At 44.5% G+C, this 142,932-nt stretch overlaps 3 protein-coding genes and 1 non-coding gene across 6 annotated transcripts; 2 read left to right on the top strand and 2 right to left on the bottom strand.

The window, feature by feature from the left end:
- Positions 1–42,965: 42,965 nt before the first annotated feature.
- SNTA1 (syntrophin alpha 1) lies at positions 42,966–72,532 on the top strand. 2 transcript variants are annotated; one of them, XM_068987657.1, is made up of 8 exons: positions 42,966–43,275; positions 46,414–46,599; positions 64,633–64,837; positions 68,224–68,431; positions 68,587–68,717; positions 70,841–71,037; positions 71,751–71,938; positions 72,026–72,532. In XM_068987657.1, the coding sequence occupies exons 1-8, from the start codon at positions 42,966–42,968 to the stop codon at positions 72,113–72,115; spliced, it is 1,515 nt and encodes a 504-aa protein (XP_068843758.1). In that variant the 3' UTR covers positions 72,116–72,532. The 2 variants fall into 2 exon arrangements, with proteins under 2 accessions (XP_068843758.1, XP_068843757.1); XM_068987656.1 differs by having other exon boundaries at positions 72,023–72,532.
- TRNAG-UCC (transfer RNA glycine (anticodon UCC)) lies at positions 70,380–70,452 on the bottom strand. Its single transcript has one exon. It is a non-coding gene; the product is annotated as a tRNA-Gly (tRNA).
- A 5,095-nt stretch (positions 72,533–77,627) lies between the features above and the next one.
- CDK5RAP1 (CDK5 regulatory subunit associated protein 1) lies at positions 77,628–114,460 on the top strand. 2 transcript variants are annotated; one of them, XM_068987100.1, is made up of 16 exons: positions 77,628–77,679; positions 80,226–80,353; positions 80,783–81,113; positions 82,683–82,786; positions 83,287–83,321; positions 84,347–84,447; positions 86,632–86,842; positions 88,401–88,521; positions 89,886–90,116; positions 91,108–91,205; positions 91,830–91,885; positions 99,685–99,815; positions 103,446–103,595; positions 107,847–107,987; positions 108,491–108,572; positions 114,272–114,340. In XM_068987100.1, the coding sequence occupies exons 3-15, from the start codon at positions 80,804–80,806 to the stop codon at positions 108,566–108,568; spliced, it is 1,767 nt and encodes a 588-aa protein (XP_068843201.1). In that variant the 5' UTR covers positions 77,628–77,679; positions 80,226–80,353; positions 80,783–80,803; the 3' UTR covers positions 108,569–108,572; positions 114,272–114,340. The 2 variants fall into 2 exon arrangements, with proteins under 2 accessions (XP_068843201.1, XP_068843200.1); XM_068987099.1 differs by lacking the exon at positions 108,491–108,572 and having other exon boundaries at positions 114,272–114,460.
- Positions 114,461–120,279: 5,819 nt separating this feature from the next.
- LOC138091807 (vomeromodulin-like) lies at positions 120,280–129,600 on the bottom strand. Its single transcript, XM_068987782.1, has 11 exons — positions 129,458–129,600; positions 128,465–128,543; positions 128,069–128,126; positions 127,365–127,435; positions 125,978–126,118; positions 125,068–125,190; positions 124,704–124,771; positions 124,162–124,192; positions 122,693–122,753; positions 121,876–121,955; positions 120,280–120,496 (listed from the first exon to the last, which is right to left on the bottom strand). Exons 2-11 carry the CDS (start codon positions 128,474–128,476, stop codon positions 120,473–120,475), a joined length of 669 nt encoding a protein of 222 aa, XP_068843883.1. The 5' UTR covers positions 128,477–128,543; positions 129,458–129,600; the 3' UTR covers positions 120,280–120,472.
- Between the last annotated feature and the right edge of the window lie 13,332 nt (positions 129,601–142,932).

The raw sequence follows: 142,932 nt of genomic DNA, 5'->3' as shown, positions 1-142,932 counted from the left end.
TGCACAGAAAGGTTAAGTAGTGCTGAAAGTCTCAAAGCTAGTAAGGACCGGACCCCAGGATTTCAATCTAGGCACAACTTCAGAACTGAATTTCAACAGACATCATGGGTTGAGGGGAAGGTCGGACTACAAGATCAATGGTCTCCACCACAGGGAGCACAGTTATTATTCACACACTAGGGTGTGGAAAGCCAAACACTGGAACTTCTACTTATATTTGTTTCAGTTCATCCTTTTGTAAAATGTCTATTTTTGCACGTTATAAAATGTACATAATAGTACAGTCAACACTGTAATAGTAACTTAAACACACATAATGTGTGTGCACACTCAACCATATTTACTGATACAAAGAACATTAAAACCATTTGAGGCCACTATTCTAGACTATTTCCCCCAGGGACTCAGTTCCTCCATTCTCTCTGCCTAGCACTTTAGTTAAGAAACATTAGCCAATCAAGACTATAGGTGAACTTCAGTGAGGTAAGAGTTTGGTCTTTATATTTGGAACCCCTACATCAGCTCAAGGACCGGGTGCTTAGCAGATGGTCAATGTTGAATCTAACTGTACCATGAGAACCTCATTTAAAAAAATTCTCTTCAGGAAAAAAAAAAAGTCTCTCAACATTTTAATGCAACTTATAAATACTTCCAGATTAAAAAAAAAAATACTAAGCACATTGCCTAGAAATGTTATACAGAATTCTCTTAGGATGACTATAAACAAACAAACAAAAAACAAACCTTAGTTACATAATAGAACCAAAAAATTGTACTTTAGAGCTTAAACAGAAAACTGCATAAAAGAGATCTGGGCATTAAAAAAAAAAAATCTAAGTTCATATTAAAGGTCCTTTCACTATACAGAGATAGTGTAACTTTGTCAGACCTAAAGGTCACCTCTGCTAGTCTCTGCTGAGTTAAACTCCAAGAGGAATAGATTAAACTTTCCAAAGCAGCAACTGCAGACTGACTATGAAGAGGCATTAGCTGGGTCCACCTACCTACTCTGCATTTCTTCAATCCAACATTTAATGGGCATCAAACAAAGAAGAGAGGCTGTGTAAAGCCCCCCTTTTATGGGTGGAGGAACCTGGGCTCTGAGGCTAAATCCACAAGATTCCTCCTGGCCTCACCTTCATCCTCTGCACAATGGGCATACACAAATACTTAACTCTTATCTATGTTACCAGGATTAAATGAGAGAAAACATGCAAAATGGATTTATCTGTTTCCTCATTGAACGTGTCTCTCTCCCTTCCCCCAACTAAAACTCAAAGCTTGAGTCTGGTTTATCTAGTTTGCTGCTATATTCCCAGGGCCAAAATGGTTCTTTTGATTTAATAAATACTAAATGAATAGAATGCAAAATGCCTGCTGCTCAAAAAATGTTGGCTATTATGGCTATTATTGCTAACAAGAAACAATTAAAATTTTATTGTTAAGAGACCCACACCTCCTCCAAAGATCTCACATTTCTAGGAGGTACAGTTGATAAATGCTGAAAAGGAGAAATGAAGGTAAGAAAAACAACTGGATCATAAAGCAGGACTAACCTAAAATAAAATTAAAATCTCAAATAAATACACAATCAGAGCTGAATTTCGAGCTTTCCCGAGTGAGGTTCACTCTGGATGAGGTTTAACAGCGATTACAATAATGACAGTTTTCACGCCTATGTGTGCCAGAGTCCGTATCAAGCCTATTTGGCCTCACAAAACCCTGAACCGGCGTGGGGAAGGGCTGGAGATGTTCTTCTCGCCTTCATTTTGCAGAAGGGGGAACTGAGGCTCATAGAGACCCAAGGTCACCGCCTGTAAGCAGAGGAGCCGCAATGTGAACCCCGGCAGTCAGACCCCTGAGCCTGCACTCAACAGGCCCCTCAGAGGGGCCATCCTCGCCTCTTCCATCATCCGCCACACACCCTTCGAAATTGGATGTGTGTAATATTTCTCCACGGCCGGACTTAGTGGCCTCGGCGCCAGAACAAAACAATCCTTGTCCGCCGGCAAGTTAGATGGACGCCGGCCCGGCCAGGGCTCCGAGGCCGCGGTGCCCAGAGACTCGCGCACACCACGAGCTCCGAGCTCTCGAGCGGTGCAGGAGGAGCCTGGGTGGCCCTGGGAGCCCGGGAAGGCCCGGCCTGCCGGGTGACCTTGGATCTGCTGCCCTTCTTGGGGCCTCAGTTTACCAGCCTGGCCTCGCGCCGGGGGCCTCCCGGGAGCTCGCGCCTGTGGAGCTGCAGGCCTTCACACGCCCCCCTCAGCCGCCCGCTTTCCCGCCCCGCTTACGTTGGAAGGCGGCCGCTCCAGGGACGCCCACCATCGCCCAACGCCGCTGCCGCGCACCTCCGCCTCCACTCGCGGCCCGGGTACCCCGCAGGCGCCGCTGCGAGACCTGTGGCCGCCAAGCTCGCCGACCCGAGAGGCTCTGATGCCGCCGCCGCCGCCGCCGTTAGGCCGCGCGCCGCCCCGCCCCCCAGTTGGCCCCGCCCCGCCCGCCGGGCACGCCCCCGCCGCGCGTTCTCGCCCGCCAGACCAACGCACGCGGAAGCCTGGCCCTTAGACCGAGTCGCGCTAAACCCCGCCTCCTGACCTGCTCCGCCCCTTCCGCGCGAACCTACTACCCTATCCCGGCGCACCCTGCTTCTCAGTCCCGGCCCCCTTGCGTCACGCGCGCCCGTCACATGCAAGTTCCACTCTTCAGGCTTAAGGATTCCAGCTGTGGCCAAGGCAACTGCCAGAACCCAGAGGCGGAGCCCTAGGGGGCGGAGCTTAAGGGGGGCGAGGGCGCAATGCCTTACCTGAGTTCTCCAGGTTAAGGTCCTTTTCGCCTTTGCGCCTGTCTTTAGGCAACTCACTTCTCCCGACAGTGTTCCAAGTATTTCAGATGTCATGATCATAATGTTAATAACTGTTAGCTGTCATTATTATTACCGAGCTATTTTCATACACTCCATCCAAGAGAAGTATTATTATTCCCCCTTTTCTATACATGCGGATAGGGCTTTCCCACCAACCAGGGTGCTCACTGGGTTCAGTTAACAAATAGCAGAGATGGGATTGGAAGCTAGGAACTTGTGACTTCAGGCCCAGTACTTTGAACTACTCTGAAGTATTCTGCCTCCCAAAGTCTCTAAATTAAAACAAGAGATTAAAATTTCCAAACTCTATGTACAAAGATACCAAAAGCAAAGTTCTTTTAACTAGACTTGTCTTTTCCAAGCAAAAGACTGAGATAAAATAGTTGCAACATACTCAACAAAAAATCAATATTCAAAATAAATAAAGAGCTCCTTAAAACCAATAAGAAAAGTAAGATAATTTAATAGAAAAATGGACAAACAATAAATAGACTATGCACAAAAAAGAAAATATGAATAGCTAATAAACATTTTTAAAAGATGCTCAGTCTATCTAATAATCAGGACAACACCAAACAATGAGTTGCCATATTTCATGCAGTAGATTGTAAATTCTACTGTGGGTCTCCATCCCAAAGAAATACTAGTTTATGTGCACCAAATGTTGTGTAGGAAAGAAGGTTATTCAAAAGATCTTCAAAAAGTGGAATTAACTAGAATGACCAAAGTGGAAAACTAGTAAAACAAACTATGGAGAATAATATGCAACATTTAAAAAGTAGGTAGATCTACTTATAATAAAAGGTTGCCAAGACATACTTGTTAACTGAAAAAGCAAATTCAAGTTCCATATAGTTATTCTTCTGCTTTACTTCCAAGTTTTGAATAATTGGATGATTTTTCTTAACACCTACATACGATCTACACTCGAAAATTGTGCTAAATCTAAGCCCACATGCCAGAGCCAGACGAAGTGAATATAAATTATAGCTCCATACTTACCAGCTATACAGACCAGGACAAGTCATCCTACATTTCTAAGCCTAGGCAAGTAGTTCACAATAGTATCTAGCTAGAAACATGGTTGCATGAAAAGTACAATGCAGGGTACATTTTTAAAATGTTACACTTAATATTATATGCACTTTCTTTTTTTTGTTGTTAATCTCTTTTCCCTCCCAGTACTGAGCCTCTACCCTTCACGCCTGGAAGTTGTTAACACAAAGTAGGTGCTCAAAAAAAAATCTTCCTAATGCATTCTATTACCATTTGAATACTGCCATATACTGCCTAGCCTTGTCTTGGCACTTAGCTATTTGGAATATAATAATTGAGCAACATTTGAAGTATTTTTATGGTGTAGATATTTAAGAAATTTTTGCTGAATCAAAGGAAAATTCAGCAAAAGGAAGGAAGGAAGGGAGTAGGGACAATAATTAACCTGCCTAAACCACATACTATGAAGTGGTTGCCTGATCAAAGAGGCTAAACATAGAATTTTCTGCCACAATATCACATTCAATCTGATAAGTATGAATTTATTTATTAAACATGTAGTGAGAAACTAGCCCGTAACTCAGTGGTTCTCAAAGTGGGCTACTGTCAAAATCATTTGGAAATGAGAAACTGATTGAGAAACACATACTCACAGGCCCTGCTGATCAGGAAAGCCCCCACATCTGAAACCACAAGAGCTCCCCTCCAGAGGTAAAAGGAAAGGAAAGGGGCTTCCGCTTCTTTCCAAGGCTACCCACTCCAGTATTCTTGCGCTTCCCTTGTGGCTCAGCGGTAAAGAATCCACCTGCAATGTGGGAGACCTGGGTTTGATCCCTGGGTTGGGAAGATCCCCTGGAAAAGAGAAAGGCTACCCATTCCAGTATTCTGGCCTGGATAATTCCATGAACTGTACAGTCCATAGGGTCACAAAGAGTCAGACACAATTGAGCAACTTTCAACTCTTCCCAAAGTCTTGTCTGTCGTTGTCAAGTCAAATCTTCTTACTTCTATGACAGCATCTCCATTGCTCCATGGCTGTCGGACAGGATGTGAGTCCCATTGTGCACCAGGTCTCTAGCCTCACCTCACCTCTGGGAGCCCGCTTCCTCCCTCCACACTACCAGCCCGCACTTTACTCCTATACACCCGTTAGGTATCAGCTCATCTGGTACTTCCTCAGAAAACCCTCCAGACCTGTCAGACCTCCTAGTGTCCACTCCTGTAGAACTATGCAGCTCTTCTTCATAGCACAGAACCCATTTGTCATTTTGCATTTGTTTTTCCCATTCTTGAATTATTATCCATCTTCCTCTATAGACCTCAAGCTCCATAAAAATTTCCTTTTTCTTGTTTTCCACTCTGTCTCCAGCATCTGGGACAGAGATGGCCCACCGTAAATACCTGTTAAATAAATAAGGGTAATATTAAAGTGGAGGTGCAGAGTACATCATGAGAAATGCTGGACTGGAAGAAGCACAAGCTGGAATCAAGATTGCCGGGAGAAATATCAATAACCTCAGATATGCAGATGACACCACCCTTATGGCAGAAAGTGAAGAGGAAATAAAAAGCCTCTTGATGAAAGTGAAAGTGGAAAGTGAAAAAGTTGGCTTAAAGCTTAACATTCAGAAAACAAAGATCATGGCATCTGGTCCCATCACTTCGTGGGAAATAGATGGGGAAACAGTGGAAACAGTGTCAGACTTTTTTGTGGGGGCTCCAAAATCACTGCAGATGGTGATTTCAGCCATGAAATTAAAAGACGCTTACTCCTTGGAAGAAAAGTTATAACCAACCTAGATAGCATATTGAAAAGCAGAGACATTACTTTGCCAACAAAGGTCCGTCTAGTCACGGCTATGATTTTTCCAGTATTCATGTATGGATAAGAATTGGACTATGAAGAAAGCTGAGCGCCGAAGAATTGATGCTTTTGAACTGTGGTGATGGAGAAGACTCTTGAGAGTCCCTTGGACTGCAAGGAGATCCAACCAGTCCATTCTGAAGGAGATCAGCCCTGGGATTTCTTTGGAAGGAATGACCCTAAAGCTGAAACTTCAGTATTTTGGCCACCTCATGCGAAGAGTTGACTCATTGGAAAAGACTCTGACACTGGGAGGGATTGGGGGCAGGAGGAGAAGGGGACGACAGAGGATGAGATGGCTGGATGGCATCACTGACTCGATGGACGTGAGTCTGAGTGAACTCCGGGAGTTGGTGATGGACAGGGAGGCCTGGCTTGCTGCGATTCATGGGCTTGCAAAGAGTCGGACATGACTGAGCGACTGAACTGAACTGAACTGAGGCACAGGCATCTGTGAGAGTACAAAGAGTCTTTCTAGTCAGCCCCCTTGACACCGTTTCCCAACACATGCCCTTGGGAGTCATATAAGCATCGTCAGGAAAGGAGAGAATCAATCCATTCACTAAATAAATATTTATAATAGAGAAGACATCTAGAAAATTCCCAACCACTTGAAAACTAAAATATATAGTATTTCTAAATAACCAGTGGATCAAAGAAGAAGTCACAGGAAAATTAGTAAGTATTTACAATGCAAAAATCCTCAACAAGATATTAACAAATTTTATTCTACAATATACAAAAAGGATAATATATCATGGTCAAAGTGGAGTTATCCTGGAAGTTCGAAGCTGATTTAAAAACTTTTGTTTACACAAAAACTTGTGCATGGTTGTCAATAGCAGCTTTAATCAAAATTAACAAAAACTGGAAATCTAAGTGTTCCTCACCTAGTGAATGGATAAACCATGGTACAATCATCATTCAAGCAAACATTATTTACCATTAAAAAGGGGCACATTTCTGGAAGGCACAACAGCGTGAATGAGGGTAGTGGAGGGATGGACTGAGTGTTCAGGGTTAGTAGATGCAAATTGTTATACATAGAATGGATAAACAAAGTCCTACTGTATAGTACAGGGAACTATATTCAACATTTGTGATAAACCATAATGGAAAAGAATATATAAAAATTGTATAGGGACTTCCTTGGTGGTCCAGTGATCCATGCTTCCACTGCAGGGGTCACGAATTCCATGCCTGGTTGGGGAACTAAGATTCTGTATGCTGCAAAAAAAGGATTGAAGATCTAAGATTCCATGTGCTGAAACAAAGGCCTGGCACAGCCAAATAAATAAATGTTAAAAAGTAAAAGTGAAACCATTGAAGTGCAAGGTACATACACACCAATATGCACAAATCTCAAGCATACACATTGATGAATTGTTTCAGGCTTAACACCTTGTAACCACTACTTATATCAAGACAAAGTTCATTTCTACCGCCCTAGAAGGCTATGTAATGTCCCTTTTCAGTTAATACTCCACCCAGAGATCATCACTATTCTATCACTTTAGCTATATGATTGTTTCTTAACAGCTTTATTAAGATTTAATTCATATACCACACATTCACCCATTTAAACGGCATAATTCAATGGTTTCAGTATATTCACAGAGCTGTACAACCATCACCAGAACCTAGCTTTGAACATTTTCATCACCTCAAAGAGACACACCCCCAAACTTAATAGCAGTCACTTCCCATCCTGCACTCTCTCATTCCTCTTTTAAAAAATCAACTTTCCAGGGGACTTCCCTAGTGGTCCAGTCCACTGTCTAGACTCTGCCTTGCAATGCAGGGGACACAGGTACAACCACTGATTAGAAACTAAGATTTCACATGCTGCTGAGCAACTAAGCCCGCAAGCTGCAACTAGGGAGCGCATGAGCAGCAAGGAGAGATCCCACAAAAGACAATGAAGATCCCATATACTGTAACTAAGACCTGCCACAGCCAAATGAATTTTTAAAAAAAAAATCAACTTTCTGGGACTTCTCTGGTGGTTCAGTATTTAAGACTCTGCCTCCATTTCAGGGTGCAGGAGTCCAATCCCTGGCCAGGGAACTAAGATCATGAGAACAAAATTGCGCAGTTGAATCTCCTTGCAACCCAAGGGACTCTCAAGAGTCTTCAACACCACAGTTCAAAAGCATTAATTCTTTGGCACTCAGCTTTCTTCGCAGTCCGACTCTCACATCCATACATGACTACTGAAAAAAACCGTAGCTTTGACTAGACAGACCTTTGTTGGCAAAGTAATGTCTCTGCTTTTAAATATGCTATCTAGGTTGGTTATAACTTTTCTTCCAAGGAGTAAGCGTCTTTTAATTTCATAGCTGCTATCACCGTCTGCCTTGATTTTGGAGACCCCCAAAATAAAGTCTGACACTGTTTCCACTATTTCCCCATCTATCTGCCATGAAGTGATGGGACCAGATGCCATGATCTTCGTTTTCTGAATGTTAAGCTTTAAGCCAACTTTTTCACTCTCCTCCTTCACTTTCATCAAGAGGCTTTTTATTTCCTCTTCACTTTCTGCCATAAGGGTGGTGTCATCTGCATATCTGAGGTTATTGATATTTCTCCCGGCAATCTTGATTCCAGCTTGTGCTTCTTCCGGGCCAGCGTTTCTCATGATGTACTCTGCAAAGAAGTTAAATAAGCAGGATGACAATACATAGCCTTGATGTACTCCTTTTCCTATTTGGAACCAGTCTGTTGTTCCATGTCCAGTTCTAACTGTTGCTTCCTGACCTGCGTACAGGTTTCTCAAGGGGCAGGTCAGGTGGTCTGGTATTCCCATCTCTTTCAGAATTTTCCACAGTTTATTGTGATCCACACAGTCAAAGGCTTTGGCATAGTCAATAAAGCAGAAATAGATGTTTTTCTGGAACTCTCTTGCTTTTTCCATGATCCAGCGGATGTTGGCAATTTGATCTCTGATTCCTCTGCCTTTTCTAAAACCAGCTTGAACATCTGGAAGTTCACGGTTCACGTATTGCTAAAGCCTGGCTTGGAGAATTTTGAGCATTACTTGACTAGCGTGTGAGATGAGTGCAGTTGTGCGGTAGTCTGAGCATTCTTTGGCATTGCCTTTCTTTGGGATAGGAATGAAAACTGACCTTTTCCAGTCCTGTGGCCACTGCTGAGTTTTCCAAACTTGCTGGCATATTAAGTGCAGCACTTTCACAGCATCATCTTTCAGGATTTGAAACAGCTCAACTGGAATTCCATCACCTCCACTAGCTTTGTTCATAGTGATGCTTTCTAAGGCCCACTTGACTTCACATTCCAGGGTGTCTGGCTCTAGGTGAGAGATCACACCATCGTGATTATCTGGGTCATGAAGATCTTTTTTGTACAGTTCTTCTGTGTATTCTTGCCACCTCTTCTTAATAGCTTCTACTTCTGTTAGGTCCATACCATTTCTGTCCTTTATTGAGCCCATCTTTGCATGAAGTGTTCCCTTGGTATCTCTAATTTTCTTGAAGAGATCTCTAGTCTTTCCCATTCTATTGTTTTCCTCTATTTCTTTGCGTTGATTACTGAGGAAGGCTTTCTTATCTCTCCTTGCTATTCTTTGGAACTCTGCATTCAGATGCTTATATCTTTCCTTTCCTCCTTTGCTTTTCGCTTCTCTTCTTTTCACAGCTATTTGTAAGGCCTCCTCAGACAGCCATTTTACTTTTCTGCATTTCTTTTCCATGGGGATGGTCTTAATCCCTGTCTCCTGTACAATGTCCTGAACCTCCATCCATAGTTCATCAGGCACTCTGTCTATCAGATCTAGTCCCTTAAATCTATTTCTCACTTCCACTGTATAATCATAAGGGATTTGATTTAGGTCATACCTGAATGGTCTAGTGCTTTTCCCTACTTTCTTCAATTTAAGTTTGAATTTGGCAGTAAGAAGTTCATGATTTGAGCCACAGTCAGCTCCTGGTCTTGTTTTTGCTGACTGTATAGAGCTTCTCCATCTTTGGCTGCAAAGAATATAATCAATCTGATTTTGGTGTTGACCATCTGGTGATGTCCATGTGTAGAGTCTTCTCTTGTGTTGTTGGAAGAGGGTGTTTGCTATGACCAGTGCATTCTCTTGGCAAAACTCTATTAGCCTTTGCCCTGGTTCATTCTGTAATCCAGGGCCAAATTTGCCTATTATTCCAGGTGTTTCCTGACTTCCTACTTTTGCATTCTAGTCCCCTATAATGAAAAGGACATCTTTTTTGGGTGTTAGTTCTCAAAGGTCTTGTAGGTCTTCACAGAACCATTCAACTTCAGCTTCTTCAGCATTAGTCATTGGGGCATAGGCTTGGATTACCGTGATATTGAATGGTTTGCCTTGGAAACGAACAGAGATCATTCTGTCATTTTTGAGATTACATCCAAGTACTGCATTTCGGACTCTTATGTTGACCATGATGGCTACTCCATTTCTTCTGAGGGATTCCTGCTCATAGTAGTAGATATTATGGTAGACTCAGTAGGCCTAAAGAATTGCTGGGGACCCTGACTGTTTCTTGTCCAAACCAAATGAATTATTTTTCTTTAACTGGTGACAAGGAAGATGAAGATGGGTGGCAGAGAGAAATGTTCTCTGCCTGCCATCTGCCCTGACCATGCCCTTCCACTAACATAGGATAAACACAAGGCCTGGCCAGATGACAGTCAACGAGGGGAAGCAGTTTAAAGGTATATGATCCTTGTTGGGTAAACAGGAATCTGAAATGCTCATGGTGCTTTAGAAAGCCTATCTATACACCAGAGAAATACCTGGCATGGCTGGGAGTTTTCTAATAAGCAAAGTTTTTTCTCCATTGGAGGCTGAAGAGCCCAAGAGCTCCCTGAGGGAGAGATGAACAAGACAAGTTATATCACTAAAATTCACTACTGTTTATGATTGAGGAGGAAGTGAGCAAACTCAAGGTGAGGAATTTGAATACTACATAACACGGTCAGGAAGAAAAGGAAAAGCACTCAATTCTCAACACTGAGAATTAAATTTTTCTCACCATTTCACTGTACAGTCTTCTCAGACCATGCTGTTAATGTGTTCTGCATCCAGCCTTTTTTCACTATTATCTTTTTTTTTCTATCTGTATTTTTTCATGTCACTACCAACAGTTTTTCATGTCCTAGAAACTACTCATTAACATTCTTTGATGGTCTCACAATATTCCTCTTGTGGTAGAATCCAATTTTTTCAATGACAAATTATGCCTTATTGAACACCACTGTGCATTAGCTTTTCCTCTTTTTTGATTCTTAAAGTAGGTTTTTCAGAGTGGAAGTATTGGATCAAATAGCAGCAGGATTTTCAATTTTAATAAATCATTTTTTCCACCTGTAGGGTTTGAGCATGCTCATCTAACAATGGGTATGACAATTACTTTACAGCATTTCCAAATTTGTAGATGAAACTGTGCTAATGGCCAATATCCATTCCCGAGAGTGAGTAAATCCCCAAGACTCAGAAGCGCCCAATAGAAGTAGATGCTACCCCAAACCAGTGCACCTCCTGCCCGACAGGAAATGAGAGAAAGGCTTGCTCCTGTCGACGTCCACAACCAATCACCATTCCATTGACATCACCAGTAAACGCCCCTGAGTCCATGCCTTCCTCTTTATACTTGCTTCCACTGTCCAGGGTGGACAGCGGAAATTTTTTTTTTTTACGTTTTTATTATTTACTTTTGGTTGTGCTAGGTCTTCATTGCTGTGCATGGACTTCTCATTGCCGTGCTTCTCTTGTGGCTTAGGGGCTCCAGAGCTCAGTCAGGCTCACTAGTTGTGTTGCCTGGGCTTAATTGCCCTGCTGCATGTGGCATCTTCCTGAACCAGGGCTTGAACCCACATTCCCTGCACTAGTTGGTAGATTCTTAATCGTTTGACCACCAGAAAGCCCTCTCATCACTTCTTTATTTATTTTGGTCTCTTTTTAGACATTTTATTGTGAACTGCATCATACCTATAAAAATGCACACCGCATTAGCATGGTTTCTAGCCCAGAGCCTGTGTTTCCTTCTTTCGTACACTGAACATTGACTTTGTGCCAAGCATTGTCCTGAGCACTGGGGTTACTGCAGTGAAGAAGACAGAGAAGACGAGAAGGAGTCAGATTCAAGGTATATTTTGAAGGCAGAGCCAACAGTATTTGCTGATGGCTTCTTTGTGTGCATGATTAGTCAGTCATCATGTTCAACTCTTTTGCGATCCCATGCATTATAGCCCACCAGGTTCCTCTGTCCATGGGATTTCTCAGGCAAGAATACTGGAGTGGATTGCCATTTCCTTCTCAGGGGTTTTTCCCAACCCAGGGATCATTTTGGTGTCTCCTGCATTGCAGGCAGATTCTTTACCACTTGGCCACCTGGGAAGCCAGGGCTCCTTTGTAAGGTGGTGGAAAGAGAAGGATCTAGGTTGATCTGAAGGTTTGGGCTGGGACAGCTGAAAGGATGGGGCAGCCGTTGCCTAAGCTGGAGACAGCTATAAAACGAACAGACGCATCCTGGAGACAAGGGTGAGTTGTTTTAGGGATGTTGATTTGGAGATGACAATTGACAGTCACATCAAGATTTATCAGAATGGCCCAGAAGTTCGTTTGGATTTTTCAGTAAGCTGGGATGGAAACCCAAACGAACTTTTGGGCCAACCCAATACATTTCCAAATAGGAAAAGGAGTACGTCAAGGCTGTATATTGTCATCCTGCTTATTTAACTTATATGCAGAGCACATCATGAGAAACGCTGGGCTGGAAGAAGCACAAGCTGGAATCAAGATTGCCGGGAGAAATATCAATAACCTCAGATACGCAAATGACACCACCCTTATGGCAGAAGTGAAGAGGAAATAAGAAGCCTCTTGATGAAAGTGGAGGAGAGTGAAAAAGTTGGCTTAAAGCTCAACATTTAGAAAATGAAGATCATGGCATCTGGTCCCATCACTTCATGGGAAATAGATGGGGAAACAGTGGAAACAGTGTCAGACTTTTTTGTGGGGGCTCCAAAATCAGGGCAGATGGTGATAGCAGCCATGAAATTAAAAAACGCTTACTCCTTGGAAGGAAAGTTATGACCAACCTAGATAACATATTTAAAAGCAGAGTCATTACTTTGCCAACAAAGGTCTGTCTAGTCAAGGCTATGTTTTTTCCAGTAGTCATGTATGGATGTGAAAATTGGATGGTGAAAAAAGCTGAGCGCTGAAGAATTGATGCTTTTGAACTGTGGTGTTGGAGAAGACTCTTGAGAGTCCCTTAGACTACAAGGAGATCCAAACAGTCCATCCTAAAGGAGATCAGTCCTGGGTGTTCATTGAAAGGACTGAGGTTGAAGCTGAAACTCCAATACTTTGGCCACCTCATGCAAAGAGTTGACTCATTGGAAAAGACCCTAATGCTGGGAAGGATTGGGGGCAGGAGGAGAAGGGGACGACAGATGGCTGGATGGCATCACCAACTCAATGGACATGGGTTTGGGTAGTCTCCAGGAGTTGGTGATGGACAGGGAGGCCTGGTGTGCTGCGGTTCATGGGGTCACAAAGAGTTGGACACGACTGAGCGACTGAACTGAACTGACCTGAACTGAATACATTTCTTGCTATGGTTGTTTAACCCCAGGGCCCACCTGGTTTGAAATAGTCTGAATGTGACCTATTTACGCCTTTCAGTCTCTGGTGCATCTGAGCCGTGTCATGGAGAGGTTGCTAATCTTCCCCTCCCCCTGCACTCCAGGCCTCCCATCTGGCACACCTTCCTCAGGTGTCAGCTGCGCTGGAAGCTGCTCATCTGAGGCGCTGATCTGTCGTGTGACCTTAAACCACCTCTGGATGATGGTGAGGATGAAAACCCGGAACCTCCCCCTCCCTCATCGACATCCGGGCTCGTGGAGGCTCCTGCTGGTGGCCGGCACAGAGCTGGGTGCAGCTGTTTGCTTTACCACAAGGACAATTTGCGCCCACCCCCTCGGTGCTCCAGGGCACAGCTCCACACCTGTTCTCCACCCTCTAGCCCAGGTGCTGAGAACAATAGAACACCCACTCACCAAGGTCATTACCTTGATGGGGGCAGGGAGAAAGACTGCAGAAGAGAGAGCCCTCTTGGGGAAAGGGAGAAAAGCTCAGGAGAGTTCGAGGACCTGAATCAACACAGTCTAACCTACCTTTCTTTGCTAATGGGGATGTTTAACATCTGTGCTGCCCAAGACAGCCACCAGAACACGAGGCTAGTGAGACTGAGTAGCTGAAGTTCCAATTTAATTTAATTTAATTTAATTTAATTGTTGTTCAGTCGCTCAGTCGTGTCCAACTCTGCGACCTCACGAACTGCAGCACGTCAGTCTTCCCTGTCCTTTACAATCTCCCAAAGTTTGTTCAAAGTTATGGCCATTGAATCGGAGATGCCATCCAACCATCTCATCCTCTGTCGTCCGCTTCTCCTCTGGCCTTCAATTTACCTTTAATTGTAATTTAATTGTGTTAAGTTGCTCAGTCCTGTCTGACTCTTTGGGACCCCATGGACTGTAGCCCGTCAGGCTCCTCTATCCCTGTCATTTTCCAGGCAAGAATACTGGAGTGGGTTGCCATTCTCCTCCTGCATTGCAGGTAGATTCTTTACTGCTTGTTTAACTTTAAATAGCCACACATGCCTAGTGGCTGTCTTATGCAACGGCACCAGTTTTAACAGTTGGCTCTGGAAGACAGGAGGGTGCTACTCTGTTTAAGTAGTAACAGTTGGGACTTCCCTGGTGGTCTACTGGTTAAGAATCCACCCTATAGTGCAGGAGATGTAGGTTCGATCCCTGGTTGGGGAACTAAGACCCTATGCACCACAGAGCCTGTGCACTCAGGAGCCCATGTGCCACAGCTAGAGTGTCCATGCATCCTAACACAAGCAGCAACTAAAACTCGATGCAGCCAAATAAGTATATATTAAAAATAATAATAACTGTCATCTGTTGAGCACATACTTTATGCCAGGTACACGGCATGCATTCCCTTATTTACTCCTCTGCTCTTTAGTTGCTCAGTTGTGTCTGACTCTTTTGCAACTCCATGGACTATAGCCTGCCAGGTTCCTCTGTCATGGGATACTGGAGTGCTCTGCCATTTCCTTCTCTTCTTGACCCAAGGATTGAACCTGCCTCTTCTGCTCTTCTGTGTGGCAGGCAGATTCTCTACCACTGAGCCACCTGGGAAGCCCCTATTTACTCCCCACAACCACTCAATAGGAAAGGCGTTATTGTACCCATTTTACAGATGAGGAAACTAAGGATTTGAGTGGCCAAGGTCCCAGAATGAGAAAGTGCTAAAGGCTGAAAGGGAACACCCAAAGTCACCTCTCAAAACCCCTCACAAATAAAATAAACCCAAGGACCCTGCTGGCTTTGCAGTTGTCTAGCCTCTACAAATGAATGGGGTGTGCAAATTGCTACAGGAATGCAAATCAGCCTATGGTTTGGGGGACAAAAGCTCAGACCCTCTGGTCACACCCTGACTCTAGGCTGCGGGTGGGTGGGGATGGAGGCTGAGTGACAAGGAGGGACCTGGGAGGAAGGAGTACTGGATGGGGGTGGGGCGGGCCAGCTGGTGTCGGGACTCAGGACATCAGCTGGCTGGCGGGCTGGCGGGCTCAGACAATACGCGGGGGGCCTAGTCAGAACCCTCCTCCTCGCACCCTGCCAGCTGCCGTGGGCACCTTCTCTGTCTCCAAAGCGGCCTGTGGGGAGCAGGAGAGCCTGGGAGGCTGGTGGAGGATGCTAGGGAGGTCTATCTCCAGTGACCTAGGCTGGGTAGAGGCGGGGTGGAGGCCAGGGGAGGTTAGGTTCTATGGAGGTCTCCTGGGTGCCAGACTTTGTGCTGTGGGATTTGCATATGTCCTTCCGTTGGCTCCTCCCAAAGTCCCCCTGGTAATAATAATAATGATTATTATTAACAATAGCAGCCCAGTGGCTCATGCTGAGCCCGCCTGGCTGGGTTGAAGGCATTATCTCAGTTAATCCTCAGGACTGCTTTGGGAACCAAGGACTTCATTATCACCCTTTTCCAAAGGAGGAAGAGGAGGCTGCGAGTGGTTAAGTGACTTGCTCAACCTTGCAAATTTAAACAAAAAAGCCCCTTCTTCACTTCCATCTCCCACCCTTTCCATTTAAAACTTTTTTTTTAGAGTTTTGCAGGTTATAGCTGCTTGCTGTATTGTGCTGTTTATACCTTTTAACTGTTGAACAGACCAAAGTCAGAATGTTACTTTGACACTTGAGACTTATATGAAGTTTATAAATTCTATTGTATATTATATAATAGCATCCCTAAGTAAAGTTTTTGGAAACACATCCATGCTTATTGTTTACATATTGTTTATGGCTGATTGCTACAACAGCAGGCAGGCTATGTTTTACTATCTGTCCATTGACATATTAAAAGTTTGCTTACCCTATCCTCCCCTTAACCCTATAGATAACTCCAGAGGGAGGTTTGGTCTCCTGCGGGTCTTTCTTCCTCTGACATCCCCTGACCCTTGACAGCTATTGACCCTAGCATGTTACTTTCCATTCTGCCAGCAGGAGTGTGATACGGTGTTCATACATTCATTTCACAAGTATATTGAAGCACCTTCTGTGTGCTATGCACTGGTCCTCGCATGAGGTACAAAACAGGTGTAGTCCTTATCTGCAGATATCAATCACACAGCACCTCTCTAAATACAAATAGTACAGAGTGCTGTGGACAAGGTGCATGAAAGTTGAAGAGCATTTGACAGGTGAGCCAAGTTAATCTGCCCATCAGGGAGAACTTCCTGGAGGAGGTGATGGTAACATTTGAGGCCTAAAAAATTAGTGGTTCCTGATGTTAGGATATCTCCTTTTTGACTCACCTCTGTCTGTCCTTCATTTCAATTCCTTCCCCTCTCCTTGAAGCCTATAGATCTTGACTCAAATGAGAAACCTGTCTTAGGCAGTGAAACACAGATAAAGGAGAGGCATTCTCCTCTCTATTGTAAGTTGAGGCAATGAGTGAGAGGCAGCGTGCTGGAAGAGGAAGGTGGATAAATGGGCAGTCACTCTTTTAAAAATTATTATATGATAAATGTGTAATAATTAAAAGTTTATTAATTCTGCAGTTGATTCATTTATAAACATTCACCAAATATTAATTGAGCATTTACTGGGCATCAGGCACTGTTCTAGGCCCTGGGAATACTGCAGTGAACCAGACAGATCAAAATTCCTGCCCAGTGGATCTTCTCACATTCTATTACAGGGGGCAGTAAGTAACGAATTTGGTCTGTTAAGCGGTGATCACCACCATGCAGAAAACTAAGACAGAGCAAGTGCAGACAGACAATCTGAAATAAGGAGGTGAAGGAAGGCCCCTCCTGAGAAGGTGACAGGTGACAGTTTGAGCAAAGGGCTGAGCAGTCTGTGTTGGTATCTGGGGGAAGTATTCATTACGGAACACTAAGCATGAAATTTGAATCAATGGCATTCTCAAGTCATGAAATTCTAAGTAATAGAATTCTGGGACCATGGAATGCTAATCAATACTTTTCTGGTGCCATAAAATTCCAGTCAATAAAATTCTCTGGTTGTGAAATTCTAACTCATAGAATTCTGAATCTGTGAAATTCTTATCAACTGGGAAACCTCCCTGCAAAACCAGCTACGGAGGGGGTGTGGCAAAACCTTAGTGATCAGGGGGAGTAACCAGGTGAAGGGAGGAAGAATGCTTAGGGGGAGGGGATGCACAGCATGTACTAAGGTCCTGTGCCAGGAAGGTGGAAAAGCTGGGATCTGGAACCTGCCCCTCACCCGGGCATTCGATTGAAAAGACAATCTATTGCAAAAGGATCCATTGCTTCACCTTTGAGTCATAACACCTGAGTTTCATCTGCAGCAAGGCTGGTAAAAATAACAAGCCCAGAGGTACACCTCTGGATGAGCCAGGCCCCAATTCCACATCTACCTTTATTTTCTTGGGCTCCAGAATCACTGCAGACAGTAGCTGAGGTCATGAAGTTAAAAGATGCTCGCTCCTTGGAAGAAAAGCTCTGACAAACCTAGACAATGTATTAAAAAGCAACGTATTAAAAAGTGCTATTTTGTAAATAGCACTTTACAAAAGTCCTATAGTCAAAGCTATGGCTTTTCCAGGAGTCATGTATGGATATGAGAGTTGGACCGTAAAGAAGGCTGAGCGCCGAAGCATCAATTGCTTTTGAACTATGGTGCTGGAAAAGACTCTTAAAGAGTTCCTTGGACAGCAATGAGATCCAACCAGTCAATCTTAAAGGAAATCAACCCTGAATATTCATTGTAAGGATTGATGCTGAAATTGAAGCTCCGATACTCTGGCCACCTGATACAAAGAGCCAACCCACTGGAGAAGATCCTGACACTGGGAAAGATTGAGGGCAGGAGGAGAGGGCAACAGAGGATGAGATGGTTGGATGGCATCACCGAATCAATGGACATGAGTTTGAGCAAACTCTGGGAGATAGTGAAGGACAGGGAAGCCTGGCATGCTGCAGTTCATGGGGTCATGAGTCGCACATGACTTAGCGACTGAATGACAAGACAACAACACCTGCAATCAGTCCTGTGGCCTCTGTAGCCTTCTCCCTACTGCATTGAATGAGAGAACTCTGGAGTGACTTGTATCTGGGCTTCAGTCCTGCCCTTTCCCCTTGTGAGTATTAGCCACAGTAGGGTATCATCCAAGACCCCTTCTTCTCCCCATCCCCACATTTATTATTCATTGCTCGATCAGTATTATTATTAATGATAGCAATGGCTACCATTACCCATGCCAGTCTTGAAACCAAGTGAGCTATAATCACTGCTACTGTAAGTCCCTAAACTGTTTGTTACTGCAAAATGAGTAAGAAAAGAATGTCTAGAAGTTTTATGGCAATTTGACATTGCTCTGACATTCGAGCATGTGATTGTTTTTCAAATAATTCATTTTCATGGTATTTTATAAAATGTTGGTCCACGGGTGGATTGGAAACAGTAAGCTGGTCCCTTATCACAGATAGGAAAAGCTCTGCTTTATTCACATTAGCCATTCAAAACTCACAACAACCCTTGTGCAGCTGGTACTTTTTTTTTTTTTTTTGCTGTGCCATGTGGCTCATGGGGATCTTAGTTTCCTGACCAGGGATGGAACCCGTCCCCGCTGCAGTGGATGTGTGGAGTCCTAACTACTGGCGCGAGAGTGCTCAGTCACTCAGTTACGTCCGTCTCTTTTGCAACCCCATGGACTGTAGCCCATCAGACTCCTCTGTCCATGGGATTCTGCAGGCAAGAATACTGGAGTGGGCTGTCATTTCCTCCTTCAGGGGATCTTCCCAACCCAGGGATTGAACCTGTGTCTTCTGTGTCTCTTGCATTGGCAGGCAGATTCTTTACTACTGAGCCACGTGGGAAGCCCCTAACCACTGGATTGCCAGGGCATTCCCAGTTTGTACTTTTATTATTTTCATTTTATAGTTGAAGAAACTGAGGCTCAGAGAAGTGGCATGCACACAGTGCCCAAAGCCACACAGCAAGTGGCAGGGAGGGTTTTCCAGGAAAGCTGAACTCTTGGGAATATCTCCCTCCTCCCTTCTGGCCTCCACTTCTCTAGCCCCGCTGCCATCTGGGTTCAGGCTCTTCACCATAACCTGGTCACTGTCACCTGCTGGGTACCTATCTGTTTGCTTCCCTGACTCCTTAGTGATGGTTGCAGCACCAAGACCTGCTCTGGTGACATTCCTGCTGCGGCTACCGTTTGATGCCTTCCCTCCCCAACATCTTCTGGGATGATAGGAATGGTCTATATAGTTGGTAGCCACATGTGGAGATGGGGCATCTGAAACGTGGCAAATGCAACACTGGAACTGAATTGTTAGTTTTATTTAATTATAAATAAGTATGTGTGGCTTATATAGGCTTCCCTGGTGGCTCAGATGGTAAAGAGCCTACCCACAATGCAGGAGACCTGGGTTCGATCCCTGAGTCAGGAAAATCCCCTGGAGAAGGAAATAGCAACCCACTCCAATATTCTTGCCTGGAAAATCCCATAGGCAGAGGAGTCTGGTGGGCTACAGTCCATGAGGTTGCACAGCGTCGGACATGACTGAGTGACAAGCACCTTCACCTTCATATGTGGCTAATGGTTACTGTCCTGGATAGTGCAGATCTTGAGAGGAAAAAGTCCAAACCTCACACAGCATTTAAGGTCTTCGGTTTTGGATAAGGAAATTGCTGACGGACTTCTGGTCTAGCAGTCATAAAGTGAGGCCTTTTGAGTCTGACAAATCTGTGTCCAGTAGCTATGTGGCACTGGGCATTTATTTAACCTCTCTGTGCCTCTAAGTCCTCATCTGTGAAATGCGACTAAGAGAAGTTCCTACCTCTGGGCTTAATTAGATTCCACTTACAGTCTTTAGCATACTGCTTCCCTCTGCACCAGCCCACCAAGCTGCATGGCTCCGTGCTTTTTCGGTCCTGTCCTCTCTGTCTTTTCTTCCTCTCTGCATCTGGGCAAACTGAGGCTCTGAGTGGGTTTAACTTTCCCAGCGGCCCCCAGGAAGCATCAGGGAGGGTAAGGTTTAGGTCACTAGGCCTCTTTAGACTTTACCACCTGACATCTGTGTGATCTCAGGCAAGGTACCTACCTGCTCTGAGCTTGGTTTTTACTTTTTCAAAATGGAAACAGATCAACCTTACCTCGTAGCATTCTTTTTTTTTTTTTTTTCTTTTCTCAATAGCATTCTTGAGAGAATTAAGAATGATTAAGAATTAATAATGATTAAGTGAGACAACGTGTGCTTAGTACATAGATAACTTCTCAAGGTCAGCTATTACTGTTGTTTTCTCCTTATTTTACTATTTACTTATTTAGACTGTATTAATAATTATTCATAATCTTTCTAACCCAGCACTCTTTCCCCTGCTTTCAAAGAATGGTTTCCTGGGACTTCCCTGACGATCCAGTGGTTAAGATTCTGCACTCCCACCGCAGAGGAGGTGGGCTTGATCTCTGTGAGTAAGAGCTCACATGCCACATGGGGTGGCCAAAAAAAGAAAAAGTGGTTTGTGGCCTAAAAAGTGACAGTTGCCCAGTTGTGTCCAACTCCTTGTGACACCATGGACTGTAGTCCAGCAGGCTCCTCTGTCCAGGGGATTCTCCAGGCAAGAATACTGGAGTGGGTGATCATTCCTTTCTTCAGGGGACCTTCCCGACCCAGGGATTGAACTCAGCTCTACTTGCACTGCTTTACCATCTGAGCCACCACGTCTAAGACATAAACTGGCCTTGGAGTCTAAACTGATTACAGAAGGAGGAGCTGATAAGGGGGCAAGGGACAGTAGAAGCTGGGAATCTGGAGGTGGCAATGACCCAGGGCCACTTCTTGTGTGTGTGTGTGTGTGTGTGTGTGTGTGTAGGCGGGTGGGGGGGCAGTCCTGGCTCTTTCTGGGCCCCAAATGGGTATCTGTTGCTGAGCAGGAGCCTATCTTGCTTACGGCTGGCTGGGCCTGGGAAGAGGCTTTGGAGGTCAAGAAGAGCAAGATGAAGGTCCCACAACTGCAGAAGTATCTGCCACCTGGAAAAGTGCCACCGATGATCAGAGATGGCCTAGAAATTATGGCTCTGAGAGTTATGCCCAAGCACCTATGTCAGGTCCAGCCTCCAAGCTGAAGGAGAAGCCTCTCCCTGCGTTCTGCCCAGGACTGGGAGCAAGGCAAGGCCACTTCATTCCCTGGGAGACAGAGGGTACCAAGAATGTGCACTGGCTTAGTGTCTTAATGTGTTCTGAGTTCGAATCCTATGTCTTCCACTTAGGATTGGGGCAGTTGGGACTTTACAGCCATATAGACCAGACACTATTATTAGCTGTGTGACTTTGGGCAAATCTTCTGACTTATCTGAGACTCCATTTCCAAATAACTGAGCAGGAAGTACACTTACTCAAGGTGATTGTGAGGATTCAGAGCTTAGAGTGGTGCTTGGCACAGGACTGTGCTGTGCTGTTTAGTTGCTCAGTTGTGTCTGACTCTTTGTGACCCCATGGACTGCAGCCCTCCAGGCGCCTCTGTCCATGAGGATTCTCCAAGGAAGAATACTAGAGTGGGTTGCCATGCCTCTCTCAGGGGATCGAACCCAGGTCTCCCACTTTGCAGGCATATTATTTACTGTCTGAGCCACCAGAGAAGACCAAGAATACTGGAATGGGTTGTCTATCCCTTCTCTAGGGGATCTTCCTGACCCAGGAATTGAACCAGGCTCTCTTGCATTGTGGCTGTATTCTTTACCAGCTGAGCTACCCAGGAAGCCCTAGCACAGGACTAGCGCTCTTTAAATATTAGTTACAGTTATGGAGGTACTCAAACTTTCTGATTTACAGGGTCCTATTCCAGTGAACACTTGGGATTAGGATCAGGTCACATACAAAGCAGAGGCTGAGAGTTTCAGCCTGGGATCAGGTCCCAGCTCTGCCGTATGTGACTATGGGCAGGTCCCTGGACCCTCTGCACCTTCACTTTCTTTTCTGTACAATGGGGAGAACTTTGAAGTTTGGAAGTGCCTGGCCCTCCGTAAAGGGCTAGTGAGGCTCCATTTCCTTCATGCAGATCCTGGTTCCCGACTTTTGCAGGGAGATGTACTGGTTTTCTGGCCAGATTCCTTTCTTTGCACGAACATCCGCACCACTGTTACTTCCTTAATTCTAGAAGTGGGATTACTAGTCCTCCATTTTCCCAGGTAGCAGAATTGGGGCTCAGAGAGGTGAAGTGGTGTTTGTTCATTGCTGAACAGACCTAACTACTGGATTATGGATTTGAGCCAACCTGTCCTCCTTCCTTTAACTTTGGAAATGTTTTCTTTCTTTTTTTCTTTTTCTTTCTTTCCTTTTTACTTCCTCCCCCCCTTTTTTCAATATAGAAAAGCATATAAGATTATTTGTACTTAAAAAAAAAGCCACTTCAGACACCCAATGTGTTGTGCTCAGTCACTTCAGTCTTGTTCAACTCTTTGCAACCCTATAGACTTAGCCCACCAGGCTCCTCTGTCCACGGGATTCTCCAGGCAAGAATATTGGAATGAGTTGCTATACTCTTCTCCAAGAGATCTTCTCGACCCAGGGATGGAATCTGTGTCTGTTGTGTCTCCTGGACTGCAGGCATATTATTTACTCACTGAGCTACCTGGGAAGCCCCAGACACCCGTTAAGATGGGTATTGTTAAATAACAGAGAACAACAAGGGCTGGTGAGGATGTGGAATTCAAACCTTTGTGCACTTACTGCTGGTGGGAATGGAAAATGGTTCAGCTGCTACAGAAAATGACATGGTAATTTCTTGAAAAATCAAACATAGAATTACCAATGATACAGCAATTTCACTTCTGGGTATATACTTAAAAGTACTGAAAACAAGGTCTCAAACAGTATCTGTACACCCAAGCTCATAGCAGCATCATTCAGTGTAGTGAAAAAGTTGGAAGCAAGCTGAGTGTCCATTGATGGATGAATGTGTAAACACAATGTGGTCTATAAATACAATGGAGTGCGTCACCGACTCAATGGACATGAGTTTGAACAAGCTCCAGGAGCATGTGATGGACAGGGAAGCCTGGGATGCTGCAGTCCATGGGGTCATAGTCAGACATGACTGAGCAACTGAACTGAACTAACTATTCATCCTTGGAAAGGAAGGAAATTCTAGCACATGCCACAACATGGATGAATCTTGAAGACATTATGCAAAGTGAAATAAGCCACAAAAGGGCGAATATGGTATGATATCACTTATATGAGGTCCCTACTGCTACTGCTAAGTCACTTCAGGCGTGTCCGACTCTGTGCGACCCCATAGACAGCAGCCCACCAGGCTCCCCCGTCCCTGGGATTCTCCAGGCAAGAACACTGGAGTGGGTTGCCCTTTCCTTCTCCAATGCATGAAAGTGAAAAGTGAAAGTGAAAGTGAAGTCGTGTCCGACTCTTAGTGACCCCATGGACTGCAGCGCACCAGGCTCCTCCATCCATGGGATTTTCCAGGCAAGAGTACTGGAATGGAGTGCCACTTCCTTCTCCGATATGAGGTCCCTAGAGTAGTCAAATTCATAGAGACAGAAAGTAGAATAGTGGTTGCTAGGGGATGGGGGAGGGAAGAACGGGAAGTTATTATTTAACAGGTATGGAGTTTCAGTTTGGAAAGATGAAAAAGTTCTGGAGATGGATAGTGGTGCTGGTTGCATAACAATGTGAATGAACCGGAACAGAGAAGCAGAACTACAGAACAGACATGTGGACACAGCAGGGGAAGGGGAGGTCGGGACATACTGAGAGATTAGGATTGACATACATGCACTACCATGTGTACCATAGATAACTAGTGGGAACCCCCTGTATAGCACGGGAAGCTCAGCTTGGTGCTCTGTGATGATGTAGATGGGTGGGATGGGGGGTGGGGGGAATGGGAGAAAGGTCCAAGAGGGAGGGGATATGTGTATACATATAACTGATTCACTTCATTGTACAGCAGAAAATAACACAACATTGGAAAGCAATTATTCTCAAAAAAGGAAAAAAGAGCCACACACCTCTACACTTGAACATTATTAAATTGGTAAATTTCATGTTTTATATATTTTACTAGAATTTTTTTTAAAGAGTAAGCTTTTGACCAGTAGACAGTTTAAAAAAAAAACAACAATTTTTGGAAATGAAAAGATCACATGGGTACCTATTTCCCCAAATAATCAAATACTACCGTTTTAAACAAGTTTTTTCAAATTGTTTTTTATTTTCGTTTTTTACAGAAGTGATAAAACAGTAGAGCTTCCATTCCATTGCATTCCTCTACTCCTCTATCCCACTGCCCTTCCTGCCCTCCACAGGGGAGTTTGGTTTTCATAAATGCCTTGAGTTTGGGTTTCCATGAGCACCGTGCATTGTTTATAATTTACTCCTTTTTATGAGTTGTCCTAAAATCATACACAATATTATTTGTGTGTTTTAAAAGTGTTATGTAATTTGTCATATTGTTCCCCACATCTTGCTGCAACTTGAATTTTTCACCTTATGTTTTTCAAGATCCATCCATTTCTAGTTCATTTTCTTTACCTCTAGTAATTTTGTCATATAAACAGACCACATTTTATTTGTCTATTGTTAACTTCTCCAGAAAGACCACCAGGAAAATCTTTTGCTCTTAGGTAAAGCTGAGTTAATGAAATCTGTTGCAGCAAGGGCAAAGAGTGGGTTTCCCTTGAGACTCCGCAGTAAAGAATATGCCTGCCAATGCAGGAGACTCAGGTTCGATCCCTGGGTTGGAAGATCTCCTGGAGAAGGAAATGGTAACCCACCACAGTATTCTTGCCTGGAAAATCCCATAAACCTGGCAGGCTACAGTCCACAGGGTTGTAAAGGAGCCGAACACGACTTAGTGACTAAACAACAATAAGGGGGAGCAGTATCTCCAGAGAGTCTTAGCAGTGCCTCAAACAAAGGGTGATCAGGGAAGAATACTTACAGGGTTATTTATAGCTTGTGGGATTTTAGTTTCCTGACCAGGGATTGAATCTCAGCCCTCAGGAGTGAGAGCAAAGAGTCCTAACCATTGGACCACCAGGGAATTCCCAAGTAGAAGTCTTTTAAAGCAGAAGACTGGCTACGATTGCGCAAAGTTTGTGACAAAACAGTTTGGAGCTGGTGGACACCTGAGAAGAGGTTCTTGAAACTTCGACAAATGAACTGATGTCTGATAAGAGAGGTATTTGCCAAGGTGAGCAAACTGTTTGCCCAAACAAACTGGTTAGCAAGAATTTCCTGAGGCAAATAGCAAAGATACTTACTGGTTTACAGTCTTATTTTTCTGGGCAAGAATTTCCTGGAACAAATGGTCAAGTCCTGTTGACATAGGGGGGCCTCAGTTCTCAGACCCAGTGACTGAGTAACAGTGAGGAAATGGCCTAGGTTCTTATACAGTAAGTCTCTTGCCTAAGAACAAGTTCCTTTCAGAAAGCACATTCATGAGTCCAATTTGTCAGCTCAACAAAGTTAGCCTAGGTACCCAACTAACACCATTGGTTATATAGTACTACTCTGTAATAGGTTTATAGTACTTTTTACACAAATAATACACAACAAACCAACACACACACACAAATAAACATTTTAAATCTTACAGCACAGTACCTTGAAAGTACGGTAGTACATAACAACAGCTGGCATATAGGGGCTGGCACCGAGTGAGCAGGCAAGAAGAGTAACTGACTGGAGGATGGAGAGGAGGTGGGAGATGTTAGAATTGAAGGGTCATCAACAATAGGAGACAAGAGGGCAAACTGCAGTTTCACTCACGCCTGACATTGATGCAATGCACACTCGTATCTTTGAAAGTTCGAAACTTGAAGGTTCATATGTAGGGGACTTACCAGAACCTATTGATGGGTGTTTGGGTTATTGCCAGTGTTCAGCTATTACACATGGTGTTGCAATGACATCTTGAGCATACGGGTGAGAGTTTCTCTGGAGTCGTTACGTAGAAGAGGAATTGCTAGGTAGCCAGATATGACCATTTGCAACTTTCCTAGAGTCTGTGTTCTTTCTAACCTACCTCCCTGACTCCAGAAGAGGAAAATCTCCCTCCGAGACCACCAGAGCAGAAGGCAGGAACTGCCAGGGCTTTGCCCACACTGGCTGCCTGCCCACCTGCCCGCCTGCCCTCCCTTGTTCTAGCAGATTAACAGTGACCTGTGACCCTGACAGGCTGGCCACACTCCCGGCCAATTCCAGCCTGTCGAAAGGAGTCCCCAGGGGTAGTCAGGGCTCGGGGATATGTTGGCCAGATGGGCCTGGGAGGTCTTGGGTTGGGTTTATCCCAGGAGGCAGAGCAGGTGGGCAGCCCCCAGCACCCCACCCCCATTTCCCCCATCATGCATCACTGGGTTGGAGCTGGAGCCAGATGGTGGGGATGGGGCAGCCTTGTAGCTTCTGATCTGACAAAGGATCTTCTATGCTGCCCCCCTGCTCCCCCCTCCCGCCCTGGCCCTGACCAGCTTGGCTAGTCTAGTCTCTGGCTGCCCAGTCATCCTCAGCCTTGGCCTGCCTTGCCCTACATAGCTTTTCTGCTGAAACTGTCCCTCCCCACTGTGCTATTTGTGGAGGAAGTTTCCCAAGCAGTGTTCCTGGAGAGACTTGAACTTGGAAACCCACTTACTATCCATCTGAGGGTGGGGAGAAGTGACTGAGTATGGCTCTGTTTTTATAACAGGTCACCAATTCAAATACACTAAGAAGAGCAAGTGCAATGGGCCATGTAGGGATTGTGGCAAACCAGTGCCTGGCCCTCAGGGAGCCCTCACTGATGGTCCCTCTGATTACTGCAGATGGGAAAGCTGGAGCCTACAGTGGAGGGTGCTTGCAGGAGAGTCTCATGGATACAAGAATAAGCCTGGGAGTCAGGCCTACCTGAATGAATCCAGATCTATTGCTGAGAGTGAGTCCTTGGGCAGATCACCTAAACTCTCATTCCTCATCCAAAATGGGGCTAAATAAATCTTTATCATAGAGAACAGTCCTGAGGGAGAGGGAAGACAGGGCAAGGAAAGCATCTGGTACAAAGTTGGCCCTCAATCCATATGAACTAAATCTCACTATTGTCCCTGGAAACGAGTAAGAGGGTAAAGGTGCTGCTAGAGACAAGAAAGCCTCAGGGTGGGGAGAGGAGGATCCCAGAGCATCTGTAGGTGATCGATTCAGTGCTGGAGTCCTCCCCAAGGACACCCCCAGTTACAATTGTACAACCTTTTTCTTGGCTGGGACTCAGTTTCTTTATCTGTAAAATGGGTTAAATGAGAACTGTTATCTCCTAGGAGGCTATGAGGATGAAATAAGCTATCACCTGGAGGGCTTATGAACCATATTCAGTAAGTATTCATTACTATTAGGAGGTTAGGAGTCACCCCTGCTGCCTCCTCCCCCAGGCTGGGTTTCAGAGGGTCTCCAAGTCAGATCTTGGGCATAGCTGAGGGAAGGAAGGGAACAAGGCTGCCCTGGTTGGTCAAGAGCCCTGGGTTTCCTCTGGATGCATCACTATTTTGCTGGGAGATTCTAGGTCTCTGGGGAGTGGACGGTTTGGCCTCTGCTGTTTCTCAGGAGTCTGTGGTTCCAGAATAGTCTCTGATGTGGGCAAAAGCATGAAGGGAGAAGACAGTGGGGAGGGAGGTGAGCAGAGCTGAGGCACGGGGCTGCAGTCAGGCCGGCCCTCCTCCGGTCCTGCCTCCAGGAATCCATCTCCCCGCACAGGGTCTGGGCATGTTTCAACTGGCTCCTTGATGCCAAGCGAAGTCTATTAATATCAAAGTAATGGGGTAATTACTGTGATTTGGAAAAATTACTAGTGAGTGCTTTTGAGGGAATTTCAGACCAGAGAGGAGGGTGAATGAAACATCTGTGTGGAGAGGAAGGAAGGGTTATTCTGGACACAGCACAAGGATGGGTGAGCTCTGAGCCCAGGGGGGCTCCCTCCACTGCTTGGGACTCTTCCTGGAATGGGTGAGGAAGAGCTGTATGTATACATATTCCTCAGGAGGGGCAGAGAAGAGCTGTGTGTGTGTGTGTATATGTGTGTGTGTGTTGGGGAGGGGGCTGGGTGAAGAACAAATGGGGGAACCAGAGGCCAATCGCCTTTTCATACCCTAGTCTGTAACCTCTGATCCTCATTGAATGATCTCCACCCCCAAGTCACCCCAGTTCTGGGACCACCGGCTGGAGAAGGGTTGCATGGGAGACTCCTGAATCAGAGAAGCTGAGAAGAGCTAAGACGTCAAGGTTGTCCAAGGATAATTCTTGGACCATAGCATCATTGTCATCTGGGAACTTGCTAAAAATGCAAATGAGTCTATGGCAGACCCACTGAATCAAAACTCTGGGTTTATTAATGGCTGAATGGGGCTCAGCAATTGGTGTTTTAACAAGCCCCTAATAGAGGCCTGAAATGATAGACAGGGCTAGGCTTAGGAATTGAGGATGGAGACTGCTTTGAGAGGCTTTGAGGAAGCTGAACCATAGGAATTGATGCCAGAGTGGATGTGGAAGATAGCATGGTAGGATAGTAGTAGTAACAATAATATTGATAATAATAATACTAGCAACTGAACATGTACACTTACTCTGTCTGACACTGTGTTAAGAATTTCTAAGTATTATCTTCATTTAACCCTCACAAAAACCCTAACAGGTATCTACTGTTATAACCCCAATTTTTGGATAGGAAACTGAAGAACAGAGAGGCTGAATGAATGTGCAAGGTCACACAGTGGGTCAGTGATAGAAAGAGTCTTCAGATGCTGGCTTTTTGCTTCCTCTCTTATGCCATCCTGCTTTGGTAAATCTGAGGAGGTGTTTGGTGGCCAAAGTGAGCAGTAAAAGGAGAGGTAGCTTTAAGGCAGGCTAACTCTGATTGTTAATTTTTGTTTTTGCTTCTTTCCCCACAGCTTGAGGGATCTTGGTTCCCCAACCAGAGATCAAGCCCAGGCCACCAGAAGGGAAAGTACTGAGTCCTGACCACTGGACCACCAGGAAATTCCTGACACTGTTTTTAAATTTACTGAGCACTTACTTTGTGCATTTGCTGTGCATTGTACACTTAATTGTCACCTTGGTCCTCTAGGTACTGCAACTATCCCTATTGTATAGATGATACAACTGAGGCTCAGAGAGACAGGATCACCTGCCCAAGGACATAAACTGAGGGGTGCAATATAAATTTAATGCAAGGCAACCGGTATTTGGAACCCTGACTTTTAATCCAGATAGTCTTCGTGGGTGCTTTCCTGGCTTCTGCCAATCTGGGAGATCCACCCATGTGTCCCCAAGCACCTAGGATAGATCTAGGCACAGAGTATGCACCAAGTGAATGTCCACTGAGTGACATCAATAACATTCATCTAAATGAAACAATCTACAGAAGCCAGAAGAAGGGATTGAAATTTATGGAGTTCTCCCATGTATGAGGTACCTTATACAGGGCCCATTTAATTCTCTCAGAGCCCTCCAACCTTTTGTTTTATTATCTCCATTTTATAGACAAGGAAAGTAGACTCAAAGAGAAAGCTATTAGAGGTCATATGATGTTAGCGGGGCCTTCCCAGGTGGCACCAGTGGTAAAGAGCTCGACTGCCAATGCAGGAGACATTGAGATGCGAGTTCGATCCCTGGGTCAGTTAGATTCTCCAGTATTCTTGCCTGGAGAATCCCATGGGCAGAGGAGCCTATAGTCCGTAGGGTCGCAAAGAGTGAAACATGACTGAAGCGACTTAACATGCACATTCGATGTTAATGGAAGAGCCAGGGTTGAGGCCAAGTCAGTCTGACACCCAAATGGGTTCTCCTTCCACTGGGGAGGCGGGTGCGGTCTGTGACTGGGGGTTGGGTTCAACAAATGGTGACTGGTATAATATGGTTACAATAATAATTATCACCATCTGTGAAGTGAATTTGTAATTCTGATCTGCGGAAGAGAAGAAAATGCTTCAGAAGCGGCAATCTCAAAGATGCCTGCTTCCCACCCTCTCCTAGATTTCCATCTTTCTTGTGCCAGAGCTGGATGGCCAGCCTGCCCAGGACTCTGCAGCCCTGGCTCTCTGCTGCCCCCTGCTGGCAGCTGACAGATGTGGCGCTAGGCTGTGGAATCCGCATGACCGCCAACATCAGCCTGTCTCCTGCTTATTGACAGTGTTCTTTGTGAGTGACCCATACTGGGCTCTGGAAACAGGGCTAGTGAGGCTCTCTAGGGCCTCCCTCCTGAAATACTCTCCTTGTTTCTAATCCACCCCCCACCCCCCTCATAATGTCCATATTCTATTTGGTGGCCAGAGAGTTATTTTAAAAGCATGAATCAGTCAGCAATTTAGTGGATTAGATAACTCTGAACAACTCTATTTCTTTCTTTTTTTCTGAACAACTCTTTTGCTCAAACAAATCTAAAAGTGCTGGGTAAAACCTAAAAATGCACTATGAGCAGCTAAGAATGAAAGGGGTAGAGCAAAAACTATTTTCATACACAAGTATTTCTGCAACATCTGAGTCATGATGAAAATAAATCAACTCATGAAAATCAACTCATGAAGGACTGTTACATGCAAACCTCAGACATTTTTGGAAAGAGTTATTGTATCATCCATTTTAGACCTTTTCTATCATATTGGAGAACATGAGTCAAGTATGACAGTAGAATCTTTGGTTCTGAAAATTGTAAATTTTTAATTGTAGTTAAACTGAAACTATATAGATACACAGTTTGACTGAGACACAATCTACATGCATGCTAAGTCACTTCAGTCATGTCCAACTCTTTGGGACCCCATGGACTGTAGCCCACCAAGGTCCTCTGTCCATGAGATTCTCCAGGCAAGAATATAGGAATGGATTGCCATGCCCTTCTCCAGGGGATTTTCCCGACCCAGGGATCAAATCTACGTCTCATACATCTCCTGCATTGGCAGGTGTGTTCTTTACCACTAGCACCACCTGGGAAGCCCAAGATACAATTCATCTACCATAAAGTTCACTCATGTATAACTCAACCACTTTTATTATATTTACAGAGTTATGTGACTATCACCATACTCTAAATGGATTTTCATTACATTTTTATCACCTAAAGTGTTATGTAGCTATAAAAAGGAATGAAGCTGGATCATTTGTAGAGACATGGATGGACCTAGAGTCTGTCATACCAAGTGAGGTAAGTCAGAAAGAGAAAAACAGATACTGTATATTAACACATTATATGTGGAACCTACTAATGTAGTACAGATGACCCCATTTGCAGAGCAGGAATGGAGACACAGACTAGCGGATGGACATGGACACGAGGATGGGGAGTGGGTGGGATGAACTGGGAGATTTGAATTGATGTGTGCACTGCCGTGTGCAGGATAGCTAGTGGGAAGCTGCTGTATAGCACAGAGGGCTCAGTTCAGTGCTCTGCGGTGACCGAGATGGGCGGGATTGGGCGGGGGTGGGGAGGGGGAGAGGTCCAAGAGGGAGGGGATACATGTGTACATATAGCCGATTCACTTCATTGCACAGCAGAAACTAACACAACATTGTAAAGCAACTATACCCCAATTAAAGAAAGAAAGAACCCTTTCACCCCTTGATAGACTCTTCATCCTCCCAATCCGAGCCTAGGCAGCTGCCCATCTATTCTCAGTCTCTAAAAATTTGCCTAGTGATATAGATTTGCCTATTCCTTCCACATAAATGGAATCATTCAGGATGTGGTCTTTTGTGACTGGCCTCTTTCACTTGGGTTTCCCTGATAGCTCAGTTGGTAAAGAATCTGCCTGCATTGCAGGAGACCTTGCAATGCAGGGTCTTTGATTTGATTCCTGGGTCAGGAAGATCCCCTGGAGAAGGAATAGGCTACTCACTCCAGTATTCTTGGGGTTCCCTTATGACTCAACTTGTAAAGAAACCACCTGCAATGTGGAAGACCTGGGTTTGATCCCTGGGTTGGGAAGATCCCCTGGAGAAGGGAAAGGCTACCCACTCCAGTATTCCGGCCTGGAGAATTTCATGGACTGTATAGTCCATGGGGTCGCAAAGAGTCGGACACGACTGAGAGACTTTCAGTTAGTACAATGGTTTTGAGGTTCTTTCTTGTTGTAGCCTGTATCAGTACCTTGTTCTTCTTTTATTGCATTGTTATCCACTCATCAGTTGGTTTCACGTCTCTCAGGCATATACCTAGGAATAGGCTTGCTGGATCATATGATAACAATGCTTCATAACATTTAAGGAACGGACTAACTCTAAAACTGAAATTGTTATTATTTTTTTATATTTACTTACTTAATTTACTTTTGGCTGCACTTGGTCTTCGTTGTTGCCAGTGGGCTTTCTCTCTTTGCAGCAAGCACAGGCTACTCTCTTGCTGTGGTGCGTGGGCGTCTCACCGCAGTGGCTTTTCTTGTTGCAGAGCACGGACTCTAGGGTGCATGGGCCTCAGCACTTGCAGCTTGTGGGCTCAGTAGCTGTGGTGCACAGGCTTAGTCGTCCCTCGGCATGTGGGATCTTCCTAGAGGGATCGAACCCATATTCCCTGTGTTGGCAGGCATGCTCTTAACCAACCACTGGACCACCAGGGAAGTCCCTGGAATTATTTTGTTAAACAACCTCTTAATTTTTTTAAAAATATAGGTCTTACCTTTTTCTGTCTTGTGATCTGAGGGTGCAGTTCCTTGACCTTCACACATATTTGTTGGATACATTGACTGTTTTGTTTGATGTTGACCTAGGCTAGAGGTTTTCTTGATTTTTATTTTTTAATAATTTTATTTGCTTGTTTCTGGCTCTGCTGACTCATCCTGGCTGTGCCTGGGCTTTCTCTAGTTGAGATGTGCGGTGTGCGGGCTTTTCATCACAGTGGCTCCTCTGGTTTCAGAGCACTGTCTCCAAGGCCCACGGGCTTCAGGAGGTCCAGTGTGGTGACTCGGTACTTGTGGCTCCTGGGCGCTACAGCATAGGCTCCATAGTTGTGGCACGTGGGCTTAGTTGCTCTGAGGTGTGTGGGATCTGGATCAGGGATTGAGCCCATGTCTCCTGTGTTGGGAGGTGGATTCTTTACCGCCGAGCCACCAGGGAAGCCCCCTTGTTTTTGTTTTTTGTTTGTTTTCTTTTCCGACCCTGCCTCATGGCATGATCTTCGCTCCCTGAACAAGGATTAAACCTGTGCCCCCTATATTGGGAGCCCAGTATTAACGACTGGACCTCCAGGGAAGTCCATGGTTTTTTTTTTAATTAAAAAATTTTTGTTTTTATTGCCTAATCTCTTTTTTTTGTTCCAGGATCCCATCCAGGACACCACATTTCCTTTAGATGACCTGTCTCCTTAGGCTCCTCTTAGCTCTGACAGTTTCTCAGTTCAGTTCAGATCAGTCACTCAGTTGTGTCCGACTCTTTGCGACCCCATGGACTGCAGCACTCCAGGCCTCCCTGTCCATCTCCAACTCCCGGAGTTTACCCAAACTCATGTCCATTGAGTCAGTGATGCCATCCAGCCACCTCATCCTCTGTCATCCCCTTCTCCTCCTGCCTTTAATCTTTCCCATCATCAGGATCTTTTCAAATGAGCCAGTTCTTCCCATCAGGTGGCCAAAGTATTGGCATTTCAGCTTTAGCATCAGTCCTTCCAATGAATATTCAGGAATGATTTCCTTTAGGATAGACTGGTTGGATCTCCTTGCAGTCCAAGGGACTCTAAAGAGTTTTCTCCAACATCATAGTTCAAAAGCATCAATTCTTTGGTGCTCAGCTTTCTTTATAGTCCAACTCTCACATCCATACATGACTACTGGAAAAACCATAGCTTTGACTAGATGGACCTTTGTTGACAAAGCAATGTCTCTGCTTTTTAATATGCTTTCTAGGTTTGTCATAACTTTTCTTCCAAGGAGCAAGCGTCTTTTAATTTCATGGCTGCAGTCACCATCTGCAGTGATTTTGGAGCCCCCCAAAATAAAGTCTGTTACTGTTTCCACTGTTTCCCCATCTATCTGCCATGAAGTAATGGGACCAGATGCCATGATCTTAGGTTTCTGAATGTTGAGTTTTAAGCCAGCTTTTTTACTCTCCTCTTTCACTTTCATCAAGAGGCTTTTTAGTTCCTCTTGGCTTTCTGTTATATCTGCATATCTGAAGTTATTAATATTTCTACTGGCCACCTCATGTGAAGAGTTGACTCACTGGAAAAGACCCTGATGCTGGGAGGGATTGGGGGGCAGGAGGAGAAGGGGATGACAGAGGATGAGATGGCTGGATAGCATCACTGACTCGATGGACGTGAGTTTGGGTAAACTCCGGGAGTTGGTGATGGACAGGGAGGCCTGGTATGCTGCGATTCATGGGGGGTCGCAAGGAGTCTGGCATGACTGAGCGACTCAACTGAACTGACTGACTGGCAATCTTGAGTCCAGCTTGTGCTTCATCTAGCCCAGGGTTTCTCATGATGTACTCTGCATATAAGTTTAATAAGCAGGGTGACAATATACAGCCTTGATGTACTCCTTTCCCAATTTGGAACCAGTCTGTTGTCCCATGTTCAGTTCTAACTGTTGCTTCCTGATTTGCATACAGATTTCTCAAGAGGCAGGTCAGGTGGTCTGGTATTCCTATATCTTGAAGAATTTTCCATGGTTTGTTGTGGTCCACACAGTCAAAGGCTTTGGCATAGTCAATAAAGCAGAAGTAGATGTTTTTCTGGAACTCTCTTGCTTTTTCCGTGATCCAGCAGATGTTGGCAGTTTGATCTCTGGTTCCTCTGACTTTTCTAAAACCAGCTTGAACATCTGGAAGTTCACGATTTACATACTGTTGAAGCCTGGCTTGGAGAATTTTGAGCATTACTTTACTAGCATGTGAGATGAGTGCAATTGTGTGGTAGTTTGAGCATTCTTTGGCATTGCCTTTCTTTGGGATTGGAATGAAAACTGACCTTTTCCAGTCCTGTGGCCACTGCTGAGTTTTCCAAATTTGCTGGCATATTGAGTGCAGCACTTTCACAGCATCATCTTTCAGGATTTGAAACAGCTCCACTGGAATTCCATCACCTCCACTAGCTTTGTTCGTAGTGATGATTCCTAAGGCCCACTTGACTTCACATTCCAGGATGTCTGGCTTTAGGTGAGTGATCATATCATCGTGATTATCTGGGTCATGAAGATCTTTTTTGTATAGTTCTTCTTTGTGTTCTTGCCATCTCTTCTTAATATCTTCTGCTTCTGTTAGGTCCATACCATTTCTGTCCTTTATCGTGCTCATCTTTGCATGAAATATTCCCTTGGTATCTCTAATTTTGTTGAAGAGATCTCTAGACTTTCCAATTCTATCATTTCCCTCTATTTCTTCGCATTGATCGCTGAGGAAGGCTTTCTTATCTCTCCTTGCTGTTCTTTGGGACTCTGCATTCAAATGGGTGTATCTTTCCATTCTTCCTTTGCCTTTAGTTCTCTTCTTTTCACAGCTATTTGTAAGGCTTCCTCAGACAACCATTTTTGCCTTTTTGCATTTCTTTTCCTTGGGGATCGTCTTGATCCCTGCCTCTTGACAATTTCTCAGACTTTCCTTATTTTTGATGACCTTGACAGTTTTGAGAACTGGTCAGCTATTTTGTAGAATGTCTCTCCATAGGGATTTGTCTGATGTTTTTCTCATGATTCAATTTGGGTTGCTGGTTTTTGAAAGGAAGCCCCACAGACGGATTATCTACAGAAAGAAGTATTTGATTGATAGCTGACTTCTCAATAACTTCAGTAGAAGCCAGAAGACAGTATCCTTAATGCTGGGGGAAAAATCTGCCAACCTAGAATTTCTACTCAATGAGGCTCTTTCAATAAAAGCATAAAATAAAAATATTTTCAGGTAAAGGAAAACAGAGAGTTTACCATTAGCATACTCTCTCTCTCACTAAGGGAAATTCTCAAAGATTTTCTATTGTGCCTGGACTCTGCAACAAGAAAAGTCCCTGAACACAGCAACAAAGAGCCCATCAACCAAACTAAAATATATACAGACACATTTATAAAAAATTAAAATATTTAGGGGAATTCCTTGGTGGTCAATAGAAAGTCCTCCTCTACAGAAAATCCCCCCAAAAGATGAAGCCCTCTTCATTGAGCCACCTGTCAGGGGCTCAGTAGTTGTAGCGTGCGGGCTTAGCAACTACATGTGAAATCTTAGTTCCCCCACCAGGGATCAAACCTGGGTCCCCTGCATTGGAAGGCAGATTCTTAACCACTGGACCACTAGGGAAGTCCCTCCCTAAATATTTCAAGTACTTAATGAAAATAAAGGGTAACTCCATAAAACAAACCATGTTAGTTCTCTACTAAAACCCTCCAGTGACAGCTTGGAATAACTCTGGATGCCTTCCTTGCCTCATGAGATCTGTATTATCTGGCTCCCGTGACCTCTCTGCACTTTCTCCCTTGGCCATTAAACTACAACCACTCAAAGAAGCCAAGGTCTTTCATACCTCAGGGCCTTTGCACAAGCTGTTTCCTCTCAGCATTATTTGCTCCTTGTTAACTTTTACATCTTAGTTTGAATATACCTCTTCCCTTGACCACTCTCCAATAGGTCTTCCTTGCTGTTTTCCATTATTGTGCCCTGTTAATTTTTTTCAGGCACCCATCAGTTTTGGAAGTTATTTGACTTGTTTTCTTGCTTAATAAGGGCTTCCCAGGTGGCGCTAGTGGTTAAGAACCTGCCTGCCAATGCAGGAGATTTAAGAAACCCAGGTTTGATTGCTGGGTCTAGAAGATCCCCTGGAGGAGGGCATGGCAATCCTCTCCAGTATTCTTGCCTGGAGAATCCCTATGGACAGAGAAGCTTGGTGGGCTACAGTCTATGGGGTCGCAAACAGTCAGACACAACCGAAGTGACTTAGCAGGCACGCATGTTTGCTTAATAAAGATTCCCCCACTAGACTGTAGATTCCATTATGGCAGGACTATATACATCTTGTTCATGGTCTATGACCAGCACCTCATTGGCTCAGACTGAGATTTAATAAATATTTTTTGAATGAATAAATTCAAAAGCCAGTGCCTGGCTCAGAGTAGAGACTTAATAATATTTTTGAATGAGTGAATAAATGAACTGATTGGGAGCCAGAATCTTAGCCATTGAACTACCAGGGAAGCCCCACATCAAGATTTTTGGATGCTAACATTTCTTTATTCTAAATTCCACAAGTCTACAATTTGAATTCCCTAAACATTCTGAGAGTCTGATTTTAACTTGGATCTTAGGGTAGCCCAGAAATAGCTAAAACTTTGGAATTAGAAATAACTTGGTTCCTATCCAGGCTCTCTCATTTATTAGCTGTATAATCTTGGACAAACTGCTCTCTGTCTCTGAGCCTTGACCTGTAGAATGGAGATGACAGTGCCTGCCTCACAAGGTGCAAGAAGATTAAGATGTGGTGTGTAAGGGCAGCACTTGGTTTGATTTCTATCCCACAGGATACCACAGTTTTAGATTTTGGAAACCTCCCACCCTCTTTGGATTCCAGAGATCCAAATATCTCCCTGGGTGCAGTATGGTGTCACAGCGAGCTCTGGTGCCAGATTTGCTGGGCTTAGTACTTCCTGTCGCTGAACCTCAGTTTCCTCATCTGCCTAGTGGGGATAATAACAGGACCTATGATTTTCTTGAAGGTTAAATGAGATGATCCACAGAAAGCATGCTGGTCATGTAAACTCTCGTTATTACAGCCTTCACTGGGTCTGGGAGGCCAGGAGTGTAGGAATCTCTTCTATTTGCCTAGGAGCTGAAGCACAGAGGCCTCCTTGTCTGGATGAGGGCCTGAGGTTCTTGGTCCAAAAGCCTGAGCCTGCAGGACCTTCTATGGGAATTCGAGACTGGTGAACTGATCTGCTCCTCTCTCCTTCCTTTCCCCGTCCCTCTCTCTTATCTCTTGGGAGTGAACTGGTTTCCCTTGGGAGCTCTGCCCTGGGGTGTGGTGAGGAGCCAGTCCTGCCTGTATGTGTCTGGAAGGTCAATTTCTGAGCCACAGCAGAGTGGCAGCTGCGGACATAGTGGAGGGGTAGTGTATTCCTCCAGCTATACCACTGCTGCGAGTGGATTGACGGGGGCACAGCTGATTGGCATTGCCCATACTGCGTGATCATGGAGACACATACACACACACACACACACACACACACACACACACACACATTCTCTCTCTCTCTCTCACAGATACACAGAAAAAATACACGTACACATCTATACACACACGCATATACATGCACACACACACCACTGTTTTCTCTGTCTTTACATTCTTCTTCCTTCTCTGCTAGCCTCCTTTTATTCTACACACATCGCCCCTCTCCTTCCTCCTTTCTCTTTAAAACCATAGAAAACAGTCCCCGAGGGGAGAAACTCTTTCTCACCAAGTTTGTCTGGGGCTCATTAAGTCTTTTTTAAGCAGGGCAGTACGTGGGGTGACTTTTAAGGATCTGGCTTTAGGATTTGGTCCTGGGAAAGGAATCTCATCTCCCCTCTGGTTTCTTGCCTCCTGCCTGATTCCACTTCCCTCCCCCACAATTCCCCCTCCTTCAGAATGAAGCTTTCAAAAGCCACATAAAATGCTGTTCTCTTTTATCATTGTTTAGCCTCAGTTTTCTCAGGTTCTTCTACAATCTTGAAGCACAACCCTATTTTAAAAATATCAATGCATACACACACACACACACATATATATGTATATGATTCCACAGGAATGTGGGATCTTAGTTCCATGATCATAAATATGTGTGTATATATGGTGTTACATTTCTTTCTATCTTCCTCTCATTCTTCCTTCAGTTCTTTCTCACTTTGTCTCTTTCTTCTATATATTGGGTTGGCCAAAAAGTTCATTTGGGTTTTATCCAATATTTATCGAGTATCGGGTATTTGTCAGACCCTAGGTTTTCTTTGTTTTACTTGTGTCTATGGTGTTTTGATACTTCTCACTCTAAATTAAAGCTATTTGACTGATACCTGTTTTCTAAGATTATTATGACTCACTTTTTTGTTTGTTTGTTTTTTGTTTTTTTTTTTGGCTGCCCCTGGAGGAATGTGGGATCTTAGTTCCCTCATCAAGGATTGAACTTGTGTTCCCTGCTGTGGGAGCATGGAGTCTTTACTACAGGACCACCAGGGAAGTTTGATAACTCATATTTTTGAATGCTAATTATGTAGTACAGGAACTATGTTAAGCGGTTTATTAATATTATTTTATGTATTCCTCATAATAATCCAAGGTAATTTTAATATTCCTATATCATAGATTATGAAATGGAAGCTTATATGTTAAAAAAGTCACTCAGGACCACAGAGCTGGAAAGTGGCACAGTGTTATATGTCAATTATATCTCAATAAAGATAGGAAGAAAAGGCACAGTAGGGATTTGAACACAGAAAATCAGAATCCAAAGCTCCTGCTCTTAAGCACCATGAGATCCTCCCCTCCACACAGTGGACTGTACGTCCTGCGAGGTGAGACACTGGCTAACTTGTTTACAACTACTTATTTATGCCATGACCACTGTGTCTGGCATAGAGTGGATAGTCAATAGGCATTACTGATTGAGCGAATGAACTGTGAAATCATCCTTTGGTGCTATGTCGGTTGCAGAAAGGAGTAAGGGGGATATAAGCTTGGAAGCCAGACATACCCAAGGTTTGCATACAGAACTGTTCTTACTAGCGCTGTGCCTCAATTTCCTCACCTATAAAATGGGGATAATATACAGACTGAGCAGAATTCATGTGAAGTTTAAATGACAATGTATATTGATCAGCCAGCTCATGTACCTATGTGTAACAAACTGAACAAATGACACCTATTTTTATATGTACATGCTCAAATAATGCATCTGCATTATGCATGTAGCCTTAGTAGGTTTTCAGTGGTATAGAGCCACTCCCCTATTGTTGGATACTTGGGTTCATCCCTGCTGCTGCTGCTGCTAAGTCACTTCAGTCGTGTCCGACTCTATGCGACCCCATAGACAGCAGCCCCCCAGGCTCCCCCGTCCCTGGGATTCTCCAGGCAATAACACTGGAGTTGGTTGCCATTTCCTTCTCCAGTGCATGAAAGTGAAAAGTGAAAGTGAAATTGAAGTCGCTCAATCATGTCCGACCCTCAGCGATCCCATGCACTGCAGCCCACCAGGCTCCTCCATCCATGGGATTTTCCAGGCAAAAGTACTGGAGTGAGGTGCCATTGCCTTCTCCCTAGTTATTCGCAAATAGATGTTTGATGAGGACAACTTGTATATGTACCTGTTTTCTTTCTTTCTTTATTGGAGTAATCATATAATTGCTTTACAATGTTGTGTTAGTTTCTGCTGTGCAATAAAGTGAACCAGTGATATGTGTACATATATATATATCTCCTCTTCCTCTTGAACCTCCCTTCCCTCCCCCATCCCACGCCTGTAGGTCATCACAGAGCCCCGAGCTGAGCTCCCTGGCTGTACAGCTGCTTCCTACGAGCTCTCTGTTTTATACATGGTAGTGTATGTATGTCAATGCTGCACTCCCAGTTCAGCTCACCCCCTCCTTCCCCTCACACCTTGTGTCCTCACGTCTCTTCTCTCTGTCTGGGTCTCTATTCCTGCCCTGAAAACAGGCTCCTCTGTACCACTGCACCTGTTTTCTTGTGAGCTTTTTTTTCTTCCCCTTGATAGTATTTTATGTGGAAGATTCTACTTGCAGGGAATCTATACACTGATGTGGCCCTATTTATTGTCCAACAGCATCCCAGGTAGGAGTGGAAGATGGAAACAGAGTAGATATGAGGGCTGGTTGAGGTCTGTGAGGTAGTGTGTTTTTTCTGGTAATGATCACACCTCATCTGTCTAGTGCCCAGGGTCAGTACCCAGGCACTGGTGTGAGACAAGACTAGGTTTGAATCCCAGCTCTGCCCTACTCACAAATGTGTGAACTGGGCCAATTAGATCTTCTGAATCAAAATTTTCCTTTCGGTATAACAGGAGTATTCTTAACTGTAGCTACTTCACGAGGCTACTGTAAAGCTAAGAAAACACATGAAAATGCTCAGATCTAGGCCTGGCCAATTCAACAAATAAATAAAAGTGGATTCAATAAAAAACAAAGTGATTATATTGATTGCATAAGATTCACAGAGTAAAATATATTTTCCCACTGATTTAATCCTGACACAGTCCCTGTGAGGGTTATAGGGGTTATTAGGACCCCCCATTTCACAGATGAGGTAATTGAGGCCTAGAGAACTGTAGTGCCAGGACTAAGGTTGATATGGAGCTCACAGTTTCTGAACAGGGTTGAAAAACAGGTCTCCAGAGGTCCAGATCCAGAAGCCCCACCTTCCAGCTTTCTTCCCCAACACCAGGAGTTCTGGGTTCTTCTCTGTCCAGTGTGGAATTCAGGCTTTTCTGTATTCGACTGTGAAGAACAGGGGGTTAATCTCTTCAACTCCTTTCCAATTTCAACGTGGGGAGTGTTACCCCTTGCCTAATCCCTCAACAGCCAGCATCGCGCTTATCCCAGAGGGCGGGGCCTGTCAGCGTTAGACCCCACACTAAGCCATACCCACAGACCGAAGTTCCCGCCCCACAGTCGGAAACCCGCAAATCTCCTGCACTATACGCCCGCCTGCGAAGTCCCTTGCAGCTCGATGTCTGCCTCTTAAACTCAAGCCCTGTCCCTGCAGTCCAGCGCTCTGCCATATGCAGCCCCACTCCCAAGTTCAAAGCCTCGCACCACGATCCACGGTTCCGTCTCTTTTTCTCGTGATCCCACGGCTGCGAGCTACGGCCTCGGCCTTCGACGGCTTTGCCCGGCTGTCTCCTGCACAGGATCTTAGGGTCCAGCCCGGGACAAGAAGCCGGGCCCCCAGGGCCCCGCCCACCCCACTTCACGCTCTCATTGCCTTAACTTTGGGTCCCGTCCGGACACCCTTATGTCCCCATGCCCATGTTGTTGTCGTCAGTCGCTCAGTCGTGTCCGACTCTTTGTGGCCCCATGGACTGCAGCACGCCAGGCTTCCTTGTCCATCACCATCTCCCAGATTTTGCTCAGACTCATGTCCATCGAATCGGTGATGCCATCCAAGCATCTCATCATCTGTCGTCCCCTCTTCATCCTGCCCGAAATCTTTCCCAGCATCGGCGTCTTTTCTAATGAGCCGGGTCTTCGCATCGGGTGGCCAGAGTATTGGAGCTCCAGCTTCAGCATCAGTCCTTCCAATGAATATTCAGGGTTGATTTCCTTTAGGACTGACTGGTTTGATCTCCTTGCTATTTAAGGGACTGTCAAGAGTCTTCTCCAGGACCACAGTTCGAAAGCATCAATTCTTCGGCGCTCAGCCTTCTTTATGGTCCAACTCTCAAATCTGTACGTGATTACTGGAAAAACCATAGTTTTGACTATATGGACCTTTGTGGGCAAAGTAATGTAGACTCAGTATATCCTCTGGCTCTTGGAACCCGCCACAGCCCCTTCTGCCTTGCCGGTGACCACGCCCCTCGCTGTTAGCCACACCCACATGCAGCCCCGCCCACCGAGGCTCCACCCCCAGCGGCCTGGGGTAGGGTGGCGGCTGGCCCAGCTGGGCCCCCGCTGCCCTCAGCTCCGGGCGCTGGGTCGGAGCGGGCCGGGCACTGAGGGGGCAGGGCGAGCGCGGCGGCCCGGGGGCTCGGAGGCGAAGATGGCGTCAGGCAGGCGCGCCCCGCGCACCGGACTGCTGGAACTGCGCGCCGGGGCAGGCTCGGGGGCTGGTGGCGAGCGGTGGCAGCGGGTGCTGCTCAGTCTAGAGGAGGACGCGCTGACCGTGAGCCCCGCCGACGGCGAGCCCGGACCTGAGCCCGGTGCCCAGCGGGAGCCGGAGCCCGCGCAGCTCAACGGCGCCGCCGAACCGGGCGCCGCGTCCCCGCCGCTGCCGGAGGCGCTGCTGCTCCAGCCGCGCCGCGTGACGGTGCGCAAGGCCGACGCCGGCGGGCTGGGTATCAGCATCAAAGGTGGGCGCGGGGGCACCGAGGGCACGGGTCTTGGTGTCTGTGGGACCGCTAAGGCGCAGGGATCGCGGGGGCTGGCAGCGTATTGAGGACGTGGAGTTGGTGGACTTCTGTCCGGGGTGACGGCTTCTGGGAGGACAGAACCGAGGGCACCAGAGCACCAAGGTCGGAGAGGGCTTTGAGGTCTCATTCAGAGGGCACAGGTGTGGACGGCTTTGGGGGCACGCCAAGGACAAGTGGGTGGGGAGTTGTGTGCTGAGGCAAAGAGGTCTGAGACTGATCGCCTTTCAGGAGTTGCATGGGTATCAAGGACAAGAGGGACCCCAGTAGAGCAAAGGATAGAGAAGGGAGACTGAGGCCTGGGGTGCTACTAGGCAAAGGAGGAGGAAGTCTTCAAGAGACAGTCAAAGTAGAAGGGAAGGAGGGGCAAGGTCTGGAGTGGGAAGCATTGCTGGAATGGCGACTAGGTGGAGGTGCCAACCGGGCTGGGCTCACAGACAGGGGGCTGCAAAGGACCTGGAAATCTGAGCGCCTAGGAAACCTGTATGTATAGGTGAAGAGTCTTAAGTGTCCACCATTACAGCACTGAGATGGGCTTTCAGCCCCCAGTACTGACAGCTTTCTTTAAGGTGCAACCCAGACTGAAGTCCAGAATCACCTGTGTGAACTTGTGTGATAAGATCCCATGGACTGTAGCTTGGTAGGCTCCTCTGTCCTTGGGATTCTCCAGGCAAAGATACTGGGTTGCCATTTCCTCCTGCAGGGGATCTTCCTGACCCAGGGATAAAACCCACATCTCTCATGTCTGCTGCGTTGGCAAGCGGGTTCTTTACCGCTATTGCCACCTGGGAAGCCCTTTTCCATCTCTGGACCTGAGTTTCCTCAACTATATAATGAGAGTAATGATAGAATTGGGATGTTTCTATGAAAATAGGTGTCCAAAATACTCAGTCTACCAACACATAATAGGTACCTAGATAGTTATTGCTGTTAGATGAGAGGAAAAATGAAGGTCAAGAAAGACTCCCAAAGTTAGTAACCTGGTGCTGAAAAGTCTGCACATCCCAGCCGCTGCATTCACCATTCCTTCCTGAGGGGGTGGGGATGGTGGTGACTTGGGTACCATTATGTGCCGAGTGCTATGCCCAGTACTCTAGGCTCAGGATCCACTTCATCCTGGCAAGAAGTACTAAAAGATAGGAAGTATAATCTTCATTTAGCAGGTGAGGAAACTGAAACTTGGAAAAGTAAAATGATTTTCCTAGGATCACACAGTCGGTGAGTGACAGAGCTGGCATTTGAACCTCAATTATCCAGCCACTAAAGAGTGTTCAGAGAAGTTGATTTTTCCCCAGGAAAAGGAAAGACAATATCTGAACCTAGGTCTCCTGGTTCCAGAACCAACACTCTTAACCCTCTGGTAGGCTGCGAGTCAGGCCCTCAGATACCACGCTATTGCTCCATCCTCAAAGATGGAGGGAAGTTTGGAAAAACTCCAAACTTCCATGCAGCCAACCAAAGGGATCTAAAAGGGGGGTAATGAGAAAGCCAGGGACTGGACACCTGTTTTGCCCTCAACACCAGCCTGGGTTAGGGCAACAGATCAAGGCAGAAATTGTACACTCTGTGTTAAAGCAGGAAGGAACTTAATGTTCATATAGCATTCCATTTTGCAGATAGACTGAGTCTTGGAGAGGAAGAGGACTTTTCAAGGTCACATAAAGTTATTCCCTAGCTTTACTCCCAGGTGGGGGTAAAGGGACTTTTAGGAGGTGTCAGGGGGAATGCCAGCTCCATTCAATTCTTTTTGTATGGAGACTGGATTCCTGTTGCTGTGTTGATCTTTCCTTTAGGGTCCAGCCCAGCCCAAGGCATCGAGGAATGGCCATGGATTCAAACTGACTTGAAGTCCCTAGTTTCTGGACCTGAGTTTCCTCAACTATATAATGAGAGTAATGATAAGTAATGATAGAATTGGGATGTTTCTATGAAAATAGGTGTCCAAAATACTCAGTCTGCCAAGGTGGAAGAGGGCAGAGAGATACTGGGTTGGCCAAAAAGTTCATTTGGGGTGTTCCATATCATCTTATAGAAAAACTCAAATGAACACTTTGGCCAACTCAATTTAAATAGAAACTCCTTCCTTTCCTAGGCTTCAAGCTCTGTGCACTGCAGTGGGCAAACTGCTGGGCCTATGTGGGGGTCCAGAGAGGCATTCCAGTCCTACTTCTGCTACCAGTCTGTTGAGTGACCTTGAAATTATGACCTCCTCTCCCTGGGCCACTTGTTCCTCATCTTTGAGGATGTAGCAATAGTGTGGTATCTGAGGGCCTGACTTGCAGCCTACCAGAGGGTTAAGAGTGTTGGTTCTGGAACCAGGAGACCTAGGTTCAGATATTGTCTTTGCTACTAATTAGCTGGGTGACCTTGGACAACGGATTTGTCTCCACACTTCAACCTTCCCAATAGGAATCTGAACATGCCTGTGTGATTGGGTATTGTGAAGATGCAGTGAGACAAGATTGAAAGCATTTAACACGGTGCTTGGCACTTGGTATGTGGAACTAATGTGAACTGTTATCAATGTTTATTATTTTTAAAGGACATTCAAAAGTTTATAAATAAAGCAATATGGTAAAATGTATTAATATTTGATTTTTTTGTCTTTTTGCATCAGAGATGCAATTCAGATAGGCTTTTGAAATCTCTAGACTTTAAAGCCCTGGTTTCTAGCCTGAGACCTAGGTTGTGAAGCTTGCAGCTTTGTGGCCATAGCAGTAACTGACTTCTATCTTTATTCTCAATTAGAGGTTATCAGTGAGTTCCCCCATTATGGGAAACTCACTTAAAAAATAAGAAGTTATTGAAGCATCTTGTAAGTTCTTCCAACACTGGTGACCACCCAAAGCACTTAACCAAAAGATCCATTATAACATTATAAATTTAGAAAATGCCTTTTAGGTATTATTAGTGCCCCAAACTTCTAAGGCTCTTTTCTGAGATTCTCTTTGCCCTGCACTGCTGCTTTCCCAGTACTGGGCTGGACACAGTAGGAGACCTTCAGAAATAATTTTGCCTTGTTGTGACTCGCAAGTGTTGGAATGTCTGCCTCAATTTCTTCCTCTTTCTGTGCTTGTCCAGGGGGCCGAGAGAACAAGATGCCTATTCTCATCTCCAAGATCTTCAAGGGCCTGGCAGCTGACCAGACGGAGGCCCTCTTTGTGGGGGATGCCATCCTGTCCGTGAATGGGGAGGACCTTTCCTCTGCCACCCATGACGAGGCGGTGCAAGTCCTGAAGAAGACAGGCAAAGAGGTGGTGCTGGAGGGTAAGCACTGGGGACCCCAGGGGTGTTCAGTTCTTCCCTACAACCCCCCAGGCCAGTGGAGTCTGGGAGGTGGGCAGGGTTGAAAATAGAAACAGAACTTGGAGACCTGCCTTGAGACATTGGTGTGGTGGAGAGAGAGCCGCTTCAGAGCCAGACAGATCTGGACTTCATTTCCTCTCTCCCACTCCCTAGCTGTTTGACCTTGGATGAGTCACTTCATTTCCCTGAGCCTTAGTTTTCTCATCGGTAGGGCAGGGATATAACTTCTGCCTTGCTGGGTCGTGGGACTAGGATGAAAGGTCCATGGTAGGAACTGCCACTCGGTGAGTGACACAGGGGAAGAAATGGGTGGGGACTGGGGAACAGGAGACTTAGAATCTTGCCTGAGAAACCGGGGGAGCTCTCAACTCTGAATCCTCCTATCACCCAGGGGCCCTAGAACCCTGCGACCCATCCTGCCTTGGGAGGGTACTTGGCCTTTATGCAGCAGGACATTGGGTACTTCTAGCTAGGATCCAAGAGGAATATGTTTTGGAGGGGAGGGAAACTTGGTGGCTCCCTGCCCCTCTCCCCTCACTGTGTGGTCTTAGGCGAGACCTTTGCTTCCTCCTGGCCTCAGTTTCCTGTCACTTGTTACAGTCTCTTGCTGGGGTGGTCCCGCTTCTGCCTTTTGCCATCTCTGTCAGAAGGTTTCTGCTTTGCTCAGCCCATTCGTCAAATTCTACTCTGTCAGTTCCGGAAACCATGGGGGCCCAAGGAATGTGTCTTTGGCTCCTGGCCCAGAACAGGCACAGGGAGGTGGCGGGGGCTGATGGAGAATGCCACGGCCAGCGAAGCTGCTGCACTGAGCCCCAGGCCCAGGTCCTGATAGGTTGCCAAAGATGTCTCCAAGAGGCAACAGAAACCAACAGGCTCTGGATGCCTGGGTGATCTTTGGCATTCTTGTGGCCCTGACCTCGATTCTCTCTCATTTCGTTTTATTTTTACATTTTATTATTTATTTAAATGTACTGTGTGTCTATTCAAATGCTGCTGTTGCATTTTTAAATATACACTTAAAGCTGACTCTGCGGGATTGATCCCTGAAAGCTTAAGGATATCAATCATATTTTAACAGCAAAGTTAAATAACGAGATCACACATAAAGGAGATGGATATAGGAGATTTTCTTTCCACATGCCTCATTACTTTGATATTTATAGCCAGCAATGCAGTTTGAAATAGTTGAAATTCATCAAAATGTCATATTTCGGTTGACTTGAAAAGCTCTTTTAGTCTCTGCTGTTTGAAAATTTAGTTCATAGATGGTAAAATTTCTACTGTAGACATGTCTCTAATCTACACTGAGGTCTCCCTCCCCTCCTCATCTTTAGGTAGAGAACGTCTCTTTCTGGGTTCTTAGTGTGGATCATTCTGAGAAGATAGTATCTTTGAGTGTTAGACATTTGAAGCATTTCCTGGTATTGGGGCTAATACCCAAGCCTCTGTCTACCTCATTCACTCCATTCCTTCCTCATTAAAGCCAAGATGCCTTTCCAGAGACCTACTATGTACCTGATGTGCAGAGCATTGGGGTAGAAGGTAAACTGGACCCAGGGCCTGCCTAAAAGAGCCCACTATTGAATGGGGGGACAACATATGAACACTGTCTAAAAATGGGACAACAGAGGATGAGGTGGTTGGTTGGCATCACCGGCTTGATGGACATGAATTTGAGCAAGCTCCGGGAGTTGGTGATGGACAGGGAAGCCTAGTGTGCTGCAGTCCATGGGGTCGCAAAGAGTTGGACACGTCTGAGCAACGGAACTGATTCCACACAAGCCATTTAAAAATCAGCATCTACAATCCTGTCTGCTCTGAAATTAATCTGGCCTTGAGCAAGAGCCACATCTTCTCTGGGCCTCAGATCTCATATCTGCTGGGGTTAAGCTAGATCAGAGATATCCAACAGCTTTCATTCTGAGTGTCAGTTTCCTTGGTGGTTCCTGGGAGTTCCGTATTTGGAAACATTGGGAGGTCTTATCTGAACTCAGCAGAAAGGAACTGGAATTAATTTGCAATGTTTAGTGCAGATAGAGAAGGGAAGAGATATGGTATACATACCATCCCAAGACTGAGGGTCTCTGGCACTTGTGTTCTCTAAAACTTTTCTTTGAGCAAGATCTTTCCTTGGCAAGCCCTGTTGCAGGCTGCTGGGTGGAGCCTGGCCTGCCTTTTGCCCAGCATAGGATTTGGCACATAGTAGGGTGGAGAAGGGGGTGGCTACCCATTCCTGTTTTCTTGCCTGGAGAATTCCACGGACAAAGGAGCCTGGCAGGCTACAGTCCATGGGGTTGCAAAGAGTCAGATTAATATTTTCACTTTTTTCTGTTAGTAACTCCTCTCCTGTCCCATCACATTTACATAGAATTGGTATTATTTCCTGCTTAAATGTTTGGTAGCAGTCTCCAGCGGAGAAGGTGATGGCACCCCACTCCAGTATTCTTGCCTGGAAAATCCTGTGGACGGAGGAGCCTGGTAGGCTTCAGTCCATGGGGTCGAGAAGAGTCGGACACAACTGAAGCGACTTAGCAGCAGCAGCAACAGTCTCCAGGGAAGTTACCCTTATAGAAAAGTTTTTTTTTTATTTGCCACACTTTGCAACATATGAGATCTTAGTTCCCTGACCAGGGATCAAACCCAGGCCCCCTGCAGTGGAAGTGCAGAGTCCTAACCACTGGATCGCCAGGGAAGTCACGATTTTAATGTCCTTAATAAGACAATTTAGATGATCTATGTTTTCCTTGAATGTGTTTTGGTAGTTTACGTCTTACAAGGAATTTGTCTGTTTCATTTAAGCTGCCAAATTTCTTGGCATAAAGTTGTTTATAATCTTCGTGTGTTTTTCCTCCCTGTTGGATGAAAGCGCTCTCCTGCTTTCTCTTTCTCTCCTCCTCCCTTTATACTGCTCTACTCAGTGGTTCCAAGGGGATTCTGTCTCATGGAGCAGATAGCTAAGCAAACCTACCAGATCACCATTTTGTCATGGGTGCTGAGATGGAGTCTGCCTAGAAGTTGGAGGAAGCAATGGTTTCCCCTCTCTAAATGGTCAGGAACGACTTCCTGGAGGAGGGATGCTGGCACCTGATGAACAATAAGCAGAGGTGGGAATGGGGTAGAGAAAGGGCATTCCAGGAATGGAAGTTGTCTGAGCAAAAGGGAAGGGTGAAATGACTTGACTTGCCTGGGGAACTGCCTGGGAAGTAATTCAGCTTTATCTGAGCTTAGGTGTGAGGAAGCGGGTGGAGAAAGAGGAGGCTATTCAACTTGACGGATGCTGCAGGGCCTTGAGTGCCAGAATAAAGGAATTTGGATGGAAACAGAGCTATTTCAAGGGTTTTTCAGCAGGGGCTCACACGGTCAGCTTTGGACTTTACAGCATCAACCTGATTTGGAAGGAGGCAATAATAGATGCAGAATGGCAGCAAGGAGGGAACTTCCCTGGCAGTCCAGTGGTTAAAAATCCACCTTCCAATGCAGGGGATGTGGGTTCAATCCCTGGTCAGGGAATTAAGATCCCACAAACCCGGAGCAACTCAGCATGTGTGCAGCAACTGCTGGGCTTGCGTGCTGCAACGACAAGAGTCCGCGCACCGAAATGAAAGATCCCTCCTGATGCGGTGAAGATTCAGTGCGCCCCAGCTAAGATCCGAGGCAGCCAAATAAATAAATAACTATTAAAAGAAAAAAGAATGGAAGCAAGGAGGCTGGGGCCATGAGCAGAAGGGAGATCATGATGGTTTGACCTAAGCAGGCTTGGATAAAAGAAGAGTCTCAAGCTGTGGGGCTTCCCAACTGGCTCAGCATTAAAGAAACCACCTGCAGAAGCCTCAGGAGGTTGAGGCTTTGATCCTTGGGTCGGGAAGATCCCCTGGATGAGGGCATGGCAATCCACTCCAGTATTCTTGCCTGGAGACTTCCATGGACAGAGGAGCCTGGCAGGCTGCAGTCCATAGGGTCACAAAGAGATGGACATGACTGAGCACGCATGCATGCACTTGATGTTGTAGCCTTCTTGTTAGCTTTTTTTTTTTTTCTTTCTTCCAGCTTTTTCTTAGCTGAAGTCTGTCTCAGCTGCTCTCCAGTAGGCCTGTAGAAGGAGATAATTCCACCCAAGGCAGCAAAGGGCTGGGGGCGAGAACTGGGGTCAAGAATCTTTGAATTGCCCAGGTGATCTGAAGAGCCTGGAAGATATGAGGAAGCTAAGATGCTGGGTTGTGGCTGGTCCTTGAGACTTAGGGTAGTTTGTGGAGAACAGGCAGCTGCCCTAGTCTGGAACCAAAGCTCCTAGAAGCCTCTCTGGGCCTAGGTTGCTCCCCAGCACCCAATCAGTGATCACATTGTTCAGAATTTCCCCGCCCTCATCCCACTTCTTAAGGCCACCTCCAAGGAGACAAGGGTTTCCCTGATAGCTCAGTTGGTAAAGAATCCGCCTGTAATTCAGGAGACCCAGGTTCGATTCCTGAGTTGGGAAGATCCCCTGGAGAAGGGATAGCCTACCCACTGCAGTATTCTTGGGCTTCCCTTGTGGCTCAGCTGGTAAAGAATCTACCCGCAATGTGGGAGACCTGGGTTTGATCCCTGGGTTGGGAAGATCCCCTAGAGAAGGGAAAGGCTACCCACTCCAGTATTCTGGCCTGGAGAATTCTGGCCTTTGCGACTCGGGTCGCAAAGAGTCAGACATAACTGAGCGACTTTCACTTTCACTTTCCAAGGACCCATGGCCTATCTTTTGGATGTGAATTTGGCAGGGTAGCAGGGCATCTTTCCTGAGGTCTGGGGCTTGGTGGGTACAAAACTCCCTGAGAACATCCTTGAAGGAAAGCTGTCACTGGCAAACTGCTGTTGCCAGCCAGAACCCTATATACCTGGCCTAAGGGACTCAGCAAGCCCAGCCTGCCTTCTGGACTTTTTCTTCTGTGAGGTCAGGATTTTGCACAAGTGTCTTGAGCCTATTCTCAGTTAAAGGGATGTGTTTGTGATCAGAGTCTGGGCCCAAGCTGGCAGCCAGTACTCGTCTGTCTGCTTCTTAGAGAGGCCCATTGTGTGCACGGATCTGGAGCCAGACCCTTGGAGACTGTGCCTGGGGGAAAAGGGAGGAATGGTCAAATGCCTCCACTCCCTCCATAGCCCCTCAGCAAGGCTGGCAACAGGGAGCCTTTGATGCATTAAAAAATAATGCTAAAGGAAGTGGATAAAGTCAATTTTAGTACTTTGTACAAAGAGAAGGTTCTCCTCACATAAAGATCAGGCTTTTAAAAGATACAGGCAGAGAATAGTATGTACATAAAAATACAAAGAATAGTCGGAATTGCTATAATTCCCATTTTACAGACAAGGTCACCAAAATTTGTTAAAAATAAGTAACTTCCTTCAAGTCATACAACTAATAAATTGGCAGACTCGGAATTCAGACCTAAGGACTTCCCTGGCATGCTGGTAGTTAAGACTCTGTGCTTTCATTGCAAGGGGCAGGGGTTCAATCCCTGATCAGGGAACTAAGATCTTGCATGCTGTGCGGTACAACAACAACAACAAAAGAGAATTCAAACCTAGATTTCTCTGATTGCAGAGGCAACTGTTGACCCTGCCTTGGATAATACCCACTTCTCATGGTAGTTTGCAAGATTAAGAAATAAGGCATGTTATGTGCTGAGGCCAGTGTGCATAAGTAGGCACTCATTTATGTTTATTTTGTTTGCTATTTATAAGGATGAGACAGTGCACTTGAAGTTTATGGCACAGTGTCTTCCACACGGTAAGCATTTGATCAATGTCCACCTTTGTTATCATCGTATCAGCAGCAGCAATTTTTGTTTTCTCCAGTAGACTTGAAGGTCTCTGACAGCAGGAATCATGTGTAGTTTGTCTCAGATCCCCAGGCCTGGCGCCAAACCTAGATGCTGGTGAGTTTGGGGGAAGTGATCCCTAGGAGGGGACATCTCTGACTCTTTCTACTTTGCCTTTAACCTGTTCAATTGCAGTTGACTTTCCTAAATGTTTAAAAGGGGGTTCCAGGCTCACGCTGGATTTGACTGACTCCTGAGAGTTTCCATTATGAGTCCTCAGAACTCCAAGACCAGGTCCTTGCCAGCCCGTCCTCTGGCAGATGGGTACTGCCAGATATCCTGCCTGAAATTTGGCTCCATATATCACCACTGTCAAAAGTGGGATGTTGTTAACTGATGCAGCTAATGTGAGGTCACCCTGTTCAGTTTAGGTGAGTGTAGCTGTGCCTGAGAGGTGCCTGAGGGACTCTTGTCCTGGGAACAGAGGCGTAAATGGAGCCCTTGTCCAGTCCCCGCCATGACTGCAAGGACCTGTTGTTCTAATCATTGTTCTCAAGAAAACATTCATTTGGCTCTGCACATATATGGCTTAGGGCCATATGATTCCCCACAGACAAAACTTGGCTTAATCCAGCTCTGGCCTGTTCCTTGGATCTTTGATTAAAATGCTTGTGGGACACTGGGGGCAGGTTTTGGCCTCTATTAACAACAGAAGTTGGTTGCTGATGGTAGCGGAGGGAATTCTAACAGTAATGATAAGAATGTTAATAATAGTGATGGTATGTCTGCTGTTTATTGAGCACCTATAATGTCCTGGATACTGTGCTAAATGCTTTCTGTATGTTTTCTCATTGGAGCCTCGAAACCACCCCTATGATTCAAGATACATCATTCATCTCATTGTACAAATAAGAATATTAAAACTTGTAGAGGTGAAGCTACTTGCCCAAAGTTACACAGAGGCAGAGATGGAATTTGAAGTTAGATCTGTCAGATGTCAAAGCCCATGTTCTTAAATGCTTATCCTGCACTGCAAGCCATGTCATCCATGTGAGACTCAGTTTATTCAATTTATTCAACTGTTAAATAGAACAGTTTAACAATGGATCAGTCTCATTGAATCAGTGTGGTTAAGTGATGATGTGTCAGTGAGATTTGAGCTTTCATGCTTGGTATATAGTAGATGCTCAAAAAGTGTTTCTTTCTCCCCCTACTAAGATCTTAGTAGGCTTCTTGAGTTGATGAGGGCCTTGTCTTTGAATCCTGGCTAAGATGGTTTGGAATGTGGTATATTTTTGAAAAATAGAATTTTTAAAATGTCAAAAATAATATACACTTAAATTAAAAAATGGAGAAGGAAATGGCAACCCACTCCATTATTCTTGCCTGGTGAAGTCCATGGACCGAGGAGCCTGGCAGGTTACATTTCATGGGGTCGCAGAGTTGGACATGGCTGAGTGACTAAGCACAAATTAAAAAAAAACCCAGGAAAGTGCAAAGCAATTGTCTTCTCATAGATTAACGTTACCCATGGCTAATATTTTCACACACTTCCAGAGAGAAGTTTCCATATTTGTTTTTATCATTGAGAAAGTTGAGGACCTCTTTCCAACTCAGCTCATGTAGCTCTGTTTCATTTTCTTTAATCGTTGCACAATATCCCATTATTGGGATTCAGATGTTCATTTAACCAATATATCCTGAGCCCCTGTTCTATGCCAAGACTCGATGTAGGCGCTTGGGACAGAGCTGTGAACAGGACTGAGTGATCTGTCAAGGAACTCATTTCTTGTATTTAGCAATACCATATTCAAGGAATTCACGTTGTTTCTAGCTTCTTGCACCATAGACAATGGTGTCATGACCCCTTCGTGCACCTGTGAACATTCATCTGAAGAGGATTTCTGGAAAGGGTATTTATTGCAAGTTCAAAGTGTTCGTGTGCCTTTAGGATCTTGATAGATGGTGCCTCTTATACTGCACATATAGGGCTTCCCAGGCGGCGCTAGTGGTAAAGAATCTGCCTGCCAATGCAGGAGACATAAGAGATGGGGGTTTGATCCCTGGGTTGGGAAGATCCCCTGGAGGAGGGCATGGCAACCCAGTCCAGTATTCTTGCCTGGAGAATCCCATGGATAGAGGAGCCTAGCAGGCTACAGCCTATAGGGTCGCAAAGAGTTGGACATGACTGCACAGGGTCTGGAAGGTAAGATTTTATTCCCCAGAGTGTTGCCCAAGACAACCCAGGCAGCTCTGCTGCAGGGCCTGCCAATGACTGGGAACTATTTATAGTCCAGGCTTGCTGGACTAACAGGACCTCAAAGGTCATCCCTTCCCAAGGGATGTCACAATATCCTGAGTGGACAGGTGGGCAGCCTGGACTTGAATCCTCACAATGCCCTACTCAGAGAGCTGGCATATCAGTGCCAATTATATAGGCAGGCAAACTGAGGCTCAGAGAGACCTCGGGACTTGCCAAGGCCAGAATGCAAGTGATAGGATCTGGATTGAAATCTTTGCCTGTCACCTGTGTTCATCTCCTTATTCTGTCATACTAAAAACAGCAGCAAAAATAATAACCAACCACATTACGATTTGTTGAAGACCTGTTCTGTGCCAGGCAGGGCAAAGTGCTTTACAAGTGTTGGATCTCAGTATGCTAGGAGGTAGATATATTTTACTCTCATTTTAAAGATGCAGAAATAGAGGCTTACAGAAGTCAAGTCACTTGTTCAAAGTCACAGAACAGGGAAATTAAACACAAGCCTGCATCACTTGAGAGCCCAATTCAATGTCTCTAGCCTGGGAATGCTCAGGATTGTCAATATTCATTTATTTAATGTATTTCTTATTTACTGATTACCTGGATATGTCAGGCACTATTCTAGATGCTGGGGATATCCTAATAAATAAAGGAAACAAGCCCCTGCCCTCATGGAACCTACATTTTGTATTGAGGAGAGAGGCTGTTGACAGTAAGCAAGTGGATAGATCATGTATTTTCAGGCAGGGGCAAGTAAGTGACCACCCACTGAACAGACAAGGAACAGTTTGAGCTTAGAGGACAGGCTTGAGCCAAGATTCAAAACCAAGACATGCACCTTTATTGAGCACCAGGATATGCACTGGGTGTGCTGTGTTGAGCCAGAATGGATTTATCCCCTTCTCTCTGCAACACATAGGTTCCCTTCCAATTGTCCTGGGCCAGGCAAAGGGTCCTGCCTTGTCTCTCTTCCTTGTGTTTCTTTACTTTTTTTTTTTTTGGCCATATCATGTGTCTTGCGGGATCTCAGTTCCCTGACCAGGGATTGAACCTGAGCCACAGAAGTGAAAGCCCGGAATCCTATCCACTAGGCTACCAGGGAACTCCCAGTTCCTTGTGTTTCTTGTGGAATCTATTCCTGGCTCCTTGGGGTCAGTGCTGGCTTCTCTCCTTGGCAGAGTTGGGAATCGGGGCCTCTGGAAAGGGCAGGGTGTCCTGTGTGTGTCTGTTTCTGCTTCCCTGAGGAGGAAGGGCCAAGTGTCACTGTTTACCAGGTTCCTGGGCCAGAGGTTTGGCTGGAGAGGGTGTGGACACCAACTGGGTCTATACTTGGAGGCTCAAAGAATCCTGGCCACAGGGCCACATTCTTGCCCTCAGCTCTCCAGGCCACTGCCTTTGGGCAGCCCCGCCCTGCTTGGTCGGGTGACTAAGGCAGACATCAAAGGCAGGGAGACCTCAGAGCTAGGCTATTTACGGCCACACTCTGGGGCCTTCAGGACCCCACCCCCACCCTGGGACAGGCCAGTTGGTTTGTGAAATGCCAGCCTGGTTTCAGACATCAGCTGGTGTGCTGTCTGTTTATGGTGTGTTCCTGTGGGCAAGGAGAAGGAGGACCCACTTCCAGGATGGCCTGAGCGAGAGAGGCCTCTAGCAGTTTCTCTGGTTTCAAAACTGACAAATGTCCATTTGCTGAGTACATAGCGTCAGAGATCCCTGCCGAATTCTGGGGCTACAGAGACCAGTCAGTCAGGGTCCCTGCCCTCCCAGTGCTCTCAGCCTGGAGAAGGACAGATTCCCACATGGACATATAGGGAAGTGGGGTCTAGGGACCTGCAGAGGTGGTGGGTATGCAGGATCTAGTGGGCACCTGGGACGGTTTTCTTGAGGGGCAACGTCTGGGCTGAGCTGGGACCTCCTGGGCTGTGGCAACTTCTCCTCGTTGAATGAATCTTTTCTGTCCTGGCATTCATTTCTCCTTTCACAGAACACTGACTCTGAGTTCGAATCAAACCCCATTTGTGTCGTCTTTGTATGTGTGTGTGTGTGTGTTGCTCAGTTGTGTCTGACTCTTTGTGACCCCATGGACTGTAGCCTGCCAGACTCCTCAGTCCATGGAATTCCCCAGACAAGAATTCTGGAGTGGGTTGCCATTCCCTCCTCCAGGGAATCTTCCCGACCCAGGGATCAGACCCGGGTCTCCTGCAGGCAGATTGTTTTGCATCTGAGCCAGCAGGGAAGCCTGCTCCCAGTTTGATGAGAAAGAAAGCCCCAACACACAGAAGCAGAGCAGAGTTCTAAGGAGTGTGGGCAGAACCTGTGTCAAGTGTTTTACATCATCTCATTTAATTCTACTGTCTCTCTAAGGTATACATTGTTATTCAGATTGAGGGCCAGGGAGGTGCATTACCTTGTTCAGGGGCTACCCTGGTGGCTCAGTGGTAAAGAATCCACCTGCCAATGCAGGAGACGTGGGTTCAGTCCCTGGGTTGGGAAGATCCCCTGGAGGAGGAAATGGCAATCCACTCCAGTATTCTTGCCTGGGAAATCCCATGGACAGAGGAGCCTGGGCTACAGTCCATGGGGTCACAGAAGAATCGGACTCTACTTAAGTGACTGAACAACAACAACAGCAACAATGGCCACACAGCTAGACAGAGCTGGAATTCAAGCCTGAGAGTGCCTGTCCCCTAATCATGTACTAAGGTCATTCGGTGCAGAGGAAGCTGCATTTTCAAAGGTGTTTGGAAACTCCTACACCTTCTGAGAACTCTGAGCAGGTCAGTATGATTGGATTAGAGGGCTAGTTGTGGCTGGAGGTGAAGCCAGCAAGGTAGGCAAGGCCCAGGTCCTGGAAAACCTTGAAGTTGGATGAAGAGTGCAGGGAGCCAGAGCATGGCTTTAAGCAGGGGAGGGGTGTAGCTAAATATAGTAGGGAGATATATCAGTTGCACCCTGAGTGGGGGTGGGGGATGGGTGGGTGCTGCATTAATTAGGATGCTTTTGTCTGCCAGTAATAGGAACCCCATTCAGAGGCTTAAATGTTAAAGAAAATAGGTTTTCTTCCAGAATACCTAAAGTCAGCGTGGCTCCAGGGTAGATTAATTTAAGGCCTTGCATTCCTCAATGTGTGGACCCCAATCCTGTGGTCAAAGTGACTATCATTGCTTTAGAACAAACTCCCTGCTTTCCAGCAACTTCTAAAGGCTAGAGGAGAGGAAGGGAAGGGAGTATATTTTCCCTCACAGCTCATTGGACAGAATTCTATTATCTGATCCTTTCTAGGCCAGTCACAAGTAAGAAGGATGGAATGATCATGATTTAGTCAATTCAGTTGCTCAGTCATGTATAACTCTTTGCGACCCCATGAATTGCAGCACGCCAGGCCTCCCTGTCCATCATCATCTCCCGGAGTTCACTCAGACTCACGTCCATCGAGTCGGTGATGCCATCCAGCCATCTCATCCTCTGTCATCCCCTTCTCCTCCTGCCCCCAATCCCTCCCAGCATCAGAGTCTTTTCCAGTGAGTCAACTCTTCTCATGAGGTGGCCAAAGTACTGGAGTTTCAGCTTTAGCATCATTCCTTCCAGAGAAATCCCAGGGCTGATCTCCTTCAGAATGGACTGGTTGGATCTCCTTGCAGTCCAAGGGACTCTCAAGAGTCTTCTCCAACACCACAGTTCAAAAGCATCAATTCTTTGGCACTCAGCTTTCTTCACAGTCCAACTCTCACATCCATACATGACCACTGGAAAAACCATAGCCTTGACTAGACGGACCTTTGTTGGCAAAGTAATGTCTCTGCTTTTCAATATGCTATCTAAGTTGGTCATAACTTTCCTTCCAAGGAGTAGGCGTCTTTTAATTTCATGGCTGCAGTCACCATCTGCAGTGATTTGGAGACCCCAAAAATAAAGTCTGACACTGTTTCCACTATTTCCCCATCTATTTCCCATGAAGTGATGGGACCAGATGCCATGATCTTTGTTTTCTGAATATTGAGCTATAAGCCAACTTTTTCACTCTCCTCTTTCACTTTCATCAAGAGGCTTTTTTATTTCCTCTTCACTTTCTGCCATAAGGGTGGTGTTATCTGCATATCTGAGGTTATTGATATTTCTCCCAGCCATCTTGATTCCAGCTTGTGCTTCTTCCGGCCCAGCATTTTTCATGATGTACTCTGCATATAAGTTAAATAAGCAGGGTGATGATATACCGTCTTGATGTACACCTTTTCCTATTTGGAACCAGTCTGTTGTTCCATGTCCAGTTCTAATTGTTGCCTCCTGACCTGCATATAGGTTTCTCAAGAGGCAGGTCAGATGGTCTGGTATTCCCATCTCTTTCAGAATTTTCCACAGTTTATTGTGATCCACACAGTCAAAGGCTTTGGCATAGTCAGTAAAGCAGAAATAGATGTTTTTCTGGAACTCTCTTGCTTTTTCCATGATCCAGCGGATGTTGGCAATTTGATCTCTGGTTCCTCTGACTTTTCGAAAACCAGCTTGAAAATCTGGAAGTTCACGGTTCACATATTGCTGAAGCCTGGCTTGGATAATTTTGAGCATTACTTGACTAGCGTGTGAGATGAGTGCAATTGTGCAGTAGTTTGAGCATTCTTTGGTATTGCCTTTCTTTGGGATTGGAGTGAAAACTGACCTTTTCCAGTCCTGTGGTCACTGCTGAGTTTTCCAAATTTGCTGGCATATTGAGTGCAGCACTTTCACAGCATCATCTTTCAGGATTTGAAACAGCTCCACTGGAATTCCATCACCTCCACTAGCTTTGTTCGTAGTGATGCTTTCTAAGGCCCACTTGACTTCACATTCCAGGATGTCTGGCTCTAGGTGAGAAATCACACCATCGTGATTATCTGGGTCGTGAAGATCTTTTTTGTACAGTTCTTCCGTGTATTCTTGCCACCTCTTCTTAATAGCTTCTACTTCTGTTAGGTCCGTACCATTTCTGTCCTTTATTGAGCCCATCTTTGCATGAAGTGTTCCCTTGGTATCTCTAATTTTCTTGAAGAGATCTCCAGCCATTCTGTTCTTTTCCTCTATTTCTTTGCATTGATCACTGAAGAAGGCTTTCTTATCTCTTCTTGCTATTCTTTGGAACTCTGCATTCAGATGCTTATATCTTTCCTTTTCTCCTTTGCTTTTCACTTCACTTCTTTTCACAGCTATTTGTAAGGTCTCCTCAGACAGCCATTTTGCTTTTTTGCATTTCTTTTCCATGGGGATGGTCTTGATCCATGTCTCCTGTACAATGTCACGAACCTCATTCCATAGTTCATCAGGCACTCTATCTATCAGATCTAATCCCTGGAATCTATTTCTCACTTCCACTGTATAATCATAAGGGATTTGATTTAGGTCTCACCTGAATGGTCTCGTGCTTTTACCTACTTTCTTCAATTTAAGTCTGAATTTGGTAATAAGGAGTTCATGATCTGAGCCACAGTCAGCTCCTGGTCTTGTTTTTGCTGACTGTTTAGAGCTTCTCCATCTTTGGCTGCAAAGAATATAATCAATCTGATTTTAATGTTGACCATCTGGTGATGTCCATGTGTAGAGTCTTCTCTTGTGTTGTTGGAAGAGGGTGTTTGCTATGACCAGTGCGTTTTCTTGGCAAACTCTATTAGCCTTTGCCCTGCTTCATTCTGTTTCCCAAGGCCAAATTTGCCTGTTACTCCAGGTGTTTCTTGACTTCCTATGTTAGCATTCCAGTCCCCTATAATGAAAAGGACATCTTTTTTGGGTGTTAGTCTTGTAGGTCTCCATAGAACCATTCAACTTCAGCTTCTTCAGTGTTACTGGTTGGGGCATAGACTTGGATTACTGTGATATTGAATGGTTTGCATTGGAAACGAACAGAGATCATTCTGTCATTTTTCAGATTGCATCCAAGTACTGCATTTCGGACTCTTTTGATGAGCATGATGGCTACTCCATTTCTTCTGAGGGATTCCTGCCTGTGGTAGTTGATATAATGGTCATCTGAGTTAAATTCACCCATTCCAGTCCATTTTAGTTCGCTGATTCCTAGAATGTCCACGTTCACTCTTGCCATCTCTTGTTTGACCACTTCCAATTTGCCTTGATTCATGGACCTGACATTCCAGGTTCCTATGCAATATTGCTCTTTACAGCATCGGATCTTGCTTCTATCACGAGTCACATCCACAGCTGGGTATTGTTTTTGCTTTGGCTCCATCCCTTCATTCTTTCTGGAGTTATTTCTCCACTGATCTCCAGTAGCATATTGGGTACCTACCGACCCGGGGAGTTCCTCTTTCAGTATCCTATCATTTTGCCTTTTCATACTGTTCATGGGGTTCTCAAGGCAAGAATACTGAAGTGGTTTGCCATTCCCTTCTCCAGTGGACCACATTCTGTCAGACCTTTCCACCATGACCTGCCCGTCTTGGGTGGCCCCACATGATTAGCTAATGATCATGGTTAAAGCTAATGATCATAGTTAGCTTTAACCAATTAAGATTTTCCCCCTGGGCTGGGGAGAAGCCCAGCCTTTAGGGCTCAGGGTTCTGTTAGCAAGGAGAAAAAAAAAAGTAGGGTTTTTTTTTTTAATGGTTTAACTGACAGAGAGGCTGGGATATGTCCCATTTCTATCATCCCTTGAGACATAGTCTTGGGGTAAGTCATTGCTGTAATGGTGAGGATGAGTCATTTTTAGCCTAAGTTCGCCGTCTTTAGACCTAGGCTTAGTTCTTTCAAAAAAACTCTGCTGTTGTATTCAATATAACTTCTTTTCCAACACCGTCCCTCTCACTTTCACCCTTGTTTACCTTGAATCCTATCTGAGCAGTCTCTTGTGACAGAAATAACTTCTTATCTGGTTCTTCCAGGTAGCTGGGCCAAGAACTTCTTCCCCCTGCTTCCGGGTTTGTCCACCCATAGCCAGAGCATTCTGACTGGGCCTTGACTGCAGGCATCAGATAGCCAACAAGCCAGATGGCCATGGATGTAGCGGCGGCAGAGAAGAGAGGAAGAGAGGCTGTCCCAGGCTAGCAGGCATAGGCATTCTTCAGTAGGGCAGCCAAGGGGACAGCTGACTGGGAGAAGAGAGACCAGTGCTTGGGCAAGACATTAAAAAAATTATTTATTTATTTGGCTGCACCAGGTCTTACTTGCAGCATGTGGGATCTAGTTCCCTGACCAGGATCAAACCCAGGCCCCCTGCATTGGGAGTGCAGAGTCTTAGCCACTGGACCACTAGGGAAGTCCCTTGGGCAAGACTTTCAACCATCTTGACATATACACTGTCCTCCTAGTAGCTCATTTTAGAGACAAGGAGACTGCTGCTCATCAGAATTGGGGACAGTCCAGATGCTGGGTCAGATGTGGCGGACACCTCGGTTGCCTGCCTTTCAACCATTTCCCCTTCTTCCATGCTACCAGAGCCTGATTTAATTGGGTGGGAATATGCTCAGCCCCAGGGCCTCCCTTTGCCAACAAAGGTCCATCTAGTCAAGGCTATGGTTTTTCCAGTGGTCATGTATGGATGTGAGAGTTGGACTGTGAAGAAAGCTGAGTGCCGAAGAATTGATGCTTTTGAAGTGTGGTGTTGGAGAAGACTCTTGAGAGTCCCTTGGACTGCAAGGAGATCCAACCAGTCCATTCTGAAGGAGATCAGCCCTGAGATTTCTTTGGAGGGAATGATGCTGAAGCTGAAACTCCAGTACTTTGGCCACCTCATGAGAAGAGATGACTCATTGGAAAAGACTCTGATGCTGGGAGGGATTGGGGGCAGGAGGAGAAGGGGACGACAGAGGATGAGATGGCTGGATAGCATCTCTGACTCGATGGACATGAGTCTGAGTGAACTCCAGGAGTTGGTGATCGACAGGGAGGCCTGGCGTGCTGCAATTCATGGGGTCTCAAAGAGTCAGACATGATTGAGTGACTGAACTGAACTGAACTGAACTGAGGGCTTCTCTGGTGACTCAGACAGTAAAGAATCTGTCTGCAGTGTGGGAGATATGGGTTTGATCCCTGGCTTGTGAAGATCCCCTGAAGAAGGGAACGGCTACCCACTCCCGTATTCTGGCCTGGAGAATTCTGTGCACAGAGGAGCCTGGCAGGCTACAGTCCATGGGGTTGCAAAGTGTTGGACATGACTGAGTGACTTTCACTTTAATGTTCAGTCAGCCCCAGAGGCTGACTTGTGATTGGTCTAAATCAATCATGACTACTTCCTCTTACTAATGATTGTGCTAGAAGTTGGCATGCCAGTCCAGTTGGGCCAATGAAATACAAGGTTTCATGGAAGTATTTACCTCTCTGATAAGAGGGAGGTATGAGTTTACAGTGCTTTTGCTGCCTATCTCCTTCCTTCCTGATTTGGTCATGTAAAGGATCGTCGGCTGGACTGTGTTGCAGCCATCCTGTGATCATGAGAGGAAGGCTGGGAGAATGGTAGGGATGCCCATCCAGAATCCAATGTCATTGAGTCACTGAACCAACCCTGATATTGCTTTCCTCTAGACTTCTTGTCACATGAAATCATAAATATCTTTCTTGCTTAAGGCACTAATATCATGTATTCTATTATTTGTAGCCAAACCCACCTAATTGATAGAGTAAGAGGGACCAAAATATTTTATTATCAATCAACTTTAATTGATTGGTAATGGCTACCATGGACTTACCAGGTGGCTCAGGGGTAAGGAATCCACCTGCCAGTGCTGGAGACGTAGGTTGGGTCCCTGAGTTGGAAGGATTTCCTGGAGAAGGAAATAGCAACCCACTCCAGGATTCTTGCCTGGGAAATACCATGGACAGAGGAGCCTGGTGGGCTACAGTCCATGGGTTTGCAGAGTCAGGCTGAAGGACTAAGTTCAGGCACAAATATAATAGAAGTTCAAGTTCTATTTTGACGTGGCATCTCCAAAGTCTGAGCATCCACTTACTTCTGTTTTATTGGTCAGCCTTTTGGAGTATGGCACATATTCTCCTGGTCAAGATGGTGCTCCACCGGTCTGTGTTTCAGCTAGCTCAACCCTGTGAGGGGAAAAGGCAGGGAAAGGAAGGGTGTGCCCCCCTTTTTAATGGGCAGGACTTGGTAGCCTAACACATCTCTTTTGTTCTCATCCTATTGGCCAGACTTGGTCACATGGGCACTTATAGCTGCAAGGGAACCTGGAAATTAAAGTCTTAAGTTGGAAGGTTATCACTACTTTGGAGGAAAATTGGCAGCCTCTACCACAGGACTATCTCATGCAGCCCCTCCTTTTCGCAGATGAGAAGACTGAAGAGAGAGAGGCAAACAAGGGGACAGTGGGGGAGCAGTTCTGTCTCCTGACTCCTGTCTTGGTGCTTGCTCACTGCCTTGTAGTTGTTGCCCATTCTCTTTAAGTAGTCATTTTGAAACTCTAAACACTTAGACATATGGGGTTAGAACTTAGTCATGTGGCCATACCTAGCTGCAAAGAAGGCTGTGAAATGTAGTCCACCAGGTGGCCATGGGTCTATGAATAAGAAAGGTGAAAGGATGAATGTTGGCCTGCATCCAGGATTTTCTACCATGTAGCCCTGTCAGAGACGTTAGCCTAGAGGAGGATAGTGATGTCAAAGTGTGTGTGTTAGTTGGTTAGTTGTATCCGACCCTTTGTGACCCCATGGACTGTAGCCCGTCAGACTCCTCTGTCCACGGAATTCTCCAGGCAAGAATATTGGAGTTGAAAAAAAAGACAAAAGAAAAGAGAATACTGGAGTTGATAGCCATTCTCTTCTCCAGAGGATCTTCCTGACCCAAGGATCCAACCTAGGTCTCTTGCATTGCAGGCAGATTCTTTAATCATCTGAGCCACCAGGGAAGGGGAGTGGACATACATTAAAATTTAATGAATTAGTGACAGTTGTTACATGTGGTACATGGGAGCCCACGTCATGGTGGTAACTGCTGACCTCTCCCCTAACCAGTCAAGTACATGAAAGAGGTCTCACCATATTTCAAGAACTCTGCCAGCGGGACCTCGGTTGGCTGGGACTCGCCTCCTGCCTCACCCCTTCAGCGGCAGCCTTCCTCCCCTGGCCCCCCACCCCGGGACCTCCGTGATGCCAAACACATGTCCTTGAAGATGGCATATGTCTCAAGGAGGTGCACCCCTACAGACCCAGAGACCAGGTAAGCCTAGCATAGGGGGCGGCTCAGACAGACGTGCCCTCATGTTAGGTGGTGGGGCCAAAGGAAAGATCCCTTGTGTTGCAAGTGACAAGCACAATGCCCAAACGCAGTAGGTGCTTAAGCAATGCTTGTTGAATGGAGACAAGAGTGAAGTTATGGGGATGATGGTGTGCTTTTCTTCTCTCTTCTTCCTCTGGGTAGTTCACATTTCAGGAGGAACTTGGTCTGCAGAGGAGTCCTGGATTCCAGTCTTGGTTCTCCTTGAACTGGGCCCTTTTCCTCACTAACCTTGAGATTCTCCCTTATGAAAGAAGGATATCAGACTCAGTGATCCCCTCAAGTCTCTTCCAACTCTGCCGAGGTTCCAAGATACCTGGTAACTTTCACTCAGGGCCATGGAAGGTTACCATCCCTCACATCTGAGCAGCCCTTGACATTGATGATAAGATTGATACTAGCCAGCATCATTGAGTACTTATCATGCACAATTGAATTTAACTCTCACAGCAGCCCTGTGAGCAGAGTCCTATTGTTTCACCCCGCTAGTGTAGATGAGGACAGAGGGAGGAAGTAACCTGCCCAAGATCACACAGCCAGGAAGAGAATGGAGCTTGCCTCATTCCAGGTAGCCCTCTCAGCTTCAGAAGCTACTTGAGTGATGGCAGTGGTGAATGCAGTCCAGTTGATCAAATGTGCAGTATTGGGGCAGGGGTAAAAGGCCTGTGCTCTGGGTGCTAATTACAGCTGAGGTTTAATGCCCAGTCAATGCCCAAATTGGCCAGGGAGGTCTGATTAATGTCCAGCATTCAGACCTCCCATCCCTACTTGATGCCCTAGCCCCAGCCTCGCCCATGAGGCAAGAACTAGTGATTCACAGGTTACTTACAGGTGCTCCACTTAGGGACCTTTTGTGTTGGGTGAGGGTGAGGTGGTATCAATCCTTCCTGTGACTCATAGAACTTTAGGTTAGTTATGGTTCCCAGCCTGATCCCAGACATCACCTGAAGCATGTGTGTATTTGTATTTCTATGTGTGTGTATGTGTGGATGGCATGTAAATGCAAGTGTTTGTGTGTATATGTGAGCATTTGCACAGGCAGGGGTGTAGATCTATGCATATGTGTTTGTATGTTTTTGTGTTAATATCCATATGTGTATACGCATGTATGTACATGTGCTTGACCTGTGCACACATGTGTAACTTGAATATAACTGCGGTTCCATATCAGCACAATATCCCAGTCAAAGGAACACCATTCGGTACCCAAAGCATAATGAACAACACTTTTACTTAGTGTTAAGATTACGTTGGTGTGCAAGCATCAGAAACCCCAACAAGCAATGGCTTAATAAATGAGGAGTTAATTTTCCACACGTTTAAAAAGAAGTCCAAGACTTCCCTGGTGGCACCGTGGATAAGAATACGTCTGCCAAAGCAGGAGACATGGGGACCTGGGTTCCATCCCTGGTCCGGGAGAATTCTACATGCTGTGGAGCAACTAAGCCCGTGTACTGCAGCTAGTGGGTCCAGGTGCTGCAGCTACTGAAGCCCGTGTACCTAGAGCCTGTGCTGCACAACAAGGAGCCCTGCCATGAGAGACCTGAGCACCACAATGAAGAGCAGCGCCTGCTTGCTGCAATAGAGAGAAAACCAGTGCGAAGTAATGAAGACCCAGTACAGCCAAAAATAAATACAGACATACGTAAAAGAGAAACCCAGCAGTCAGCTATTTATGCTGCTACTGATGGTCAAGAATACCCTCAAGGCATCAGGCTTCCAGCTTCTTCTTCTCCCGTCTTTTACCATTTTTATTAAAAAAATTTTTCTTGGCTGCACCATGAAGTTTATGGTATCCTAGTTCCCAGACAAGGCATTGAACCTAGGCTCCTGGCAGTGAAAGCATGGAGTCCTAATGGCTGGTCTGGCAGGTAATTCCCCTCCTGCCATTTTTTAGTATGGATTTTCTTCTTCTTGGAAATAGCTTGGTGCCTGCACCTCTATGCATGTGTCCATATTCTAGACAGGGAGAAGGCAAAAGACAAAGGAATTGTTCCCCTGGTATTTTGTTCTATTGCTGCATAAACAGCCATCCTAAAATTTAGTGGCTTAGAAGATAGCAGTTTAATATTTTTCACAGTTCTGTAATCTGGGCTGGCTTAGCCAGGCAGTTCTTCTGTTCCTTGTGCCATCTGCAGGGGCTACAAATCCAAGATAGCTGGTTCACCTATGTGCCTGCTTCCTCAGCAGGGGTGGTTGGAACAGCTGGCGGCTGGCTAAGCATTCCTCTTTTTGTAGGGCGTTCCCACGTGGCTAGCTTGTTTTCCCTCTCAGCATAGGTGACCTTGGGGTAGCTGGATTTTGTGATCGCTTAGGAATGCCAAAATGGCACTTCTGCCACATTTTGTTTGTCAAACCAAGTCGGAAGGTCAAGGAGAGGAGAAATAAACTTCACCTCTCGGTGAGGGAGTGATTATAGGGAGAGATGAGTTTGGTGGAGGCCATCTTTGGAAACTAACGGCCCAGCTAGGAACACTTCAGTTGGGAAGGGACTTCGCTTTCTATTTCATCAGTCAGAATTGGATTGATGGCCAGTGCTAGCTGCAGGGGAGATCTGTAGTGGAGGAAGGCAGAGGTGACGGCATTGGAATGGATATGTGCAAGCCATTCTCCAGTTTCTGCCCCACTGCTCTGGTTACAGAAATTCCAAAGGGAGTGAATCTTTAAAGCCCCACAGAACTTTCGAAGGTCCTTTCCCTGCCACTGACTCCTCTTGGACCTCCTTGAGACCTTCCCCTTACACTTGCCTGTGTGGCTTTTTGTCTCCCCACGCTTTCCCTTCACCATACCCTGGCTTTTTTTCTTTTTTAACCATACAGTGTGCCTTGTAGTGGCGCTTCCCTGGTGGCTCAGTGGTAAAGAATTGACCTGCCGATGCAGGAGACACAGGTTCCATCTCTGGGTCGGGAGGATCCCCTGGAGTAGGAAATGGCAACCCACTCCAGTATTCTTGCCTGGAAAATTCCATGGACAGAGGAGCCTGGCTGGCTACAGTCCATGGGGTCTCAAAGAGTCAGACATGACCCAGTGACTAACACTATTACTACTACTACACTTTTGAGTGTGTGTATTTGTGTGTATATGCCTGTATGTGTGTTGGAGAGAGAGATATAGTCTCTTATCCCAAGATAAGATAAGATAAGATAGATAAACCCCATGAGGCCCAACAACTGTGGCCAGAGCCCAGGAGCGGGAGTTGCTCCTGATTCTTTCATGGACATCCCCTGTGGTTTCCTCTGGTTTTGTGGTAGATGGGGGTTCCTTGGCTCAAGTTTTAGCGTTGGGCACCTGTCCAGCGGGACTCCCCTCTACCTCACTTGTGCCTGCAGGTATCTGGAGATCTGCTCGGCTGATGGCCGGGACACCCTCTTCCTGAGGGCCAAGGATGAGGCTAGTGCCAAGTCCTGGGCGGCTGCCATCCAAGCCCAGGTCAACACTCTGACGCTCCGGGTCAAGGATGAGCTGCAGGCGCTGCTGTCAGCCACCAGCACAGCCGGGAGTCAGGACATCAAGCGGATCGGCTGGCTGACTGAGCAGGTGCCTGCCGGGGCCCCGGGGACCCCTCCTCCCCTCTTCCCCTCTCCCAGAGGCGACCCCAATCCCATCTCCCCTCACTGCCTCACCCCTCCCTGGCCCTCTCACCTCTCTTCTCCCCTCCCAGTCCCCCCTCACTGGTGCCTTGCCTCCTGCAGCTGCCCAGCGGGGGCACGGCACCCACCTTGGCCCTGCTGACCGAAAAGGAGCTGCTCCTCTACAGCTGTCTCCCCCAGACCCGTGAGGCCTTGAGCCGGCCGGCGCGTACTGCCCCCCTTATCACCACCAGGTATTTGCGGGTAGGGCAGGCCTGTGTGTCCCACCCAGAGCTTGTGGGGGTGATGCTCTAGATGGACCTCAGAAGCTGGGGACTCCAGCCCCATTCTACGCTGAGTTATTCCCCAGGTGGCCTGAAGCGAGTCCCTGCCCAGTCTGGGCCTTGGTTTCCTCATCTATAAAATGGGGCCTCAGAACAGAAGGATATGAGGTCCTATCAGTCACTCACTCATTGACACCTGCTCTGTCCAACCTGGTGCTGCCTGGTTCAGATGAAAGACAGTCCCCAGAGGTCTCTGTCCTCAGGGAGGACCCAGCCTGGTGCGGAGACTGGCCTGGGAACAGCCTTTACAATGCAGAGTGTAGGAACCGCTTAACTCTACCTGGCCTGCAGGTGGGGGTGGGGCAAGGCTTCAGGTAGAAGATGACATATGAGCTGGACTTTGGCAGATGGGTAGAAATTTGCTATTTAAGGAAGGGTGGAGAAGCATCTTACACAGAGGGAGCAATATAGTCAGAGGGACAGAAGCATGAAGAGCTCTCGCAGCTTCACAGAGCTCACTGAGTGTGCTGTAACCAGGGTGTAGACTCTGTCTGGGAAGTGGAGAGAAAGAAGGCAGGGAGTTGGCAGGCCCTGATCTTGCAGAGCTTCTGTTGCGTGGATAAGGACTGTTAGCTTTATCTTAAGAGCTGTGGCAGACAGAGTGAGAAGAGTTTTAACCTGAGAGTGAGGTGTCTCATCGGGTCCTGTTCTAAAAAGGATCTGTGTGGCTGCCGTGCAGAAAATATACTGGAGGAGGGGGATGGGAGCAGTTACGCTGGAGAGACAGTGGAGGTGGGTAGAGGCAGCAGATGGAGAAGAAAGGCCGCATTTGCATTGGAAACACATGCTGGGAAAATTAACCAGGCTTCGTACTTGCCAGATGGGGAGGGTGAGGGAGGTGTCCTGATGAATGGATGAACGGGAGTTTTAGAGCTGGTGTCTGGGTGGGCAGTAGGAGTGAGGGTGGGAGTGCAAAGGGAGGGGGTTGGATCAAGATGTTGAGTCCAAAGTGTCGGTGGGGGGCGGGTAGGTAGGGAGCTTGGGTAGGAAACTGGGGAACTTGTGAGTCTGTTGCTTAGGGCTGCCAAGTAGGAGACTGGGCATCAGAAACAGCTCCAAGGGGGAACTGAAGCTACAAGAGAAAGCTTGTGGAGTGAGGACCAAAGAGGGCGAAGGTATAGAACTCTGGGGTCTGCTGCCTAGAGAGGGCCAGTGAACTGCCCAAGGTTACACAGCAAGTGGGAGTCAGGCTGTGAGGTGTGGGCCCTTGTTGCTCATGCCTCCTCACTCCAGGCTGCATTCCAGCACACGTGTCAGGAGCCTGCTGCCTACTAGGGATGAGCAGGTCATGAACGTTCTACCTAATCAAGTGATTCATTAATTCAGGCCACAAATGTTTACCAAGCACCTACTTTGTGCCAGGCATTGTTTTAGTTTCTGGGACTATAGCGGTGAACAAGGTAGACAAACATTTGTGCCCCAGATGATATTCTAGAGAAAAAGGCAATCAAAAGCCAACTGTAACAGTAAAGAGTAAGTATAATTTCGGGTACCATAAGGAAAAGTGTGGCTAGTGAGTGATAGGGGAGAGTGCTGTTTTATTTTTTGTCTGTGTGGCATGTGAGATCTTAGTTCCCTAACCAGGGATCAAACCTGGGCCCCCTGAGGTGGAAGCGCAGAGTCTTAACCACTGGACCACCAGGGAAGTCCTGAGGTGTCATTTTAGGCAGAGAAGTCAAGGAAGGCTTCTCAGAGGAGCTGGCGTTTGAGCAAAGGTCTGAAGGAGATAAGGGAGAAAGCAATGCAGATAATCAGGGAAAAGTTTGCTGGGCAGAGGGAGCAGCAGAGGGGCTGAGGCAGGAGTGTGCTTGGCGTGATTGAAGACGCTAGAGTGGCTGGAGCTGAGGGGCCCAGGAGGAGGGTGGCAGGAGATGGTCTCCTGTGACTCCATCAGTGACCGTCTGGAGGTCCTGTCCCCACACTGGGTGGAAAAGGAGTCGCAGGGCCCCTTCCCAGGTCACTGCTCCCTTGGCCCAGAACTACTTCCCCGCTGCCTGGGGCCTCATGCTTAGCCCTCTGCCCCCTGCCCCCAGGCTGGTGCACTCAGGCCCCTCCAAGGGCTCGGTGCCCTACGATGCAGAGCTCTCTTTTGCCCTGCGCACGGGCACGCGCCACGGTGTGGACACTCACCTGTTCAGCGTGGAGTCACCGCAGGAGCTGGCTGCCTGGACCCGCCAGCTGGTGGATGGCTGTCACCGGGCCGCTGAGGGTGTGCAGGAGGTGTCGACAGGTGGGCTGGGTGGATCTGGGAGTGCCTTTCTGGTAATGAGCCGCTTGTCCCCAGGGGCATTCAAGTTTCCTTCTTTAGGATGCTTCAGGAGGGGGATCAAGAGTGGGATTTGGGGTCTCCGAGGGCCCTCTGTTTTGGATGTGCAGGTGTCCTGGAAGGTAGTGAGACTTGTTTCCCAGGGGTTTTCTTGTCCTGGCTTTGTGACTCCGCTGGTGAGGATATGAGAGGTGGCACTTGGGGCAGGGTTGCCAGAAAAAGTACATGACACTCACTTGGATTTGAATTTCAGGTAAATAGCAAATAATTGTTTAATTGAAGGAGATCCAAATTACCCATTGCTTATCTGAAATTCCCATTTAACTGGGCAAGAAGTCTGTAGGCATCTAAAGTCTCCAAAGGCCAGGCTTGGTGGGCCTACCTTCACAGGGAGGGGGCCTCCTGTCCAAGGCGGAGTTGAAGATTCCCCTGTCCTCCTTTGGGGCTGCTGGCTGTGGGTCTGGAAGTGGGGTATAGGTTTTCTGCCCACTCATCCTTCTGTGTTTTAGAGTGTGGGGGACTCTCTACAGGGTGGATGTACAAATGGCATGACAGACAGTGAGCTTCCCACCCCCGGTGGCATTCAAGCCCCACTTTTGGGGCTGCCAGTGGGGACTGGAGGGAGGGCTTGCAGTCTCTGAGGTGTCGCTGCGCCCGTGCCCACGCCCTCCCCACAGCCTGCACGTGGAACGGTCGTGCCTGCAGCCTCTCCGTGCATATTGACAACGGCTTCACACTGTGGGCGGCAGAGCCAGGTGCAGCCCGAGCCGTGCTGCTGCATCAGCCCTTTGAGAAGCTGCAGATGTCCTCAGACGATGGTGCCAGTCTCCTATTCCTGGACTTCGGGGGCGCTGAAGGCGAGATTGTGAGTGGAGGGGGTCGAGGGGTGATGCTCTCCTGGAGGCCAGGCTGGGTGGGCTCCTGACCCTTCTCTCTGTTCACCCCGTAGCAGCTGGACCTGCATTCGTGCCCCAAAACCATGGTGTTCATCATCCACTCCTTCCTCTCGGCCAAGGTCACCCGTCTGGGGCTCTTAGCCTAGAGGTGGTCAGATGCATTAGCCCTGAAGAGGGAGTGTCCACCACATGGCCTGACCTGGCCCTCCGCTGATTGCCTGCTTGCTGCTGGGCTGAGGGAAGGGAGAGGAGAAGAGCAAGAAGGCGGAGACCCAGCTTAGGACACAGCGGATCCCACCAGTGATGGGGGAGTGTCCCTGCAGCTCCCCCCATCCCCACCAGTGCCTTTCGTGGAGAGATATTTTGTGTACACAGAAGCCATTCCGAGTCTAGTATGTGCCCCTATGGGGATCCTGACCCCAGCTAACAACTGCTGGCTCTCCTAGAGGCCCCTAAACTGTCCCCAGAGGCCCCACCTGAAGCTGGAGCTTCCTGGGGCCCACGGTGAGAGACAGAGAAGCCTTTCATTCATTTCTCCCCTCAGCTCCACCACCTTGGGGCACCAGGTTCTTCTCTTCAGCCTCTCTCTCCTCCTTACTCATGGATAAATAAACAGCCTGTGAGCACATAGGCATCCTGGCCCAGTGTCTGTGGTTTGTGCCTTGGCCTGTGGGTCCTGTGGTGGCCCTTGTAGTCCCAAGATGGATCAGACCGAAGACTGGAGTCCCTTTCCTTAGAGAAGAACAGACCTTTAACCATAGGGTGAAAAAAGAGTCTATTGGTTATCTACTATTGCAGAACAAATGACCCCCAAATTTAGCAGCTTGAAACAATGAACATTTATTATCTTCCAAGTTTGGTGAGTTAGAAATTTTGAGAGGGGCCAAGCTGGATTGTTTCTGTCTCAGGATCTTTCATGAGGTTATCATCAAGGTGTCAGTTGTACTCATCTAAAGGCTAGACTGGGGTCAGAGGATTTCTTTTCAATATTTCTAACTCATGGCTGTTGGCAGGAAGCCCTCGTTCCTCACCATAGTCACCTCATTATGACAATGTGGCTGGCTTCCCCCAGAGTGAGTGACACAGACGAGAGAACCAAGAGGAATCCACTGTGCCTCTTATCACCCAGTCTTGGACATCACATACTGTCATTTTTGCTCTATTCATTAGAAGTGAGTCACTAATCCCAGCCCACTCTCAAGGGGAGAGGAATTAGGCTCTACCTCTTGAAAAAAGGAATGTCAAAGAATTTGTGGACCTATTTAAAAACCATCACTGAGAGCCTCTGGCCTGTTTCCTGCAGAAGAGAGGATGCTTGGCGTGTGCTTCTTGGAATGTTTCTTTGGAAGCTGTACCAGGCAGCTGGCTACATATGAGCCTTACTTGCTTGCATTGTCCAGAAAACCACCATGACAACAGTAATTGTAGCGTACATTCAGAGAGTGCTTGCTATCTGCTCAGCACTCTGCATGCATTTCCTTATGGGGTCCTCACCACATACCTATGTGGTAAGCACAACAATCCCCATTTCACAGGTAAGAAAACAAGGCTCAAAGGGGGAGAGACACTTGCCCAAAGTCACACAGTTATGAAATTCTGAGCTTGGATTCAAACGATGTCTTTCTGACTTCTGACCGCTTGTTCACCTTAGAGACTTTCTGGTCCTGCACTATCCACTAGAAATATAATGCAAGCCACATATGTAATTACTAATTTTCCAGTAGCCACCTTTTAAAAAGTAAGGAAAAAATAGATGAAGATAATTTTAATAATATGCTATATTTAACCTAATAGAGGCAAACTGTTAGAACTTCAGTACATAATGTACAAATTCATTAATGAAACGTTTTGCATTCTTTTTCTCATAGTTAGCCTTTGAAATCTGTGTATTTTATACCTACATCTCTATTCAGAGGTCAGATTTTCATTAGAAGCCTTTGATTGGTATTTTCATAAAATTTACAGTTAAAAAATTAGATTTACATAATCAAGTTATTTCCAAATATACTAAAGTTTTCCAATAACTGAATTGAGTATTGGTGTTTAAAATTAATCAGAATGGAATTAAGTTCAGTTTCTCACTCACACTACCTGCATATCACATGCTCAGTAGCCATATGTGGTTAGTAGCTACTGTATTAGACTAAGGAGTTCTGAGCACCCACATGAGGAAATTGAGGCCCACATGAATTCATGTAACAAGCCAGAACCAGAGCTGGTCCTAGAAACGTGGGGAAATGCAGGTAAGCAGAGATATTCCAGTTTTGCCCACCTCAATCTGCCCACTGTCAATCCACTGTTTATTCAAGAACTATATAGTGCGCACCTAGTCTGTGTTAATCCTTGGGGCCAGGAGCTGCTTTGCTGGGAGCAAGACTGACAGGTCCCCATGTGCAGGGGAAAGAAATTCAGCAGAAGCTCTCACAATCAAATGTGTGACTCTGATTGGGTAGACACATGGAAATATCAGAGAGGCCAGCTGGGACCTGACCTGCTCTGAGGGTGAGGGCAGGTTTCTCTAAGGAGGAGACCTGAAGCTGATGTGCATCTGAAGGAGCATGCTAAAAATCAGACAACCCCAATATCTCTGTTGCCCTAGAAACAAGCATTTATTTTCATGCTTCTGGGGCTGCATGTTGACTGCAGTTTGACTCTTAGAAGCTGGGCTTGGATGGGGGGCTTCGGTCCAGGCTGTGGGTTGGGCTGAGGTCTACTCTATGTTTTTCCTTCTGGACCCCAGGATGAATGAGCATCAACTCCCAGGGCAGTATGAGACAGTATGAAATCTGTTATGCATGCATGCGTGCGTAGTCACTTCAGTCGTTTCAAACTCTTTGTGATCCTATGGACTGTAGCCTGCCAGGCTTCTCTGTCCCTGGGATTCTCCAGGCTAGAATACTGGAGTGGGTTGCCATACCTTCCTCCTGGGGATCTTCCCAACCCAGGGATCAAACCTGCATCTCTTACGTCTCCTGCATTGGCAGGTAGGTTCTTTCTTACTAAGGCCACCTGGGAAGCCCCTGAAATTTATTATGGAATGCTTCAAACTTCAAAATCCGGGTTTGTTTTTTCCTCACTGCCCCCAGGCACCACACTGGCCCAGGACTCCACAATCCCTGGACAGCTGCCACAGCTCCCAGATGATCCACTTATTTGTCTCCTCATTCTCCTTCCCTCAGTGCAGCATATTTTCCACACAACAGCCACTTTCTATGCAAAGAAAGTGAAAGTCAGCAGGGATGACTAACTTGGCCATGGCTATCATAAGCATTGGAGCCTTAATATGAACTCAGCCAGTCTGACTTTGAACTAGTCAGTCAATGATAATAGGGCTTTTGAATCAGACTGGCCTGTGGGTGGATTCCAGTTCTGCCATATATTCGTTGTGTGAGCTTCAGCACATGACTACCTATTTGTATTTTCAGTTTTCTCACCTTAAAAATGGACCAATAATAGCCTCATAGACTTCTAATTAGGTATCAAAGAGATTAGTTGTAACAGGGGTTGTCAGGGCCCCCAGAGTCTTAGTAATTCAGAGTGGCTGGAGCCATTGTCTGCATCTTATAGTCAGAGGGCTTTCTCCCAAACCACAGCCTCCGCATTAACATATATAGGAGTATACTTCCACCATGGCTGCTAGTATATAACTACCCCTTCGGGTGAAATAATTCTGAGATCTGTGTTTTACTGTTTCCTAGATCTCTGCAACAGAATTAAGACTCAGATGCCCACTTCGGTAACTGGCTTGGTAACACATTCTTTATTGGATGTCTCCCCTTCTCTGTCTCATTTTCTGACTACTTTATTAGTGTTTTCTGAGATCACCTGCATGCACTCAAATCCTTTTTTCAAGGTCTGCTTCCGGGGAACTCAAACTAATACATAAAGCAGTCATTTATTCATTCAACGTGTACTTATTAAGCCATACAATGAGTCAGACTCTGTGCTAGATCCTGGGGATATTGCAATGAACAAGACAGATTGTGTTCCTGCTCTCAAGGAGCTGAACGTCTAGAAACTAGGCAATGCTAAGTAAGCAAATAATGCTATCATTATGGATAGTCACAAGTATTGTGAAGAAAATGATGTGATTTAAAAAAAAGAAAATGATGTGATAATAATGGGAGCATTTTAAGTGGGATGGTCAGAAAGGGTCTCTCTGGAGAGCTGGTATTTAAGCTGAGACATCAAGGACGAGAAGGCACCAGCCTTGAAATAGTCTGAGGGAACATCCCAGAAAGAAGCTAGTTAATACAAAGGCTCTGAGATAAATAGGTGCTTGGGGTATTGAAGAAGCAAAATAAAATTATGTAGTTGAAGTGTATTCAACTAGAGAGATCATGCTAGGAAAAGAAAGAAACAAATGGGTTGGAGAAGTAAAAGAAAGCAGTAGCTAGATCATGCAGGTCCTAGGACACAGTAGGAAATTTGGATTTTATTGCAAAGGCAATGACAAGCCACCTGGAATTTTCAGCAGAAGAGTGATGTGATCTGATTTTCCTTTTTTTCTCCTGCAGGGCTGGGCAGCTTTTGGGATCTTAGTTCCTTACCAGGGATCCAGATCAAACTCTAGCCCATTACAGTGAAAGGGCAGAGCCTTAATCACTGGACCGCCAGCGAATTCCTGTGACCTCAGGATAGAAACGAATATATTCCCTTAGGCTCTGTGTGGGATATAAGTCAGTAGGAGACTAGGTTAAAGCCAGGAGCAAGGAGACCAGTTAGGCGATTGCAGCCGTTTCTGATGAGATAATGGTTGCCTGAGATAGAGTTGCAGGAGGGGCAGAAAGGGAGGATAGAAAGTGACAGATTCGAGACATTTTGGACTTAGAGCTGACAGAACTTTCTGACTGCAGAGACTGAGGGGGAAGAAACAAAAATGAGTTTCTCTTAGTGCAGCTGGGGGGATGCTTGGGTCTGAGATGGGCAAGACTGGGCAGACACAGGTTTTGGGTGAGGATGTGTGTGCAGAAATGACGAATTCTGTATTAAGTTAGAGGCGGTCGATAGGTACCCAAAGGGGAGGTGCCCCATAGACAGTGGAACTCTGGGTCTGTGACTCCAGTAGGGGCGGCAAGAGGGGGTGGTCTCTGCTGGAAACATGAATTGTGAAGTAGTTATAGCGCAGCGCTGTCCAACAGAAACAAAAAGTGAGCCACGTAAATAATTAAAAATTTCTCAGTAGCCATAGTTAAAAAAGAAAAAAAAAAAGGAAAAAGAAACAGTTGAAACTAACTTAAATAATATACTTAGCCCAATAGGTCCTAAATATTATCTCAGCACGCAATTCATGGGGTTGCAAAGAGTCGGACACGACTGAGCGACTGAACTGAACTGAATCAATATAAAAATTATCGATGAGACAGTTGGCCTTCTTTCTTCGACATTCAGTGTGTGTTTTACACTTAGAACATAGCTAACGCGCGCTCGTTATGTTTCAAGCGCTCCGTTGCCATATGCAGGTTAGGGGTTACCACTTGGTTCAGGGCAGCAGAGGAGGATTTTCAAAGCCAGAAGCTTAGGCGCACCCCGGACGCTATAGACGACGCACTTCTGCCGGACGGAACACCCCGGACCGAATTTGCGGCGGAACGGAAGTTGCGTGTATCCGCGTGTATCCGCGCGCAGCCGCAGACGGACGAGCCCGGAGCTTGCTGGTCGAGAGGACGGACAATCCACGGCTGGAAGCTGGGTAGTCGGGCTGCGGAAGGTGAGCGGCGCGCGTTTAAGGTGGCCGGCGCCCTCGCCTGTGGCCCTTGGCTGGAGCTAGAGGGGCCACGGTGCCCCGGGAATACTCAGTGTCCAAGGGGAGAATGGGGCGGTGGTTATGGCGCGGGCCCTGGCGTCAGACTCTGGGGTATTCTCACCCTAGCTTCCCTGCCTATTCGTTTGTGACCTTGAACAAGTCACCTCTCTTCCCCTTGAACCTTAGCTTTATCACCTGTGAAAAAGTGCGGATGATAGAACCTGCCTCACAGTTGCTGTGAAAATCAAATACGGTAATCCGTGGAAAGCGCCTCTCACCGCCTGTCACGTTGTAATCACCCAGTAAAAGGTTTGGGATGCTTTATTGTTAACTTATGTTGACAAGAGGCTACCGAAATCGTTGACATCGTTTTTGTCAACTACAAATTAATGTAGCGCCGCACAGAGGCGCCTACATTGTGCTATGTAAGCATTTTATTTGTATTACCACATTTCATCCTCACAAAAGACATGGAGATAGATGCTGTGATAGGTCACTATTATTCCCATTTACATATGAGGAAATGGAAGGTCCCAAAACTTTGATTGCAGGTGCCGGAAGTTACCTGGTGAAGCAGTTGGGTCAGACTCTTAAGACCTTAATCACAATGTTCTATATCCAACCATCAGGGAAGTGGCCTTGCTGCAGTCCATGGTATCTCAAAGAGTCTGAACACTGAACAACAACAACAACAACAACAATATCCATCAAAAAAGGAGGTGTGGGCAGCAGAAGTGAGGTTATCGAAGACTTAGTGTATGCAAAGTTAGGTTTTGATATCATTAATTCTCAGCTCTTTGAGAGGTAGGTATTACCTTTTCCTTATTTAACAGAGGTGGAATTGGTGACTCAGATAGGTATTTGACTTGCCCAAGGTCACACAAGTAAGGGGCAGAAACAGGTGACTTTAAAGCTCACACTGAAAGTCTGCTGTTCCCTGTCACTTGAAAGTAGGTTGGCATTGCTCCTAAGTGCTGGTAGCATGTACATTAGGTGATCAGATTGGAGAATTAACAAGCCCCGTCTGTCTCATTTTATATGTACAGCACCTGCCATGTTACTAGAATGGGAGATACTAAGGATGTAGAAATGAATGAGATTTGTTTCCTCCTTTCAGGGACCCCCGGCTTATAAGGGCTAAGCAGCAATTACCAGCAAGGTGTGATGAGTCTTGTGATAGTTAGAAGAAGTCTTTGGGAACCCAGAGGAGGACCTCTAGACTTTGGCGGTAGTGGCCTGAAAAGGCTTCCAAGAGGAAGTAAACTAAAAGTCGTGTAGGAGTTGGTTAAGTCAGTTGAGATAAGATGTACCATCCAGAGAAGCCAGCATGTGTAAAAGTCTAGAAGCTAGTGAAGATCAGTACAAAGATGTCTGACGTGGGTGGAGTGAGGTAGTCAGGCTGGAGATGTGGGGTCCATTAAGACTATGTTGTGGACAGCAAGTCTCTTCCTTTTTTATTAATGCTTTGAGTCACCTAGATTCTTTCCTGGGAGGCAGCCATTGTTTCTCACTCTTTCTCAAGATACTGTGTGCATTTACAAATATGTACCTGAATTTTCATGCTTTCCTACACAGATCTGTGGATGGCCTACTATATCTAGTATAGCACTTTGCTTCCCTGCTTTTGTCATGCAACCTCACTTTCTAACATCTTATTCCATTGTATGGGTGTGGTATGACTTATTTACCAGTCCCCTGTTGATGACGTTTAGATCTTTTCCATTTCTTTGCTGTTAGAAACGCTCCTGCATCAAGTATCTTTAGGCATAAACCTATGTATATGCAAGGGTCTATCTGTAGGATAAATACCTAGGAATGGAACTGCTTGGTCAAAAGGTTTGTGTGTGTGTGTTCTTAATTTTTATTGGAATATAGTTGATTTACAATGTTGTGTTAGTTTCAGGTATAGAGCAAAGTGAATCAGTTATACATGTACATATATGCTCTTTTTTTAAAAATTCTTTTCCTATATAGATCATTACAGAGTATTGAGTGGAGTTACCTGTGCTATACGGTGGGTCCTTATTAATTATCTAGGATTTGTGTGTTTGTGATTTTGATGGAAGGTGGCACAATGGTCACTGTAAAAGTTATGCCATCTTCTGTGCCTCCCAGCCATGTGTGAGAGGGTCTGGGTGAGAAGTTTGAAGGCAGTAATGTGAAACTCTTGGAGGGTAGGAGTCACTGATCAGGCCTATGGTGCCCCCATGTTAGATACTTTCGTTTTGAAGGAAGACAGAGGAAGATGCCCTCAGTAAGTGGTTTTCACAGTGTGGGGAGGCAGTGTTATCAGGGTGGTTAGGCGCACAGTCTTTGTGGTAATTGTTGTTGTTGTTCAGTGGCATTTGTGTCAGACTCTTTGTGACCACATGGACTACATTATGCCAGGCCTCCCTGTCCCTCACCATCTCCTGGAGTTTGCCCAAGTTCATGTTCATTGGATTGGTGTTGCCATCCAGCCATCTCTTCCTCTGACATCCTTTTCTCCTTCTTCCCTTGGTCCTTTCCAGCATCAGAGACTTTTCCAGTGAGTTGTCTGTTCGCATCAGATGACCAAAATACTGGAGCTTCAGCTTTATGTTAATTCAGACCTTTGTTTGGATCCCCACCCTGCTGCTTATTGGCTGTGGGAGCTTAGGTAAGTCCTCACCCTCTCTGTGTCTATTTCCTCCTCTCTGAATGGGGATAATAATAGTGTCTGTTGCCTATGTTACTCAAGATTGCTGTAAAGATTTAAAGAATTAATACGCTCAGAGTCCTTGGAACTGTTTCTGGCTCGTGGTGCTGCTTTGTTATTTTGTCAGGGCTTCTCATTTTATCTCTGTCACTCCTCTGTTTTGAAAATAGACTGCCTGGATTTGCATCTCATCTCTAGCACTTTTTATGATATTTGTCAAGTTGCTTCAGTTTTTCCATCTTTAAAATATTATTAAGGGGACAGTATTATTAAGAGTACATTCTTGGGTTTTTATGAAGATTAAATGTATTAATATATTTCAGATGCTTAGAGCAGTGCCCTGTGTATAGTGCTCAATAAATTTTGGTGATGTCTGTCATTCTCTTGCAGACTGTGGGCTCCTTTAGTGCCATGCATCCTTTACAGTGTGTTCTCCGAGCCCAGAGGTGTCTGAGGCGGGGGCCTTTGGCCTCTGTGTCCTGGCTGCTGCTCAGGACCTGCAGGGCACACAGCAGTGTCCCCAGCTCTGCATGTCCCAGTCCAGAGAGGCAGCAGGAGGATGGAGTTTGGAAGGATTTCAGCTCCAGGCTGGCCACTGGACCGACTTTTCAGGATTTTTTAAGAAGTGCTTCAGTTCCTCCAGAGCAACCGTGTTCTTCAGAAGTGGAGGACCCACCCCCATATCTCACGGTGGATGAACTTTTAGGAAGGCAGAGGAGAGGTTGGTTTAACTTTACTTCTCTTTGGACTTCCTGCTTTACTCCCTTTCATTGCTCATGGCCTGATTGTTAACAGATCTTTTATAGACCTGGCTTTGGAGTTAACGGGGTTAACTCAGTAGAAGGTTAACCCTCAGTAGAGGGTTAACAGAGTAGAAAGGCTGCTAAGTTATGGAATCATCAACCTCTACCAAGCAACAATAATATATAGAAACGTAACAGTTCTGATACACGCAACTTGCGGGTGGAAGTCCTGGGGAGTCCTCTCTTTGGTTACCTTTGGAAACCCTGCAATCTCTGTTCTGAGTTTTAGATCATCCAAAGTTACAAGGCAGGTTTCGCAATTGGTGCTATAGAAAATCATTAAGCTTAGGCAGAGGTTTTCTTAGAAACATAATGCACTCAGTTAAAATGCGTTAAAATTTGAAAAGACATTAAAAGACAACCAGACCTCTCCCCTTTTGCCCTGTTTCAAAAAAAGCTTCTATTTATAACTCTTAATGATTTGGTCGCATTCATATGGTGCAAATTACTTGTAACATGCTATTTTCATTTAATATTCTTCCACATGCCAGTCTTCATAATTAAAAAATTGTTGCAAAAAATCACATGCTGTACCATGATGTTTTCCAATTGTTGGGACATTAGGTTGTTTCACAAATTTTTATGTTATAAATAACACTGTTACAAGTGCCTTTGTATGTATACACACACAGATACACATATTCACGTGTATAGAGATAGTTTTGCTTCTTCAAAAATTTTTTTCTAGAGTAAATGTCTAGGCATTGAATTGGTAAATCAAGGAGCCTGTATACCTCATGACTTCTCAGATTTTTGTAGTCCTTTAAAATTTGTTATTCCCTTCTGTCTCTCCCTGACATAAGTTTCGTGTTTTCTCTTTTTAGACAAAGAAAGGGAGCCAAGGAACGTTTAGAAAATTTCCTGATTGTTTATTTTTAAAAAAAATTACTGCTATTTTCTATTGGTTTTCATGTGATTGTCCTTCAGCTCTTAACTCCATTTAGAATTTATTTGGGTTTGTGGATTAAAGTGTGTTGGTGGGATAGGGATTGATAGAGGGATTTAGTTTGAAGGGGTTTGCTTGGGTGTGAAATTGATGTTCTTAAAACTTGGTGCAGATGTATTTTATGTCATGTTAGCCATGCTTACTTTCATTTAAGATGTTTGGAGTTACTGTAGGAAGTTGCCTCATTTTTATTTTGTGGCTTTATTGACCCTCTAGCCACCTCTGTTATCTCTAGAGGCTGGAGAACCTCATTCTGTAGAACTGTATTTCCTGAGTCTTAGGAGCACATTTTCCCCATTTTTAAATGATCTGACTTATAGTTGGTGTGTGTAATGAAGTATTTCTTTTGCTCTGAAAGGCTTCATTATTAATAATTTGGGGGTCCATCTGGCAATTAATGGTGTCTCTGAATTGAGGCACCAGGGGACTTAAGCGACTAACCAGGTGCCTCAGGTGTTTCTGGGGCATTTGGGGAGGCAACCTTTTGAGACGTGTGGTCCCCTTTTGTCTTCTTACCTGTGGAATTGCCCTCTCATTGCAGTCTACCTTGAGACCTATGGCTGCCAAATGAATGTGAATGACACAGAGATAGCCTGGTCCATCTTACAGAAGAGTGGCTACCTGCGGACCAGTAACCTTCAGGAGGTATACACATTTCCCTCTTTCCCTGTTTCCTGGGCCTGGGTGAGATTTTGCATTTGTGCTAGTTCTTAGGTGGAGTTTCAGGAACAGGCTGTGGCCTTGTGAGAATGAGTTCCCTTGAGGGAAGTGAGGAGTATGGGACCGAGGTGTACTTTTGTTGCAGTTATTTTTGAAACTTTTATGGTGGTGCTCACCTTCAGGCAAGGAACTAGGTTGAAAATGGGCTGCGAGGAGAAGGCAAATGGGGAGTTAGTGTTTAATGCCTATTGGTTTTAGTTGGGGAAGGTGAAATAGTTCTGGAGGTTGATGGTGGTGATTGTTGAACAACAGTGTGAGTGACATAATGCTACTGAACTGTATACTTAAAAATGGTTAAAATGGTAAATTTTATGTTGTGTGTGTTTCACTGCAATCTGGAGAAAAGTAACGGACTGTGGGCAATGATTCTACAAGGCTGATTTCAAAGATCATAATTTTCCTCTTTTTCCTTGCTCTCTACCCAGGCTGATGTGATTCTCCTTGTCACATGTTCTATCAGGTGGGAATTTATTCTTTACCTAGAGAGTGAATAAGTCTTATGTAAAATGCCAGAGCCAGCAGTGCCAGGGTGACCCAACCCATGGAGATGAGTCAGCAGGTTTGCAGTTTTCCAAGTGAATATAGTACTGATAGAATGGTCAGGATTTGCTGAGCGTATACCTTCTGTCAGGTCCTGTGCTGAGCACTATCTGTGCACTGACTGATTCTCATAACCACCCTACGAGGTAGGTGCTGTTATCAAACTCATTTTATCGATGAGGAAACCGAGAGTGTGCTGAGTTGCCCAACATTTCCTGGGGTTTTTCTTGCACATGTTTATGCTGTACCTCACATCATAAGGGCCAGGTCCAGTCAGTGGCTAGGGACAGAGCTCTTCTGACGGAGATGGGTGGCATCCATCACAAGTGAACAGACCCTGTTTATTGCTTTGTTTCTGTGTACATGGCATGTTAGTGTTGTTTCCTCAGCTGACTGTATTACCAATCCAGCATTTTAGTTCTGAGGGTCTCGCAGGACATTGAACTAGGTGCTTTGGGAGATTCAGAAATGAACCTTTCCTCCATGGAGCCCGACTTTATGGAACTTAGTCTGATATGGGAACTAAGACAGTTACACAAATAACTCTAACATCTGGCAGAAAGCACTAGGTAAAAAAATCAAACAATAAAAAGGAGAAATTGCTGAGTACAGGGAAAAGAATAGTTAAAGTGATAGGAGAACAAACTCTCCAATCGAGGAGAGTTTGGGAAGTCTTTGTGAAATAGGTTGTTTTTGAGTTTGGCTTAAAGGCTCATCAGGATTTGCAGATGTGTAGGGAGGACTCATTTTAGGAATGGTTTTGGCTGCACCGTTTGTGAAATGTTAGTTCCTGACCAGGGATCAAACCTGCACCCTTGGCGGTGAAAGCTTGGAACCCTAGCCCCTGGACCACCAGGGGACTCCCATTCTTCCCAGTGTCATGCTCTCTCAGGTTGCTCTGTAGTTTATTTTCAGGTTCAGGTCTGCCTTTGTTGATCTCTGTAGGGAGAAGGCTGAACAGACCATCTGGAATCGTTTACATCAACTCAAATCACTGAAGTCCAAACGGCTCCGCTCCCGAGTGCCTCTGAGGATTGGGATTCTAGGTATCTGGTAATTTGCAGGTTTTGTGAGTTTTTTGAGACTTGGGCACCATGTAGCTTCATATGCTATGGTTTCTCTTAGATGCTGGATTCTCAGTCTTAAACATCCCATTCAGCCCTTGTACTTAATGTCAGAAGCTGTAGAATTAAATGAGATGAAGCTCCTAAAAGGACTTTTCTTAGTGCCTTGAAAGTAATAGGTACTCAGAAAGTGATCTGTCCTTCCTAGTCTAATGTGGCTTGTGGTAGCACAGAGTAATGGATAGGAGAGAGTTTGGAGTCTGAAGGGACAGTTTGAATTTATCAGGTAGGTATCTTTCATCTTGACTCCTAAACATGCCCAAGTGAAGATCCAGCTATGCACAGAGCAGTATGATAGCCACTAGTCATATGTGGTCATTTAAATTTAATTATACTTAAATAATATTAAAAATGCACTTCAGTCCCGCTAGCCACATATTGACTGCTTATTAGTCACACTTGACTAGTAGCTGCCAGTTTGAACAGCATAGATAAAGCACATTTCCTTCATCTTAGAAAGTTCTGTTGGGCAGCTCTGATCTAGAGAGCTGGGAGGCATATTTCAAAAATAAATATTCTGTACCTTCATGGTCTCAGAATTTAGTCAATGTATTTAACCTTAAAAATAGATTCTGTCCATTGTGGAATAGTTAAGTCCTCTTGATGATGGATCGAAACAAAGGTTGGAGCTTATTCTCTTATACAGATTTATGTACTAAGTGATGCAGAAAGATGGACGGATTAGCTAGGATATTTTGTTCCATTTCAATTCCTTCATTATAGAAGCCCCTGTATGTATATCTATATCTATATATATGTATATATGTGTATATCTATATATATATATCTGTTTGAAGTGTTAGAAATCTCCAAAATAGTTTGTTTTTTAAATTGTAGTAAAGTATATGTAACATAAAGTTTACCTTTTGAACCTCTTCCAGAGGCACAGTTAGTTCAGTGGTATACAGCATATTCACATGGTTGTGCAAACATTACCACCATCCATTTGCAGAACTTTTTCTTCTTCCCAAACTGAAACTCCATACCAATTAGGTAATGACTCTCCCATTCCTCCCTCAGTTCAGTCACTGGCAACTGCCATTCTGCTCTCTGCCTTGATGAATTTTACTGCTCTGAGTACTTCATAGAAAAGGAATCTACAAAAATATGGTATTTTTGTAACTGGCTTAGCACAGTGTCCTCAAGGTTCATCCAGGTGGTAGTGTGTATCAGAATTTCCTTCCTTTTTAAGGCTGAATAATATTCCATTGTATGTACGTATGACATCTGTTTATGGACATGGGTTGCTTTCACTCTTTGGCTATTCTGAATGATGCTGCTGTAAACATGATTATACAATCAAGAATTGTTCTTAAATGTTTTTAAAGGGTATTTTTAAGAAAATGGACTTTCAAATTCTAGTTTTTTACTAATAGCAGTGGTTTTCTTGGTTATGGAAGATACCAGCATAGATAGATAACTCATTTATTGCAGGTTTTGATAAGTATTATGAGTGATAGCAAGAGTTCCCAGGTGGGTGAAGCACTCGCCTACCAATGTAGGAGATGCAAGAGGTGTGGGTTCGATCCCTGGGTTGGGAAGATTCCCTGGAGGAGGGCATCACAACCCACTCTAGTATTCTTGCCTGGAGAATCCCATGGACAGAGGAGCTTGGTGGGCTACAGTCCATGGAGTCACTGATTTGAACACGAGTGAGCGACTGAGCGCACACGTACACATGGGCAACAAGAAAGAAAAAGAGTGTAAGGGCAGTTGTATATAGGTAAATTTTATTTTAAAAAATAAGTTTTTGACACAAAATAGTTTTATTTGTAGTACGAAGTAATTTTCAATTGAAAAAAGAGATGGTTCCTGTCTAGAAATGTTTTTGGATGGTAGTTTAATTTTTGTCAGGCATGTAATTGAATTGCTGTAGAGCCCTTTTCCTGATTTTCTTATATAGAGATATGCAAAAAAAAAAAAAAAAGAAACATGCAGGTTCCAGAGGTATGGAGTGTTGGGCAAATTTAAGGGATGATGCTAAATTCCTAGAGAAGTTTCTGTGCTTTTGTCTTTGATCCACCTGGAGAGAATGTGTACTGGAAAGAAGTCGTGAGACCAGATGAATTTGGGAACGGGTCTCAGCTTATTTCTTTTCCCTCCCAGGCTGCATGGCTGAGAGACTGAAGGAGGAGATCCTCAACAGGGAGAAAATGGTGGATATTTTGGCTGGCCCAGATGCCTATAGGGACCTTCCTCGATTGCTGGCTGTTGCTGAGTCAGGCCAGCAGGCTGCCAATGTGCTGTTGTCTCTGGATGAGACCTATGCTGACGTCATGCCAGTCCAGACAAGCCCCAGTGCTACCTCTGCCTTCGTGTGAGTCACTGACCAGGAGATGGGGAGTCAGCTTCTCTTTCCTTACTTTTAAAGTAACATCTTACCTTTATTACATCAAAAAATAATGCACATAGTAAAACTAAAGACAAAAAATGGTATAGTAAGACTCCCTCAGAACTCTCATCCTCAGTCTCCTAGACTAACTCTGAGGCAGCCATGTTGGTAGTTCCTTATGTAATCCTTTCAGAAGTATTTTTTGCACATGCATTCATATATATAATATGGACTCTTTTCTACCTTCCCTTCTCTTACTTTTTTCACTTAAGAAAATGTCTTGGGCTTATCTGATCCTTTTTCCCCTCCCTTGATCTTTTAACTTAAAAAGATCTGATGACAAAATAGTTCATATTTGTTGAAGAATATGTGGAAAGATAGAAAAACATAGAGAAATGAGTAAGAATTACTTAACACATTTTACCACCTATTGATAAACACTATTATCATTTTGGTGTATATCATTCTATTCTTTCCTCTGTGTTTGCATGTGTATGTTTTTATGTATTTATTCATAAAAATTCGCTCTTGATATACTTGGTTTTATACCTTTTCTTATTTAAAATGATGAACAAAAAGAAAAAAAGAAAATGATGAACATTTGTTATATCATGAAATTTTCTGTAACAGATTGGTGAATAGGCTTATAGCCTGTTCTTGTAAATAAAGTTTTACTGTAATACAGTCATGCTCATTTGTTTACATGTTGTCTGTGACTGCTTTTGCCACTACGGTATTAGTGTGGTTTATAAAACCTAAAATATTTACTATCTGGGTTTTTTACAGAAAAAGTTTGCAACCTCTCATTTTAATGGCTATCCAATATTCTGTTATTGGAATGCTTAATAAAAAAATTAATAGCTAATATTTACTTGAGTTCTTCACTGAACATCTTTAATACATATCTATCCATAATTGTTTCCCTAAGATAAATTGAGGCTTTCATATATAGGATGCAAATGAAAGAGAGCGATGTAGCTTAGATACTTAGCATATGGATCAGAAATGAGTGAGAGATGCAGAAGCTTACATTTTAAATCCAGGGTCTTTACTCGTTATGTACTCTTGGATAATATTTATTTTTTTCTGGTCTGGATTTAAGGAATTCAAAAATATGTAAATATGAACAGTAGAAAGTCCAAATGTGCAAGATCTGTATGCCATTCCTTCACTACTGTGGTTCCTTGGGGTAACCACCAGTTACAGTTTGGTTTACATCCTGTGATTATCAGATAATAATTTTTTTTTTGGCCATGTCGTGTGGTTTGTGGCATCTCGGTTCCCTGAGCAGGGATTGAACCCAGGGCATGGCAGTGAAAGCCTGTAATCCTAACCAGTAGGCCACCAAGGAACTCCCGATTAATAGTTTTTAAAGATAAAAACGTCTGCTTTGTTGCTTCTTAGATCTCAGATTGGTCCTGTGTGAGCATGTTACCAAGAGAATTCAGACTAAAGGATAAATGCCAAGGGAGCTGTGACCTTCTCCTTGGGTTGGACCAGATCGTCCTGCTCCTTTACTGAGTTCTGGCGCTTTCCTCCCCAGGTCGATCATGCGAGGCTGTGACAACATGTGCAGCTACTGCATTGTTCCTTTCACACGTGGCCGGGAGAGGAGTCGGCCTGTTGCCTCCATTCTGGAGGAAGTGAGGAAGCTTTCTGAGCAGGTGAGAAATTTTCCAGCCCTTCTGACTGTGAGTGTGTTTGTTGGAGGATGAGGACAACTTTTCTATAGTTTTACAGCCTGTGCTGTCTCTCAGCTGTACGTGTTTAGAGCCATACCTGACCAGAAAGAAACTCCTGGGTGTACATCTTGGGTTGCTGCCCACTAAGTATAGGCAGATCCACAGAGAGGTTTCCTCAGGAGAGAGTTCAGTAGAATGGAGAGAGCATGAATGAAGTGGTTATGAATTTGGGTTCCACCATTCTCTGGCTTGATGTGTGTGTAGAGAGAGCAGATGTGTGAATGTGAATGATAAAGAAATGAGGCACAGTGTTAACAGTTACTGAATCTGGGCAAGTAGTTTATGGGAGTTTTTTATGCCATCTCAGTTTTTCTGTAAGTTTGAAATTATGTCAAAATAAAATAATAAAAAATAATCTTTATAGCAACCATTTTTATTTTACTTTCTGAAATTTTACAGTGCAGATTTTCAAACACACAAGTTGAAAGATTAATAAACATGATTATTGACATTTTTCATATGTTTTTTATCTGCCTATCTCTGTAGATACATAAATATATTTTTTTCCGAACCATTTGAGAGTAAGTAGTAGTCATCAAGCCATTTTGCCCTGTGTCTGTCAGTATGCGTCTTCTCAGAAGGAAGAATTTTTGTCCCTTCATAACCATAATACCATTATCATAAGTAGGAAACAATTAACTGGTATTTTCTAACATGTAGCCTATATTCAAAATAATTACCCAAAAATGTCTTATTACTGTTCTGTTTTTAAGCCAAGATCCCATAAAGATTTGTATAGTTTCATTTGATTGTATGTAATATTTCTTCAATCTGTCTTAACCTAAAACAGTCCTTTCACTTATTTGTTTTTTTGTCTGAAATGATGCATTAGACATATCTCCATTTGTTTGGTTGCTTCCTCATTTTGTTATTTAAAATATTCCCCTGAATTGTGGTAAACTGAAAGGTGTTAAAGCTTGATTGGATTTAGCCTAAATATTTTTGGCAAGAATACTGCATAGGTAATGATTATATAACATTCAAAGGACAGAATGGTATCATATATTTGATTTTTGGTATTATAAATTAGCTGTTATTTTTGAATATTGGGTGTCCATCCAGCTTTTTTGCTATTTTTAAAAATGCTTTGAAGATTTTTACATATGGTTTTATCCTGAAGTTCAGTTCTTTGGACATGATGCCCAAGATGAAATTATTGAGTTAAAGAGGGAGTATATTTATGGATGACTCTTGGCAGGTTTAGCTAACTTTAGTTGGAGATTTGGCCTAACGCCGCCAAACAAGTTTTAAAATTGCTTCCAATAAATTTATTTTTCCTTTTTCAGGGGCTGAAAGAAGTGACACTCCTTGGTCAGAATGTTAATAGTTTCCGGGACAATTCAGAGGTCCAGTTCAACAATGCAGTGTCCACCAACCTCAGCCGTGGCTTTTCCACCAACTATAAAGCCAAGCAAGGAGGCCTTCGTTTTGCTCACCTTCTGGATCAGGTGTCCAGAATAGATCCTGAAATGAGGATTCGTTTCACCTCTCCCCACCCTAAGGACTTTCCTGATGAGGTAAGTATTGAGAGTTTACTGTACCAGATTGACATCAGTATCCCTAAGCATGAAGGCTGGAGCCAGTAGGGTGTGGCAGAGGCATCTGTCCTCAGAGGTCAGGGGATCCTGAGCTATGTTACTGTATTGCCCTCTGAATCTACCCCCTTATGGAAAGATTTGAAGTCCACTAAGGTGGAGGAAGGTGTAGGATTGATACTGACACCATCAGTGGACCATGAGGGCTGTGCAGAGAGAGGTTTTATTACAAGATGGTATGGGAAGGACAGGTAGGGAGGCAATGTGATGCAGCAGAAAACAATTTAGACTTTGGCCTCAGACAGAGGTGAGTTCAGTCCTTTGCAGACGGCAGCACACCAGGCTTCCCTGTCTGTCACTAACTCTTTACAGGTAGAGATGACTTTTTCAGCTTGTCATCTTCATTTGTAAAATGGTTAATAATCACTGCCTGCTTTGCGTTGTTGGGAAAGTTTTTTGTTTTGGTGAAATGTCTGTCTTTTGGCCCCACCCCTACTTTTTCTGCTCTGAAATATTTGTCTTATTGAGTTGTGAATGTTCTTTATGTACTCTTGGTACGAATCATTTGTCAGTAAATTTTTTCGAGTATTTTCTCCTAGTTTTAGTTTCTTGATGGTATCTTTTAAAGGGGCCAATTAGTTTATAAGCTAGGTGAGACAAATGCTCTTTTTCCTTTCTGGTCTCTGTTGGCACTGTCCCTGTATAGCCTCGTGACCTGAATCTGGCCTCTGCTTGCTTTCTTCACTCTTTAAAAGTAGTAAAAGTAGAGAGATAACCGTCAGGTGAAATGTCTGGGACAGACGGAACATGGCTTGAGCAAAACTAAAGAATTTGGGTGGTTTATATATTTGGTTTTGTCAGCCTCTTAATTCTTAAAAATTAATCTTGTTGGAGAAACAGTGGGAGTGATATTCCTTTCTGCAAGATTCTTTGGTGAGATTTTGATGACCTTTAATGTGTTCTATTTGACCAGGTTCTGCAACTGATTCATGAGAGGGACAATATCTGTAAACAGATCCACCTACCAGCCCAGAGTGGAAGCAGCCGTGTATTGGAGGCCATGCGGAGGGGGTCAGATTTGCTTGGGGAGGGGCATTCCATACCAATCCATGTTTAAGGACCAAGCAGTGTCTAACAACCTAGGATGGTGTGTGGCACATGGTAGCTGCTCAGTAAAGATTTATTACATGAGTAAACTGATGGACTTTATAACTTGCTTTGTTCTGAGGATTGGATCACTCATTTGTTTAGCATGTGTCTTACTAACCACCTACTGTGTGGCACACTGAGATTTTTAATCTTTATAGCTTCTATTACTTACTTTGGAAATAGTATAGCAAAGATAAGACCGAAAGGAGAAAGTGACAGATGACACACTGTGTAAACTAGTGATTTACCTTGTATTCCACATTGGCAAAGAATCTTAGAAACATTAAGTATTCATTTGTCTTCATTTCTTAGTTAAATAAAAATGGCTATTTAAAATTAAGTTCTTGAATTAAAATTTTATAGGCTCTGGATTAGGTTACAGTATAGGATTTGGATCTGCAGGGCTCTTCAGGATTTTTTAACTTACTCTTGTACTGTCCTGTGTGAATGTAAAGTGATTATGTGAGGTAATTCATAGTGTTATCTTCTTATAGCATTCATTTAAAGAAGATTGGTTCATTTGAGCTTTTCGTTTTTTTATTGCAGGTATTCAAGAGAAGCTTATGTGGAATTAATTCAGCATATCAGAGAGTCTATCCCAGGTACATTTAAGAGACATATTTTGCTGGGCATGTTACTTTACCAGTGACCCCCAGTCTTTTTGTCTGGATATAGGCAACACCTGTGGTAGTACATGGTGTTACCGTCAACACTTCTTTTACTGTTCTTCATTTCTCTCTTTCTCTTACTTCTTTCTGATCAAATATCTTGGTCTTGCTAGAAATACTCAGAGATGTGGATTAGCTTGTGGCCTCAAACTAAAGAGATTCCTTTTCTAGAGTCTTTATGTTTCTGAACATGAGACAGACCTTGTTTCTGCTCGTTAGCAGCAAAGTTATGGTCTAAATTAGTTCTGATTTGGGAGCAATTGATATCTTTTTTTTTTTAAACTTCTGTTTTGTTTTGGGGTATAGCCAGTTAGCAGTGTTGTTTGTGGTAGTTTCTGGTGAATAGCGAAGGATTCAGCCGTATGTATGTATATATATATATACACACACATATCTATTCTCCCTCAAACCCATCCCATCCAGGCTGCCAAGAACATTGAGCAGAGTTGTATGTGCTATACAGTAGGTCCTTGTTGGATATCCCTTTTACTCTGTAGTTTTTAAGATTTGTTGACAGTGTCTACATTGTTTTACAAATTTGTAATTACTGTAATGTGTTTTGCACCAAAACTTCCATTTGGGTGGGACAGGATAGTGTGGAGATTCTCTGGGCTACAGTTACCTCTTCTATAATGTGGAACTAATAGTACTCACTTTATTGGATTATTGGGATAATTAAAGTGTTTTGGAATGTTGTGTTTAATTTCAAAAGTATATGTTTGTATGAGGTACTCAAAAAGTTCTGCATGATAGATCACATGCTGGGCCACAAAGCAAACCTCAGTAAATTTAAGAAAATTGAAATCATATCAAGCATCTTTTTAATTTTTATTTATTTTTATTTTATTTTTTAAAAATTTATTTATTGGTTTTGCCATACATTGACATGAATCCACCACGGGTGTACATGCGATCCCAAACATGAACACCCCCTCCCACCTCCCTCCCTACAACATCCCTCTGGGTCATCCCCGTGCACCAGCCCCAAGCATGCTGTATCCTGCATCGGACATAGACTGGTGATTCGATTCTTACATGATAGTATACATGTTTCAATGCCATTCTCCCAAATCATCCCACCCTCTCCCTCTCCCTCTGAGTCCAAAAGTCTGCTATGCACATCTGTGTCTTTTTTACTGTCTTGCATACAGGGTCATCATTACCATCTTTCTAAATTCCATATATATGTGTTAGTATACTGTATTGGTGTTTTTCTTTCTGGCTTACTTCACTCTGTATAATCAGCTCCAGTTTCATCCATCTCATCAGAACTGATTCAAATGTATTCTTTTTAATGGCTGAGTAATACTCCATTGTGTATATGTACCACAGCTTTCTTATCCATTCATCTGCTGATGGACATCTAGGTTGTTTCCATGTCCTGGCTATTATAAACAGTGCTGCGATGAACATTGGGGTACATGTGTCTCTTTCAATTCTGGTTTCCTCGGTGTGTATGCCCAGCAGTGGGATTGCTGGGTCATATGGCAGTTCTATTTGCAATTTTTTAAGGAATCTCCACACTGTTCTCCATAGTGGCTGTACTAGTTTTCATTCCCACCGACAGTGTAGGAGGGTTCCCTTTTCTCCACACCCTCTCCAGCATTTATTGCTTGCAGATTTTTGGATTGCAGACATTCTGACTGGTGTGAAGTGGTACCTCATTGTGGTTTTGATTTGCATTTCTCTAATAATGAGTGATGTTGAGCATCTTTTCATGTGTTTGTTAGCCATCTGTATGTCTTCTTTGGAGAAATGTCTATTTAGTTCTCTGGCCTATTTTTTGATTGGGTTGTTTATTTTTCTGGAGTAGAGTTGCATAAGTTGCTTGTATATTTTTGAGATTAGTTGTCTGTCAGTTGTTTCACTTGCTATTATTTTCTCCCATTCAGAAGGCTGTCTTTTCACCTTGCTTATATTTTCCTTTGTTGTGCAGAAGCTTTTGATTTTAATTAGAGCCCATGTGTTTATTTTTGCTTTTATTTCCAGAATTCTGGGATGTGGATCATAGAGGATCCTGCTGTGATTTATGTCGGAGAGTGTTTTGCCTATGTTCTCCTCTAGGAGTTTTATAGTTTCTGGTCTTACAGTTAGATCTTTAAACCATTTTGAGTTTATTTTCGTGTGCGGTGTTAGAAAGTGATCTAGTTTCATTCTTTTACAAGTGGTTGACCAGTTTTCCCAGCACCACTTGTTAAAGAGATTGTCTTTACTCCATTGTATATTCTTGCCTCCTTTGTCAAAGATAAGGTGCCCATAGGTGTGTGGATTTATCTCTGGGCTTTCTATTTTGTTCCATTGATCTATATTTCTGTCTTTGTGCCAGTGCCGTACTGTCTTGATAACTGTGGCTTTGTAGTAGAGCCTGAAGTCAGGCAAGTTGATTCCTCCAGTTCCATTCTTCTTCCTCAAGATTGTCAAGCATCTTTTTTAGCCACAACTCTATGAAATTAGAAATCAGCTACAAGAAAAAAATTGTAAAAAACCCAAACATGTGGAGGCTAAACAGTGTTACTAAACAACCAGTGGATCACCAAAGAAATCAAAGAGGAAATCAGAAAATTCCTGGAGACAAATGAAGATGAAAACATGATGATCCGAAATCTGTGGGACGCAGCAAAAGCGATCCTGAGGGGGGTTTGCAGCAATGCAATCTTACCTCAAGAAGTAAGAAAAATCTCAATAAATTAACCTAACCTTATACCAAAAGCAGCTAGAGAAGGAAGAACAAACAAGACCCAAAGTTAGAAGGAAAGAAATCATATAGATCAGAGCAGAAATAAATGAAATAGAGACAAAGAAAGCAATAGAAAGGACCAATGAAACTAAAAGCTGGTTCTTTGAAAAGATAAACAAAATTGATAAACCTTTAACTAGACTTATCAAGGAAACAAGGGAAAGAGCTCATAAAAAAAATAGAAATGAAAAAGGATAAGTTGTAGCTAACACCACAGAGATAGAAAGGATCATAAGAGATTTCTTTAAGCAACTGTATACCAATAAAATGGACAGCCTAGAAAAAATGGACACATTCTTAGAAAGGTAAAATCTTCCAAGACTGAACCAGAAAGAAAGAAAATACAAACAGATCAGTCCTAAGTAGTGAAATTGAACTGAGATTAAAAAACTTCCAACTAAAGTCCAGGACCAGATGGCTCCACAGATGAATTTTATCACACATTTAAGAGAAGAATTAACACCTATCCTTCTGAAACTAGTGCAAAAATTGCAGAGGAAGGAATGTGCCCAAACTCATTCTATGAGGCCACCATCACCCTGATATCAAAACCAGAGAAGAAAAGACACCACCAGAAAAGAAAATGATAGGCCAATGTCACTGACAAACATAGATGCAGAAATCATCAGTAAAATAAGAGCAAACTGAATTCACTAATACATTGAAAGGATCATATACCATGATCAAACGGGATTTATCCCAGGGATGCAAGGATTTTTCAATATCTGCAAATCAGTGTGAGATACCACACAAATTGAAGAGTAAAAACCATATTATGTCAATAGATGTGAAAAAAAGCTTTTGACAAAATTGAAACAACTATTATGATAAAAACTCCAGAAAGTGGGCATAGAGAGAACCTACCTCAACATAACAAAAGCCATATATGACAAACCCAGAACTAACGTGATACTCAAGAGTGAAAAGCTGGAAGCATTTCCTCTAAGATCAGGAACAAAACACTTTTATTTGACATAGTTTTGAAAGTCCTAGCCATGGCACTCAGATGGAAAAAGAAGAAATCCAGATTGGAAAAGAAGAAGTAAAACTGTCACTGTTTGCAGATGACATGATACTATATATAAAAATCCTAAAGATGCTACCAGGAAACTACTAGAGCTTATCAGTGAATTTGGTGAAGTTGCAGGATACAGAATTAATATACAGAAATCTCTTGCATTTCTATACACTAAGAACAAAAAGATAGCAAGAGAAACTAAAGAAACAATTTCATTTACCACTGTATCGAAAAGAGGAAAATACCTAGGAATAAACCTACATAAGGAGGCAAAAGACCTGTACTCTGAAAAGCATAAAACATTGATGAAAAGTTGAAGTGATACCAACAGTTGGAAAGATACACCATGTTCTTAGATTGGAAGAATAGTATTGTCAAAACAACTACTACCCAAGGTGATCTGCAGATTCGGTACAATCCCTATCAAAAGAGCAATCTCTATCAAATTACCAATGACATTTTTCACAGAACTAGAACAAATAGTTTTAAAATTTATTTGAAAACAGAAAGACCTCGAATAGCCAAAGCAATCCTGAGAAAGAAAAACAGAGCTGGAGGAATCAGGCTCCCTGGCTTTAGACCATACTACAAAGCTACAGTCATCAAAACAGTATGGTACTGGCACAAAAACAGAAATAATAGATCAATGGAACAGAACAGAAAACTCCAAAATAGATCCACACACCTTTTGTCAGTTAATGTATGACAAAGGAGGCAAGAATATACAGTGGAGAAAAGACAACTTCTTCAATAAATGGTTCTGGGAATACTGGACAACTGTATGTTAAGTTAGTATAAACTGAATTTTAAATCATAACTAGGCTCAGACACATGTATATTAGGAACCATTACAGTCAACACATTCTTGCCAACAAGGTGTTTCTTTGTTCCTATAGCATAAAAATCAATGCTTTAGGATTTGACGAACTCTTGGAAAGCATTTTCTGCCTCCTGTTGGTTTTGGAAATGTTTTCTCTGCAAAGTTGTCAAGATGCTTGAAGAAGTGGTAGTTGTTTGGCGAGAGGTCACATGAATATGGCAGATGAGGCAAAACTTTGTAGCACAACTTGTGAAGTGTTAGTTGTCTCATATGTACTTAGGTTTTCTTGTGGAGAAGAATCGGGCCCATTCTGTTGACCAATACTGGCTGTAGGCATTGCAGCTTTTGGTGCATCTCATCGACTTGCTGAGCATACTTCTCAGATGTAATGACTTTGCTGGGGTTTAGAAAGTTGTAGTGAATCAGACTGGCAGCAGACCACCAAACAGTGACCGTGACTTTTTTTGGTGCAAGTTTGGCTTTGGGAAGTGCTTTGGAGCTTCCTTTTGATCCAGCCACTGAGCTGGTCATCTCTTGTTGTATACAGTCCACTTTTTGTCACGCATCACAGTCTGATCAAGAAATGGTTTGTCATTGTTGTGTAGAATAAGAGAAGACAACACTTCAGAACAATGGTTTTTTAATTTCAGGTCAGCTCATGAAGCACCCACCTGTCGAACTTTTTCACCTTTCCGATTTGCTTCAAATGCTGAATAACCATAGACCAGTCAGTGTTGAGTTCCTCAGCAACTTCTCATGAAGTTGTAAGAGGATCAGCTTCGATGGTTACTCTCAGTTGTCTTTGTCAACTTCTGGTAGCCTGCCACTATGCTTCTCATCTTCAAGGTTCTCATCTCCTCTGCAAAACTTCATAACCACCACTCCTTTGTACATTTGTTAGCAGTTCCTGGGCCAAATGTGTTGTTGATGTTGTGAGTTGTCTCTTCTGCTTTATGAGCCATTTTGAACTCAAATAAGAAAATTGCTCGAATTTGTTTTTTTGTCTAACATCATTTCCATAGTCTAAAATAAATAGAAACTTTTATATAAATATAAAATTTTTATATAATATAAAAATTTAAAATAAAAATATAAATATATTTTAAAAACTTAAAATTTATTTAAATTTTAAAAAATTTAAAAATTATTTTAAAAATATATTTTTATATTTTTTAAAATATAAAATTTTATATAAACTTCTATATAAATATAAACTTTTTTAAGTCTAAAAAAATAAAAAAATAAAAAATAATGTAAAGTAATAAGTCATTAGCCCAAAAAACATAAAGTAAGAGTGCACATTAGAATTATATGTAACATCCACGTTTATATAGAATGTATTCATGTCAGATGGCAAATTCAAAAACTGCAGTTACTTTTGCACCAATTAATATAAAAGAATGAAATTAGGACATTCTCTAACACCATACACAAAAATAAACTAAAAATGGATTAAAGATCTAAATGTAAGACCAGATACTATAAAACTTTTAGAGGAAAACATAGGCAGAACACTCTGTGATATAAATCATAGCAATATCTTTTTTTTTTTGCATACTGCTTGGCCTGCAGGGTCTTAGTTTCCCAGTCAGGGGTTGAACCTGGGCTATGGCAGTGAAAGCACCAAGTTCTAACCACTAGACTGCCAGGGAATTCCCACAGCACTACTTTTTGCATCTACCTCCTAGAGTAATGAAAATAAAATAAAAAATAAACAAATGAGACCTAGTTAAACTTAGAAGCCTTTGCACAGCAAAGGAAACCATAAACAAAACAAAAAGGCAACCCACAGGATATTTGCAAATGAAGTGGCCAAGAGGGGATTAATCTCCACAGTGGCCAAACAGCTTGTGCAGCTCAGTATCAAAAAACAAACAGCCTATTCAGAAAATGGGCAGAATACATAAATAGATATTTCTCTAAAGAAGACATACAAATGGCCAGAAAGCATTTAAAAGATGCTCAAACATCGCTAATTATTAGAGAAATGCAGAGGGGGAAACTACAATGAGGTATTGCCTTAACACCAGTCAGAATGGCCATCATCAAAAAGTCTTCAGACAGTGAATCTTGGAGAGAGTGTGGAGAAGAGGAAACCCTCCTAAACTGTTGATGGGAATGGAAATTGGTGTAACTACTATGGAGAACAGTATGGAGGTTCCTTAAAAAACTAGGTATAGAACTATATCATATGATCTAGCAATCCCACTTGTAGCATATATTTGGAAAAAAAACATAATCCGAAAAGATAAGTGCATCCCAATGTTCATTGCAGCCCTATTTACAATAGTCAAGATACGGAAGCACCCTAAATGTCTCATTCCTTGATAGAGGAATGGCTGAAGATGTGGTACACACACACTGTGGAATATTACTCTGCCATAAAAAGGATGAAATAATGCCATTTGCAGCATTGTGGATAGTCTGAGAGATTACCATACTAAAGTGAAGTAAGTCAGAGAGACAAAGACAAATACATGGTATCGCTTATATGTGGAATCGAAAACGGTGACACAGATGAGCTCATGAAACAGAAACAGACTCACAGACTCTGAAAACAAACTTACATTTACCAAAGAGGAAAAGTGTTGGGGAGGGCTATGCTAAGAGTTTGGGATTAACAGATCAGTTCACTACTATATATAAAACAGATAGCAACAAGGACCCACTCTATTAGAGCACAGTGATCTCAATATTGTGTAATAACCCATGTCAGAAAACAGTCTGAACTAGAGTAGATATATGTAAGTGTGAAACGGAATCACTTTGCTGTACACCTAAAACTGACAACGTTGTAAGTCAGCTATGCCCCAAGATAAAATAGAAGATTAAAAAAAAAGTAAAACAGGACAGATTTGAAAATATGGACTCCTACTGTGTCCCTGTCCCTCAATCCCATGTTTGAAGTGAAAAATGCCTTTTCTAATATGAAGCTGAGGGGAATGTAGACTGAGAAGCCAGGCTTTGGCATGGGAATCTTGTCAGTGAGCACTCATGTCCCTCCTCTCTCTGTATTGATGGTTCTATTTCACTTGCACACGGGTTAAATAGCTCCGGGAAGGCTGTACAGTCGCGAGCCCTCCCTCTGAGATCTCCAGTGCCAACGGCCTCTGGAAGGTAAGCAGCAGTGACATGCTGTCCTTTGTTGTGTGTCCCAGGTGTGAGCCTTAGCAGTGATTTCATTGCTGGCTTTTGTGGTGAGACGGAGGAGGATCACCTTCAGACAGTGTCTTTGCTTCGGGAAGTTCGGTACAACATAGGCTTCCTCTTTGCCTACAGCATGAGACAGGTGAGTCCCGGACGGGGAGAGGAGCTCTTTCCAATTCTGAGACATCATTCCTGACCTGTTTCTGATTGATTGTGAACTGCTGGAAGAAAAGAAAGTGACAGCAAGGCTTTTCTTGAGAAACCACAGGGATCTTACCATTCATTTTTTTTTTTTTTTCCTAATAAACCTATTTACTCTTTTACACAGTCCAGCAATTTGAGATGAAAAACAACTGCTTTTGCTAGTATTTCTCATCATTAGAGTATTTTAAAAAATTAATTGGTTAATTAATTTTTGGCTGTGCTGGGTCTTTGTTGCTGCACAGGTGTTTCTGTAGTTGTGGCGAGCAGAGTCTGCCCTCTGGTCACTGTGCACAGGCTTCTCACTGTATAGCATGGACTCTAGAGGGTTTGGGCTTCAGTAGTTGCAGCTCCCGGGTTCCAGAGCACAGGCTCAGTAGCTGTGACACATGGGCTTAGTTGTCTCGTGTCATGGGGGATCTTTTGGATCAGGGATTGAACCTGTGTCTCTTGTATTGGCAGGCAGATTCTTTATCACTGAGTCCACCCTTTATTAGAATATTTAAAATTATTGTTTAGAGTTTGAAAGTGCAAGGAGGGACGCCGTTCTTTTTAAAAGAAACTGCAAATCCTTTACGAACATGCAGAACTTCTTTTTTGGCCTAGAGATGTGATTTGTTTTATGGAAGCTCCTTGTTGCCTTTCCAGCCATACTCAGCCATTAAAATAAATACTTATTAGTATTTATGTACTTGGTTGCCTTAGGTCTTGGTTGTGGCACATGGGGTCTTGGTTGCGGAACATGAACTCTCTAGTTGTGGCACTCAGGCTTAGTTGCTCTGTGGTGTGTGGGATCTTAGTTCTCTGACCAGGGATTGAACCCATGTCCCTTGCATTGCAGGGAGGATTCTTAACCACTGGACCACCAGGGAAGTCTCATCCTCAGCCATTTTTAATTTCCATTTTTCTAGGCCAAGTGAACCCACTGATATCTGCTTTAGAGTTTCTCTTATAAAATGATTCCCAGGAAAACAAAGCAGAAGGAGATGAGAAAGACAAGGGCAAGTGATGCGTATTTCTTGCAGAGAGGAATAGTCTTGGTTGCCTGCTGTTTTCTTGATAGCAGGAATGAATTGCTTGGGTCACTTATCATCTTCCCAGTCACCTCAGGGGTCACTTGGTTTGTGTTTGGGCTGGAGACTCAGGGGCTTCCATAGCCAGGGAAAAGCTGTCTGATGAATGATTGAGCTATGAATGTCACTCAGCTGTCTCTCATCAACCAAGCTAATTCATGTCTTTTAAAGCCCACTGCCAAGTGTTCTCGGAGAAGGCAATGGCACCCCAACTCCAGCACTCTTGCTTGGAAAATCCCATGGATGGAGGAGCCTGGTGGGCTGCAGTCCATGGGGTCACTAAGAGTTGGACACGACTGAGCGACTTCACTTTCACCTTCATGCATTGGAGAAGGAAATGGCAACCCACTCCAGTGTTCTTGCCTGGAGAATCCCAGGGACGGGGGAGCCTGGTGGGCTGCCGTCTATGGGGTTGCACAGAGTCGGACACGACTGAAGCGACTTAGCAGCAGCAACAGCAGCCAAGTGTTCTATAGACAGTGTAAGTGGGCCAGTGTGTGTATTGATGCCTCTTACAGAATTGTTTCAGGGATAAAGCATCGGAGGAGCTGTTGGCTTCCAATTTGCTTCATTTCTGTGGATGTCACAAATATGCAAGAGAAATTTCTCTTTAACTCTAGAGTTGGAAATGAGTTTTCAGTGTGTGGTGGAAGCATGTCCTATGGGCACTGCTTATGAATGTTGATTTTGGAATCTATTTAACAATTCCTAGATTAGAGTGAAAGTCATAGAGACTTCATCAAGTAGCATAGTGGGTAAGAACAAACAGTTGAATTGTGCCTCTCCCATTTAATAGCTATGTGACCTTGGAAAAAGTCTTTGCTTTCTTCATCTGTGAAAGGGAATAACATTAATACCAACCTTATCAGATTATTTTGAAGTAATACGTTAGCTCAATTAAATATATATAAAGCACTTAAAATAGTGCTATATACTAGTTAAGGGCACAACAGAGGTAAATTATTATTGTTAGTAATAAGAATTCGAGTAAGCTCTGTAAAATAATTCTGTTTTAGAATTCTCTACCCATTCTTCATTTCCCTCTGGATTTGGTAGTTCTCTTAGAGGATTAGAGTTAGGCAGATTGGTTTAAATGTCCAGACTCTGGTGTATAGACTTTCCTCTTTTGTTTAGTTCTGTGGTTCTCCAGCTCTGTTATGAGCTTGTGTTAATAAAGATATGTATAAACGTGTGTATGTATATATTTATATATAAAGATGTATGTACACTATGATTTTGGATGATTTAAAAGTTTTTCAGGGATAAATTTTATTTTTTGACTAGGTAATACATGTGCATGGTATAGAATTCAAAACATCAAAATAGTGTGCAGTGCAAAGTAGTTGTTTTTTCTGCCTAGCTTGCCTGGTTTTTCAGTTCCTTCTCTGAAGGCAACTGCTCTTAGCAACTTACTGTGTAACCTTCCAGAGATAGTTCATGTATTTATAAGTATATTTATATGTATCCTTTCTATAGCAAACTTGCTATACATGATGATCTGTGCCTTGCTTATTTCTGTTCAGAGTACATTTTAGAGAGCAATCATATCTATATATACAGAGCTATCTCATTCTTTTTCACAGTTGTGTAATATTCCATTGTGTAGATAAACCACAGTTTATTTCACAGGTTCAGGTCAGTTCAGTCCAGTCGCTCAGTCGTGTCCGACTCTTTGTGACCCCATGAATCGCAGCACACCGGGCCTCCCTGTCCATCACCAACTCCCGGAGTTCACTCAAACTCACGTCCATCGAGTCAGTGATGCCATCCAGCCATCTTATCCTCTGTCGTCCCCTTTTCCTCCTGCCCCCAACCCCTCCCAGCATCAGAGTCTTTTCCAATGAGTCAACTCTTCACATGAGGTGGCCAAAGTACTAGAGTTTCAGCTTTAGCATGATTCCTTCCAAAGAACACCCAGGGCTGATCTCCTTTAGAATGGACTGGTTGGGTCTCCTTGCAGTCCATGGGACTCTCAAGAGTCTTCTCCATCACCACAGTTCCAAAGCATCAATTCTTCGGCACTCAGCTTTCTTCACAGTCCAACTCTCACATCCATACATGACCACTGGAAAAACCATAGCCTTGACTAGACGGACCTTTGTTGGCAAAGTAATGTCTCTGCTTTTCAAAATGCTATCTAGGTTGGTCATAACTTTTACTTACGATAAACATTTACTTGCTTTGCATCTTGTGTCTTTATAAAACTGCTGCTCAGAAACCTGTACATGAATTATTTAATATATGTGTGCTATAAAAGCATCAAGAACAGTTTTGAGTCTGTGATTTTCATGTGCTAAATTTAGAGTTTAACTCTTGTAAAAGTGTCACTCTATTGCAGTTACCTTTTTCTCTTAGAAGGTCTCTGAACTAGAGAACTGTTGTGGTGTGGCTTGAGTTCCTGTACATGTATCTGTAAATTGCAGATTGGATGAGCATGTCTGTCTTAAAAATGGATTCTACAAGTCCTTGGTGACCTCTATCTCTCTCTTTTCAAATAGAAGACACGGGCATATCACAGGCTGAAGGATGATATTCCAGAAGAAGTAAAATTAAGGCGTTTGGAGGAACTTATCACTGTCTTCAGAGAAGAAGCAACAAAAGCCAACAAATCCTTTGTGGGTTGTACCCAGCTGGTGCTGGTGGAGGGGGTGAGGCTATGTGTATATGTGTATTTTTTGTCTTTTAGAGCACAGTGTATCTCCCTTTATTTAGATCTTTGATTTATCCTATCAGTTTTTGAAGTTTTCAGCATATAGCTCCTGTACATGTTTTGTTAGATTTATACATTTTTTTTTTTTTTTGGCTATTGTAATTGCTATTGTATTTTTCATTTTGGATGTCCATGTGTTCACTGTTAGTATGTAGAAATAATTGATTTTTTGTTTTGAAATAATTGATTTTTATATTGTAGCCCATGATCTTGCTGAACTCAGTAGTCCTAGGAGTTTTTTGGGTAGGTTCCTTGGGATTTTCTTAGCAAGTTATCATATTACTGGTTTTTTGTTTCTTCCTGTTGTTGCAGGTTCCTTCTTTTATTGTTTCCTTTTTGCTTAGAGAACTTCCTTTAGACATTCTGGTAGTAGATTCTCTTTGTTTTCCTCCTTCTTGGAATGTTGATTTCTTCTTCATTCCCGAAGGACATTTTTCTATTTAGTGGAAAGATTGGGGAAAAGTTTCTCTGCTCCATCTTTCTAGAAGCAGTATTGTGTGTATTTTGAGAACCAATTTTATTGTCTGTTTTCAGTCCTTTAAAAAATTACACTGTCTTAGCAATATACTGTATTTCAGAAAGTTTGGGCTTCTGTAGTCTTCCATGGTCAAGCTTGGGAATCTAGCCATCATTTCGAGCACTAAACAGTTAGGATAAGGGGTGTTAGGGAAGCTGACCTTCTGTGAAGCTGCATGTTTCAGCTCTTGAAGAGAAGGGGAAGGAGAGAGACAGCACCCTTTCTGTGACTCCTCACAAGTTCTGAGTTGAGAGAGTCCTGCTCCATACCTTAGGATATGGCAGCTTCAGAATCACCAGTTGCTTGGTATTTGTGTTTGTTAAGACTCTCCAGTAATGAGTAACTGTGGAAAATTTGTTCAAGCCAAAAGTAATTCTGCTTTGTTGTAAGACTTCAGGAGTATATTGTGGAGCCCAAGGGTAAGAATACTGCCAGGTGTCTGGATGGGACCATACTGGGAAGCCCCTGAGGCTCAGACTTTCTTCTCTTCTCCTCAGGTCAGCTTTTCCTGATTCTTCATCTGTGTGGCAGAGTACAGCAGCCCTGTGTTTCATGTTATATAGTTCTAGCTGTTCACAGACCAACGTTGTGTTTTTCAGCTCCAATTCAGATTTCCAGGAGAGGGAGTCTGATCCGCTCAGCTTGGGCTAGGAGTCTTCCTGTGGTCTGGTCCAGCAGTTGCTGTTGGTTGATGATACTGAGCTGGTGAAATATCTCCAAAGTGTTTGCCTTGATGAGTGCTTTGCTATTTAGGATATCAGCTATGATTCTTGAAGATCTCTGTGCATGAACGTGTCTATTAGCAATCCTCATTTTGTCCAGTAGGAATTAGGTCTTACTGTATCCCCAGCTCTCCTCATACAAGATCTGGTACAGAATAGTGTACTTGCCTTTTGATTGAATGAATAAGTACTCAGAGGTTACTAATCTTTGTCCATGACTTTATTGGCCCCATGGAGAGCACATGATAATTGTTTCAACCAAAACAAGGTTTTTTTTGGGTCTTTATTTTATTTATAATTAAATGAAATTTAATTAATTAAGTTGGCTGCACGGGGACTCAGTTGGGATCTTCAATCTTTGTTCTGGTATGCTGGGTCTTTTTTTAGTGGCATGAGAGATTCTTGGTTGCAGCACAAGGAATCTTTGATCTTTGTTGTGATATGTGAACTCTTAGTTGCAGCGTATGGGATCTAGTTCCCTGACCAGGGATTGAAGCTGCAACCCCTGCATTGGAAGTGTAGAGTCTTAGCTACTGGACCACCAGGCAAGTCCCAACAGTAGTTTCTTTATTATTTTCAAATATCTAGTCAATGTTCCAGTTTCCCTCTTTGTCTTGTAAACGTTCATAGTTGGTTTATTCAAATCATGGAACATGAATGCTGTCTCTTTAAAAAAATATTACTGTAAAGCCATCACAAACCTTGCAGAAAAGTAGCATTATAGTACAAAGAACTTTTTTCTTTGGAGCATTTGAGAATAAGTTGCTCTGATGCCCCCAGCTCTCCAAACGTTAAAGTGTTTATTTTGTGTGAACAGGAGCATTCTTCTGAATAGCTATAGTACAACCATTAGAGTCAGAAAATTAAGCTTGTTAGGTTATTACCATCCAGTCCTTAGACCCCCCACTTAAGTTTCTCCACTTATCTAAGAACTGTCATTTATAAGAAGAAGATTCAGTTCAATATCACATGTTGTGTTGTCATTTTATCACTTTTTAGAAATTTAATGGGGGCTTCCCTGCTGGCTCAGAGGTTAAAGCATCTGCCTGCAATGCGGGAGACTTGGGTTCGATCCTTGGGTCGGGAATATCCTCTGAAGGAAATGGCAACCCACTCCAGTATTCTTGCCTGGAGAATCCCATGGGCGGAGGAGCCTGGTGGGCTACAGTCCATGGGGTTGCAACGATTGTGTTTTGGCATGGCTTTGTTTGTGTTTTGTTTGGAATATATCAAGGCTACATAATTTGTGGGTTTATACTTTTCATTAGATTTGGAAGATTTTCGTTTATTACTCTTCAGATATTTTTCTGTACCCCTCCTGCTTTCTCCCACCCCCTCCCCTTTCTTCTCTCCTCCAATCACCCATATATCCAACCACTTGATATTGTGTCCTAGGTCACTGAGGCTGTTCAGATTTTTTTTCTGTCTTTTATTTTTTTAATATCTGTGCTTCACTTTGAATAATTCAGTTTCTATTACTCTGTCTTCAGTTTTGTTATTCTTTGACAGTGTCTCATTTGCTATTATGTATTGAATTAATACATTGAGATGTTGTATATTTCATCTGTATAAGTTACATTTGGTTTTTTAAAAAACATCTTCTAGTATTTCTCTCCTGTTTTCTTGTTTTCTTTTGAAACTTAGTATTTGAACTTAATTATAATAGTTGGTTTAATATCTTGTGATAATCCCATCATTGCCATCATTTCTAGGTCTGCTTCATTGACTTTTTTCTTGACTATGAGTCACATTTTCCTGCTTCTGGGCATATCTAGTGATTTTTGATTGGATGTTGGACATTGTATTGTTGGACATTATTTTTGAATGTCTGGGATTTGTGTTGGGCTTTGTTTTAATAAGCAGTTTCATTACTCGTGGTTTTGTTTGATCCTTTTAAGGTTTGTTTTTAATCTTTGCCAGAAAAGTGTTTTTATTCTTGGAAAAGTTTGGCCTTAGTGTTAGGTGTGGCTGTGGATTCTAGAGTCGCCACTGTGTGTCCCAGGGAATCAATGAGGACTATTTGTTCCCAGATCAAATGATTCCCAGCCCAGTGTGAGATCTGGGAGCTAAACAGTTCTCAGCGAACCAATTCTTTGTCTGACTTCATGGATTTTCAGCCCCTCTTCTCTAGAACGTGCTCTACAATTTCCAGCTATTGCAGGTTCCCTGGACTTTGGTCCATTTTCCCTCAGTTCAGAGCAAACCGCCATGTTCTGCCTGAGGTCTCCCAGCTTTGCGTTCTCAGGCCTGGCACGTATCTTCTGGTAGATAATGCAGGGGTGATTCTCTCCATTTGTTTTCCTTCTCTTGGAGATCATAGTTTTCCATAGTCTGTTGTCCAATATCAGAAAATAGGTTTTTCGTATATTTTGTCCAATTTCCTGGTTATTTAAGGCCTGAGGATGAATTTCGTTCCTGTCACTTCCTCATGACTGGAAGAGAAAGGCTTGTGTATGTTCTGGGAATTAATACCCAGAACTGCATACTGCATACTGATTTTATTATTTTCCTGGCCCAGTCATTTACATGTTAGAATGGACGCTCTGGCTTCCAGTCTTCCATTCACTGAGACAGGTAACCTAGGCCAGACAACCCGAGAACATTCTTGAGTGATTGCTTTGAGACTCTGTGAAGTGAGTCATTTTACTGATTATATTACCCATATGCCATTGGCATCAAGCCTGTTGGAGGTTCATTCCTGTGAAAGGTAATTCTGTAATCAAAGACTTTTGATCGAGTCATTTATTATATTGACAAATTGTCAGCAGGACTTTATTGAGTTTCTGTCATGTGCCACTTACTGACCTTGCTGGTAAAGCAGCGGTGAAGCACTTAGTCTTAGCTGATGCCTTGGTTACAAAGTGCTCTGTGGCTCAGACCTCTGGGGATTTGAGACAGACCAAGAGCTGATGACTGACAAATTCGTAACCTCTCCTCCGTTCTTTTGCAGCCCAGTAAACGCTCTGCTACTGACCTGTGTGGCCGAAATGATGGAAACCTTAAGGTGATCTTTGCTGACGTAGAGATGGAGGATGCCACTGACTCCGGGCTCAGGGTCCGAGCTCAGCCTGGGGACTATGTGCTGGTGAAGGTAAGGAGTTCTTTTTGTGCTTTTGACTTGTGCTGTGAAATGGGAGTTGGATTGGATAATTTGAGGGAATGAAGTTTTTTTCCTGGAGAAATGCTTTAGTAAGATAAAAATCTCTTCTCAACCGCACCAGTGCAAGCGCACTTGAATTAAATTTTAGACTATTCCTAACTAGGCTTTCTGTTTTATCCTCTTCACTAATGCCCTGAAAGGATTATTTCTGGGAATTTAGTGAGGTTGGAATAACAGTAGCAAGTAGTTTTCTGCTGGAGAGAGGCCAGGAAGAGTGAGTTCTTATGTGAGTTGATAGTTCTTTCTGGCAGAGATGAGCATTCCCTTCGAGGTCTCTGATGCCCCAGATGTTCCTGACCTACAAGTTTCCTGCATCCCTTCCCTGGACTATAGGTCTAGCTGAATGGCTGTGGGATTTTTCCCTCTCATTTCACTGAAGATATTCCCCCTTCCTGAATTCCTTCTCTCTTCTTTTCCTTCTTGTACTACCGCAGGTCTGCCGCTGCCATCTTCCCTTTTTTCCCTCGTGTCCACTTGGCCCCAGTGCCAGAGGCTGGCAGGACATGTGCTGATGAGGTGGGCAGGAGCACAAGTACTTTTCCTACACTGATCTCTGAAGCATCTGCAAAAGACAGGTGGCGAGAGGCTGATTCTTCTACTGATGTCGTTCAGAGTTATATTCTCTGCCCTGTCACCCTCTACTCTTCCGTCCTTGTTACTTCACTTCCCGCTTGAATCATCATGGGAGCCGTGGTTCATGGTATGCAGCAGACGGAGTCTCATTTCCTTGGTGTGTAACTTCTGTAGATTGGCCTGGAAATTTTACCAGCACTCAGAACTTTTCTGTTCTGTCCATCTGACAAAATCAGTGATTTTGTAGGTTGGGGACTTCTGTGATCTCATTCCTTTCTGGCCTTGTTCGGACAGGGGATTGTCTTACTTTCCGCATTGCCTAGAGGTTTCCTCAGGGGAGGAATTCCTACTAGGTAGCAACCTGATTGATGTGGAAACAGTCTCTCATAGGCTTTTCCACTTGTTCTTTCTTTCTTTTTGACACTGTCTTGTTTTCTTCATCTTCTGAATTTTTGCTTCTTTGATTTTCAGTTGATTTTTCTTACCTCTTCCTATTCTCTTTCTACTGTAAATAAAGGCTACTTGATAAAAGGGATGAGGTTAGTGCGTTGGGTTATAATGTTAGTATGATATTCTTCTGTAAAATGGAAAAATTCCATTTGTCAAGAAAGACGGAAAGGTGATACTTGGGACTGTTTTATTGTTGTTCCAAAGTGACATAATAAACCCGACAAGTAAGATTTAGTGGAGGGAGCAAAATAAAGGAGAAACTGTGGAACCAGGGGTCTGTTGGCTGTTTCTGTCACTCGTATCTGCTGTTCTCATCTTTTTCCACTGAGAAAGTCTCTGGGCTGTACTAGAACCACTTCCTCACAAATTCCGTTTTCTTGTTGCCCTTTCTTCTGTGGTGCTTATTTGGCTAGACTCCAACCTTGGTGAAAATGGTTATTTGCTTACTTTGTATCTGTGTGAAAACAGCTGAATATTGTTGGGGAAGAGCACCCAGTTAATCTGTATGACATAGGTTAGGTCTGATGATGGTGACTGAAAACTCAGAATACACTGGCTTAAATAAGCAGAAGTTCTCTTTCTCATAAAAATCTAGATATATGGAAGGTCCAGGACTGGTGATTGTGATGGCTCCATGAGCACCAAGGGTCTCAACTGCTTCTGTCTTTTGCTCTTCTCTGTGTGGCCTCCATTCTCAAGGTCATCTTATGATTCAAGATGGCTGTTGCAGCAATTATGTCCATATCCTAGCTTGTAGGAAGCAGGAAGAAGAGAGGTGAAGGGCCTGCCCTCTTCCTTTCAAGACACTTTGCAGAAGTTGCACAAAAAGGCTGCAAAGAAGTTGAGAAGTATGGTCTTCATTCTGAATGACCACGTGCCCAGTTAAAAATGGGAAATTCTATTACTGAGGAGGAAGAGGAGAACTGTTGGGGGACAAGAAACAGTCCCTTCACAGAAACCAACTGCACTCAGTTCACATTCATGCCATGAAGTTCAAATTGAATGCTTAGCATGGCCCTGAAATCCTAATTTTACAGTATTTTCCCAGTAAATCACTGCAGATGGTGATTGCAGCCATGAAATTAAAAGATGCTTACTCCTTGGAAGGAAAGTTATGACCAACTTAGACAGCATATTAAAAAGCAGAGACATTACTTTGCCAACAAAGGTCCATCTAGTCAAGGCTATGGTTTTTCCAGTGGTCATGTATGGATGTGAGAGTTGGACTGTAAAGAAAGCTGAACGCCAAAGAATTGATACTTGTGAACTGTGGTGTTGGAGAAGACTCTTGAGAGTCCCTTGGACTGCAAGGAGATCCAACCAGTCCATCCTAAAGGAGATCAGTCCTGGGTGTTCATTGGTAGGACTGATTTTGAAGCTGAAACTCTAATACTTTGGCCACCTGATGCGAAGAGCTGATTCATTTGAAAAGACCCTGATGCTGGGAGGGATTGAGGGCAGGAGGAGAAGGGGATGACAGAGGATGAGATGGCTGGATGGCATCACCGACTCAATGGACATGGATTTGGGTGGACTCCGGGAGTTGGTGATGGACAGGGAGGCCTGCTGTGCTGTGGTTCATGGGGTCACAGAGTCGGACACAACTGAGCGACTGAACTGAACTGAACTTTTCATTCTCCCTAAATCTTCACTCGTGTCTTTAAATTCTAGTCTCAGCTGATGTCTTTGTCTCATCTTGTATAGAGAAAATAGATGCAGTCGCGTGACATCTCACTGTCTCCTCGTTGTTTGCACCCACTCAGGCGCATCTCCGCCTGTCCCTGCCGTCTGCTCATGTGGGCTGTGTAGGAAGTGTCTGCATCTTCTGTCACACTGCTGCTTGTGCTTTTTGCTTCCATCCCTTCACATCCTCTCCAGATTTGCATTTTTCTTCTTTCTCTCTTGTGTCCTAAACTTAATGTGGCCAAAATAGAATGAATTCTTCCCACTTTCCTGCAATTTTCTTCGTTTGAAGCCTCTTCCATCTCAGCAAATAGCACCACTCAGTTGCTAAAACCAAATATGTAGGAATCATTCTAGATATTTTATTTTCTTGTACTCCCCTTCAGTAGTTCATCTGTTTCAGCTCTACCTATGGAATGTATCTTGGATCTCTTTCTTTCTCTAAGCTGTCATCTTGGTTAGCTTAGATTAGAGCAGTTTTCTTGTTTCTGTATTTTGAAAGTGAATTATTTTATTAAAGCATATCATAAATGTAAAAAATTGCTCAAAAGTGTACTTAATACTTGATGAATCATCACAAAGTGACCCTACCCGTGTGACTGCCTCCTGAATCAAAAAACAATATTTTCAGAACCACCAAAACCCCCCTCATGTTCCTACCATATTCTTCTTCCCTCCATCCTAATTTTTAATACCATAGTTCAGTTTTGCTTATTTTTGATATAAAATTGAATCATACAGTGATCTTTGATAACATGGATATTGTACAGTTCATCTATGATAATATTTATCCATATTATATGAATATACCACAATTTATATATTGTACTTTTGATGGCCATTTTGGTTGTTTTCCAGTTTGGAGCTATTACAAATAGAGCTGCTATGTATGTGTTATAGTGCATTTCTATGGGGTATATGGTTTGAAATTGCTGGGAAACTGGATATATATAATAGAAAGAGCCAAAATGATTATACCATTTTGCACTCCCACCAACAGTACCTGAGTATTTCAGAGGCTTAGTATTCCTGCTTTCATTCTTGCCCTCCTCTAGTCTTCCTGCCCCATAGCAGTCAGTTTGATCTTTCTAAATCAGATCACTCACTCATTTGCTTAAGCCCTCCAGTGGTTTCTCATTGGAGCCACAGGGTGTCCAAGGCCTTTTATGGTCTTTCCCAGCTACCTTTCCAACTTCATGTCCTCTGTCCTCTTTTTATTCTCTTTCCTCTAGTCTTGGTGGCCTCTTTTTTTGCCTTTCAGACTTAGTTCTAATGTTAGGGACTTTGAAAATGCTGTGTCACTTAGGAGAGTCTTGATTGTTGCTTGGCTGCCTTCTTTTAAACCTTCCAAATTCTCTTAAATGTCACCTCCTTGAAAAGCTCACTAGTGCTGAAAGCAACTTCCCTCTGCCTTGCTCTTGTCACTCTTTGGGCATTAGCCATTTTATCTTCATCAGTTCAGTCCAGTCACTTAGTCGTGTCCGACTCTTTGCAAACCCATGGACTGCAGCACACGAGGCCTCCCTGTCCATCACCAACTCCGGGAGTTTACTCAAACTCATGTCCATGGAGTCAGTGACGGCATCCAACCATCTCGCCCTCTGTCTTCCCCTTCTCCTCCCACCTTCAATCTTTCCCGGCATCAGGGTCTTTTCAAATGAGTCAGCTGTTGGCATCAGGTGGCCAAAGTATTGGAGTTTCAGCTTCAACATCAGCCCTTCCAATGGATATTCAAGACTGATTTCCTTTAGGATGGACTGGTTGGGTCTCCTTGAAGTCCAAGACTCTCAAGAGTCTTCTCCCAACACCACAGTTCAAAAGCATCAGTTCTTCGGCTCTCAGGTTCCTTCATAGTCCAACTCTCACATCCATACATGACCACTGGAAAAACCATAGCCTTGACTAGACGGACCTTTGTTGGCAAAGTAACATCTCTGCTTTTTAATATGCTGTCTAGGTTGGTCATAACTTTTCTCCCAAGGAGTAATACAATTTCATGGCTGCAGTCACCATCTGCAGTGATTTTGGAGACCAAAAAAATGAAGTCTGTCACCGTTTCCATGGTTTCCCCTTCTGTTTGCCTTGAAGTTATGGGACTGGAAGCCATGATCTTTGTTTTCTGAATGTTGAGCATTAAGCCAACTTTTTCACTTTCCTCTTTCGCTTTCATCAAGAGGTTCTTTAGTTCTTCTTCACTTTCTGCCATATAGGTGGTGTCATCTGCATATCTGAGGTTATTCCTGGCAATCTTGATTCCAGCTTGTGCTTCATCCAGCCCAGCATTTCTCATGATGTACTCTGCATATAAGTTAAATAAGCAGGGTGACAATATATAGTCTTGACATACTCCTTTCCCTATCTGGGACCAGTCTGTTGTTCCATGTCCAGTTCTAACTGTTGCTTCCTGACCTGCATACATATTTCTCAAGAGGCAAGTCAGGTGGTCTGGTATTCCCATCTCTTTCAGAATTTTCCAGTTTATTGTGATCCACACAGTCAAAGGCTTTGGCATAGTCAATAAAGCAGAAATAGATGCTTTTCTGGAACTCTCTTGCTTTTTCCATGATCCAGCAGATGTTGGCAATTTGATCTCTGGATCCCTCTTCCTCTGGTTCCTTTTCTAAATCCAGCTTGAACATCTGGAAGTTCATGGTTCATATACTGCTGAAGCCTAGCTTGAAGAATTTTGAGCATTACCTTGCTAGCATGTTAAATGAGTGCTATTGTACAGTAGTTTGAACATTGTTTGGCATTGCATGTCTTTGGGATTAGAATGAAAACTGAACTTTTAGTTTTCCAAATTTGCTGGCATATTGAATGCAGCACTTTTTAACAGCATCGTCTTTTAGGATTTGAAATAGCTCAACTGGAATTCCATCACGTACACTAGCTTTGTTCGTAGTAACGCATCTTGACACAATAAATGTCTTAGGAAGGTGTTTGACTGGTACAGCCTGGATCACAGTTGCCTTGGGTTGGGAGGGCAGCGTCTGTTGTGGGGTTCCCAGGTGGCACTAGTGATAAAGAACCCATCTGCCAATGCAAGAGGTGCAGGAGACTTGGGTTTGATCCCTGGGTCTGGAAGATCCCCTGGAGGAGGACATGACAACCCACTCCGGCATTCTTGCCTGGAGAATCCCATGGACAGAGGACCTTGGCAGTTCATAGGGTCTCAGAGTCAGACACGACTGAAGTGACTTACCACGCATGCATGTCTGTGTTAGGCAGCTCGTACATGAACCTTATGGTTGCCTCTGGGGAAGACCATCTCCCAAGAGAAAAGGGAGTAGTGGCTGTTTGGAGCTGACCTACTTTGGACTTCTTAAATTATATACATTAGTATTGTATCGGACGTCCCTGGGGGCATAGAGGAACCGTGCAGTCTCGAGATGCTGGGCTGTCATCTCCCATTAGATTCCATTTGGTGGCCTCTCCTTTGGACCAGTCACATTAAGTCCCTGTAGTTCAGTCCCAGTTACCTTGCTTTCTTCTGATTGGTTTTCTTTCAGATCACCTCAGCCAGTTCTCAGACACTTAAAGGACATGTTCTCTGCAAGACCACTCTGAAGGACTCCACAGCATATTGCTGACCTGAGTGGTTGGCGTCAGTCCTTTCTGGCAGGAAGAGAAATAATGACTGGTCACTAATGAAAGACGAAGCTTTGGAGCCAAGCCTCAAGTGGTGAAGCAACTTTCTATGAAATGGAAGATGCATTTCTTTGCTGCTTTGTGAACAGCTTTTACAGTCATTAAATTTACCTAAAGTAGATCATTTTTCTCTACTTTTACTTCATTTTTGCCTTGGTGAGCGTCTCTGAGATTTTCCCTAGTTTCCCAACTCGGTTTCTATTGTGGACTGTAACACTTCTCTGGTTTTCTCTCATGTACCCTAGGAATTGGAGACTAAAGGGCCAGGGAAGGTGGAGAGAACCATTTGCTTAGGAAAACCTACTCTAGATCTTTCTAACATTTTGATTTGATAACATTGACTCAGCTGCCTATCTCCTCACTTTATTTTACCTGAGAAATTCCCTCATGGACCCTTTTTTTTTAAAGCTTGTCAGATTATTCTTTGCCTTCAGGGGTTTCCCTCGTGGCTCAGAGGGTAAAGCGTCTGCCTTCAATGTGGGAGACCTGGGTTTGATCCCTGGGTTGGGAAGATCCCCTGGAGAAGGAAATGGCAACCCACTCCAGTATTCTTGCCAGGAGAATCCCATGGACGGAGGAGCCTGATAGGCTACAATCCATGGGGTCGCAAAGAGTTGGACATGACTGAGTGACTTCACTTTCACTGACAGCATTTGGAGTTTAGAAAACATCATTACCTTCTAGTAGGCTCTGAGGAGTCATTATTGGCTCCTTAATCTGCCAAGATTATGTTATTCTGTGGGGATCATGTGGAAAAATCCAAAAGATGGTGGTATAGAATATTTGGAGTCAGAAGGACTTTGGTCTAAGTTCCTGCTCCATTGCTTCAGAGTTGTGTGAACTTGAGTAGTTATTATTTATCTGTGCCTTGATTTTCTCATGTGACATGGGATAATAATACAATGCTTATCTCATCTGGAGTTCAGTGAGATTGTACTTGTGAGGAACTTAGCACTGTCTGTGGAACACAGTAAAATCTTAACAGATGAAGAGTGATCATTGAAAGATTTTGCTTCTAAAACACACTGTGTATATTAGGATATGCAGAGGCTTTTGTGTGTATGGCTATGATCTCCTTTTTACCCCTTCCCACTGACCTGGATGGCAACCTTTAGGAATCCCAGGCTAGGAACCTCTTCATACCAGTTGGCATGGCTTGAAGGAGTTGATTTCTGTCCTCAAGATCCATCTTCTGGGTCTTCCCTGGTGGTCCAGTGGCAAAGACTCCGAGCTCCCAATGCAGGGGGCCCAGGTTTGATCCCTGGTCAGGGAACTAGATCCCACATGCCACAGTGAGGTTGAAGATACTGCATGCTGCAACTAAGACTTGTCGCAGCCAAATAAAAATAAGTAAATATTTTTTAAAAAATCCATCTTCTATGCAAGAAATATTTGTTATGGCTCTTCACCTCAGTTCTTTATTCAGAAGACATGAAAAACTTTTGGAAATTTTATTTTACTTTTTATGAAAAAGTAAATCATACATGTGGTAAATAATTCAAACAGTATAACAGGTATCTGTAATTGGTCAGATTACTTTTTTCCTGGATCAGAAAAGGCCAGCATTTGGGACTTCTCTGGTCCAGTGGGTAAGACTGCAGTCACAATGCAGAGGGCCTGGATTTGATCCCTGGTTGGGGAACTAGATCCTGCATGCATGCTGTAACTAAGAAGTCTCACATGCGACGGCTAAGACCCAGTACAGCCAAAATAAATAATAAACAGACAAATAATCATTAAAAAAAGAATGGTGCCTCATGTATAGTAGGTGAAAGTGAGAAGTGAAGGTGTTAATTACTCAGTTGTATCCAACTCTTTGCAACCCCATGGACTGTAGCCTGCCAGGCTTCTCTGTCCATGCAGTTTTGCAGGCAAGAGTACTGGAGTGGGTTGCCATTTCCTGCCCCAGGGTATCTTCCTTACCCAAGGATTGAACTTGCGTCTCTTGCATTTCCTGAGGCGAATTCTTTACCACTATGTCACCTGGGAAGCCCTTAATGGTTGCTTTGAGGATTATAATATCTTAATTTATTAACAGCTCAATTAATATTAATTTAGTTTCAATAGGATTCAAAAACATTGAAGGGTACCATTCCATCTCTTTTTGTTGTTATTGTTCTAAAAATACATCTTAATGCACTGTGTACCCCTTAACATAGATTTATAATTTTTGTTTTACTTAATTCACTTCTGAATCATACAGGGTAAAGAAAGAGGAGTTACTATTGATTTTCAGAAACTCACATTTGCACTCAGATTTAAATAAAGGAAAATTAGGTTCCTCCTCTTAATGGGAAGTGGCTGGGTTCCTGAAGAGTATGTGGGATGGCAGGTCTTGGTGCCATCTTTGGAATATAGTCTGCCACAGATCTCATGGCAAGAGAAAGAGTTTGGTGATGAGTTGGGAGAGTTGAAAAAAACTGGGAACTTAGTGTAGATGAAATATTGTCAGGGAGGGACAGACTGGTCTAATATGAGATGAGATGGGAATGGTTGGCTTTAGGTGCGTTGTCTAGAACCTTTGAGGCCTGGTGGATTTTATTTAAATACAGTGGGGAGGCATTGGATGGTTTTTAATTTTTTAAATTTTTAAATATTTTTGACTTCAGAGAAGTTGCAAAGTGAGTTCATAGAGCATTCTCTTAAGTCATCACGCAGCATAGTGTTTATTTGTCAGAGCTAGGAAATTAATATTGGCACGTTGCTGTTTTCTAAGAGCAAAAACTTCATTCAGATTTCACCAGCTTTTCTTCTAATGAATGTACCTTTCTATTCCAGGATCCAATCCAAGATACCACATTGCATTTAGTTGTCATGTCTCCTTAGTCTCCTGTGATTTGTGAGAGTTACTCAGTCTTCCCTTGTTGTTTGTGACTGATGCTTCTGAAGAGTACTAGTCACAAATTCTCAGTTTGGATTTTTCTGGTATTTTCTTATGATTAGTACCTTTACTATCAAATCATACCAGAGTGTACATGATATAAACATCATTGTTGAAGTTAATCTTTTATCACCTACTAGATGGTGGAGATTAAGCCCAAACTCCAAAGTGGGGGGTTATTTACATGTATTATTTGAAATTCTATAGGAAAAATGCCTCTTTTCCTCTATTTATGAATTTATTCCATCATTTATGTCAGAATGGACTCATGGGTGTTTATATTTCGGTTTATACTCTGATGTTTATTTAATTTTGCTCAAATTGATCTCAGTTTGGGCATTGGGAGCTCTTTCAGGTTGACTCTTGTGCCCTTTTATTTGTCTTAGTTTTTGTTAATGTTTTGTTTCATGTTTTTAAATCAACTTTAAATTTTAAAATAATTTTACAGAATTATTGCAAAAATGGTGCAGAAAGTTTCTCTATACACTGTACCCAGTTTTCCCTATTCTGATATTTTATTATGGTTCATTTGTTACAATTAATAAATCAAATTTTCCCTAATCTCTTTTTATTTTTCCAGAATCCCATCTGGGAGGCCACATTACAATCATATCTTTTTAGGCTCCTCTTGACTCAAACTTGTAATTTTGATGACATTGATAGTTTTGAAGAGAACTGGTCAGATATTTTGCAGTGTCCCTCTGTTGGGATTTGTTACGTTTTTCTCGTGTTTAGATTGGAATTACGTGCTTTGAGAAGGAAGACCACGAAGATAAAATACCATTCTCATTCTATCATAAGGGTGCATACTATTAATATGATTTATCACTGTTTGTTCTAACCTTGATCACTTGGCTTCAGGTAGTGTTTGTCAGAGTTTTTCATTGTACAGTTGCTCTTTTTTCCCTTTCCATACTGTGCTCTTTGAAGAAAAGTTGCCATGTGCAGCTGAAGCTTAGTGAATGGAAGTCCTGCCCTACCTCCTCAAGGGTGCAGTAGCTGTGTCAGTCATTTTGGCTGCTTCTGCACAGGAGATTTGCCTGTTCTCACTTGTATATTTACTGAATCATTTATTTATATTAGTATAGGCTGCTAGATATTTAACACTCCGGGTTATAATCCAGTTGTTCAGTCACTAAGTCGTGTCTGACTCTCTGTGACCCCATGGGCTGCAGCATGTCAGGCTCCTCTGTCCTTCACTGTCTCCCAGAGTTTGCTCAGATTCATGTCCATTGAGTTGGTGATGCTCTCTAACCATCTAATCCTCTGCTTCCCCCTTCTCCTTTTGCCTTCAGTCTTTCCTAGCATCAGGGTCTTTTCCAGTGAGTTGGCTCTTCACATCAGGTGGCCAAAGGATCAGAGCTTCAGCTTCAGCACTCCTTCTAATGAATAGTCAGGATTGATAATCCAGTACTCCTTTTTATATTTCATTGGCCAAATTATTTCAGCTCTGGAAGCTCTTTCTCGAGCCCTCTATCCCTTTGACACACTTCCACCTTTGTATGAGTTGCCTTCTTCCTTGCATCTGCGCTGTTCTGGGTCATTTTTCATATTTCGTTTCTAGTCCTAGAATTATCCATTTCTCCAAGGGGACTGATTAGGTTCCTTTGATAAAGAATGGTATAGAAATCAACATCTGGGTACTAGATATACTCGTTGCTAATGTGATTTGGAAGGTTTCTTGTTTTTTATTTATTAAAAATTTGTCTTATGTGTACCTTTTTTTTTAAGTCTTCATTGAATTTGTTACAATATTGCTTCTGGTTTATGTTTTTGTTTCTTGGCTATGTGGCATGTGGGAGCTTAGCTCTTTGACCAGGGATCAAACCCTCACCTTCTGCATTGGGAGGCAAAGTCTTAACCACTGGATCACAAGGGAATTCCCATTTTTTGTGTTTTAAACGGAAGTGGAATTCACATAACATAAAATTAACTAAGTTAAAGGAGACAGTTTAGTGGCACAGTGTTGAACTACAGCCTCTATCTAGTTCCAAACCATCACTCCAGAATAGAACCTCATACCCAATTAAGAGTGTGACTGGGTCTTTGTCATGTGCAGTGCTGTCGCCCAGTCGCTGGCCTTGCTTCCCTTTCTGATCTTTTGTGTCTAACAACCTGAGGTGTTTTGGTTCCGGAGCACATAGTTGTGCAAGACACTGGCATAGGGCAGAGAGTCTCTGCCTGGTATAGAGTTCAGAGTTGTGATTCTCATTATCCCTGTTGTATATTTTTCTGGGTTTCTTTGCATTTACTGACCTAACATTGATTGGCTTTCCGCTCACAGCCACTTGGCTTGGCCTGTAGTCCCTGAGCTGGGATCTAGATCTTTTGCTGCCCTATTTATGATATTATCGGACTCTTACCTGCTCTGTTCCATCCAGCTTTTAGCATTTGGACTGTGCCCTTGGTGGCTCAGAGGCTTCCCTGGTGGCTCGGAGGTTAAAGTGTCTGCCTCCAATGCCAGTAACCCGGGTTTGATCCCTGGGTCGGGAAGATCCCCTGGAGAAGGAAATGGCAACCCACTCCAGTATCCTTGCCTGGAGAATCCCATGGACAGAGGAGCTTGGTAGGCTACAGTCCACGGGGTCACAAAGAGTCGGACACGACTGAGTGACTTCACTTTCACTGTGCCCTTCGGTTTTTAACATGTGACGATGGGGAAGTTGGATCCTAGCCCCTGTGTGATTTTCATCTTGGGCCAATGGACAGAAGATAACGTTTGGGGAGGGGAGGCCTGAGCTATGGGAAGAAAAATCTTAATCATTGTCAGGATTGTTCCCTAGAGCACTCTGTAAAGTAACCCTGAGTTTTGTGGCCTCATCACTCATTACTAAATTTTTGTCCCCAGTAAGAAGTGCTTTTACTAGTCATAAGCACACAATGGAACGCCTGTTTGTAAGAATTAAAGACATGTCACTTTTTTTTTTCTGCATGAAAACAGGTTATTTATTGGTGAGATAATTAGAAAAGTCCCCCCTATCCCTGGATTCCTGCCTTTCTTAGACTTGTTAATTCAGGGTATTGTTGGTGAAATTCCAAAGCATAGCTGGACATGTTGAGAACACTAACTCTACTTAATTCCTTAGTCAAAAAGATGTCTTTTCCACAGTGTTTCATAGAGAGGGATTACAGAGTATCTTTGCTTTCATTCTGAAACATTCCCTGGCTTCCGGTGCTGGGTTTAGTTTGTGGCTTGAAAATCATTCTGTGGGGAGACAAAAGACAGCTAGTTATACTCTTAAATACATAAGCTGGTGCAGGCACAGGCTGAGCCAGCCAGTGTACTCCATCCCCCTGACCGCAGCACTGGCTTTAAGGAAGGGGATGTGGAACAGTTCAGGCCAGTGGGAGCCCCAGATGTTACTTCTGGATGACTTTCATTTGTTATTCCAGAAACAGGGTGAAGTTCCTGGTAGTGAGGGACCCCCAATGCAGAGCCAAAATAGAGCCCACCCCAAAGCATTTAGAGTCAAGAGATGGATTCTGGTGTCACATTTGGGCCACTGCTGAAGTTAGCACCATCCTTGGGTGTTAGGACCAATAATTCTGCGTTGTTGCTTGAACCAGTTTTGGTTGAGCTTCCTGTCGCTTGCAGCTGAAACACAATTGGCGTTCATCTGATCCAGTCCCTTAACTGGGGCGGAATGGGGGAGGCTAAGTGATATGTCCAGGCCCCTCATAGTTACGGAGCATGAGTAGGAGGTAGAAAGTTAACATTGAGGCAAGTGCTGATTTTACCAACCTCTACACTGTAGTAATTGATTTGGTCACAGATTCGTGGACTTTGGGGGATTAAGTAAAAATTGGAATGTAAGACTTCTGAAATGTGAGCCAATGTGAAAGAAATTAATGTTCTCTCAGATGGCATACTCATTAGACATGTTTATCAAGAATGGGACATTGTAAGGGTGATGGAGATTCTAAACTTTACTCTCTCGTATATCTTCTCTACTTCCACCCGTCTTTCACTGTTTTCTTGGTGGCAAATTTACATAACTTTTCCATCCTTTTAACTGTTTTTCAGAAAGCAAGTTCTCTTTTCAGTTTTCCCTAAGTGTGAGGTTAGATAGATGGGAAGAAGGGGAAATCTGAGTCAGGGTGGTGAAGAACAAGAGGCTTTACAGTCACAAGGCGACAGTGTGGATGAATTAGGAATATGTAGTGGGGCTGCAGGGCTTCCCGATGGCCCAGTGGTAAAGAGTCTGCCTGCCAGTGCAGAAGACATGGGTTCAATACCTGGCTTGGAAAGATCCGTTTGAGGAGGAAATGACAACACATTCCAGTATTCTTGCCTGGAAAATCCCATGGACGGAGGAGCTTGGTGGGCTACAGTTCATGGGGTTGCAAAGAGCTGGACATGACTGGGCACGCGTGCACGTGTTTCCAGTCTCAGGGTTAGAACTTACATGGTAACAAAAGGGACAGTAGGCAATGAATCTGCTTAGGAAAGACTAGGGAGACTGGATGGAGCTGGTGAGGCAGCCCAGACAGACTGATGCCAGGGCCCACTGGCCTTCTTCATTACTCTGAAGTGCAGAGTGGACTTTAATGTGAGAGGAAAATGTTTATATTTCTTTCTCTTACCGATTTAAGCACTTGAAGCTTGGCACTGTTTAGAGAATTTGGGATTGCTCCTAGTGGAATATTCCATTGATTTAGATTGCCTGAAAAAAAGAAGGCACATCTTATGGTGTGAGTTGAAAGAAACAATGGCTAGGCTGGGTTGTTTTAGCCACAGTCAACTGGAGAATGTCTCTGGGCAGAGTGTGGCTCTAGGGGAAATCTCTCCCCCGCCCCTTCAACAGAGGGATCTGAGTTAAGACACAATTTCTCCCAGTCTTTCGTGTGTGTGAGGGTGAGTTCTCAAGGACCCTAGACCTAACTGAAAACTTGATGGGTATAATCGATACCAAGAGATATGCTGGCATGTCTGCCCTCTTTCTCTGAAGAAACCAGAAGAATTAAGCCTTGCTCTTTTGATTTCATTTGCAATACATCAACCCTCTAGAGTTCATCATTAATATGCATAGATGGCATTTTGTGCCCTATCTCTTGATCATCAGGGTTATGAAGTCATACTCCTAAGTTTCTCAAACTCTGTTATCTATGTGACTAGGTGACGTGGTCCGTGCTTCTTTCCTCTAAGTGACATAATGCTGTTCTGAAGACACCTAGTGGGCTGGATTTCATTTGGACCGGGAGAAGAGACATTTGGATTTGGTTTTCATGTTTTGCCATCTCAAGATGCTGCGGTCCCTATCAGAATAAAAACGTGCTCCAGTCCCGCAGTGACCAGATGACACTCTGCTCGCTGCTGCGGCACAGGCTGCAGTGTGCTGTCCCGTCCCTTCCTTTCAGTGACACTCACTTTTCTGGTGTTCACGTTACTAGTTCCACATACCAGTAACAGCAAATATAACTTTCTTCAGAACTTCACGTAGCGCATCTCTTTCTTCCTCCTCCTGAAAGGGTTGGGTGGAGTGTTTTTATTAGTACATCTGCTAGCCTCCTGGCTAGTGCTTACATAGTGGAAAGTGGTCTTGGGTTCCTCTGGACATGTGGGCTTTTTTTTTTCTTTCTGGTACTGGACAAGGCTTTGTGGGGAGGTGGATCTCAATCTATCTATCAGGCCTCTAATTCTTTGGGGATTTTCAAAGGCCTTTCAAGTAGGTTTTTGATGCCTTGGGTGGCTCCTTGGCCAGTGTTTCTTGGGCTCCTGTTGTGTTCCAGACATTGCTGTAGGCACTGAGATGCAGCTGCGTGCCCTCAGGTCAAATGCAGTTTCAGTAGTTGGGGAGGATGGACTGTGCTCTTTGGGATCCATCCCGAGTCCCTCTTGGATCTGGTGCTCTGTTTACCTCCCTTCTTTTGCGTTCCCCTCAACAGGACTAGGATTCCACTCTGCCTACCCTTTGCACATCCTGTTTCCTCTACCTGGTTTACACCTTTGCTCCCTGGTAAACTCCTGCTCCTTCTTCAGGGCTGAGTTCAGGCGTCATTTTCTCAGTGAACCCACGGTCTGCCTACCAGTTCATGCTGTCTGCCCTCTGTCTTTTCCATGGTCAGTTGATAGCTATCGCATCAGTATGTGTGCCCTGTCAGGTGGGTGGTTACATGAGGTCAGGGTTCATGCCTTCTGTGATCCTTCTCCTACACAGAGCTTGGCCCAGTACAGATAAGGTAAAGCAACCTGGGCTTACACTGACTCCCAGAGTCTACCTCTCAGCTGACATCCCCCTGTCTCAGGGCTGACACCTGGGACGTAGACATAAGGCTGCTTGCCTCTGAGTGCATGTTGTGTACCTCCAGCCAGTGTGTGGTTACCAGACTCTTAATGATGGGGCTTAATTTATATATGGTTTTAATCTGTCCCTGTCCTCCTACTTAAACTGGAGTGTCACTCCCGAATCTGGGACCTCACCATTGTTTCATGTTATAGATTTAGGGTCAGACATGTAGTGATGGTCACTAAATGTTTGTTGAATGAAATTATGTTTGTGTGGAAGATCAAATATCATAAAGGTGGGGATAGTGAGATGCTCTGGTGAGCCAAGGCCTAATTAGAACCCACATCATCTTCCTTTCTGTGGACCTTCAAGACTTCCTGGTATATCCGAATTACCCAACACAAAGAGCACAGATTCTAGGCCTGCCTTTAGATCATTGACTGAGCTTGGGGAACTGGGTTTTAAGAGCTTCCAGAGAGAACCTAGGTTCAGAACCTGCAATCCTGTTCCACATTGCATCTGTGATCCAATCTGTGTGATTTTTTTTTTTTTTTTTGTAGAGTCCTGTTTTACTGAGTGCCTGGCTTGAAAATAATTTCTCACCCATCATAGATAAATATTTTGAAAACGCAAATTGACTTACAGCCTCAGGGGGTGTCACGCTGTGTTTAGCACTGTCAGGAAAGAAAATACAAGGAAAAATTATTTCCAAATAACAATTATTAACCAGTGCTAAAGTAAGAGTTTAGGTATTAGCTCAGTTCCTTCTTGAAGTCACTTATAAAATGTTGTAATAAATACATAGGAGAAAGAGCAGATTTAAGGTGCATAACAGCATGTGAGTAAAATGTCTTTCTGATTTCTCTGTAATGATCCAAGTATTTCTCAAAGGCCTTGTCCATTATTCTTTGTATGTGATTTGAATTTGGTTCTTTTTTTTTGTTAGAGGATAATTGCTTTACAATATTGTGTTGGCTTCTGCCATACAACAACATGAATCAGTCATAAGTACACATATGTCCCCTCCCTCTTGAGCCACCCCCACCCTCGCCCTATCCCACCCCTCTGGGTTGTCAGAGCACCGGCTTGAGCTCCCTGTGCCTATACAGTAGTTTCTGAATTGGTTTCTTTTATTGCATCCTAGGCTGGTAAATGGCAAGAGGAGTTTGTAGTTATAGACCGTACCTGACAATCTTGATGGTTGTTTTGATTTTGTTGTTTGAAATCTCACTTGCATGGGAGATGGTGACATTCTGCATGAATATAAAACAAACATGAGTTGAAAATACCTTCACCAGGCTACTCAGCAGATGTGTCATGTTGTGGTATGACCAACAAGGTGACAGGTGAGGCCTGGAGTGGAGGCGACCAGGTCTTAGGAGGCAGCCTACCAGCCTGGTTGGTCTCCTCCTCCTAGGGACACCCAGGCACTCTGACCCCCAGAGGTTTGGTACTAGTTCCCCCTACAGAGCACTCTTCTTTCCATGGGACCTCTGCTCCTATTCGTTCCTCCTCACAGCTCATTCCCGATTTGTTACTCAGCACTCACCGTCTGCCCAGTGGCTATGTTCTCACCATCCCTTTCCACGTTGACCCAGTAGGCGGCGTTGATTTTGTTGTTTGGCAGGTGGTAGTAAACGATTTTGGTGATCGCTGCTTCCAGGTTGTTTATCTGCGGTAAAGGAGTCATCGTTTACAGAGTATGGAGAGGGAGGAGGGCTGCAGGATGTTGCAGGGTGAGGTATCCATGGATTGCTCAGTTCCATTATTCAGATATTTACGGATCCTGTGGTATGCATGGGTCACCTTGCTGGGTGCTGCCACAGCTGATATGAGCACACAGACACCGTCTCATTCCAGACATCTCCCTTTATCTCGCTTCCTCTCTCGAAAAGACAGTGGGGCCCATGACGCAGAAACATGTTTCTATTACTCCTCATCCGGTTTAGAGCCCATTTTTTTCTCTGCTCTTGTAGCAGATAGCTCTGCACTTGATGATTTTGGGAGACTCTGTTAAGGAAGCACTGAAATAGAGCCTGGCACATAGAGAGTACTGAAGATTATGATTTTGTTGTAACTACCTGCCTTCTACCACTTTCTGGGCAGGAAGCAAGTGAATTCCTCCTATGTAGATAAACCCACTCCCTTGTACACGCTGTGAGTGTTGGTTAAGTTGCTTCCTTCACTTTAGTTGCCTGTAAAATGGAGAGAAGCAGCTCTGCCTCCCCGAGCTCCTGCTCCCCCCGTGCCCCTGCTCTCTCCTTTCCCCTAGTGCATTATATACAAGACCCAATTAGACGACCATTAAGGGAAAATTTGTATCCCGTAGCATTCCTCGTCTTTATCTCTGGAAGAGCATTCCAGAACCCACTTGGCATTTCTGCCTTTTCACACTTAGAGGTTGATAGGCTAGACTTAAGCAAAGAGGAGGGTGGCAGGGCCCTGTGGATGAGGCTCACCTTGACAGAGCTCTCCTTGGCACTTTTAGTGACAATCTCCCTGAGCATCATTCGGGACAAAATCACGGCAGCGTTGACATTTTTAGGATCTGGAGGAAGGTAGCTTCCAGGCACAGGGGATTTATTTTGGTTAAAGTAGGCCTAGAGAGAGAACAAGAGAAACATCCCTGTTACGTGTGAGACTGCCGTCGATTTCAGGGTCTTCGAAGGCCTGTCTGTGATGCTGAGGAGTGAGTTGGCCCCATGTGAACCCCACAGTGGACGAGCTTGAAGACAAAGCACAGCTGACCTCCCTGCCCCCTTGTTGCGGGACTGTAGGGGAGTTGTGGGAGAGAGGAGCCCCTCACAGAGGAGGAAGCACTGCCGTCTCCAGCCGATAAGCCCTGAAACTGCTCCTTGGTCCCCCAGACCTCCGATTTTCCGATTTTCCGAGAGAGGCTACATGTCTTCATTTTCCAGTGAATTCCTCCATTTAAATGTTGCCTCAGGTAATATGTGTGTGTGTATGCATGTTTGTACCTAACTCACAGTTCTCCCAACCTTACAATGACTGTCTTGTCAAGCACACTCAAGGCTCATCTTATCTATGGAATTCTGGCCTCCTTTGAATGATTCCTCTTCCTTTCGTATACATTGTGCCCTCTGTTTATAAAATGCAAACTGCACATGGCAGGACGTTTGACAAGTCTAGAGAAGTATGAAGAAGGGAAAAGAGATTTTGAGTGGATATCACTAATATTTCACCTTATTTTCTTTCTTTGCCTGTACATAATATCACTTGTATTTTGCTTTAAAAAATTAACCGTACCTTCATACTTTGTAAACATTTCTAGTAATCTCATAGTTAGCTTAGTTATTTCCTTCTAGTTCATTTCCAGTTTTTTTCCCTCCTTGTCATTAATACTTGTATTTCTTTGTGCTTAAATATATCTGTACTTGGGATGTTTGTACAGATGGATTCCCGCGAGTAGAGTAAGTGGGCCCAAAACCTTGCCTCTCTTCAGTACTCCTCATGGCCTAGTTTTCCATTCCCTGGGTGGCTGAGAGGGTGGGTGGGAGAGTCTGCACTTTTTCTTTCCTTAAATATAGTCTGTTGAATGTCTAACCACTGCTGGGAACATCCTACTGGTCAAGAAAAAGTTGTCATCATTGGGTATGCATCTCAGGTCCTGTGCATTAGAAGTAAGTGGAAGGGAAAGCATGGCTGGCCCCTGTAGCAGGCACTCAGCTGTTATGGTAAGAAGCCTGGAGATGGCCCCAGGGTGAAGGTCTGGGGATTCGAGAAGGGAGGAAGACAGGTTTGTCATGATTTGGAGTTTATTTGGTGAGTTCAGGGATGTCTCCAGCCCTCTCACAGATCCCATTCATAAGCACAAAGAACACTCACACAGTAGAGGATTGAAAGACCCTCTGCAGAAATCCTGGAACTTCTAACTTGGTAGTTGAACAAGCCAGTAGCTGCAGTGAGAGGAAAAGAGAGCCTGTGGAGACATGCGCAGTGCCCTGGAGGCTGTGCCCTGGGCGCCTCCCTCTCCCTCGGTCCCAGGCAGAAACCTGCTGCCTCCCCAGCTTTTCCACGTGTGTCTCGGAGGAGACTGTGGAGAGGAAGGTGATGGAGAACGCAGCTGAAAGAGTCTCGCTGCCCAGGCCCCATGTTTCGCCTGCTCTGGGTCCTGGGAAATGTCAACAGGTTCCTGCCTGGACTGTCTTGGCCACTGCCATCCTACTGCGTCCTGTTATCTTGGTCTCCTGGATGTTAGGAGACGTGGGAGGGAATTGCTGCTTCCCAGCTTCCTTGGTGTGAGGGTGCTCCTTGCTCAAACTCCACACTGTGTGGAGCTGGGGAGCTGGGACTGGGGAGCCACCAGAGACTCCAGAGGGGCTCTGTGTCCTGTTGTGTCCTGGAGAGTGAGTCAGTGTGGTTCAGCGAAGCTGCTAAGTTGCCCCATTTTCAGCCTGGGTGCTTGGGGATGCAGCTTACAGCTCCATCCTTTCCTATCACCTATAGGATCCCAAAGGAGCCTGGGCCACCTCCCCCCATTGACCTGGGCAGCCCTGCCAGGAGGGTGGGGGTCTGGTGTTTGTACTCACAGTTCTTGCATTCGTTGACATCACTGAGCTCAATGCCACATGATTTGGATCGTTCAGTCTGTTAAAGGGCTCATCTGTTAGCTTTGCCAAGGGAGTGCAGCAGTCCTGTCCTCCTGACCCCTTCCGTCTGTCCTCCTCTTCTCCCTGTCCTATTTCCTGGTTTCCTTTTTGCCAGAACTCATCCTCCCCTACTCCTGCCCCAACCTGGAACATTATCCGATCCTGCTACTGGGGTATTTGGGTCTGGGGGTGGGGGGGGGATGCTAATGTAGAAACGGGACTCTTGAGGCCTGATGTCCCTCTAGTACCAGACTGTGTCTGAGGTAAGGGCCTCTTCCTGCGTCCCCCAGCAACATAGACCTCCGAGGCAGTGCCCTCCCCTGTCCCACGACTTACATTCTCGTTCATAGTTACTGTCAGCAGTTGAGAAATGGTGTCATCCAAGGGCAGAGGCAGAGGCAAAACACCTGTGACCCTGGGGAAGGTACATGCGGAGAACATGTATCACACATGCATACCTGTGTGACCCTTAACATTTGCCCAAACATCCATTGATGAACCAATGGCAGTGACGTCCTGCTATTTAATTTGTGCCCTAAGCTCTTTCACCTTCTGTTTTAGTCACTAAGGAAGATGGAAGAATACCTAAGAAAACTACCAAAGCCAGAGAGATGACCCAGCAGTCTCACATGGAGGAATTTATCCTTCAGATACCACGACAGTGGTAAACAGACTTGTCTGGGACCTTATTCACCAGTTGAATACAAAAGTTAGTAGCTGGAAAAAAACCCGACTATTCCTTGATAAGGCTCTCTTAAGTAAGTGATAGTGTATCTTCATAATGGAGTACTAGACAGCCATAAAATATGAAGAAGCTATTTATATTCTGATGTGACCAATTCCAAGCAATTTTTTAAAATATCAAGAGACCAGAAAAGTGTATGTAATAAACCAGCCCATTTCTGTGTGTGTATACACATGCACGTTTGTTGCATATGCAAATAATGTCTCTGAAAGCCAATGGAAAAATTGGGTCCATCGATTGCTTCCAGGAAGGATAATTAGCCGGTGTATATGGGTGGGAGGGAGACTTGTACTGTATGGCTTTTTGAATCATTTGAATTTTGATCTAGGTGAATGGATTGCTTATGCAGGAAAATAGAACTGAGTACAAAAGTATGCTTAGCAAAGAGAACACAGGCAGAGTGAGAGAAGGCTATGCTCAGACCCAGTGGGCCATTTGCAAGCAGAGGCCCTTCTCTGGGCCTCCTTTATTGATGGTTCAAACCACTGGTTTGGCTGAGCTGGTCTCTAAATGTGGTACCAGCAAGGATATCCTGACATACAGGCCACTTGATCCAGAAAATGAGAAAAAATGGTCTCACGTACACCTCTGCTATCTGCAGGTTGACGTTCTTGACTTCGATGTTCTTCCCCTGGACTAGGAGGCTAACACATTGCGTGTTGTTGGTGGAAATTCCAATTTGCAGAGTTACATCTGCATGCACTTGAAATCCCAGTATGCTGACTACAGGTCCTGCTAGGCTGTGGAGAACAAGATGCAGGTGAACCCAGGTCCCATTGCAAGATGTCACTCAGCAAAGCAATAGGCACTGTGGGAATCACCAGATTATTTGAGTGAGGGTAAGTTTGGTGCTTTCCAATAAGTATGCCCTATGGTTGGCCAATCTGCTGTGCATAGAATTCAGAGCTTGGCTCAAAGGAGGTATTTAATAAACATTGTCAAAATCACCCTCCTAACCAGTCTTCAAGGGTCTTTTTTTGTTGGGTGGCACCAGGCTGACTTGTAACAAGATGCGCATTACAAGTTCACTTTTGTGCCCAGCACTCCCAGCTGTCTGTTGTGTGGGTGACAACGGACAGGAAAAACCCACCATTTACCAGAGCCTGGTCAGATATTTTGGAGAAGATAGATGGTTCTCCCTGACACTGTTAACTGTAGTGGTCACAGATAAGGACTCTGGAAGCTGAACACCTGGGCTCAAATCCTGTCACTGCCATCATTTGGTTGAGGGACTTTGAGCAAGGTTTATAACTGGTTTTGCTAGTTTAAACTGGTTTTCTAGTCTAGAAACAGGACTGCTTTCCTGATGAGGTTGTCAAGAAGCTTCATGAGTTCAGAGTGCCTCAGTTAAGGGCCTGGCTGGAGCTCAATCAGTGATAGTTATCAGGGATATGAATGTATTAGTCCAAGAAATCTCCTTCCCAGTGTGGATTCCCTTGCCCCTCTCACATCTTCCTGGGTGCCCTGGGCCTCCTCTGTTAACCTGTCCTTCCCACACATGTTGACATCCACTGAAGACAGGGGCTGCCTGCCTTTAGTCTTCCCTCTGCCCAACACAGCGTCTGGTACAGAGCAGCAGTTATTAACTACCCATTAGGTGGATGAGTGAATGTGTATGCACGCGTGTTTAAATCTCTAGTTTCCTGAGGGCATTTTAATCATCTCCGTTTCCCCTCAACTTCCTAGCACAGTATTTGTAGAGTGAGCAGACTCTCCTTGGAGAGTCAAGATTATTTGGAAGGCATATTTCCCCTAAGACCAGGGTACATGTTGATATGAAATTCTCCATGGTTTCTGTCTTCATTGCTCATCTATCAGATTATGCAGATTTCACATGGAGATCTGGATTTCTGGCTTTTTTTTTAGTACTGTTGGAGCGTGGGGCTCCGTGGTGTTACGTTGCCACCGTGTTCCTCAGGGCAGGAGGGGAGAGGCAGCTGGGCCTGGGGCCCCTTTCGCTCCATCCTCAACCATCCTGCCTTACTCTTTGTTGTCTCTGCTTGGCTCTTGGACACTAGATCTTAAGTCACTAGTCCAGGCTGTCCCAGTTGACTGATTTGGAAATAGTCTCACCCGTTTCCACCTATGAAGGCAGTAGTCACAGCGTGGACAAGGATCCCGTTGCCTGTCATGGTTGACGTCATGTTCTCCACAGTCACTTTTTCAACCTCTAATCTGTAAAGTGACAGCATGAAGTATAAATGTCAGTCCTGGCTCAAGGAATCAGTCTGGGTAACAAGAGAAACACTTTTGAAGCAGGCAGTTAACAACCTACCCACCCATCTATCTCTGGGACTCCCCAGCCCCCTTACCCACTTAGTTCTTTCTTTCCTCCTTCCCTTTTTTTTTTTTTTAAACAATACAATAGCTCTGGCTCTTGGGGGCAGTTCCACAGACATCACTGCCGCTCTCAAAAAAAAGGTGGCCCAGTTCTTTAAGGTCAACAAATCTTGATCATATTTCCCCCCAAAAGGATAGCCTTTCAGCACCGAGTTAAAATATTGCTTCATGAAAACGTGGTTGCTCTTTTCCATGGGATCATTGGGAGCTGAACATGAGTTTCCCCAAACAGTAGCTTTCATCTTGTGCTAGACATTAAGGTCAAGGAAGCACTTACCCTAACAAGAGATCTGCCAAGTCGATATTTCCCAGCAGGCCTGTGAGCGCACTGTCGATGTCTTTTGGCACCACACTGTTCAGTATGCCCTCAGTGGTTTCTTTGAGTTTGTCTCCAGTCAAGAGACCAGTGCTGTCGACAAGTGGCAGACTGCCCAGAGCCTCCTGGCCGAGGTCACTGATAGCACTAGTGGCTTCTGAGAGCAATGACTGGGGGTGCTTTGGGGGCTTGTTGCTGCTCCCCTTTCCCAGAATACCACCAAGGCCACCACCTCCAAGGATATTGAGGGATGCCGTTCCCTTGCCCAGGATACCACCAAGGCCACCACCGAGGCCACCACCTCCAAGGATATTGAGGGACGAAGTAAGATCTAACACAGACAGCAGGTCAGAGTTGGACACTGTGGATATCACTTCTCCCAACACACCGGCCAGATTTATCTCCTCGCACTTCAGCATGTTCTCTATCTTCGGGGTCAGGGTGGCATTCAGATCTGAAAAGGGTCGAGAGACATGATCCTGCTGCTAGCTGCCCAGCCGGTTCAGCCAGAAGAAGCTTTCCAGCTGGAGAGCCAGCACCATTGAGTTGTGGGACCCATAGGCACTGAATATCATGCCTCCCTGAAATATCAATCCCTGCCACTGCCCACCACAAGGACAACCTGGTGTTCCAGAAACATACCTGTCCCCTCTGCGGAGAAGGTAATGGCAGCCCACTCCAGTACTCTTGCCTGGAAAATCCCATGGGCAGAGGAGCCTGGTAGGCTGCAGTCCATGGGGTTGCTAAGAGTCGGACACGACTGAGCGGCTTCACTTTCAGTTTTCACTACCATGCATTGGAGAAGGAAATGGAAACCCGCTCCAGTGTTCTTGCCTGGAGAATCCCAGGGACGGGGAGCCTGGTGGGCTGCCGTCTATGGGGTCACACAGTCGGACACGACTGAAGTGACTTAGCAGCAGCAGCATTAATACCACCTACCTGAGACCAACGTGGTATTGAGTATGTTACTCTAAAGCAATTTGAGCATGGCATGAAAGGACCTAGTTTAGCTTTTGAGCCTAGTAGCCCAGAGTATATACATATAGTCTAGATTCTGCCCCTTGAAGGTCAAGTGGCCTGGGGCAGGCTCTTCTTTTGTCTGAGGCCCAGTTTTGCCTCAGGGGTGTCTTGTCCAGGGGTATATGATGGAACCTGCAGCATGATTCCCTGGGGGCAGGCCAAGTGAGTGAAGGCAATGGCACCCCACTCCAGTACTCTCGCCTGGAAAATCCCATGGATGGAGGAGCCTGGTGGGCTGCAGTCCATGGGGTTGCTGAGAGTTGGACACGACTCAGTGACTTCACTTTCACTTTTCACTTTCATGCATTGAAGAAGGAAATGGCAACCCACTCCAGTGTTCTTGCCTGGAGAATTCCAGGGATGGGGGAGCCTGGTGGGCTGCTGTCTATGGGATTGCACAGGGTCGGACACGACTGAAGTGACTTAGCAGCAGCAGTAGCAGCGGCAGCAGGGCAGGAGGTGGCTAGGGAGGTAATGGAGCTAACTGATCTAGATCTCCTGTTCTCTATCTGTGTGGTTCTGCTCCTCACACCAGTCAGAATGGCCAGCATGTAGACTTTTACATTTAATAATAAATGCTGGAGAGGGTGTAGAGAAAAGGGAATCCTACTCCACTCTTGGTGGGAATGTAAATTGATGCAGCCACTGTGGAGAGCAGTGTGGTTTCTTTAAGAATCTAAAAATAGAGTTACCATTTCACTCATCAGATCTACTCCTGGGCATATATCCAGAAAAGACAGAAACACTAATTAAAAAAGATACATGCTGGGACTTCCCTTGTGGATGCTGGGACTTCCCTTGTGGTCCAGTTGCTAAGACTCCCCACTCCCAATGCAGGCGGCCCAGGTTTGATCCTTGGTTGGGGAACTAAATCCCACATGCTGCATCTAAAGATTCTGCATGGTGCAATGAAGATTGAAGATCCTGTGTGCCACAGCTAAGGCCTGGCACAACCAAATAAATAAGAAATAGAAATTAAAACAAGCAAGCAAACGAAAAACCAAAAAGACACATGCACCCCAATGTTCACAGCAGCAATGTTTATAATAGCTAATACATGGAAGTAACCCTAATGTCCACGAGTAAAGAAGATGTGGTACACACACACACACACACACACACACACACACACACACACACACAATGGAATCTCAGCCATAAAAAAGAATGAAATAATGCCACTCACAGCAACACAGATGGACCTAGAGATTTTCAGACTAACTGAAGTAAGACAAATGCATGATATCACTTATGTGTGAAATCTAAAAAAATGATAGGTGAACATATTTAACATTTACAAAAAAGAACTGGACTCACAGGCTTAGAAAACAAACTTATGGTTACCAAGTGGGTGGGGGAAAGGATAAACAACATGGATTTGTTGTATACAACAGGGAACTATATTCAATATCTTATGAAAGTGAAAGTCGCTCAATTGTGTCCAACTCTTCGTGACCGCATGGACTGTACAGTCCATGGAATTCTCCAGGCCAGAATACTAGAGTGGGTAGCTATTTCCTTCTCCAGGGGATCTTTCCAACCCAGGGATTGAACCCAGGTCTCCTACATTGCGGGCAGATTCTTTACCATCTGAGCCACCAGGGAAGCCAGTATTTTATGAGAAACCATAATAGAAAAGAATATGAAAAAAATATATAAGAAACTGAATCATTTTTCTGTACACCTGAAACACTGTATCGACTATACTGCAATTTTTTTAAAAAAAGGAGATCGGCTAGCTGCATGAATCATGGAGGATTCATTGGGTACAATACTGCAGCGAAAATGAGCAGACCAGAAGTTCTCATTACAGCACAAATGAACTGCCTCAGAAACGTTTAAGTTTGAGTGACAGTGCAAGCAGGTCACCTTTAGAAAACTTTGTAGCATTTAGTGCAAATATTTATCTTGAGAAGGAGTATCCACATGTCATAAAATATAAAGAAATGGCAGGAGGAAAATAATCAGGCCAGAGGCCTTCTCCGGAGAGGAGATGGAGGGTGGAGCAGTGCAACCCCAGTAGGAGCCTGGGGGTCTTCAGTCCTATGGCCCGTTTTATTCCTCAGTCTCAGTGGTGGCTACAAGGGTGTTGCTGTTGTTTAGTCACTAAGTCTTCTCTGACTCTTTTGAGGACCCATGGAATGTAACCCTGGCAGGCTTCTCTGTCCATGGGATTTCCAACTCAAGAATGCTGGAGTGGGTTGCTCTTTCCTTCTCCAGGGGATCTTCCTGACCCAGGAATCAAACCCACATCTCCTGCATTGGCTGGCGGCTTCTTTACCACTGAGCTACCAGGGAGAGCCCCCCCCAAGGGTGTTAATTTTATATTCATATCATTTAAGGTTTTTATTTTTTATGTCTGACAGTGAAATTAACAGCCTCTACTACCAAGTCACTGTTTGATGGGTTACAACTTCACATGTACCACTGTCTGAACTTCCCTCCGGCCCGCAGCGGTACTGCTGCACCAGAATGTCTGCGAGTGGGGTTCCAGGCAGCTGTTTTGGTGATAAGCTCCAAAGGTGATACTGCTATCGCCTCTTATTTCAGAACCACCTGTCCAGAGGTGTAACTAGCCTTTGGGCTTGGAGATGAAAAGCATGTGTGAAGGGGTAGAAAGTCAAAGCTGTGCAGGTAAAACGAATCTTACTTACAGTCATTGAGTTTGCTGCTAGACACAAGGTATTTGGCCACAGGTGGACATCTGGCTCTTGAGGTGCCAGCTGCATGTCTTGGAGGTGGAGAGCTTTTTCTGATTGAGGAAATTCTGGGGACTTGTGGGTCAGGCACACTGATCGGGAAATGAACGGGAAGCCCAGAGGTTATTTGGTAAGGAGGGGCTCCCAGCTGTGAAGGTGTGGTCGGTAGGTCAAGTGCTCCTGCCTGAACGGCTAGCATGATGGCCAAGGCCCACAGGGTCAGCATCTTGTGGCCGATATCTGCAAAGGAGGGCTTCATCAGACACCACATTCCCAGTGGACCACAGGGCTGCCAGCATGTTTGTCTTGGTTGTGCACATGCCAGGGTCCTAGCTCTTGTAGGAAGGTGCCACTCACAATGTCAATATTCTGATCAGTATACCGTATTCGAGGGATGGCGTTTCAGCCCATGACAGTCAATATCTTGAGGAAGGGCCCCTTTTTCTACAGCCTCTTACTTTGTGCAGAGGTGTCTATGGGCTGGTGGGAACCCTTTGAGTACAGGCCATGCCCTGCCCAGATCTTAACTGTACGGTCCCACATTCTCCTACCAGTCTTCCGGATTCAACTAGCCTTGCAGTGATCTGAGTCACCAACTGGGGAACTCAAGTGTTTTGAATGATCGAGCTGCGAGTGTTGTCACTCCTGTGGTAGTCAAGGTCTCTCCTTGTTTTCAGGCAGCCAATGTATAGCAGTGTCCTTGTTGATGTGAGCTTATCACGTGCCGGTCCCTCTGTGGAGTGTGAATGGATGTCAGTTGCTTTAAACTCCTCATGGTGGTGAGATGGAAGGCCTGTGTTCTCATTTTTCACTTGGTGAAACTTGTGTTTACAGAGTGGCCAGTATGCTCACCTTTACCCACTGTCTACCCCCAGCTGGTAGTTTTGCCTGATCAGGACTAAACCACCCAAGGAATCAGCCCTAGGCTTGGCACCCTCCACTCATTTGGTCATTGGGCTATCCTAGCATGTTAGCTAAGTGTCATCTCCCTATGAGTGAGACCATCTCGGGGCTTCTCTGACTTTTTAAAGCCCATTCCCTTGTTCTGGGAGAGCTGCTGATTTTGTCCAATGGTGGCACTGGTCAGTCCACACTATGATATTGGTGGCACCATAATGTAGGAAGCTCACCTGTGTGTGTATTGAATGACTGAGTTAACCTATTCATCCACTTCTTGGGGCCCTCCTGTGGGCAGGGCACTGGATGCTCCTGCTGACCATTGGCTGTGGGGCGTCTTCTTCTTGGCTGAGATTGAGCAGCCTTAGTGACTGTGAATGTGTAAGCTGCGTAAATCTCCACTCTACTTCTTGGGATGTGTCCATAGGTATTTCCTTAATGAGTATTGGTTCATGTTCATACTGGTCAGTTGTGTTAAGCCCTTCATCTGCAACAATTCTCCCAGCGAATCCAGCACTAGACAATATTATTATCATCTTCTGCAGCAGAGGAGCCTCGGTGCTAATGAGAAGGCAGTGTCTAGACCCAGGCCTTGTTTGACTCTGAGCTCAGCTGTGTGACCCAGTGGAGATTACGTCCCTCCCCTGCTGGTCAGATTCCTCTGTTCCCAGGATTCTCTTGTCTTTTCCTTTGCTCATGTTTTGGGTGACATGGGGGTTTGTGCCTTGGGGCATTTCCCCTCAGTGAAGCAAGTAGACTCTGAGCTCCTCTCTGGATTTCCTAAGCAGTCAAGTTTTGTAAAATTGGGCTTGTTGACTTTTGCCATGTGCCCGCATTGCCCAAGTCAAGCTGCCTGTTATTTACTGACACCATAGGAAGAACTGCTATTACAGAAATGTTGGGAAGGACATACGGGAATCCACTGACAATCCTTCACACTGAATAAGTTTGGCTTTTGAAAAAACTCACCTCTTCATTATTTTTTCATTTTATCCTCATCAGTGAGGAATTAGAATTAGTGTCTCAGGAAACATGTAAGTGTCTTGTGAGGGAAAAATAATAAAATTCTGTGCCTGTGACTGAGTCAATGGCAGTATTGTTAGACATTGTCTTGAGAGGAGCCTGTTGATAATTCTAGTAATAAATCTCCCATTTTTTAAAAAAGCAGTTGCCTAACAGGCCCCTGTTAATACCTACTGTGCTAGGCAGAGTGCTGTACGTTTTAGCAGGGAAGTGGTATGGCTAAAGAGATTCAAAACACAGAACCCAAGTTATCTACCCTTTGACAAGCTGTCCTATGCTTGCTTCCATCCCGGAGTTTTGACCTTTTCTCTTGCATAGTGTTTATTGAGAGTTCTTACCTTGTCCGGTGCCGATCGGTCAGTGTTGGTGGGCACAAGTTTTCAGGAGGTGCCTTACTCCTGCTTATGCCTCCGATCTGTCAGAAGAAAAGCTCCATCCCATTTTTATAGCCCAGTGTCTCTTGGAAAAGTCTTTGGACACGTAGGGACACCATCCAAGCCTACTGATAAGGGTGATGTGATACAGGCTGACTTCCAAGATCAGCACCTGCTAATGGTTTTGATGTCTGTCGGTGTCTTTCTGAGATGTTCAGGGTTCTTGGATTTCTTTTGGAGAGAGCTGGCAGGCCAAGTAACTGTTCCCTTCTTTTTAATCTTCACAGGCCTGTTATCTTTAAAAATTTTTTTTACATTTAATTATCTTTTTTGGTCTGGGCTTTTCTCTGGTTGTAGCAAGTGGGAGCTACTCTTTAGTTGCAGTACATGGGATGCTCATTGCAGAGCAGGGGCTCTAGGGAGCTTGAGGGTTTGATCCCTGGTCCTGGAAGGTATCACATGCCTCGGCGCAACCCTGCCCGTGGGCCACAGCTACTGAGCCGCCACTCTAGAGCCTGTGCTCCTCAACAAGAGAAGCCCCCGCAATGAGAAGGCTGTGCGGCACAACTAGAGAGTAAGCCCTGCTTACCACAACTATTGAAAGCCCACATGCAGCAATGAAGACCCAGCACAACCAATAAATAAATAAAAATTTTTTTAATTAAAAAAAAAAAGAGTCTGGGTTAAGAATTCAGTTCAAAGGAATTTGACAGTCCCTCTCGGGTTTAAGCAGCTCTCCAGCCACATGAAATTCCCCTGCACTCATCCAGTATTGGCTGCCTCTTACGTGCCCCTTACTGGGCAGTCTTTGTCCCCTGTAATATGCTTATTATCTGCTGCTTCATGATAAAGGGCTCTGAGTCCAACTGAGCTGGGTAGTAACATCATGGTGAGCCTCACCTGGAGATTCTCTGAATATATTTGCCTCTCTAGGCCTCTCAGCTGTCTACCATAAAGGACCTGTGTGCTCATTCATTCCTATGTTGCCACAAATATATATTGTACCAGGCACTGTTCCTGGGGGCTTCCCTGGTGGCTCAGACAGTAGAGTCTGTCTGCAATGTGGGAGACATGGGTTCGATCCCTGGGTCAGGAAGATCCTGGAGAAGGAAATGGCTGCCCATTCCAGTATTCTTGCCTGGAGAATCCCATGGTCAGAGGAGCCTGGAAGGCTGCTACAGTCCATGGGGTTGCAAAGAATCAAACACGACTGAGCGACTAACACATATACAGTGTTCCTGGAGGTGGTAGAAGGGTGTACAACTCACAGGGTCCCAGCCCTAATGGAGCTGATGGCCCAAGTGAGAGAGACCTACCCACAGATGAGTGGATGATCATGGATCAGGGTCTGAAGCAAATGAAGCTGGTTCTGGAAGCTAGTGGGATTGCGTTGGGCGGAGCATCTAGAAGGTTCTCTGGGAGTCTTCAGGGCAGGTGTGGGCCTGGCCCTGCCCTCTTTTCCTAGTGGAGAAGACCGGCTGTCCCTGCGGGCATGATTATCACCTGGGGGTGGGGGTCATTGTTAAAAGTTCTAATTCTTGGATCCTCCCTTCCCTAAGTCTTAAATACTTTAACAAGTCAGGGTTGAGGTGAAGAAATTTGTTTAAAAAGCCTCCACAATGGTCCAGGCGAGTGGCCCAGGTTTGAGAACCACTGGTCTAGCCCATTCCATGCCCTTGTTTGTTTGTTTGTTTGTTTTGCAGATGAGAACTCTGAGTTCTAGAGAGGAGGTTATGTATGTGCCTCAGGACACCAAGAAGTACAGATGACTTAGGATCTGAACTCAGATCTTCTTGCTATTAATAGATATCAAATCTCCCCCCAAACCCACTGTTACTTTCTGCTGTGAGCCAGGGAGATGGGGTTGTCAGTGAGTTCTTTCCTATCCCTGAAGTACAGTGTGAACTCAGTGACCCTTGGCATGAGTACATGCCTGCGTTCATTCAGTGGATATCACTGAGTACTTTCTCTTTGCCCTGTACTGCGGTAGGCTGTGGGGTCTAGGCAGTGGGCCAGACACACAGGTTCTCCTTCACGGAGCTCACACCTTAGTTGGGGACACTGTTAATAGGTTGAATTCTGACAGTGATACTAAAAAAATAAAAGATTGAGAGAGGGAGTGAGTTCTCTTTGGACAGGGTGCCAGGTGATGAGTGACATTTTCTCCCTGTTGGGGGAAATATGACGGATCCAGGCCTGCAGATGTCCGGGGCTTGGAAAAGTACCAAGAACCTGACATGGGTAAGAACTTGACTAGTTCAAGAGGTGGGAGGAAAGATTCTTGGCTGAAGGTAGAGAAAACTGCCCTGGGAGACAAGTATTAAGTTTTGTTCCTGCTCTGGACACCAGTGAAGGGAAACAAATAGGAGCCTCGGCCCAGAGGCATGCTCGGTGCTACACTGAGCTAGAACTGTGTTTTCAGGGGGACTTCAAGCATGGTCATTACATGATTTTCTCAGCTCCCTTTCCTTTCCCTAATTACCCCAGGAATGAGGCTTGAAGGGTGTCAGGAGCCTGCTGTAGAGCTCATCTGTATTCAGGATTTTTCAGTCTCTAGCAGCAGCAGCAGCAGCAACAGCCCAGACTTCTTCTCACTTATTATTTCATTTAATGGCTCCCTCAATTCGAAAGCCTATCCCATGGGTGTCAGGCTTTTTCTGTATTTTAGAGAAGCCCCAGTCATCTGTTAGGTTCCTAGCACTCCATGTGCTAGGCATGACACCATGATGACGCCATGGTGTTCCCACGGCTCTACAATGTAAGAGTGGGGGAGAGGGGGTGATTTGGACTCATGGGGTGGTTAATGTCTTAAGTAGGGAGTGGGATTGGGCTGGGTGCCGGGGTCCAGCCCCGGTGGATTCAGGATGATTCGAAGGTGGGGACGGAGTCGGCGTCCTGGAAAAAACTTATTTGATTATAGATATAGAAGGAGATTAGAAACAGATAGTGTAGTAGAAAAAGAGGCTGAATTCAGATAGGAAAACGGAGAGCGAGAAAAAGACAACACGGGGGAATCAGTCTTTCCAGAAACTGATCCGATTTCTTTATTTTTCAGGTTTGTTTATATACCTTTTTGTTATACATAGGGATGAATACAGAGTCACGTGGGGGTCAGCAGACCTGACCCTTGTCACAATCAGGTGCTTCATATAAAATTACACAAAGGTCTTATGAGTTTTATCATCTTTTGGCCATGAGGTCTGCTGACATTTTATGGCCCTATCTGATACTGGTCAGTTAACCAGAAAACTTATTTTTCCAGGGGTGATTTTTTTCTTAAATCAGGCACCACCCTCCAAATAAAGTTGCATTCCTATAGGGTGAGGGTGTAGTGAGTTACAATCAAGAAAGGAATTTACTTAACCTAAGGTTTAACATGATTAATCTGAAAGGTTAATACTTATTTTTCCTATATGCTAGTTATATTCATTATAAGGGCAGGAATATGGAGATTTAGCAGCAAATATTGGCTCAACAAATGTAAACCCTTCACCAATGTTCCCCTTAAGATCTATTTTGTCTTAAGATAGTGATAAAGTTACATAGCATAGTGATTTATAGTGATTTATAACAAAGTACAGTGATCTATAACAAAAGAGAAGATTCATTAACTCAAAAGTCTAGTATTGCTAACATCAAAAACTACTATATTTCCTTTTCTATATTCCAAATACATTGATTAATATATTCCCAGGTGCCTAAGGATATGGAGGCCTGATGGCAAGCATTGACTCATCAATGAAAAAAGCCCTACACTAATACTCCAAACTGTGCTGTTTATGGTTGAGAGGCTGTCACACAAGCTAGTCTGTCAGCAGAGAGGGTTGACCTGAGACATCCTTGTCACACCCAGGGCAGGGAATTAGCAGTAATTATTGGCACGACAAATGAAAAAACCCTTCACCAATGTAATTCCTAGTCAACCTACTAATACTATACTAATGATCTTCTAACTTCTCAAAAGAGTCTGTATTTAGAAAGTTTTAAACATCCCGTGCCTCTCACTGTTGGGAGGCTGTAAACAATCACATGCGGCCGGACGAGCCTGATCAGGCAGGCCAGAGAACCTTCAGAGTTTGTAAATTGAAACACTCTTATCACGCCCAGGAATTTTTATTAACTGGAGCTACAAGTTAACTCCTTCTCTGAGAGAAGTGGTTATGGGGGAGAGCTCCCCGTAAAGTACTCTGGTTTTGGGGGTAGATGCTCGGGAACAGGGGGTTTCCTGAGGCTTGATCACGCCTTTGCGTATGCCAAGCTTTCTTCCTCATGACCTTTGCCATGGGCGGAGTTCCTCATGCTGGCTCCCAACATCTGGGTCCTGCCTTCAGGCAGGCTCAGCATTTTGCTGCAGGGCCCCTCCAACCTCACTGTTCTCATACTGTGAACCTCAGCTCCAGTTCTGGTTGCCAAATGTCCTGTTTTCGTCTTTGCTGAAATGTCGATGCCTAGAGCAAGTGACGGCTGACCTTTTCTCAGAGGGCAGAAGGTGTGGCTGATGATAGCAGAAGACAAAGCCGACTGTCCTGGCTCTTATTTTTCTTGGACCTTTGAGGGAAACAGAATCATCTTTTAGGTGAAATTTGTCATGCCTGTTGGTGGGTGTGCACTTTGATATTGGTGCTTCCATTGATTCTTTGGTGCCAAGGAATGAACCCAACTCCATGGTCTGGAAGGGGCATATCCGGAATGCAGTCTCTGAAAGCCCTGGGGGCCTCCCAGGTCTTTGTCTCGCTCCTTCCTTGAACTTTCGGAGGTGGAGCAGCCTTTGAATTCTGCTAATCCAGGATTCTTGGGAAAGTGTTTCTGGCAAGTATGGTTTATCAGGCTGAACACAAGGACATGTTTGTTCCCAAGCTCTAAGTGATTTGACCTGCTGATTCTTGAAGGGTAGGACCCTTTCAAGTCTGGCCAAGTCTTGGCTGGATCACAGTTCCAGAAGATAAAGCAGAGACCAATTCTTAATGACCTTTGTGTGAAGGTGTCTTAATAGGACTGGCTGAGCCATGGTTGGCATCAGGCTTTTGACCTTTCATAGGTATTTAAAAAAAAAGTATTCATTTATTTATGGCTGTGCTGTGTCTTCGTTGCTGTGCGTGGTGTTTCTCTAGTTGTGGCAGGAGGGGCTGCTCTCTAGTTGCGTGTGTGGGCGTCTCATCGCAGTGTGTCTCTCGTTGCACAGCAGGGGCATGAGGGCGCATGGGCTTCCTGTGGTTGTGGCTCGCAGGCTCAGTAGTTGTGGTGCACTGGCTTAATTACCTTGCAGCATGTGGTATTTTCCTGGACCAGGGATTGAACCCATGTCCCCTGCGTTGCTAGGCAGATTCTTAACACTGAAGTCCCATAGGTGTATTTTTATTGACATGCATACAGCCATGTGCGTACTTGTA

The sequence above is a fragment of the Capricornis sumatraensis genome, chromosome 15 (assembly GCF_032405125.1).
Source record: "Capricornis sumatraensis isolate serow.1 chromosome 15, serow.2, whole genome shotgun sequence".
Classification (NCBI taxonomy): domain Eukaryota; kingdom Metazoa; phylum Chordata; class Mammalia; order Artiodactyla; family Bovidae; genus Capricornis; species Capricornis sumatraensis.
The sequence above is the reverse complement of the archived record's forward strand: the minus strand, read 5'-3'. Positions and strand labels throughout refer to the sequence as shown.

What these genes read in the sequence shown, in the direction of transcription:
- SNTA1 (XM_068987656.1), top strand. Translation starts at nt 42,966, where the DNA reads ATGGCGTCAGGCAGGCGCGCCCCGCGCACCGGACTGCTGGAACTGCGC. An exon ending in TCGGCTGGCTGACTGAGCAG is followed by an intron (nt 68,432 to 68,586) that starts GTGCCTGCCGGG and finishes TGCCTCCTGCAG; the next exon opens with CTGCCCAGCGGGGGCACGGC. An exon ending in GCCCCCCTTATCACCACCAG is followed by an intron (nt 68,718 to 70,840) that starts GTATTTGCGGGT and finishes CCCTGCCCCCAG; the next exon opens with GCTGGTGCACTCAGGCCCCT.
- CDK5RAP1 (XM_068987099.1), top strand. Translation starts at nt 80,804, where the DNA reads ATGCATCCTTTACAGTGTGTTCTCCGAGCCCAGAGGTGTCTGAGGCGG. An exon ending in CTAAGGACTTTCCTGATGAG is followed by an intron (nt 90,117 to 91,107) that starts GTAAGTATTGAG and finishes CTATTTGACCAG; the next exon opens with GTTCTGCAACTGATTCATGA. An exon ending in GGGACTATGTGCTGGTGAAG is followed by an intron (nt 107,988 to 114,271) that starts GTAAGGAGTTCT and finishes GTTTTCTTTCAG; the next exon opens with ATCACCTCAGCCAGTTCTCA.
- LOC138091807 (XM_068987782.1), bottom strand. An exon ending in CCAAGGAGAGCTCTGTCAAG is followed by an intron (nt 125,191 to 125,977) that starts GTGAGCCTCATC and finishes CCTTTACCGCAG; the next exon opens with ATAAACAACCTGGAAGCAGC. An exon ending in AGTTATATTTGCTGTTACTG is followed by an intron (nt 121,956 to 122,692) that starts GTATGTGGAACT and finishes TCTTTTTTTCAG; the next exon opens with GCAATCTAAATCAATGGAAT.